The 143,557-nt window shown below is 39.9% G+C and overlaps 14 protein-coding genes and 1 pseudogene across 14 annotated transcripts; all 15 read left to right on the forward strand.

Moving 5' to 3' along the window:
- Positions 1-5,587: 5,587 nt before the first annotated feature.
- On the forward strand, positions 5,588-6,616 carry LOC118816308 (trace amine-associated receptor 8b-like). The gene has a single exon (XM_036582833.1). It carries the CDS (start codon positions 5,588-5,590, stop codon positions 6,614-6,616), a length of 1,029 nt encoding a protein of 342 aa, XP_036438726.1.
- A 13,293-nt stretch (positions 6,617-19,909) lies between these two features.
- LOC118816309 (trace amine-associated receptor 1-like) lies at positions 19,910-20,974 on the forward strand. Its single transcript, XM_036582834.1, has 3 exons — positions 19,910-20,232; positions 20,305-20,625; positions 20,695-20,974. The coding sequence occupies exons 1-3, from the start codon at positions 19,910-19,912 to the stop codon at positions 20,972-20,974; spliced, it is 924 nt and encodes a 307-aa protein (XP_036438727.1).
- A 9,600-nt stretch (positions 20,975-30,574) lies between these two features.
- On the forward strand, positions 30,575-31,603 carry LOC118816229 (trace amine-associated receptor 1-like). Its single transcript, XM_036582751.1, has one exon. The coding sequence runs from the start codon at positions 30,575-30,577 to the stop codon at positions 31,601-31,603; it is 1,029 nt and encodes a 342-aa protein (XP_036438644.1).
- An 8,483-nt stretch (positions 31,604-40,086) lies between these two features.
- On the forward strand, positions 40,087-41,142 carry LOC118816311 (trace amine-associated receptor 1-like). Its single transcript, XM_036582835.1, has one exon. The coding sequence runs from the start codon at positions 40,087-40,089 to the stop codon at positions 41,140-41,142; it is 1,056 nt and encodes a 351-aa protein (XP_036438728.1).
- Positions 41,143-48,454: 7,312 nt separating this feature from the next.
- Positions 48,455-49,483, forward strand: LOC118816230 (trace amine-associated receptor 1-like). Its single transcript, XM_036582752.1, has one exon. The coding sequence runs from the start codon at positions 48,455-48,457 to the stop codon at positions 49,481-49,483; it is 1,029 nt and encodes a 342-aa protein (XP_036438645.1).
- A 5,699-nt stretch (positions 49,484-55,182) lies between these two features.
- On the forward strand, positions 55,183-58,313 carry LOC118816312 (trace amine-associated receptor 1-like). Its single transcript, XM_036582836.1, has 3 exons — positions 55,183-55,389; positions 57,366-57,606; positions 57,676-58,313. Exons 1-3 carry the CDS (start codon positions 55,183-55,185, stop codon positions 58,311-58,313), a joined length of 1,086 nt encoding a protein of 361 aa, XP_036438729.1.
- Positions 58,314-63,397: 5,084 nt separating this feature from the next.
- LOC118816313 (trace amine-associated receptor 1-like) lies at positions 63,398-64,534 on the forward strand. The gene is made up of 2 exons (XM_036582837.1): positions 63,398-63,720; positions 63,793-64,534. Exons 1-2 carry the CDS (start codon positions 63,398-63,400, stop codon positions 64,424-64,426), a joined length of 957 nt encoding a protein of 318 aa, XP_036438730.1. The 3' UTR covers positions 64,427-64,534.
- Positions 64,535-75,858: 11,324 nt separating this feature from the next.
- Positions 75,859-77,252, forward strand: LOC118816314 (trace amine-associated receptor 1-like). Its single transcript, XM_036582839.1, has 3 exons — positions 75,859-75,945; positions 76,305-76,546; positions 76,619-77,252. The coding sequence occupies exons 1-3, from the start codon at positions 75,859-75,861 to the stop codon at positions 77,250-77,252; spliced, it is 963 nt and encodes a 320-aa protein (XP_036438732.1).
- A 5,373-nt stretch (positions 77,253-82,625) lies between these two features.
- On the forward strand, positions 82,626-83,657 carry LOC118816231 (trace amine-associated receptor 1-like). Its single transcript, XM_036582753.1, has one exon. It carries the CDS (start codon positions 82,626-82,628, stop codon positions 83,655-83,657), a length of 1,032 nt encoding a protein of 343 aa, XP_036438646.1.
- Positions 83,658-88,651: 4,994 nt separating this feature from the next.
- On the forward strand, positions 88,652-89,683 carry LOC118816232 (trace amine-associated receptor 1-like). The gene has a single exon (XM_036582754.1). It carries the CDS (start codon positions 88,652-88,654, stop codon positions 89,681-89,683), a length of 1,032 nt encoding a protein of 343 aa, XP_036438647.1.
- Positions 89,684-95,028: 5,345 nt separating this feature from the next.
- LOC118816315 lies at positions 95,029-96,168 on the forward strand (annotated as a pseudogene).
- A 4,915-nt stretch (positions 96,169-101,083) lies between these two features.
- On the forward strand, positions 101,084-102,119 carry LOC118816316 (trace amine-associated receptor 1-like). The gene is made up of 2 exons (XM_036582840.1): positions 101,084-101,413; positions 101,486-102,119. Exons 1-2 carry the CDS (start codon positions 101,088-101,090, stop codon positions 102,117-102,119), a joined length of 960 nt encoding a protein of 319 aa, XP_036438733.1. The 5' UTR covers positions 101,084-101,087.
- Positions 102,120-127,211: 25,092 nt separating this feature from the next.
- LOC118816317 (trace amine-associated receptor 1-like) lies at positions 127,212-128,240 on the forward strand. Its single transcript, XM_036582841.1, has 2 exons — positions 127,212-127,534; positions 127,607-128,240. The coding sequence occupies exons 1-2, from the start codon at positions 127,212-127,214 to the stop codon at positions 128,238-128,240; spliced, it is 957 nt and encodes a 318-aa protein (XP_036438734.1).
- A 5,421-nt stretch (positions 128,241-133,661) lies between these two features.
- Positions 133,662-134,690, forward strand: LOC118816233 (trace amine-associated receptor 1-like). The gene has a single exon (XM_036582755.1). It carries the CDS (start codon positions 133,662-133,664, stop codon positions 134,688-134,690), a length of 1,029 nt encoding a protein of 342 aa, XP_036438648.1.
- Positions 134,691-139,551: 4,861 nt separating this feature from the next.
- On the forward strand, positions 139,552-140,583 carry LOC118816318 (trace amine-associated receptor 1-like). The gene is made up of 2 exons (XM_036582842.1): positions 139,552-139,873; positions 139,946-140,583. Exons 1-2 carry the CDS (start codon positions 139,552-139,554, stop codon positions 140,581-140,583), a joined length of 960 nt encoding a protein of 319 aa, XP_036438735.1.
- The last annotated feature ends 2,974 nt before the right edge of the window (positions 140,584-143,557 follow it).

A 143,557-nucleotide genomic window follows, 5' to 3' on the forward strand; every position in this document is an offset into this window, starting at 1 on the left:
ATGGTTCCGAAGCCTGATAGGACCTGAAGGTTTTGCAATGACTTCCGTAAACTAAACAGAACTAACTAAAGTCTCGCAGTTAGACTCACACCCTCTGCTCCAAATGGTTGTTCTCATCGACCGCCTGGGTAAGGCACATTTCATCTCCAGCCTAAACGTCACCAAGGGGCACTGGCAGGTGTCCTTTTCTCTCAAAGTCTGTCCAGAAACAGCCTTCTCCTCACCCCAGTGGCCACTGGCTTTACTGGGTCTTATTCGGCCTACATTTAGCCACCTTCCAGCACGTCATGGATGTGGTCCTATGGCCGCATCAGACGTCCACAGCCATCAAGTTTGATGCCATCTTTGGCCACTCAGAAACCTGGACGGAGCATGTGATATGCCTGCGGAGGGCACTAAGAGGCCTCTTCGAGGCTGGACTCATGGTCAAGCCCAAGAAGTGCAACCTCACACTTACAGAGGTGCATTACCTGGGGTACTGTATCGATAGGGGGAAAAAAATGGCAGCGATCCTCAACTGCCCCTGGCCTAGGACCTTTTTGGGCTTGGTTGGGTATTACACGCAGTTTGTCCCTAATATCTCCTTTGTGGCCGCCCCCTCTCAGACCTCACCAAAAAGGGCCAACCAGACTCAGTGGAGTGGACTACAGAGGCTGAAACTGCTTTCACTTTCCTAAAACAACACCTCACCACTGAGCCCATTCTACGGAATCCAGACTTTGACCAAGCCTTTACAGTCCAGACCAATCCATCAGCACAAGGTCTCAGAGTGGTCCTGGCCCAGGATTTTGATGGTGAGGAACATTTGGTGTTGTAGACTAGCCATAAGCTTCAGTATTATCTCACCGGTTGGCCCTTTACTTTAATTACTGATCATGCCCCGTTACAGTGGTTGAGTAAAGCTGATGACTCAAACCAGCGAGTCATGTGGTGGTTTCTGATGCTGCAGGACTTCTCGTTTTAGGTGCGGTATAGAGTGGGGGAGCTGAATGGCAGCGCGGAAGCCCTCTCTTTTCTGCCTGTCTGCTGGGATTTGACCTGCCTCCAGATGGCACTGTTTCTAAGTAGAGGGGTTCCGTGGCTGATGTCTGCCTTGATACACCCGTTGGGCCTGTTTTGTCAAGCCATCATGGCCAAAGGCAGCTCTCTGAGGTACTGAGGTGCCTCATCACCTCCTGTTGTGGACAGCCGGCAACGGCATGGCCCGGGGGTGACTCTTTTGCATTCCCTTTCTTTTTTTTCTTTTTGTTATGTCTCTCTGTAAAGATCATTCCGTTGCTTCTGGATCAAAGCCGGCTACCTGCCAAATTGTTTTAAACTCACTTCTTGTGTCTGTGTGTTTTGTGGTCTCTCTTTCAGCCACAAAACACCTCATAGTACTTAAAGTACATATGACACGTATAACATATATGAATAAAATTACGAGCACAAAATAAATGTCTGTTGCATGAGAACCAAGCAAAAATCTGTTTATTAGTGTTTTTGTGCTGGTAAGTCACATACTGAATTCATCAGTTGATCCTTGTGTGAATTAGGAAGGAACAAACAAACCTGTAATACCAGGTGTTTTGGACAAGTGTGAAAAATGCCCTTTAATTACCATTTGGTACAATAAAAGGGATTAGGAACAGGAGGTGATTTAGTAGAACAGTGTTCATAATTAGAAGAATGTATGCCTATAAATGAAAGCCGCTCATATGTCAGTGCTGCCTTTGCCCACCCATCTACACAGGCAGAAGTAAAGCTGAAAACAAAGCATTATGATTTGTTTTAATCTATTCTAAATTATAACATGGTTACAAAGTGCTGTTGTGCGTTAAACCATTTATGATTTTGAATTTATCTAAAACATATTTAGAATAGATTTTTCACAGTAACATTAAGAGTATAAAAGTCATTTCATGCTATTTAAAGTCAATCATTCAGAGAAATGTTTTCTTTCATTATCGTCATTATCGTATCGTAAGTGCTATTGTGTGTACAACCATTTATGATTTTGAATTTATCTGAAACAATTATTGTATCATCTGCAAATTTAAGTATATTCTGCTGATACTGACTCTTACAATCATTTGTGGAAAGGATGTACAAGAGAGGAGACAGAACACAACCCTTTAGTAAGCCAGAAGAGAAACAGAGAAAAAGTTGATTATTTATGCACTGCAAAATGGCTTCTAGTATGCAACCTGTGCAGCTGATATTGAGGCTAGGCTAGTATCTACTGGGCACTGAAAGTCCTGCCAGTTATACATAAACTTACTCAGTTTGTATTAGGTCAGACAGCACCTCAAGAGCTTCTGATTGAAAAGCCATCTTTGGTAGAAGACCAAGAGAAACTCCATTCCTCCTTCACAAATATTTGGTTTTAAAACAATCAAGGCTGGGACATTGGCTGGGCAAGTAAAGATCCGGGACTCATCCCAGTTGACAGCAGAATTTTTTGGGGATATTTTCTCCCAATCTTTCTCCTATTATTTTTTTATGTACATTGTAAAGTGTGTAAAGTTTATCTTAAAAAGATATATCGTTGTTATTTTACATGGAAGTAGCTTTGTGAAAAAATCTAAGCAAAGTTTGAGCAGAGTACTTGGGCAGACAGGGGCATTCTGCCACCCTCCCCCAAATGCTCTCTGAGCAGGAGTTACAGAATGTCCACTGTCCGTGTAAACACTCAAAGTGGGCATGTGCTTACAGCCACATGCATTGCCAGCCCTCCCTTGGGGCTGTGTCTTGTTTCCCAGGGTGGCAGATCTTGCAACTCCTCATGCTACTAGGGGCAGTGACAGCAGCAGCGGCCCTTCCTCTGGCTGCTCACAGCTTTTTCTGCCACACACTGCACCACAGACACCAGCAAGACTGCTACTTCTGTTTGTTAGAGCTCCAACGCCTTGACTAACCATGCCACCAGTGCCTACTCAGAATGTTTCTGGAAGGCTGCAGCAAACGCCACCAGGCCTAGAGGTCCTTGTGCCCATTTGCCAACCAGATGTCCTTGCTGGCCACTGTCCAGGCATCCTCAATGACAGGTTCTTGCAGCCAGCTGCCATCTTCTCAGTCTGTCCTCGCAAAGCTGCCTCTCTCTCTCTGTCTTCTCTGCCGTACCACCCATGAGTTTGCCATAGTGATGTAAAAGAATCATCACAAGTTATTGCAAATCTTTGATTGCAGTTGTTACTGCCAAGGGTGGCACAACCAGTTATTAGGTTTAGGGAGGCAACTGCTTTTTCACATATGTAATATAGCTTTGGAATAAATATTTATCTTCAATAAATACAATGATTATTTAAAATCCGTATTTTGTGTTTACTTGTGTTGTCTTTGTTATATAAAGATTAGTTGGATGATCTAAAACTTTTAAATGTGACAAATTAGCAAAAATAGAAGAGATCCGCAAATACTTTGTCACAGCGCTGTACTGTGGTCATATATGTAATTAGAAGTTATATTGGCCTTACAAAGAGATATAAAACCACTGAGAATCCTCAAATTCTTGGGCAATGTACCTACAACTTACTTAAAAATCCAGTCGCTGACAGAACAAATGGCCTCAGGTATCCATTTGACTTAGCCCTTCTAAGGAAAGTTTACCTCCGTCCTGATGGCAGGAGACAAAACTGGGCATGAAAAGGGTGAAGACTGTCCGCCAGAATGGACTCTCTTCATGACTCTAACTTGATAAACATGGCTAAGATCATTTAAGCTAATGCCAATAACTTTCTGGCTAAAATTAATGATAGATTCTTACCATAGCATTGGAAGGTTACCCTGTGATAAAGAGAGCTGGAAAATAAATGTAAAAATGCCACACAAACACAAGGCCTGTCGGCCACTGGTACAATCAGGCTGTTGACTTTGCCTCACATTTGTCTGTTCAAGAGTTTTCCAGGTGTCCATTTCATCAACCTAATTCTGACTGCCCTCTGAAACAACTCTAAATTTGGACAATTCCTTAATAAAATCAAAGGAATCAAATCTCAAGTCTCAATCTCAAACTCATTAGGACTCATTAGGGTCCAAATACCATTCTTGTTTTGAATTCCCACTGTTGGTTTAATTCCCGTTCAAGCACAGCAGGAATTACCATTCCTAGGTTTATCTCCTACTTGGTCTTTAAGCAGCATTTTGGCATTTTAATTCCTCTTTCACTAACTTTTGAGCAACTCTTTGTTGGTGAATGTCATCACCTTGATGGAAAGTTATGTTTTTTCATTTGATTTTTGAGGGGTATACTGACGCAGGGCATATTGTTTGGCTACAATGTAATTGTCTTTCTGGGAATAATCATTTGCTCACAAAAAGTAATACAACTTGATGCGCTGAAAGTCAATTCATCTAAATCAGTACAAAAAAAAATGTAAAAACATCCCAGTTGGTATTATTAAAACAGCTCAAGCATAGCATCCTTGGTCTGTCTAGTATCCTCTATGAGCTCAACTTTGCATCTTTTAAGGGCCATTTGGCAAATTGAAGCAAGAAAAACACAGTTATGTTCAGAAAAGTTTGCTTGCGACTCATCCAGTTTATTCCTGAATGACTGTACATTACAGAAGATAATGGAGGGAAGTGGCAAGTAGTGCAGCCCATGTCTGTGTAGCCTCTGTTGGACTCCTCTTTTCCAGCTGCGCTTCCTCACTCGTACCACTGTCTGCTGCTTACCTTCTTTCCAGGAAGGCTTCTGCATGCGTACTGCTGTCAGCTGACTAGAGAAAACATGTGACAAGGCATGTATTGTCACCAAATGATTCCAGGAACATGACAGCAAGTTTTCATTGCATAGAAAAATAAAATAGAACTTAAAGTCAAGATTATGTGTGTCAAGTAAATTTAACTGAAATATACAACTGAAAAACATATGGCACAATTATACTGAAGACGCACCCACACCAGTGCCAGTTGACTTCAGTTGTCACTGAAAGTCGACTTGCTGTTTCTAGTGTAATAATGTCGCAATGCGCATATGTTTGATTTATGTACAATTCCTTTCTTCTTTCCTATTTTCTTGGCTTAGTTATATTTCCAGAGTGCAGTATTGAGAGTTTGAAAGTTCTTATATAATAATATCAGTTTAACAGCTTATATTCTGTATGTATCAACTTAGTTTGATTTGTATTCGGCAACTACTACATAGACTATCAAGGGATCAGGAAATAGGAGTGATTTAGCAGAAGGGCGTTCCTCATGCAGGTCTATCAGCCTATAAATGAAAGTTGCTCCTTTGTCAGAACTGGCTTTGCCCCCCCCCCACTACACAAGCATTGGTAAGGCTGGATACTGAAATCATTAAACACATAAGAAAAAAAAAAAACTATACTGTAATAATATTGTGCTTGTTTTTAATCTATTCTTAATTATAGCAGGGTTACATAAATAATTGTGCATGATAAGCTTTTTTAATATTTTTAATGTTTCTCAAAAACAATGAGAAATTCCCTTAAGAATTCTCATTTTATTCTTTCATGCAATTTGAAGTGAATCCTTTTCCAAAAAGTTTAATTACTGCCTTCAATAATTAATTCATAGAAAAACTCCTTAAATACTTCTATAAGGCATATTTCTTTATAGATAAAGATAAAGGACAAGAAGCATTATGGACATGAGCATAGGTCAAAATGGGAGCCTAAGAAACATTTCTCTTTGTTATGAACATCATCCTAACTCCTGTCAGAAGTTTGTCTATCCACTGGCTGTGCAAGTTATAATATATTTTGTAATATGTGTCATTGTACTTCTTACATTCTTTGGAAATCTTCTGGTGATCATAGCCATAACTCATTTCAAGCAGCTGCACACACCAACTAACTACCTCACTCTTTGTCTGGCTGTAGCTGACATGCTTGTAGGAGTTGGTGTGATGCCTTTTTCCATGATACGTTCTGTGGAGAATTGCTGGTATTTTGGGAGTTTATTCTGTAAAATACACAGCTGTGTTGCCATTACATTGTGCACTGGATGTATTTTAAATCTTGTTTTTATCTCTGTTGAGCGATATTATGCAATCTGTCACCCCCTGCAGTACCACAGTAAAATAACTCCTCTTACTACTTTATGTATGATGGCTGTCTGTTGGGGCCTTGCTGTTGCTGAGGGAATTATATATCCACAGCTAAATGACAAAGGCATAGACGCTTACACTGATCTGTTATGTAAGGGAGCCTGTGTGGTGGTTATAGGACAGATGACAAGTTTAACAGTTACAGTGACCTTGTTGTACATACCTACTGTTGTCATGCTCAGTATTTATCTGAAAATATATCTTGTTGCACGGAGGCAATCACGATTAGTCCTCAGTACTGTCTCTCAAGCAAATAAATCCAAAGCGCAACCCACCATTAGTAAGGCAGAGAGAAAAGCAACTAAAACATTAGCTATAGTCACAGGAGGGTTTCTATCATTTTGGGCACCATTTTCTATCTACAATCTCATTGTGACACTGTTTGGTGTTAGTGGGTCACCACAAATGTTTGATTTACTTTGTTGGGTTGCTATGTCAAATTCAGCTTGCAATCCTATTATATATGCATTAGTCTACAAGTGGTTTAGAAAAGCACTGAAAGTAATTTTATTAGGTGAAATATTTAGGAAAAACTCTTCTAGAATACAGCTGTGTTCAGAGTAGCACAATGAAATAAAAGCACTATACACAAAAACAATACAATATTATACAGTGTTTTGTGCATTTATGTGATTGTTATAAAACTTGACATCTAAGTTTTCCTGCTCTGTCCCTCCAGTTTTAGCTCAAGGTCTTGATTAATAGCTAAGGTTTTGCATGAAAACGTGCAGGACTATGAGGCTAATGCTGGATAACTCTGCTTTACAGTATCACATTTCAGAATTGAATCTACAACAAGAATGTATTAAATGAATCTGTCTGTCATACAAACCCAATACGTCTACTGCCTCACATACAAAACTTTGCTGACCCCTAGTTTTGTTAATTTTGTGAAGAGTAAACAAGTCAATACATCCTCAGTATGAACTTAAGTTACAGGCCGCATTTTATGTTTTATTTTAAAATTTGGCTAATGAATGATAATGTTATTTTGCATTAAATTGTGCAGAAGTATGTTTCCTGTAAATCTTCTCTATCCACAAACTTAAATTGCAGGCCATATTACATGTTTTATTTTAAAATTCAGCAAATAAACAGTTACTGTGCATTGTGTTTCTCTGTAGAGCGAAGAGAGTACTTTTTCTGATTTAGAAAATCAACTAAATGTGTAATTTGGCCAGGGAGCCAAACAGCTGCATACGACTGTCTCTATGTAGCACGTTAAACATAATAATACTACTAATAATAATCATTTTTATGTGTATGACACTTTTAAGTGTAGTTAGACAATTTCAAAGAGCTTTGAAAAGGAACACAATTTTAAAAAATGGAAGGAAAAAAAAAATGATGTGACAGCACAAATTGGAAAGATAGACAATGTATGACAGCAATGCAAACACTTGTACTGTGTTTACATGTTGGCAGTAGACATGAGATGGCAAACTGAATATTCCATTGTTTTTCATGGAAAAGTGAGAATATTCTGCCACTACCAGTTGCAAAGTTTTTGAGGTGGCTCATTTTCACATCTTCATTTCTACACCATACAGAGTATGGTTACAATTTAAAATGTAATTGAAAGTTCAGCAAAAATAGTATAATTAGGACAGGTAAAAATATGTTTGATTGGTACTGTCTCCAAGGCTCCCTTAATACAGAATACCAAACCAACTCCAGATACAATAAGTAGGCTTTTGCATTTTGCAGATGTGTGTTATTGGATGATAGTTAGATTTTATTTGACACCTTTTTAAACATTATTTCCCTGCTCCCCTGAGTTACACCAAGCTAGACTCTAAATGTCCTGCACTGTCAGTCTCTGAGCCTCTGGCACATTTGACCTCCAAGTTTCTTATTTTACTTGACTTTCGACTGTCAACTCATAAGTTGAGTCATTTAAAACTTTTTTTCAGGCTCAGCTTTTGGTGTTCTCTCCAGGCCAGATTTAGCTCTGCCTTCTCACTCTGGCTCAGCTTTGGCTCCTGCCACTGCCTCCAACCCTGATCCAGCCCCGGACTTCAGTGTGGATCCTGCTCCTGCCTCTGTGTTAGTCTTCTCTGTCCTGGGTTCCTATCGCTTTCTCCACCTTATTCTTTGTCATCATCACCTGTCCAAGTCACTTTCACAATCTCTGTTCTGTTCCCAGTTACCATCTCTGTCCCAGCTATATTTGTGTTGGAGCCTGTTCCAGGCTGCACTGCAAATACAGGTAATGATGTACTTAAGAAGTGCTGCATAATGGAGCAGGCTTTGACATGTGCTGCCATCAGACCTCTCTTCCTTGTAGCTCATGGCATCACTTCTCGTGCTACTCTGGGCAGCGACCACAGCAGCGGCACTTCCCCAGGCCACTCCCAGCTTTTTCTGCCACATGCTGCACCACCCACACAAGCAAGGCTGCTGCTTGTGTTTGCTAGAGCTCCAACCCTTGGCCTTGACTAACCATGCAACCAGTGCCTTCTTGAAATTTCTCTGGAGGGCCACAGCAAACGCCACCAGGCTACTCAGCCAACATTACAAGGCATGTATTGATCAAATGGTTTCAGGAAAATGAAAGCACGTTTTTATTGTTTCAATGACTTGCAGAGTCACTGTATCATTACCCTATTCAGCATATTTGGAGATTGGAAAGCCCACAGAAGACTGTTCAGCCATCTAATTTGCAGTAACTGTGCACAAAATTCGTTCATATCGAGGGAAGCTTTTGCTGTGATTGACCTAGAAATATAAGCATCATGAATTCACCAGTTAACACCAGAATTGGTTCCTGTTGTTCACTGGTCAGATATGTAAGATATTTTGGCAGAAACAGACAAGAGACTTGCATAAGAAGGGTCATGCGCCATAAGTCAAGGTCATGCAGAGTAAAACCTGGTTCCCACTTTGAAGTGTGGTAGTTCCCACTTTGAACTTAGGGCCCTGGGGCTGTGTGATATTAGTCTTCTTCTTTTAACCTAAAAATAAGTGATATGTTTCAGTTGACTTTTTATGTACTTATCAAAAATGGACCAACCTAGATCATACTAAAGTATACTTGGAAAAGTTTATTTTTGGCCTATACTTACACTTAATCTTTTGATTGAGATATACTTAAGAAAAGTATAATTTAGTATTCTTGATTTGTACATGAAGTTTAAGAATACTTGGCTTACAGTTTGGCATGGAATACCTTAGAATAAATAGTACATACATGTAAAACTGAAACTAATCTTTTATGTACACAGTGTTATTTACCCACACAGAAACAGATTAACATATTTTGACCGTTCTTCCAAGGTGTGTTTGTTGTGTTTTATTTTAAACTGGAATGTTGATTTTAGTTGAAAAGGTCTTATATTTTGATCAGTTTAATATGTCTAAAAATTCTGAACATAAATATGTTCTTAATCCTGAGATGTCTTGTGAATTTTTATAGAAGTAGCCCACTGGTAGTGTTCATATTTGTTTCCTTTAAGTCTACTTAAAGTACCTTTAAAGAGATATTTTAGAAACCCAGTAGTATACTTTAAAGGGCAGAGACAATATGTAAGTAGTAAACTATACGTATTAAGTTGACTTAATGAAAACGTACAAGTATACTTGCAGTATAAAAACTATTAAATTATTAGTTTACTGAGAATATATTTAAAAGTGTCATTTCATATATTAAAAAGCATTACAGAAGTATTGTGGCAGTGGATTGGTGGTGTTGCCACTAATAGTCAGTTTTGGTACAATAGTTTGGTTTTGTTGTAGTATAGCTCACAATATAGTTGTAGTATACATATTGAAATTGTACACTTACAGGCATACTGCTAGTACGTTGATATTAGTATACTTACTACATAAAGTATACTTACCATTACCGAACAAACTTAAACGAAGCTGAAGTTAGCTTCTTATCTGCCAGGTAGTTTTTCAAATTTTGCACAAGTTGTAACGGAAATTTTCAATAAGAAACTTGTAAACAGGACACTCATCAAAGTCAAACCCAGGACCAAACCACTAAAATCCAAATTTGGTCAAGGTTCGAAATTTCAATTATGTTTGAGATTAACTTCAATTTGAGCTTATATGTGCTAGAGATGTTCTGTCAAATCTGTTGCGAGGCATGTGGTACAATTTACTTTGTAAAACATCAACATCACCAAAACGACCAAGAACAGGACAAGTTATAGTCTATCGTCTGATCCAGTGATCTAGGCAAATATCAATTTTTGGCTGGCACGCTGATAACCGAACTTGTAGCGATGACAGATAGCAGTGGTCGTTGTGCAATGATTGGAGGGCTAAGAAGAACAAAATTCGAGTGCCCATAACACAGTGACACCACTCACAGAAAACAAATCAAATTTCATTGTAAACTGCCAGTCTAATACATTTGAATGGGTAGGCCTGTTATCAATATGGGTAGGGGGATATATAAATCTCTTAAAATAGATTCAGCACAGGTGGGCTTCAGCACAGGTAAGCCTGTGCATTAAAGTCTCTGGGTCTATGATTTTTTATTCGATCTTTTAATTCACAGGACTCTTCCAGTAGAACAGTAATCCAATGAATACCTCAGGTTCATACAGAGATTGCTAATTGATCACAAAATCACACTTTTGCAGTGGTCATCCCAGTCCTCTGAGCTAAACACCACTGGACACCTGTGGACTGAGCTGTACAAGAAAGTTCACAAGTGAAGATTTGTTTTGCTTGAGGATCACTTATATAACGTGTGGGTGTTTGGTCTAGTTCTCCACCCTGTAGCAGTGATGCTGCTTAACCTATGTTTGCCCCAGACCATAGAACAATCACTGTATTGCTGCCCTTAATATGCGTATGCCATTCATTCTTTTGCCACCTTCTCAGTGCTGTCTGTGCTTCCTTTGCCTCTTTTGCCCCACCCGGCTGCTGCAACCACCTCTTGCTTCCTGTAGGCACAGACTGGATGTAGTGTGTCAAATGATGATAGAAAATTTACTGGGTTAATACCTCTAGTGGCCTGCACAGAGCCCTGACCTCAGCCACACTGAACATCTTTGGGATGAACTGAAACATGACAGCGAGCCAGTGCCAGTGTCTCATCCAACAGTGCCTGATATCACAAATGCTCGTTTGACTAAATGTGCTCAAGTTCCCATAAACACACTCCAGAATCTTATGGAAAGCTTTCCCAGGAAAGTGGAGACTGTTATAGCTGCAAAGGAGGGGATAACCTCATATAAATACACATGATTTTGGAATCAGTTGTCCAGTAACCTCATAAAATTATTATGGTCTGATCAGGTGTGCACATACTTTTGACCATATAGTGTAACTACCATGCATGAATAATAAAATATTATTTTGGCTGGTATTACTGTATATTAGAGGTGTTACTGAAATACTTGGAAAAGATGTAATCTGGCAGCGTCTGCTTGCTGTTTCTTCTGTAATGATGTCATATTGCTCAGACATGTTTATTTACATTTCCCTTCCTTTTTCTTATTTTCTTGTCTTAGTAATATTTCCAGAATGCAGTAATCAGAGTTGGAAAATTCTTATATACAACTATCATTTTAACAACTCGTAATTTGTCTAGGTAACTTATTTTGATTTGTATTTGGTAACTATCACACAGACTTTTAGAGGATCAGGAAATAGGAGTGATTCAGCAGAAGGGCGTTCCTGATGCAGGTCTGTCAGCCTATAAATGAAAGTTGCTCTTTCATCAGAGCCGGCTTTGCCCCCTCTATACAAGCATTGGTAAGGCTGGATACTGAAGTTATTAAACACAGAAGGAAAAAAAGAGAAAATAATGAATATGTGCTTGTTTCTTTAAACTACTCCGAATTATAGCAGAGTTACATAGCTACTCATGCATTATGGGCTTTTTACTGTTTTTAATGTGTCCCAAAAGCAATTAAGAAATACTTTTGGAATTATCATTTTATCCTTTTGTGCTATTTGAAATGAATCATTTTTATCAGTGTTTAATTAATTACTGACTTTACTTTTAATGGAAGCACTGCTTAAATACATTTTCAAGGTATATTTCTTTACAGATAAAGGAAAAGAGCATAATGGACTTGAGCGTAAGTCAAAATGGGAGCGTAAGAAACATTTCTCTTTGTTATGAACATCATCCTAACTCCTGTCAGAAGTTCATCCATCCACTGGCTGTGCAAGTGATTATATATTTTGTCATTAGTCTGATTATACTTCTTACATTGTTTGGAAATCTTCTGGTGATCATATCCATAACTCATTTCAAGCAGCTGCACACACCAACTAACTACCTCACTCTCTCTCTGGCTGTAGCTGACCTGCTTTTAGGAGTGACTGTGATGCCTGCTAGCATGATACGCTCTGTGGAGACTTGCTGGTATTTGGGGAGTTTATTCTGCAAAATACACACCAGCCTTGCCGTAATGCTGTGCACTGCATCTATTTTAAATCTTGCATTTATCTCAGTTGAGCGATATTATGCAGTATGTCACCCCCTGCAGTCCACAATACTCTCTCTCAAGTAAATAAATCCAAAGGCCAGCCTGCTGTTAGTAAGGCAGAGAGAAAAGCAACTAAAACATTAGCCATTGTCATGGGAGGGTTTCTGTTATTTTGGGTACCATTTTCTGTCTACAATTTCATTGTGCTGTTTTCTGGTTTGAGCGGTCCACCACAACTGTTTGACGTGCTTTGTTGGATTGCTTACTCAAATTCAGCTTGTAATCCTATCATATATGCATTCTTCTACAAGTGGTTTAGAAAGGCACTCAAAGTTATTAGGTCAAATATTTAGGAGAAACTCTTCCAGAATACAGCTGTGTTCAGAGTAGCACAACGCAATAAAGCACCATCAGCAAAAATCAACAGAACTGACTCATAATGATTATTTCTAAAAGATCATCACAGACATCGACTGAAGCAGTCTCTGAAATGTTTTGCTTACTGATATGTGAGGCAGACAGGTGTCCAAAATATGTAACATAAATATACATACTTTACATAGTCTTGGATTTATTTACTTTTAAGAATTCTTATTACAAATGGCAATGTATTTTTGTTTGGACAGTGTTTTGTACATTATTTTTATTGATGTAATACACTGCAGCTGTGTTTCCTGCTTTAACATATCTGATTTGGCCCACAGTCTTAGTTATTAGCTAAGTGTGTGATCAGGTGTATGAAAACATGCAGGACTTTGAGGCTGAAGCTAGATAAAGCTGCTTTACACAGTCATATTTTAGAATCTAAGCTACAATAGGGACATTAAATGAAGGTGTCTCTGCAATACAACCCCAGTACAATTTAGTATACCATGTGGTAATAATAACACTAAATCCATAGCAATACAGCACTTTTTATTTTAGTCACAAAATGTTATACAGGAACATACAGTTAGGGCCATAACCATTTGGACAGTGACACAGTTTTGTAATTTTGCTTCTGTTCACCACCACAACAGATTTGAAATGAAGCAGTCAAAATATAAAAGTGTAGACTTTCACTTTTGCTTTGACCTTTTAGTAATAACAGCCTTTTTTACATAGCCCTTCCACTTTCACAGACATGAAAATGTAACCGCACTGATAAGCAGTTTCATGGCCAGATGTGGCCTGATCCCTCATTGTTTCATGACAAAATGATAAAAGTTTCAGAGTTGATTACAAGTGTTACATGAACATGCACTTGGTAGCTGTTCATTGAAACTCTCAATATGCAGTTACTAAGAGTTTCCATAAATATTCTAAGCAAAGAAGCTTGCAGTGATGTTTTACGTGACTGGGGCTGGGTGGTGGTTTTAGGGCCTATGATAAGTTCATCTTATCTGTTCTCTTTGTGGCTTCCCATCATTGTTATTCACAGGAGAGTAGGGCACAATCTTCAAAAATCAACTGACTCGGTGATTATTTCCAGTACAGCACTGCTCCCTTTTACTTTAGTAGTGTTGTGATATGTTCCTTTTTTGCATCCACATCTGTAACAGAATTAAATTAAATGTTCTTTCTGTTAAGGCTTATTGTTACTACATAAGCACTTTTCTACACTACTTATGCAATATATTTAATATTGTTTGGATGCTTTATATCACATTCTCAGCTATAGAAGCCCACTTGCAATAAACATACACTATATGGACAAAAGTATTGGGACACCTACACATTACATCTACAAGAGCTTTAATGACATCCCATTCTACAACCCCATTTCCAAAAAAGTTGGGACACTTCAAAATGTAAATAAAAATGCAATGATGTGTAAATCCTACACTTAAATCCTACATTTCATTGAAATAGTACAAAGACAACATATCCAATGCTGAAACTGAGAAATTTTATTGTTTTTTAAAAAATATATGCCCATTTAGAATTTGATGCCAAAAACACATTCCAAAATGTTGGGAAGGGGGAACAAAAGGCTGGTAAAGTTGTGTAATGCTAAAAAATAAATAGTAGTTGATTGACAACAGGTCAGTAACATCACTGGGCATAAAAAAGCATCCCAGAGAGGCTGAGTCAGAAGTAAAGATGAGGAGGGGTTCATTACTCTGTGAAAGACTGCAGAGGCAAAGAGTGCAACAATTCAAAAATAACATTTCGCAACATAGAATAGCAAAGAACTTTTTCTCATCTATGGTACAAAATAACATTAAAATATTCTGAGAATCTGGAGAAATCTCTGTATGTAAGGGACAAGGCCAAAAAACAGTATTTGCTGGCAGTGATGTTTGGGCCCTCAGGTGGCACTGCATTAAAAATATGATTCTGTAGGGGGAATCACTACATGGGCTCAGGAACACATCTGAAGAACACTGTGAAAACAGTTTGTCGCAGCATCCGCTAATGCAAGTTAAAACTCTAAAACACATAGAGGAAACCATACCTACACAGGATCCAGAAACTCTGCCACCTTCTCTGGGCCAGAGCTCATTTAAAATGGATTGAGAGGAAGTGGAAAAGTGTCCTGTGGTCCAACAAATCAACATTTGAAAAATTCTTTTGAAAATCATGGACACTGTGTCCTCTGGGCTAAAGACCACTCAGCTTGTTATCAGTGCACAGTTCAAAAGCTAGTATTCATGATAGTACAGAGGTGCATGGCATGGGTGATGTGCACATCTGTGAAGGTCCCATTAATGCTGAACGATACATACAGGCTTTGGCAACATATACTTCCATCCAGACAACGTCTTTTCAGGAAAGGACTTGCTTATTTCAGCAACACGATGCCAAACCACATTCTGCATGTATTAAAACAGCACTGCTCCGTATTAAAAGAGTCTGGGTGCTAATCTGGCCTGCTTGCGGTCCAGACCGGTCACCACTGATAACATTTGTCACAGCATGAAATGAAAAATACAACAAAAGAAATCCAGAACTGTTGAGAAGCTGTAATTCTATATCAAACAAGAACTGGAAAACATTTCACATTAAAATACAGCAACTGGTGTCCTCAGTTCCAAAACGCTTACAGAGTTTTGTCCAAAGAAGTAGTGATGAAGTGTAAACATGCCCCCGTCCCAACTTTTTTGGGACATTTTGTTGGCATCAGATTCAAAATGGGCATTTATTTTTTAAAAAACAATAAAATTTCTTAGTTTCAACATTTGATATGTTGCCTTTGTAGTATTTTCATTTTAAAATTATAGTTTATATGATTTGCATAGCATTGCATTCTTTTTTATTTATATTTTGCACAGCATCACAACCTTTTTGGAAATAGTTGTAAATCCATAGGCATTAATATGGCTTTTGTCCCCCTTTGCAGCTCTAACAAATTCCCCTCTTCTGGAAATGCTTTATACAAGATTTTGGAGTGTGTTTGTGCCTATTCATCCAGAAGAGCATTTGTAAGGTCAGACACTGAGGCGTTGGATGGGATTGAGGTCAGGGCTCTGTGCAGACCAGGCAAGTTCTTCCACACCAAACTCACCCAGCCATGCCTTTATGGAGCTGCTTTGTGCACTGGGGCTCAGTAATGCTGGAACAGAAAAGGTTCTTCCCCATAATGTTCCCACAAAGTTGGAAGCATACAGTTGTCCAAAATGTCTTGGTGCTGAAGCTCTAAGATTTCCCTTCACCTGAACTAAGGGTTCTAGGCCAACCCCTGAAAAACAACCCCATAGCATTAGCACTCCTTTGCAGTTGACACAACTTCAGGTAACATTTTCCTGGCATTTGCCAAACCCAGATTCGTCCATCAGACTGACAGATAGAGAAGCGTGATTCATCACTCCACAGAATATGTTTCCACTGCTCCAGAGTCCAGTGGTGGTGTGTTACATCACTCTTCCCCAACGCTTGGTATTGTGAATTTTGATCTTAGGTCTGTGTGCAGCTGCTCGGCCATGGAAACCCATTCGTGAAGCTCCTGATGCACAACTTCTACTTATGTTGCTTCCAGAGGCAGTTTGGAACTTATAAGTGAGTGATTTAACAGAGGTTAGACACTGTGCGCTTCAGCACTCGGTAGCCCCACTCTGTGAATTTGTGTGCTCTCCCACTTTGTGGTTAAGCTGTTGCTGCTCCTAGGTGCTTCCATTTTACAGTAATAGCACTTGCTATAGCACATGCCAGGTTTAAAGTCACTGAGCTCATTAGTGTGACCCATTCTACCTGCCAGTGTTTGTCTATCGAGACTGCACGGCTATGTTCTTAATATTATCCACCTGTTAGTAATGCTTAGTAACGTTAGTGGCTGAAACACCTGAACTCAATAATTAGGAGTGGTGTCCCAATACTCTTGTCTATATAGTGTATGTTCATGTTATTCTACTGATTCAGGCCAGGAAGAACTTAATTACTATCATGCACCATAATGACAAGACAGCTGAAGCACAAATTAAGGATGCTATGTTTGGTAGTTGTAGGCAAGTGCAACTGGATTACAATGATAATTTTGTTAAAACCATATAAAAAGAAAAGCTTTGCATTAGGCAGTCTTCATAGTGCCTGAATTTCCGTATTCCATGGCATATATTCTATGCACAACTGTTAGTCTTCATATTTATTTATCTGTCATTACTCCAGTATAGTCATTGCTAATTACCACCTACTGACTGGGTCTCACATTATGCCACCAAGCTGAGAAGTTGCTCTGCAAATATGTTGTCTTGGAATTTCTATAGGTTCTCCACATTTATATTTCTATGCATGGACTCCACACTGCAGTTATTACTGTTTAGGCCTTTGGCCATATAAATACAATTTACTCTGATAATTTAATCTTAAAACAGATTGGTCTCTTAAGCGGCACAATTCACACCCGTTTTTGGACAGTCTGCTCTCACAGGGTGGAAAGGATGGCTTAATCATGTACTTCTTTGCTTAAAATATTTATGGAAACTCTCAATAAGTGCATAATGAGAGTTTCAATGAACAGCTACCAAGCCCATGTTCATGTAACACTTGTAATCAACTCTGGACCTTTTATCACTTTAATTTGTCATGAAACAATGGCCACACCTGGCCATGAAACTGCTTATCAGTGCAGTTGCAAAATTAGATAAAACTTATTCTTAGATAGGTTTGTCTTCTAAATTGCCAGCTCAGTTTGTACGCAGTAAGAAGAATGAATCAGAAGGTAGAACTTTCTACAAGCATCACATTTGGACAATTGCAGGAGATGTAATTTTGGGTTACCAAGCTGATGATTTGAGTATGATTTCAGAATGATTGTCCGATCTTCTCCTTTGTTTTCAGTCCTTTCAATCTGGTGTATATTTCATGAGGAGCTCCTGCCTCAAACACATTATTGCTTGGAAATCACCGTCAATAAGTGTATTTGTTTATCTAAGTTTTCTTAAAAATGGAATCTTTCACCCTGTCATAGTCGCACACTTCATCATCCATGGCCACGTCCATGATAACAGTTTTTCCAAAAAGAAAAAAGCTCATTTATGACCTCAGACTCATATTTTGATATAAATAAATTCAGAAACAGAATTCATCCAGAACAGAGAAAAACCTTATACTCCAACCTATGAACCCACCCTGTCTCATCATGCCCATACACCTACCAATAAATAAGTCCTGTCTTCTCACCCTTACACCCCTACCAATGAATGAGTCCTGTCTCCTCATTTCCATACCCTGACCAATAGACCTCTGTTATTTATGCAAAATGGCCGCTAATCTGCAATATTTGCAGCTGATGTAGAGGCTCAGCTAGTAGCTAGAGGGGACCGGAAGCCCTGCCTTGAGGAAAAAAAGTCTAAGTAGGGGCAGCACCCCACACAAGCTCTAGATGTCTGGGGATATAAACTTGAGGGGGCTCCTGGGTTGAGGTACTGGGTGCCCCAGTCCATATTGTGCAGTAAAAAGCTGTTCTGCTGACAGGAGGTCAGGAGGAATTGAATAAAAGGGGGTCATAGAAGGTTTGGAATTGAAGGGTCACAGGAAGGCATCTTATCAGTCAAAAGTTCAGGAACTACCAGCTTAGGGAGGGAGACATGAAACCACAGCTAAGTAAAACAAAAGTAAAGCAGAGTTGAACATTGTCATGGGTTGATCCCCCAAATTGCTTTGAATGATCATAATCTAGGTTCCTGCTGGAGAGCAAAACATTAAATCTGGTCTCAATCATTGGAGGATCGCTGCACTGACTACCTGGTTGTGCTTTGTGAAACCTGACTGCTTGCAGATGATTTGTAAGCTTTCTGTCATTTCAGGTTGGTTTGCTGGAACCACTCTGAAATTCCCTTCATATATTAAAGCACATCAGGAGGGTGTGATGCTGGCAGAAGAGTGTCTTAAGGAATTTTGTACATACTCTAGTACATACTAGTAACCTCAACTGGTGTTCCCTTTGCTGATGCAGGCTGAGGCAACCAAAGGAAACAATATTACTCAGCCTATCTGTTGTGGTAATAGATCAGAGGTTACCTCTAGAGTTCTTTACTGGTATGCTCTGCCTGCCCATCAGCCTGTGGAAAGTCACGCTCTACATTTCAACATCTGTGTTTTATTCATTAAATTACACCACAATCTGGATTTAAACTGGAGCCTCCAGTCTGTAACTGTAGCTTCTGGAAGACCTGTCTGAACAGCACCTCAGTGGAAGGCAGTGTAGAGAAAAGTGAGATCAGTCTAGGATGGTGGTAAAATCAGTTCTTCAGAGTATTTGTAGTTGCAAATGATTTGAGTCAGGTGTACCTGATGGTAAGGCTTCTTGTACTTTTTATGCAGTTTCCATTATGACCTTCTCTTCAAGTGTCTATAATGTTGGTCAGTCATGTAATTTATGTTTAGGTGTTACATTTAATTAAAATAACTGGTTCCATTTATCCATTCTTTTTTTTCACTTGTGAATGCTTTAGTTGGAGAAATCTACCTATTTTAATGCTCAAACAGCTTAACCATGTTGAATCTCTTGATTTAGTAATACTGCTGGAGTGAAATATACAAAGTTGGACAGTTCTTATACACCACAATCCTTGTGAATTACTTATTTTGTGTTAAATTTAGAACACTAAATTGATCTACCTTAATGAAAACAAAAAGCCCCAAGTGTGTTTTGATTCACAGCTTGTTAGCTGTCATGTAAAATATCAGGGGATCAACACAGCGGGATCAGCAGATGGGTGTTTATGATACAAGCCTGCAAGCCTATAAATTAAGTCTGGTCTTTCCTCAGAGCTGGCATTGCCCTTGTGTGCAGACAGAGGTAAGGCTGGAAATGTTGTCTGACATTAAAATATAAGACCATAAATATGTGCTTGTTGTTAGACTACTCTGAATTATGGTATCACATGGATTATTCTTTTTAAAACATTTGTGTTTTTATGTTTTAATAAAATCTTGAATTTAGGAGGAAAAACTCATTGACATTTACACTGAATAATGAATTTTGTAAGAACTAATGATGTTACATCTTGATTTATTTCTTTACAGATATAGTCAAAACAGGATGGACATGAGTGTGAACCAAAACTGTAGCATAAGAAACATTTCTCTTTGTTACGAACATCATCCTAACTCCTGTCAGAAGTTTACCTATCCACTGGCTGTGAGAATTGTGACTTATTTTGCCATTGGTGTTGTTGTACTTCTTACATTATTTGGAAATCTTCTGGTGATCATAGCCATAACTCATTTCAAGCAGCTGCACACACCAACTAACTACCTCACTCTCTCTCTGGCTGTAGCTGACCTGCTTGTGGGAGGGGCTGTGATGCCTCCTAGCATGATACGCTCTGTGGAGACTTGCTGGTATTTTGGGACCACGTTCTGTAAAATACACACCAGCCTTGACATGACATTATGCACTGCATCTGTTTTAAATCTTGCATTTATCTCAATTGAGCGATATTATGCAGTATGTCACCCCCTGCAGTACCACAGTAAAATGACTCCTCTTACCACTCTGTTCATGATTGCTGTTTGTTGGAGTGTTGCTGCAGCTGTGGGAATTTTACTGCTAAATGTTCTGGGTATAGAAGATTACAGTAATGTTTCATGTGAGGGAGCTTGTGTTATAGTTCTAGGGCCCATGATAAGTTTGTTGGTTTTAGCATTCTCTTTATATCTCCCCACCATTATCATGCTAAGCATTTATCTGAAAATATATCTTGTTGCACAGAAACAATCACGTTTAGTCCTTCACACTGTCTCTCAAATAAATAAATCCAGAGGTCAGCCCATTAGCAGAGGCAGGAAGAGACAAAGAGAAAAGCATTCAACCGTTAGTAAGACAGAGAGAAAAGCAACTAAGACATTAGTCATTGTAATGGGAGGATTTGTAATATTTTGGGCACCATTTTCCATCTACAATTTTATTGTGACAGTTTTAGGTTATTCTGGTCCACCACAACTGTTTGACGTGCTTGGCTGGATTGGTTATTCAAGTTCAGCTTGTAATCCTATTATATATGCATTCTTCTACAGATGGTTTAGAAAGGCACTCAAAGTTATATTATTAGGCAAAATATTTAGGAACAGTTCTTCAAGAATGGATCTCTTGGAACTTAAATAGTTGTTTCTAATCCAACACTGCAAATATTAACCTAAGTAGTGTTCTAAGACTTTTTGACCTCCTGATAAAGGATATGTACAGGCATTGGTATTTACATAAACTGAGGATTCACCATCTTCCTTTAAGAAGAGTTGTGAGACCACGTGATTGTTACCTTCTTGTGTTCTCATCTTTTCTTTTTTTGCTTGCACCTGTAGCAGAACAGTGTTTAAATCCTATAGTTGTGTAATTCATTTCTCTGCTACATGAGAAATGTGTTCATGAATTGTTTTTAGGTTGCTTTTATCAGCACAGCTTTGTGTCTTACTGCACCCTTTCTAACAACTCAGCAAGGGCTTAATTATTGGCAAACAGTATACAGGAAAACATGAACTGAATTTTGTTAGAATGGGTACAGAAAAAAACAAACAAAAACGAAGCAGTAACACTAGCCTGTATTGTATGCTTACTATAGGTTTCCAGAAGTGTTAGTTCAGTACAGTAAATTGAATCTTAACATTCAGCATACACATCTATTTTGAACTCAACCTAAACTTACTAACTTTATAAGCAGAATTTAAACAGTTTATTGTTGTGATCACTGTAGGTTTCACATTTTTTAGATTCCACAATCAATATGTTTTTAAAACTTTTCCAGATATTGTGATATTTTCTGATGTTGATCACAAGAATGTTTTGACCAAAATGAAAGCTTGTCCTGGAATAAAGGTCTAAATGTTTGTTACTGTTTAGTTCTTTGGATTTTATTTTTTAAAAATGTATGCAATTATTATATAACGTAACTTACCAGTTCACTGTGGTGGTGGGAGGAGTCTCTTGAAGAGTATGATCACACACTGGAGGACAGCTCAAAATCAAAATACATACAGTACATGGGCAACTGAAGGCTGCACAAATGAGAAAATTCAACAGTGACATAAGTTACACCATGAGGAAATGAACAGTGAGAAAAGAAACAGTTTTATACTTCCAGTGATAGAAAATGATGAATGTATTTACACAGCAAAATGGCTACTAAAAGGAGACAGGTGCAGCTGACAAAGAGTCTCAGGTGTAACAGTACCTTTGGCAGTCAGAGGTTGAAGTTTCTGGTGGAGATACAAATGCAGTTCCCACGTTGAAACTTGGGAGCATATCTGCAGCTACAATCTGCATGAGCTTTGTTGTGCCTAGCGGGTTGCAGAAGGATTGTGCATTTCCTGCCAAACCTGTTCAGCATTCTGAAACTAATCATTGGTGCTTCCCTCTTTGTGGGGTTCCATGGAGCAAAGATAGCTGATACCCTAAAAAGTACTAAAAGGGTGTGATTCCAATGAAAGGGAAAAGAGGCCAAGGCAGGTAGTGAGCCCACTCAAGTTGTCAATAGGTAATAAAAGACTTCCCAAACTCCTGGCTATTACTAGGTGGAGCACCTGTGCATTAGATTGTGGATGATGGCCAGATGTTTAAAAAAGGTATTTCAAGGTTTTCCATAAAAGTGCTTCACACCCTGGAGGGTAGAATTAGGGTACAGAGTCAGTAATAATGCCCTCCACAGTTTCAGAAAATCTGATTGAATAGCACCTCAGGGACCTATATAACAGGGGAGACAGGAGAGCAAGATGAGCCTATATGCTTTAGGGAAACAATGAGCAACTACCAGGATGTTGGTACAACCATCAGAGGGGGGCAGCTCAGTAACAAAGTCAATGCATAAACAGGACCAAGCTCACTGGGGGATAAGAAAAAAGACTAAACATGGGGTTTTGATAGCTGCACGTGTGTTGCATGAGCAAATCTGGTGTCAATCTGTGCAAAGGTGGGCCACCAGTATTGTTGGGAATGTTGTTGTGTAGTGTACTCTATACCTGGATGTTCATTTGCTATAGTAGTATTAGCTTATGCTAACAGATGGTCACTTAGATCTCTGGGAACAGAGGTTTTGCTAGTAGGATAGATGACTAGCACTGGGTTAACATCCTGAACCTTTCACATATCCATGTTGTTGTCTCACAGGACAGGAGCCAGCATGCAGAGCTCTAGGAACATAGTGCCAGATTCAGTGGGGGAAAGTGACAGGGTTGGAGCCTGGATGACAAAGAAATTGTAAGACAAAGGGTGAGAAGTAAATGGCACAGCTCTCAAGGATTAAAAAGTAAACCTGGCCAGATGTACTCCAAATTTGGATGACATGTCTTAGCACCACAGATGGCTCCAAATACATCTTCCCAACATTTTACTTATAACATCACTGACAAATGCTTGCATGACATAGGGCATATTACTCACTCTGTAGGTCATCACCAGATACTCATAATACCCCGTTGTCTACCACTTTTGGCCCTCCTGGATGTGGATCCAGTTCCAGTCATTCCAGAGATTCAGCTTGAAGATGTACCATGAACTACAAGATTGTTCAATAGCTGCTGGAACAACAGGAAAGGGGTAGCAATACCACATTACACTAGACTTCTGTAGGTGATGCAAGAAAGAAACCCTCCGTCTCTTTTCTTATCAAAGAAAAAACATGGGGAAGCAGGATGAATACAGTTCTCCATGGCTTAGGTTTCAGCAGCAGTAAAGGGGAAGACCCTGTTTCAAGGACTTGCGGTGCTGACCAGGAACTCAGTGACACAGTCCCCAGACCAGTCAGGAGAAGGATTGGTGGGCTTTTTCTTGTTAAGACCTGCTTAAGGTCAGCATAGCAGTCAGAGATTTCTATGTGGAGGTCAGCTGACAGAGTCTGTATGGAGATAAATTCCCATGGGAGGTGGAGATAGATCTTCTGACAGTAAGAGTACCAAGTGAGTATTTCGAGGTTTTTCCAATCTACTATGGTGTTATTTTTGTAGCCAGGATAATCCCAAGATTATCTTATGTACTGCATTAGAAAGGAAGGTTACTGGCAGTCAGTGTATCAGGGAATGATTAACTGTGCATGAAAAATGGGAAAAATTCTTGTCATATGTTGGTACACAAAAGGCTCACACTGTTTGTAGGAGGGAGAAAGGAGGATTATGGAATGAGTGGAAGGTGTAGTGATGCTCTCTCGACAGAATGTCCAATTCAATAGCTATGCTTATCACATCATACAGAGGGAGGTTTTCACCCTTGCTGGTGAGTTTTGTCTGTATTTGCTCTTTCTCTGCTGAAATGAGGATGGATCAGAGGGTAGAACCTTCTTCAAGAATCACATTCGGACAATTGCAGGAGATGCATTTTTAGGTCACCAGGCCTTAAAAACTAAAAGCTAAGATGCTACCTTCAGGCCACCACACGTTTTAGAAACTTGGCCGGAGGGAACCTTCTGCTCTCATCAACCTAGAGGCTTAAGCATCGTGGGTTGACTCATCATAACTGAAACCAACTTCTATGATACAGTAGAAAACATATTTTGACAGCAACACAAAAGAGAGGGTCATTCAGCTTGAGTCAAGGTCATGCAGAGAACAACATATTTCCCACTTTGAAATGTGGCTGTGGGTCTATGATTTTGTATGAATCTTTTAATTCAAATAACTGTGAATTTTCTTAGTATAAACAGTAGCATGGATTCCATTAAATAGCAAGAGATTTTAGTTCAAAATCTGGCCTCTACCAGATAGCTAAGACTGAATGGAAGTCGAAAATGGCACAATGTGTCAAAGTTTTTTCAGTTGTAACTGAGCAACTTCCAGTGAGCGAGCTAGCTAGCTTGCATGTTGAGCATTTATTACATTATACCTTTTGTAAATTTAAATTTTTAACAGCCCAAGTCATGGACAAAGCAAAATTTTACTTTTCCAAACAAAGAGAATGATGTACTATGTGAACATTGTCATTCCTATTATTCTTCATTTTATCAAGCCACAAGGGCAACTGAGAACAAATGTTCAGGGCTATAGCCCCAGAAGCACAGGCCAGGAGATGTCCCTGGATCAAGGTACTGAATTCCTTTCTGCAGTGTTTCAGTTCTGGACTTTGTCTCAGTCCTGTAGCAATGCTTGTCCTATCTTCTGCTATTGAACATTTAATAGTTGTTATGCTGCTGCCAACATTCCAGTCCTTGCTTGTCCGCCTGGTTGCACCTATTGTGTTGTTATTTGAGGTCCGATTTCAGTAAGTGGTTAAGCTTTTTTTTTCTCTCCCTATGTAGCAGCTGTTACCACCTCGTCTGTTCATGGTCAGCGATTGCAGGTGGGTCACCAACAGCCGCACAACTTACCCTGGTGGTAGGTGTAAACACTGCACCACTGCCCGAACTCAGCAGAAAATGGCACTTATAAGGCACAAATAACTCTGCTGCGGACGTTAAGATGTGCAGCAACAACTATTCACAAATGTAAAGCGTTTCTAATTGTAGCCAGTAGTGGGATGGTACGTAGCTCCTCCCTTGCCAGGAGCTTTCCTGGTGACTTGAAAAAATCCAAGCAAAGTTAAAGCAGAGTCCTTGGGCACACAGGGGAATGCCGCCACCCTTCCCCACAGTCTCTCTGAGCAGGGGTTACAGAATGTCTACTGTCCATGTAAACACTCACCATGGGCCCGTGCTCACAGCCACATGCATAGCCAGGCTCCTTTTGGGCTGTGTCCTGTTCCCCAGGGGGGCAGATTTCCTTGCAGCTCACGGCGTCACTTCTCGTGCTACTATGGGCAGCGGCACTCCCCCGGCCACTCCCAGCTTTTTCTGCCACACGCTGCACCACCCACACCAGCAAGGCTGCTGCTTGTGTTTGCTAGAACTCCAACCCTTGGCCTTGGCTAACCATGCCACCAGTGCCTGCTTGAAATGTCTCTGGAGGGCCACAGCAAATGCCACCAGGCTACTCAGCCGACATTACAAGGCATGTATTGATCAAATGGTTTCAGGAAAATGAAAGCAAATTTTTTATTGCTTCAATGACTAGCAGAGTCACTGTATCATTACCCTATTCAGCATCTTTGGAGATTGGAAAGCCCACAGAAGACTGTTCAGCCATCTAATTTGCAGTAACTGTGCACAAAATTCGTTCATACAGAGGGAAGCTTTTGCTGTGATTGACCTAGAAATATAAGCATCATGAATTCACCAGTCAACACCAGAATTGGTTCCTGTTGTTCACTGGTCAGATATGTAAGATATTTTGGCAGAAACAGACAAGAGACTTGCATAAGAAGGGTCATGTGGCATAAGTCAAGGTCATGCAGAGTAAAACCTGGTTCCCACTTTGAAGTGTGGTAGTTCCCACTTTGGACTTAGGGCCCTGGGGCTGTGTGATATTAGTCTTCTTCTTTTAACCTAAAAATAAGTGATATGTTTCAGTTGACTTTTTATGTACTTATCAAAAATGGACCAACCTAGATCATACTAAAGTATACTTGGAAAAGTTTAATTTTGGCCTATACTTACACTTAATCTTTTGATTGAGATATACTTAAAGTGTAATTTAGTATTTTTGACCTGTACATGAAGTTTAAGAATACTTGGCTTACAGTTTGGCATGGAATACCTCAGAATAAGTAGTACATATATGTAAAACTGAAACTAATCTTTTATGTACACAGTGTTATTTACCCACACAGAAACAGATTAACATATTTTGACCATTCTTCCAAGGTGTGAATTTGTTGTCCTCCAGTTTAATATGTCTTTGAAAATTCTGAACATAAATATGTTCTTAATCCTGAGATGTCTTGTGAATTTTTATAGAAGTAGCCCACTGGTAGTGTTCATATTGGTTTACTTTCAAGTCTACTTAAAGTACCTTTAAAGAGATATTTTAGAAACCCAGTAGTATACTTTAAAGGGCAGAGACAATATGGAAGTAGTAAACTACATGTATTAAGTTGACTTACAAGTATACTTGCAGTACAAAAACTATAAATTTATTAGTTTACTGAGAATATATTTAAAAGTGTAATTTCATATATTAAAAAGCATTACAGAAGTATTGTGGCAGTGGATTGGTGGTGTTGCCACTAATAGTCAGTTTGGTTTTGTTTTAGTATAGCTCACAATATAATTGCAGTATACATATTGAAATTGTAGGCTTACAGGCATACTGCTAGTACATTGATATTAGTATACTTACTACATGAAGTTGGAACAGAAATTTTCAATAAGAAACTTGTAAACAGGACACCAGTTTCAGCCTCATCAAAGTTAAACCCAGGACCAAACCACTAAAATCCAAATTTTCCACAAGGTTCGAAATTTCAACTATATTTGAGATTAACTTCAATTTGAGCTTATATGTGCTAGTGATGTTCTGTCAAATCTGTTGTGTGGCATGTGGTACAATTTACTTGGTAAAACCATCAACATCACCAAAACGACCAAGAACAGGACAAGTTATAGTCTATCGTCTGATCCAGTGATCTAGGCAAATATCAATTTTTGGCTGGCATGCTGATAACTGAGCTTGTAGCGATGACAGATAGCAGTGGTCGTTGTGCAATGATTGGAGGGCTAAGAAGAACAAAATTTGAGTGCCCATAACACAGTGACACCACTCACAGAAAACAAATCAAATTTCATTGTAAACTGCCAGTCTAATACATTTGAATGGGTAGGCCTATTATCAATATGGGTAGGGGGATATATAAATCTCGTAAAAGAGATTTAAAAAAAAAAAAGAGAAAAACAGAAATTCAGCACAGGTGGGCTTTAGCACAGGTAAGCCTGTGCATTAAAGTCTCTGGGTCTATGATTTTTTATTCGATCTTTTAATTCACAGGACTCTTCCAGTAGAACAGTAATCCAATGAATACCTCAGGTTCATACAGAGATTGCTAACTGATCACAAAATCACACTTTTGCAGTGGTCATCCCAGTCCTCTGAGCTAAACACCACTGGACACCTGTGGACTGAGCTGTACAAGAAAGTTCACAAGTGAAGATTTGTTTTGCTTGTATAACATGTGTATGTGTTTGACCTAGCTCTCCACCCTGTAGCAGTGACGCTGCTTAACCTATGTTTGCCCTAGACCATAGAATGATCACTGTATTGCTGCCCTTAATATGCATATACCATTCATTCTTGTGCCACCTTCTCAGTGCTGTCTGTGCTTCCTTTGAAGCCAGTAGTTAGACCTTTCACTCTCTCCCCACCCGGCTGCTGCAACCACCTCTTGCTTCCTGTAGGCACAGACTGGATGTAGTGTGTCAAATGATGATAGAAAATTTACTGGACCAGGGCAAGAGAGAGAAACGCTCGCACCAAGGATGCTTCAGAAAAGGGAATTTATTGGCTAAATATCTTTTAAACTACTTTTGGACTACATTCAATGATAAACAATAGAAAATAAAACCAGAAAACAAAACAAAACAAAGTGATAGTAATGAAAGACAAAATAGCTCGAGTAAGCTAAGAGTGATTCACGGCTAAATGGTATGAGGCAGTGTGGTTTTGGGAAGTTGCTTGGGAGAGCCTCTAGAGAATTAACCTAAGCATGGACGGGAATAACTATATAGCTGGATGTACCTATAAAAAGTTCTCTTATTAAATAAATTGGCGTCAGGGCCCTGACTGCAAATTGATGGAACCAGCTTACGTTGGAGTCGGGGGCTGACTTCAGGCGGGGTCGTCTCAGGACAGACTCGATCGAAGGCTGTAGCTCACGCGGTGGTTCCTCTCCTCGCTGGCCGTGGATGCTGCGTCTCCGTGCAGGCACGCGCCTTTCCATCAGTGATTGGGTGGAGGCGTCTCGTGGCCGTCTGACGGTGGAGTTTGGGCAGCCTTTCGATGGTCGATCTGTTCACAGATCAGTGCCTGGCTCTGGGTGCGATGCTGGGTCTCCGTGGTGTCAGAACCGCTCCCACTCCACTGGTGAGGTTCAGGTTGCAATCAGGGTTCTGAGGCTGGTGATACTAATTTAACTAACTACCTCTCTTTAGCAGAATCGAAAGTTATGGATATATTCTCCCTGGCCAGACAAGAAATATCCACCTTCCTTCTCTGAGGGTGGTTTAAACTAAAGGTGTCTAGACGAACAGGCAAGTTACAAAACAAACAAAGGTTTCAGATCTGAAAATTTAGTGTTCTAATACTTCTGACCTGTCTTTCTGACCAAGGCCGGCACAAACTTAGAAACTTAGCTATCCTCTTGTTGCGAACGCAGGAATCTGAACTGAACCACCGAAATTTGCGGTGCACTCTGGTTTTGCTCGGGTGGAGCCAGAGTGCTGATAGGTTCTCCTCACCTAAGGTTAACTAGCTACTCATTTTCCAACTCTGATTGGTTGTGCATAATTTTAGGAATGCCTTCCCCAGCAAGAAGTTTCTTGGGTTCCTTATAAGCACAAGTCCTTACGGTAATGATGTGGTAATTCGTGGTTTCACCCCTTGGGGTTGCTGTGGGTCCATGCTTGAGATCCCTAGGGAATTTAGAAAGTTGAAATTTGCCGTCCAGAGTGTCTTATGAGCTCCATTCTTGGTATGTCTAGTTTAGTTAAAAAGAGTTCTAATGAATGGTTGCAGTTTGAAGTTGACATATACCTTAGAAATGTACTTTCTGTTACTTAAAGATAAAGTTGTCCACAGGACTTTGGAGGGCCATGTGGCCAATATTCCAGGGAGGTGTTGCCCCCTGGGTCGAGGGAGAGGGGTGCTGGTTCTTGGTTCAGTCGTAAATTTGACTAAGTTTGGGGGTTGGGAGTGTTAAGTGACAGATTTACACTTTCAACTCCAGACTTGCTGAAGCCAAAAGGCCCTTAACTTTGGGTTGTTGATACATTAGAAACATTCAGCCTGGGGGTAAAGTTTCAGCCAGTGTTTGCTACAATAGTGGAGGCTGTTATAGCTGCAAAGGAGGGGATAACCTCATATAAATACACATGGTTTTGGAATCAGTTGTCCAGTAACCTCATAAAATTATTATGGTGTGGTCAGGTGTCCACATACTTTTGACCATATAGTGTAGCTACCATGCATGAATAATAAAATATTATTTTGGCTGGTATTACTGTATATTGGAGGTGTTACTGAAATACTTGGAAAAGACGTAATCTGGCAGCGTCTGCTTGCTGTTTCTTCTGTAATGATGTCATATTGCTCAGACATGTTTATTTACATTTCCCTTCCTTTTTCTTGTTTTCTTGGCTTAGTAATATTTCCAGAATGCAGTAATCAGAGTTGGAAAATTCTTATATACAACTATCATTTTAACAACTCGTAATTTGTCTAGGTAACTTATTTTGATTTGTATTTGGTAACTATCACACAGACTTTTAGAGGATCAGGAAATAGGAGTGATTCAGCAGAAGGGCGTTCCTGATGCAGGTCTGTCAGCCTATAAATGAAAGTTGCTCTTTCATCAGAGCTGGCTTTGCCCCCTCTATACAAGCATTGGTAAGGCTGGATACTGAAGTCATTAAACACAGAAGGAAAAAAAGAGAAAATAATGAATATGTGCTTGTTTTTTTAAACTACTCTTAATTATAGCAGAGTTACATAGCTACTCATGCATTATGGGCTTTTTACTGTTTTTAATGTGTCTCAAAAGCAATTAAGAAATACTTTTGGAATTCTCATTTTATCCTTTTGTGCTATTTGAAACGAATCATTTTTATCAATGTTTAATTACTGCCTTTACTTTTAATGGAAGCACTGCTTAAATACATTTTCAAGGTATATTTCTTTACAGATAAAGGAAAAAAGCATAATGGACTTGAGCATAAGTCAAAATGGGAGCGTAAGAAACATTTCTCTTTGTTATGAACATCATCCTAACTCCTGTCAGAGGTCCATCCATCCACTGGCTGTGCGAGTGGTTATGTATTTTGTCATTAGTCTGATTATACTTCTTACATTGTTTGGAAATCTTCTGGTGATCATAGCCATAACTCATTTCAAGCAGCTGCACACACCAACTAACTACCTCACTCTCTCTCTGGCTGTAGCTGACCTGCTTGTAGGAGTGACTGTGATGCCTGCTAGCATGATACGCTCAGTGGAGACTTGCTGGTATTTGGGGAGTTTATTCTGCAACATACATACCAGCCTTTCCATAATGCTGTGCACTGCATCTATTTTAAATCTTGCATTTATCTCAGTTGAGCGATATTATGCAGTCTGTCACCCCCTGCAGTACCACAGTAAAATCACTCCTCTTAATACTCTGTTCATGATCACTGTTTGTTGGAGTCTTGCTATTGCTGAGGGGATTTTATATCCACAGCTAAATGTTCTGAACATGAAGGCTTACAGTGATGTTATATGTAAGGGAGCCTGTGTGTGGCTTATAGGACCCATGACAAGTTTATTACTTTCTGTAATCTTTTTATATGTCCCTACCATTATCATGTTGAGCATATATCTGAAAATATATCTTGTTGCACGGAGGCAATCACGGTTAGTCCTCAACACTCTTGCTCAAGTAAATAAATCCAAAGGCCAGCCTGCTGTTAGTAAGGCAGAGAGAAAAGCAACTAAAACATTAGCCATTGTCATGGGAGGGTTTCTGTTATTTTGGGTACCATTTTCTATCTACAATTTCATTGTGCTATTTTCTGGTTTGAGTGGTCCACCACAACTGTTTGATGTGCTTTGTTGGATTGCTTTCTCAAATTCAGCTTGTAATCCTATCATATATGCATTCTTCTACAAGTGGTTTAGAAAGGCACTCAAAGTTATTTTATTAGGTCAAATATTTAGGAGAAACTCTTCCAGGATACAGCTGTGTTCAGAGTAGCACAACGCAATAAAGCACCATCAGCAAAAATCAACAGAACTGACTCATAATGATTATTTCTAAAAGATCATCACAGACATCGACTGAAGCAGTCTCTGAAATGTTTTGCTTACTGATATGTGAGCCAGACAGGTGTCCAAAATATGTAACATAAATATACATACTTTACATAGTCTTGAATTTATTTACTTTTAAGAATTCTTATTACAAATGGCAATGTATTTTTGTTTGGACAGTGTTTTGTACATTATTTTTATTGATGTAATACACTGCAGCTGTTTTCTGCTTTAACATATCTGATTTGGCCCACAGTCTTAGTTATTAGCTAAGTGTGTGATCAGGTGTATGAAAGCATGCAGGACTTTGAGGCTGAAGCTAGATAAAGCTGCTTTACACAGTCATATTTTAGAATCTAAGCTACAATAGGGACATTAAATGAAGAGTCTCTGCAATACAACCCCAGTACAATTTAGTATACCATGTGGTAATAATAACACTAAATCCATAGCAATACAGCACGTTTCATGTTAGTTATAGATACATATACCTATATGTACACACACACATATATATATTTATATATATATATATATATATATATATACAGCTTTGACCATTTAGTAATAACAGCCTTTTTTACATAGCCCTTCCACTTTCACAGACATGAAAATGTAACCGCACTGATAAGCAGTTTCATGGCCAGATGTGGCCTGATCCCTCATTGTTTCATGACAAAATGATAAAAGTTACAGAGTTGATTACAAGTGTTACATGAACATGCACTTGGTAGCTGTTCATTGAAACTCTCAATATGCAGTTACTAAGAGTTTCCATAAATATTCTAAGCAAATAAGCTTGCAGTGATGTTTTACATGACTGGGGCTGGGTGGTGGTTTTAGGGCCTATGATAAGTTCATCTTATCTGTTCTCTTTGTGGCTTCCCATCATTGTTATTCACAGGAGAGTAGGGCACAATCTTCAAAAATCAACTGACTCAGTGATTATTTCCAGTACAGCACTGCTCACTTTTACTTTAGTAGTGTTGTGATATGTTCCTTTTTTCCATCCACATCTGTAACAGAATTAAATGTTCTTTCTGTTAAGGCTTATTGTTACTACATAAGCATTTTTCTACATTACTTATGCAATATATTTAATATTGTTTGGATGCTTTATATCACATTCTCAGCTATAGAAGCCCATTTGCAATACACATACACAATATGGACAAAAGTATTGGGACACCTACACATTATGTGTACAGGTGCTTTAATGACATCCCATCTAGAACCCCATTTCCAAAAAAGTTGTGACGCTGTGCAAAATGTAAATAAAAACAAAATGCAATAATGTGTAAATCATTTAAATCCTATATTTCATTGAAAATAGTACAAAGACAACATAAACAATGTCAAAACTGAGAAATTTTATTGTCTTTTGAAAAATATATACATATATTTTTCTATATTGTATATTTCTATATTTAGAATTTGATGCCAACAACATTTTACAAAAAAGTTGTGACAGGGGCAACAAAAGGCTGGTAAAGTTGTGTAATGCTAAAAAAACAGGTGGTTGATTAACAACAGGTCAGTAACATCACTGGGTATAAAAAAAGCCTTTCAGAAGTAAAGATTAGAAGAGGTTCTCTCTGTGAAAGGCTGCACGATCAAATAACATTTTCAAGAATAACATTACTCAACATCATAATTATTGGCAAAGAAGTTTTGCTTTTCATCATCTTTGGTACAGAATAAAGTTAAACAATTAAGGAACAAGGTGAAAAAAACAGTATTTGCTGGCCATGATCTTTGGGCCCTCAGTCCTAACTAGCGGGTGGAATTGGAGACGACTAAATTGGGTAAAAATTAAAAAAAACAAAAAAAAAAACAGACATGATTCTGTAGTGGAAATCACTGCATGGACTCAGAAACACTTCTGAAAACCACTGTCTGTGTAAACAGGTCGTCGCTGCATCCACAAATGCAAGTTAACACTCTAAAACACAAAGAAGAAACCATACGTACACAGGATCTAGCAATGCTGCCACCTTCTCTGGGCCCGAGCTCACGGATTGTGGAAGTGGAAAAGTGTCCTGTGGTCCAACAAAAGCAACATTTGAAATTCTTTTTGGAAATCATGGACACTGTGTCCTCCAGGCTAAAGACCATTCAGCTTGTTATCAGTGCACAGTTCAAAAGCTAGTATTCATGATGCTATAGGGGTGCATTAGTGCACATGGTATGGGTGACGTGCACATCTGTGAAGGCCCCATTAATGGCAACATATGCTGTTTTGGCAACATATGCTGCCATCCAGATGACATCTTTTTCAGGGAAGGCCTTGCTTATTTGAGCAAGACAGTGACAAACCACATTCTGCATGTATTACAACAGCATGGCTCTGTATTAAAAGAGTCCGGGCGCTAAACTGACCTGCCTGCATTCCAGACCTGTAACCACTGATAACAATTGTCACATTATGAAATGAAAAATACAATGAAAGAAAACCAAAACTGTTGAGAAGCTGTAATTCTATATCAAACAAGAACTGGAAAACATTTCACATTAAACAACAGCAATTGGTGTTCCCAAACGAGTTTTGTTAAAAGAGGTAGTGATGAAAAACAGTGGTAACATGCCTCTGTCCCAACTTTTTTGGAACCTGTTATTGGCATCAAATTCAAAATGGGCATATATTTTTCAAAACACAATAGAATTTCTCAGTTTCAACATATGATATGTTGTCTTTGTAGTATTTTTCTTTAAAAATATGGTTTACATGATTTGCATATCATTGCATTCTATTTTTATTTACATTTTGCAGTGTCTTTTTTTTTTTTTAAATAGTTGTAAATCCATAGGCAATAATATGGCTTTGGTCCCCCCTTTGCAGCTATAACAACTTCCCCTCCTCTGGGAAAGCTTTTTACAAGTGTGTTTGTGCCTATTCATCCAGAAGAGCATTTGTAAGGTCAGACACTGAGGCGTTGGATGGGATTGAGGTCAGGGCTCTGTGCGGACCAGGCAAGTTCTTCCACACCAAACTCACCCAGCCATGCCTTTATGGAGCTGCTTTGTGCTCTGGGGCTCAGTAATGCTGGAACAGAAAAGGACCTTCCCCATAATGTTCCCACAAAGTTGGAAGCATATGATTGTCCAAAATGTTTTGGTGCTGAAGCTCTAAGATTTTTCTTCACTGGAACATAGGGGCCCAGGCCAACCTCTGAAAAACAACCCCATAGCATTATCTCTCCTTTGCAGTTGGCACAGCTGCCGGTAATGTTCTCCTGGCATTCGCCAAACCCAGATTCCATCAGACTGACAGATAGAGAAGTGTGATTTGTCACTCCACAGAATGCATTTCTGCTGCTCCAGAGTCCAGTGGTGGTGTGCTTTACACCACTCTCCCTCGATGTTTGGCATTGTCAATTTTGATGCTCAGCCATGGAAACCCATTTCGTGAAGCTCCTAATGCACAAGTCTTCTGCTAATGTTGCTTTGAGAGGCAATTTGGAACTTGTTAGTGAATGATTTAACAGAGAATAGACAATGTGCACTTAAGCACTCGGCAGCCCCACTCTGTGAGGTTGTGCGCTCTCCCACTTTGTGGTTAAGCTGTTGTTGCTCCGAGATGCTTCCATTTCACAGTAATAGCACTTACAGTTGACAGGGGCAGATCTATTAGGACAGAAATTTCACATACTTATTTTGTTGCAGAGGTGGCACCCTATGACAGTGGTACATTTAAAATCACTGAGGTCATCAGTGCGACCCATTCTACTTCGTGTTTTCTATTGTGACTGCAAGGCTATGTGCTTAATATTATCCACGTGTTAGCAATGAGTGTGGCTGAAACAACTGAATTCAATAATTAGGAGGGGTGTCCCAATTCTGTTGTCTATATAGTGTATGTTCATGTTATTATACTGATTCAGGCCAAGAATTAGCATGCACTATAATGACAAGACTACTGAAGTACAAATTGCTACACAAGATGCTATGTTTAGTAGTTATAGACAAGTGCAACTGGATTACAATGATAATTTTGTAAAAAAATAAAATAAAAAGAAAAGCTATGTTACATTAATTTAAGAAAGTGTTGTAAAACTTGTAAAAATGCATCATTTACATCACTTTGCATTATGCAGTCTTCATAGTGCCTGAATTTCCATATTCCATGGTGTATATTCTACAAACAACTTTTAGTCTCCGTATTAATTTATCCGGTATTTCCCCAGTATAGTCATCGCTAATTCCCATCCAGTGACTGGGTCTCATATTATGCCACCAAGCTGAGAAGTTGCTCTGCGAATATATTGCCTTGGAATTTCTGTAGGTTCTCCACATTTTTTTCCATACATGTACTCCACACTGCAAAAATGTTATCAAGTGAAATTATCCTAAATCTAGTTGGAATTTCTCATGTTGACAATGTTGTAAGCCTATTATGAGATTATTTAACTGATTAGACATTTTACTTGTTTTAAGCCATTTTACTAAATCAAGTGATCTCATTATATTGGCTCATTAAAATGACTTAAAACAAGGCCTCAAAATAAGCTAAATAATCATAAAAGAAGCGTATAACAATCTCAAAACAAGAGAAATGTATCAACAAGATTTATGATAATTTCACTTGACAAGATATCATTTTTTGCAGTGCATGCTTTTATAGACCTTTTTTACACGTCATTCTAATATTCCTTGGTGTTTGTGCAGAATATCAAGAAAATTACAAATAAATATACAAACAATTATTACTGTTTAGGCCTTTGGCCATAGAAATATAATTTACTCTGATAAATTAATCTTGAGACAGATTGGTCTCTTGAGCAGCATCATTTTTGGACAGTCTGCTCTCGCAGGTTGGAAAAGATGGCTTAGTCCTTTTATGTTGGCCAATTAAAATGTTAGCCTATTGTGAGCATCTGTTTATTGTGTAATGTATTGTACATCTTTGGCTATTGTGTGGAAAGGTCTACAGAAGACTGTTCTGCCATCCATTTGCAGCAACTGAGCAATGCAATCATTTCAGCATGGTATAACATTTCGACACAACACATCCAGCATCTTGGAGAGTCCAAGCTGGGGATGAAATTATGCTCTTCTAAGGACAAAATTAGACACAGCACACTCTTAGATAGGTCTGTACACAGTAAGAAGAGTGGATCAGAAGGTAGGACTTTCTTCAAGCATCACTTTTGGACAATTGCACGAGATGTAATTTTGGATCACCAAGCTGATGATTCGAGTTCGAGAATGATTGTCCGATCTCCTCCTTTGTTTTCTCTCATGGCATCATCCATTTCTCGTGGTGTAAATTTCATGAGGAGTTCCTCCCTCAAACACTTTGTTGCTTTCACCCTGTCATAGTCGCACACTTCTTCATTGTCCATGGCCGCATATGCTGCTTTGGATTTTCCTTCCAGTAACAGAACCAAGTGGAGCATCTAATTTTTTCTGGGCTATCTTGCAGCTTGAGCTATGTATTCATACATGGTAAGATGATGTTCAATATCATCACTTTCTTTGAGTGGTGGACGTATCTGTATACTTGGTCCGAAAGTCTCTTGGTCAATGTCCACTTTTTGTACAGGTCTCAGTATTTGTGTGTTTCAGGTTACTGTTGCCTCTGTGGCTTCCTCACTCACTTGCCCCATTTCTCTTTTGCCCCTTTGGACTTACTCCAGTGGGAGCCCAAACTGGTGTTGTAGTCAACCCCACCTTTGCTCTTGCTATCTACCTTTTTCTGCAGATGTTTTCCAATGTTGCTTTAACACACCCGATTCAGTACAGATTATTAACTCTGTGTGCAGGTATGGGAAAACATGAAACCTTGCAGCTGGACCCCAGAGTTGGAGCTCATAAACAGTGCTAGGGTGTCTTTCAGAAATGTCCCTTCAATTTTGTGACTGAATTCAGACAGACTTATCTGCAACGTGTAAGAGCCAGTTATAGGTAGTAGAATGTGCATTTGAGTTAGTAAAAAGGAGCCAGTTATGATCTCTGATATCATATTATTGATATAAATAATTTCATAAACAGAATTCATCCAGAATAGAGAAAAAAACTCATACCCCAACCAAAGAACGAATCCTGTCTCCTCATCCCCATATCCCTACCAAAGAACCTGTCCTGTCTCCTCATCCCCATACCCCTACCAATTGAACCTGTCCTGTCTCATCATGCCCATACACCTACCAATAAATCAGTCCTGTCTTCTCACCCTTAAATCCCCCACCAATGAATAAGTCCTGTCTCCTCATTTCCGTACCCTGACCAACAGACCTCTATTATTTATGCACAGCAAAACGGCCACTTTTTTGCAACATTTGCAGCTGATATAGAGGCTCAGCTAGTAACTAGAGGGCACTGGAAGCCCTGCCATGAGGAAGAAAAGGCTAAGTAGAGGCAGCACCCCACACAAGCTCATGGCTCTAGATGTCTGGGGACATAACTCGAGGGGCCTCCTAGGTTGAAATACTGGGTGCCCCAGTCCATAATGTGCAGAAAAAAACTATTCTGCTGATGGGAGATCAGGAGGAATTGAATAGAAGGGGGGTCATAAAAGATTTCTTCATGTTTGGAATTGAAGGGTCATATTAAGGCACCTTATCAGTCAAAAGTTCAAGAACTACCAGCTTGGGGAGGGAGACATGAAACCACAGCTAAGTGAAACAAAAGCAAAGCAGAATTGAACATTGTCACCCGATCGATCCCCCAAATGGCTTTGAATGCACATACAAACTGGAGACTAAGCTTGCAAAAGGGCAGACAGAGATCTGGGTTCCTGCTGGAGAGCAAAACATTAAATCTGGGCTCGACCTTGGGAGGATCGCTGCACTGACTACCTGGTTGTGCTTTGTGAAACCTGACTGCTTGCAGATGATTTGTAAGCTTTCTGTCATTTCAGGTTGGTTTTCGGGAGGGTGTGATGCTGGCAGAAGAGTGTCTTAAGGAATTTTGTACGTACTCTCCACTAGTAACCTCAACTGGTGTTGCCTTTGCTGTTGCAGGCTGAGGCAACCCAAGGAAACAATATTAATCTGTTGTGGTAATAGATCAGAAGTTACTGCTAGAGTTCTTTACTGGTATGCTCTGCCTGCCCATCAGCCTGTGGAAAGTCATACTCTACATTTCAACATCTGTGTTTTATTCATTAAATTACACCACAATCTGGATTTAAACTGGAGCCTCCAGTCTGTAACTATATCTTCCAGAAGTCTGAACAGCACCTCAGTGGAAGGCCGTGTAGAAAAAAGTGAGATTAGTCTAGGATTGTGATAAAATCATTAGAAGTTCTTCAGAGTTTTTGTAGTTGCACATGATTTGAGTCAGGTGTACCTGATAGTAAGGCTGGGCTGACCAAAGGAAGGAAGAGTAAGACGTGTTACAGGCACAATCATCATGTTTACTCCTATTGCTAGAACCCAATTCAAAACCATCACTGGCAGGAGACAGCAAGAAACTTAATTTTTCACACATTTTTGGGTCTTAAAATGTACTTGTTTGATCAAGGTGAATTCCTGCTTGCAGTGTTCCAGTACTGGCCTTGTTTTCAGTCCTGTGGCAATGCTTCTGATTGTCCTATTTTTTGCCATGGAACATTTAATAGTTGCTATACTACTGTCCATATACCTGTTTATGCTTTCTGCCTGGTTGCATGTTTTCTGGTGTTATTAGAGCCCTGAGTGGCTAAGCTTCTTGTTCTTTTCTTATGCAGTTGCCATTATGACCTCTTCTCTTCAAGTGTATATAAAGTTTGTCAGACAATGAAATCAGCAATCATGATTTGTCTGAGTCGAAATTAATGTATAGGTGTTATAAAATAAATAATATAATATAAATAATAAATGAATAATATACATAATAATAATAATAATTTAATACTTACATAAAAATAAATAATAAAAATAATTAAATAAATACATAATATAAAATAAAATAAATGGTTCCATTTATTTAATATTCTTTTTGTTTTTGTTGGACAGTTCTTATATACCACAATCCTTGTGAAGTACTTATTTTTTGTTGAATTTAGAACACCAAATAAGTGTAAGAAAAAAAAGAAAACAAGTGGTCGATATGTTTTGATCCACAGTTTGTTAGCTGTCATGTAAAATATCAGGGGATCAACACAGAGGGATCAGCAGAAGGGTGTTACTGCTACAAGCCCGCAAGCCTATAAATGAAACCTGGTCTTTCCTCAGAGCTGGCTTTGCTCTTGTGTGTAGACAGAGGTAAGACTGAAAATGATGTCTGACATTAAATTACATAATCATAAATGTGTGCTTGTTGTTCAACTATTCTGAATTATAGCATCACATGGATTATTCTTCTTAAAACATTTGTGTTTTTATGTTTTAATAAAATGTAGAATTCAGGAGGAAAATCTCCAAGAATGACATTTACAATGAATGAATTTTATAACAACTAATGTTACATCTTGATTTATTTCTTTACAGATATAGTCAAAACAGGATGGACATGAGTGTGAACCAAAACTGTAGCATAAGAAACATTTCTCTTTGTTACGAACATCATCCTAACTCCTGTCAGAAGTTTACCTATCCACTGGCTGTGAGAATTGTGACTTATTTTGCCATTAGTGTCCTTGTACTTCTTACATTATTTGGAAATCTTCTGGTGGTCATAGCCATAACTCATTTCAAGCAGCTGCACACACCAACTAACTACCTCACTCTCTCTCTGGCTGTAGCTGACCTGCTTGTGGGAGGGGCTGTAATGCCTCCTAGCATGATACGCTCTGTGGAGACTTGCTGGTATTTGGGGACCACGTTCTGTAAAATACACAGCAGCCTTGACATTACTTTATGCACTGCATCTGTTTTAAATCTTGCATTTATCTCAATTGAGCGATATTATGCAGTATGTCACCCCCTGCAGTACCACAGTAAAATGACTCCTCTTACCACTCTGTTCATGATCACTGTTTGTTGGAGTGTTGCTGCAGCTGTGGGAATTTTATATCCAGCACTAAATGTTCTGGGCATAGAAGATTACAGTAATGTTTTATGCGAGGGGGCCTGTGTGGTAGTTATAGGGCCCATGATAAGTTTGTCAGTTTCAGTGTTCTCTTTATATCTCCCCACCATTATCATGCTAAATATATATCTGAAAATATATCTTGTTGCACAGAAACAATCACGTTTAGTCCTCCAAACCGTCTCCAGAGGTCAGCCCATTAGCAAAGACAGAAAAAGACAAAAAGAAAAGAATCCTACCGTTAGTAAGACAGAGAGAAAAGCAACTAAGACATTAGTCATTGTAATGGGAGGATTTGTAATATTTTGGGCACCATTTTCCATCTACAATTTAATTGTGACAGTTTTAGGTTTTTCTGGTCCACCACAACTGTTTGACGTGCTTGGCTGGATTGGTTATTCAAGTTCAGCTTGTAATCCTATTATATATGCATTCTTCTACAGATGGTTTAGAAAGGCACTCAAAGTTATATTATTAGGCAAAATATTTAGGAACAGTTCTTCAAGAATGGATCTCTTGGAACTTAAATAGTTGTTTCTAATCCAACACTGCAAATATTAACCTAAGCAGTGTTCTAAGACTTTTTGACCTCCTGATAAAGGATATGTACAGGCATTGGTAATTACATAAACTGAGGATTCACCATCTTCCTTTAAGAAGAGTTGTGAGACCACGTGATTGTTACCTTCTTGTGTTCTCATCTTTTCTTTTTTTGCTTGCACCTGTAGCAGAACAGTGTTTAAATCCTATAGTTGTGTATTGATTTTCTAAGGCTCACTCTCTGCTACATGAGAAAAGTGTGTATGCATTATTTTTAGGTTACTTTTAACAGTTTTGTTTCTTCCTGTACCCTTTCTAACAACTCAGCAAGGGCTTAATGATTGGCAAACAGTATACAGGAAAACATGAGCTAAATCAAGTTTGTTAGAATGGGTACAGAAAAAAACAAAAACAAAGCAGTAACACTAGCCTGTATTGTATGCTTACTATAGGTTTCCAGAAGTGTTAGTACAGTACAGTAAATTGAATCTTAACATTCAGCATACACATCTATTTTGAACTCAACCTAAACTTACTAACTTTATAAGCAGAATTTAAACAGTTTATTGTTGTGATCACTGTAGGTTTCACATTTTTTAGATTCAATAATCAATATGTTTTTAAAACTTTTCCAGACATTGTGATATTTTCTGATGTTGATCACAAGAATGTTTTGACCAAAATGAAAGCTTGTCCTGGAATAAAGGTCTAAATGTATGTTACTGTTTAGTTCTTTGATTATATAATGTAATTTTGCCAGTTCACTGTGGTGGTGGGAGGAGTCTCTTGAATAGTGCAGTCATACACTGAAGGACAGCTTAAAATCAAAATACATATAGTACATGGGCAACTGAAGGCTGCAAGAATTTTGCATGAGAAAATTCAACAGTGACATAAGTTACACCATGAGGAAATGAACAGTGAGAAAAGAAACAGTTTTATTCTGTCAGTGAGAGAAAATGATGAATGTATTTACACAGCAAATGGCTACTAATAGGTGACAGGTGCAGCTGACAAAGAGTCTCAGGTGTAACAGTACCCTTGGCAGTCAGTGGTTGAAGTTTCTGGTGGAGATACAAATGCAGTCCCCAGGTTAAACCTTGGGAGCATAACTGCAGCTACAGTCTGCATTTGTTGTGCCTGGCGGGTTGCAGGAGGATTGTGCATTTCTTGCCAAACCTGTTCAACATTCTGAAGCTAACCATTGGTGCTTCCCTCTTTGTGGGGTTCCATTGAGCTAAGATAGCTGATACCCTAAAAAGTACTAAAAGAATGTGATTCCAGCAGAAGAGAAAAGAGCCCAAGGGAGGTAGTGAGCCCACTCAAGTGGTCATTCGATAATAAAAGACTCCCCAAGCTCCTGGTTGTTATCAGGTATTATTGTGGATGATGGCCAGATATTAAAAAAACAGTTTTTTGAAGTTTTTCCATAAAAATGCTTCACAGCCTGGTGGTACCCAGTCAGTAATAATGCCCTCCAGAGGACCACAGTTTCAGCAGATCTGATTGATCACTTCAGGGGAGACAGGTGAGCAACACGAGCCTATATGCTTTAGGGAAACAATGAGCAACTGCCAGGATGTTGGTAAAAACATCAGAGGGGGGCAGTTCAGTAACAAAGTCAATGCATAAACAGGACCAAGCTCACTGGGGGATAAGAAAGAAAAACTAAACATGGGGTTTTGATAGCTGCACATGTGTTGCATGATTTGAGCAAATCAAACTGTGCCAAGGTGGGTCAGCAGTATTGTTGGGAGTGATGTTGTGTAGTGTACTCTATACCTGAATGTCCATATGCTATAGTAGTATTGGCCTATGCTAACAGATGGTCCCTTAGATCTCTGGGAACAGAGGTTTAACCTACCTAATGGTGTAACCTACCCTTCTTCTTTCTCACACCGTGAGAATCTTCAAGCCTGCTTCATCTGCTGTATCTTTGCTGTAATGAGGATGGATCAGAGGGTAGAACCTTCTTCAAGAATCACAATTGGACAATTGCAGGAGATGCATTTTTGGGTCACCAGGCCTTAAAAACTAAAAGCTAAGATGCTACCTTAAGGCCACCACACGTTTTAGAAACTTGGCCAGAGGGAACCTTCTGCTCTCATCAACCTAGAGGCATAAGCATTGTGGGTTGACTCATCATAACTGAAACCAATTTCTATGATACAGTATAAAACTTCATTCTAGTCCCCTGAGCCAAACACTACTGGAAAAGAGGGAATTCCTGAAAGTACTTCATCAGCTGGTCCACCACGAGAGCACTCATGGCTGGGGGTCAAGCATTGAAATAGCAGTTTTCTTGTTTTGGCTGGTTTGTGGCACATCCTACTGTGTTGTGTCCCGTGTATTTTCAATGCCCCGTTCCACTGTCCATCGTGTAATTCACTGGGTGGCCAATGAAATGAGGCAAATTCTCCCAAAAGTGGTTCAGCATCCAAAAAATGAAGAATTACAGAGGATCTCTCAAGGTTTTGTGAGACTGGGAAATCATGCAGCTTTACAATGTGTAGTCGGCGCTATAGATGGCTGCCATGTACGAATTAAAGCTCCAGGAGAACCTGATGCACAGTGCTACCGAAACCGGAAGTTTCCCATCTGTGCAACCCATCTGTGTAAATCCAGGCCGTATGCGATAATCAGACAAAGTTTCTGGATGTTTTTATAGGCTTTCCTGGATCTGTGCATGATGCAATCCTTCGCCACAGTACTCTCTATCAGCAGGCAGCATTCCCACCCAGAGGCTTCATGATCCTTAGTGATGGGGGATATCCCTACATCGCACATCCCATTGCCATCATAACCCCTTTTAAAAAGCCTGTAAGAGGAGCAGAGCGGGTAACCTTCAACAGGCATCATGCACAAGCACGTTCTGTAATTGAATGTGCCTTTGGGGTGCTGAAGACCAGGTGGAGGTCCATCTTCCTGCAAGCCCTCGACGTACACCCGCAGTTTGTGCCACAAGTGATTGCGTCCTGTGTCACCGTGCACAACATCTGCATAGGAGCAGGAGACCTTGTGCAGCCTGAGGAGGAAGCAGATGGAGAAGAGGAAGAGGATGGGCAGGAGGAAGACATCACAGAAGCAGTCAGTGGTCATCATCTACGGGAGCAGCTTTGCGCTGCCATCGCTGACATGTACTGATGGTCCAGGAACTGAAAGAGTTTAATTAGTTAATTCACATTTTCAAATGTTATATTAGCACTGAGAAAAATATCTTTGAAAGTGACATCATAAATCTAGTCTAAACATATAATTCTAGTTTTGATTGTTGTTAGAAGGTAAATAATATTCTATACATTTTTACTTGTTAGGCAATTTATGTGTCGTCGAAGTGTCAATTAAAATCGCTTAAAACGTAAAAATGTGTAAGTTAATTGTTTCTTTTCAATCTCAAAATAAGAAAGTTTTAGGATGATTCTTTTTGCAGTGAGTAAAAAAAGTGTAGGTCAGTATTCATTTTGCTAAATCTCACCCCAAAAAGACCTTTATTATAGTTTATCTTACTTAAGAGCTCATGTTAAATTATTGTTTTGTTATTGTGATTGCACTGTAAAAACAGTTCTAAATGATTTTACAACAAAAATGCCCTTCATTAAAGGAAGACGTCAAGATACTATAAAATAAAGAACTGACCTTAATGATTGAACAGTCTATAAGTTTAAATTTGTGAAAGGTATATCATGAAGAATTCTTAAGGACAAGAATGGGTTTCCAATGGGGTCATCAATAAAGAATAAATTAATTCATCCAAAGAGAAAGTCTATTATGATTTCTTTATGCATTACTTTTCTTTTTCTGTAAAAAAATATCCAGAATTATTCCATAAAATAAGCTTTATTTTTAAAATGCATTAGTTAATTCTGCTAATAAGTTTCTCAACAAGGCCGTACAAGCAGTCAGACCGCTCCTGCTCCGCTCGCTCTCTCCTCTCTTCTCTTTCCCTCACCCTCTCCATGTCCTCTCGCAAGAGGTCGGTTCCCTGCTTCTTCCTTTATCTTTCCTCAGACAATGGGGAAGCCACAGCAGCAGATGGCCCTGGTTCCGCCTCATCTGACGAGGCTATTAGCAGAGGTGGTGAAATCGAGGGGCGTTTACCAAGAGCCTCGTCGATGAGGCTGAACCACTTCCAGATGGTGGACATTTCAGTTCCTAAAATAAATGCAAACCTGTAATCTGATCTCACTCTGCTTTCTTTTGCCTAGCTGAATTATACTTAAGAATACTTTAATATTTGAATTAGGTTTGAAATACACAAATGTTTGAAATAGATAAATCTATTCAAATATGTACTGCAACTCTGTCTTAGAACTTACCTTGTATTTCTTCTTTAAATTGTCCCATTTTTTAAGGGCTTGTTGAGGAGTCACTTTCTGCTGTAGCCCCAGTTCCAAAAAGATAGTCCTATCAACAAGCAAACAAAATCAAATTAGTAGTTTTATTTTTGAGACTAGGTAAATAGATTAAAAGATTCAACATTTTCCAACTAAAGTTTTATCCAGTTTAGGAAGATGCATTACCACACAAGCAAATCACTTACTTTTACATACTGTTAAAAAAAAAGTTTAAAACATGCATGACTATCTCATTCATGTCCAATCGTTTCTGCAAAGACTCGCTGCTGCAGGTTTTCATGATTTATTTGTTTGCCCTGATTAAGGGGAATCAGGTGAGCTCCTACATGTTTGCAATGAAAACCTGCAGCTACAGCTGCCCTTTGCGGATAAGATTGGACAAGCCTGATCTAACTGGTGAACCAACACCCTAACTTTCTTACTTCCAAGCTGACAACGCAGAGTTTTTCTGCCTGGTGAACAGCCTCTCTTTCTCTATATGAGCCTTAATAAATGCTTCAAGCGCTGATCTGGTCCCTGAAAAGGAGAACTAAATAGCTGGTTAGCTAGTAAGTTACAAAAAACACCATATAACCCCCATAATTCTACCAAATTTTTCAAGACACACAAACGGATCAATGATTAGATAGCACTACCTCTTCGTTAATGTTTGACAAAACCTCCTGGTAAGTTGTTAGCCAGCGTGGTTATTAGCCAGCGAGTTTGTTAGCCAGCTGGCTACTGAAAACAATAGCCTGATGCTTCAAAATCTGCTAGCATGCATGCTAACGACTTGGTGTTCCGAAAACTGGAAAATGATCAATGATGGACATAAATAGCAAAAATTGGCTATTTATGCAGATTTATGACCAGAAAACAAATAAAATTCCGCAGAAAATCAGAATAACTTACATTTAAAGATGACTTCACCGCTTGCCACATTGCTTCCGTCCGCCATCTTGCAATGAAAGTTGCGCTGCGTTGCATCGCGGGATTGTCTTAGCGGCTGAAGAAACATCCGATGCTCTCTCAATATTCGGCCAAAATGAGATACCTTAGTAGGCAGCATATTTGAGGTATCTAAGAATTGGGACAGCCTACTTTTCAGGAGCGTGCATATAGTGACGTAAAATGCTGTCTATGTAGAGAGCTCACTAGGTTTTGAGACACACTGAATGTGTGTGTGTGTGGCCTAGCTCTTCAACCTGTAGCAGTGATGCTGCTTAACCTATGTTTGTCCCAGACCATAGAATGAACAATTTATTGCTCACTTATTCTGGACATATGCCAATCGTTCTTGTATGTCAAATATACTGTTAAGCAAATGATTTGCAAATATGAGGTGAACTATCAAGATAATGACACTGAGTCTCTAATTAATACATTTGTAAGTGTTGTATTTACATACAGTCAATGGTTACATATTCATTGTGTACTGTTTATTTGCATTTGATCAATTTTAAATAAAACATGGCAAACAAATGTCACGAGCTGTCTATATTACACTGTTGAAGAAAAATATGTACAGGTACATTTTTGTTCACCAAGGTACAAACAATGGAAATTTAACCATAAAGATACAACAGTATTCTTAAGAGGAAAGGGATGTATTTGGTTAAAAAAGTGCCTGGAGTCAATAAAAACTGTAGACAATTAATACAAAGACAATTAACATAAATATATAACTGAAACATAATAAGGGAAAATTACGTTAGGGAACAGAGGTACTGAAGAAGTACCAACCCCATTGACAGTTCAGTACCTTTTCTTCTGAGAATGTTCAGTGCATGCAAAAAAATTAATTTCATGCTAATTGATAGGTCCACCCAGGCTTGTGTCTTGTTATAAATGGTGTGAAGAGTCACGTAGGGCTGACAAGCTGCCAGGGGGTGTCAACTTTGCACTTTTCAAGCTGGATTTAACATTGCTTAAATAAAAAACTCAGTTAGTGCCTCTAAATGTTGAGAAACAGTCCTGGGTCTGCTTTGAAAGCTTGGCCAGAAGACGTATTTTAAAAACACTAAAAGTATGTGATCACTCCTCCAATTATTTAGTTCAGGTGTTTCAGCCACATCCTTTGATAACAGGTGCACGAAAGCAATTATGTTTTATGGTGACAGCTTAGGGAAGCCCTTTCCTGTTCTAGCATGACTGTGACCCTGTACACAAAGTGAGTGCCATGAAGACATGATTTGACAAGTTTGTTGTGGAGGAATGCCCTATCTTCAAAAACACCAAACAGCCAGGCCTTTGTGACCAACATCAGTGCCCGGCCTCACAAACGTTCTTTTTTGTTGTCCATATAATTTTAGAAATACAGTATAGTTACCATGCAGTAATAATATTGCTGAATTACTGAATATTGCAGGTGTTACTAAAATTCCTAAAAAAAAAAGTAATTGTGTACTTGCTGTTTCTAGTGTAGTGATGTCATATTGCTTATACATATTTCAGTAACACACATTTCTCTTCCTATTTTCTTGGCTTTGTAATATTTACAGTGCAGTACAGCACTACAGTGTGCAGTAATTAGAGTTTGAAAAACCTTTTATGTACCACCATCAGTTTATAGCTTGACATCTGTCAGTGTGAACTTACTTTGAGTTGTATTTAGTAACTATCACATAGATTATTAAGGGATCAGGAAATAGGAGTGATTTAGCAGAAGGGCGTTCCTGATGCAGGTCTGTCAGCCTATAAATAAAAGCTGCTCATTCGTCAGAGCTGGCTTTGCCCCCCCCATATGAGCACTGGTAAGCCTTGATACTGAAGACATTAAACACAGATAAAAATAGAGAAAATACTGAATATGTGCTTGTTTTTTAATCTGTTCTTTAAAATTATCATTTTAACCTTTTGTGTTATTTCAAATGAGTGATTTTTATCAATGTTTAATTAATTACTGCCTTTAATTATGGATTTTAATGAAAGCACTTCTTAAAGGCATATTTCTTTACAGAAAATGCATAATGGACATGAGCATAATTCAAAATGGGAGCATAAGAAACATTTCTCTTTGTTATGAACATCATCCTAACTCCTGTCAGAAGTTCATCTATCCACTGGCTGTGCGATATATTATGTTTCTTATTTTTTGTGTTATTGTACTTCTCACATTGTTTGGAAATCTTCTGGTGATCATAGCCATAACTCATTTCAAGCAGCTGCACACACCAACTAACTACCTCACTCTCTCTCTGGCTGTAGCGGACCTGCTTGTAGGATTGGTTGTGATGCCTCCTAGTGTAATACACTCTGTGGAGACTTGCTGGTATTTTGGGAGTTTATTCTGCAAAATACACAGGAGCTTTGGCATTATATTGTGCACTGCGTCTATTTTAAATCTTGTATTTATCTCTGTTGAGCGATATTATGCAGTATGTCACCCCCTGCTGTACCACAGTAAAATGACTCCTCTTACCACTCTGTTCATGATCACTGTTTGCTGGGGTCTTGCTGTTGCTGAGGGCATTATGTATCCAGAGATAAATAATCTGGGCATGAAAGTTTACAGTGGTTATATATGTAAGGGAGCCTGTGTGTTGCTTATAGGACCTGTGATAAGTTTATCAGCTTCTGTGATCTTTTTGTACATCCCTACCATTATCATGCTAAGCATATATCTGAAAATATACCTTGTTGCAAGGAGGCAATCACGATTAGTCCTCAATACTGTCTCTCAAGTAAATAAATCCAGAGGGCAGCCTGCCGTTAGTAAGGCACAGAGAAAAGCAACTAAAACATTAGTCATTGTCATGGGAGGGTTTTTATTATTTTGGGCACCTCTTTCTCTGTGTAATCTTGTTGTGACATTTTCTGGTTTTAATGGTCCACCACAACTGTATGATGTGCTTTGTTGGATTGCTTATTCAAATTCAGCTTGTAATCCTATTATATATGCATTCTTTTACAAGTGGTTTAGAAAGGCACTCAAAGTTATTCTATTAGGTCAAATATTTAGGAGAAACTCTTCCAGAATACAGCTGTGTTCAGAGTAGCACAAAGCAATAAAGCACCATCAACAAAAATCAACAGAACTGACTCATAATGATTACTTCCAAAATATCACTGCACACATGGACTGAAGCAGTGCTCAGCAATGTTTCACTTACTGACATGTGAGGGATAAGAGTGTCAAAAATGTATAACACATAAACATACATAACTCATAAACCTTGAATTTCTTTTCTTTTAAGCATTCATACTGTGTAATGATGCAATGTATTTTAGTGTAGACATTATCCAGTGTTTTGTGCATTATTTCTATTGCTGTTTTAATACATTGCAGCTGTGAGCTGTATAGCTCTCCTGCTCTAACACATCTGAATTTGCTCAAAAAATTCTTTACACTGTCATCTTTTAGAATCTGAACTACAACCAGAACAGTAAATGAAAGGGTCCCTGCCATACAACCCCAGTACACCAGTGTAGCAAATGGTAATGATAACAGCAAATCCATATTTAGTGAATTAACATATTCTGAGCTGAGAAGCTTACAGTAATGTTTTATGTAAGGGGGCTGTGTGATGCTTCTAGGGCCCATGATAAGTTTGTCAGTTTCAGTGCTCTCTTTGTATCTACCCACCACTGTCATATGAAGTAAAGCACAATCCTCAAACTTTAACTGACTCAATAATTATTTCTAGCACAGTACTTACTTATATGGGATACATACAATACATATATATCATTCTGACACCTCATCTTCCTTTAACAACAGCTGAGAGACTCTAAGGTATGAGATAAGCTTACTTCACCATGGTGTGTGTGATATGACTGTTTAACACTTGATGTTCTTTTTTGCATCCACTGTAACAGAAAAGTATTCAATTAATATTGACTCAAAGTAGATTTTTACATTTCTTATGCAATATATTTACGATTGTTTGAATACTTTACATCACCTTTTCTCAGAGTCCTTAGTTCACTTGCTGTACACATATTTTGATGTTCTTATACTGATTCAGGTCAAGAAGAAAGAAAAACTTAATTATTAGCATGCATCATAATGACAAGATCACTGAAACACAAATTAAGGATGATATATCAGGGAATTATATGACAGTGCAACTGGGTTGCACTGATAATTTCGAAAGGACAAAAGGAAAAATAAAAACCGGATTACTCTGATAACTGAATCACGAGTCAGAGTGAACAGCACAATTCATAACCACTTTTGAACAGTCTGTGCTCTCACAGGTTAGAAAGGATGGTTTAATTATTTTATCTTGGCCAAATTTAAGAGCAGCGTTAGTCTATTGTGGGCATATGTTCATGTCATTAATTGTGCGCCTTTGGGGTCCAACACATCCAGCATCTTGGAGAGACCAAGCCCAGATAAAATCATGCTCTTCTGAAGGCGAAAGTAGGCACAACCCACTCTTAGATAGGTCCGTCTTCTAGACTGGCAGCTTAGTTTATGCACAGTGAGAAGGATGGAACAGGAGGTAGAACCTTCTTCAAATATCACATTTGGACAGTTGCATTAAATGCATTTTGGGTCACCAAGACTTTAAAGCTAAAAGCTAAGATGCTACCCTTACACCACCATGCTGATTAGAAAGCCTGCCAGACAGAAGCCTCTGCTCAGAGTCCAAAACACATATTTTATCAGCCACACAAAAGAGGAGGATCATACAGGTTGAGTCAAAGTCATACAGAGAAAACCTTTGAAGTGGGGTAGTGGGTCTATGATTTTGTATGGATCTTTTAATTTTGATTCTTTTAATTCTTTTAATTCCTCTGTGTATCTTCTTAACCTGTTTACACACAAGTGCCCACTAGGAGGGTGTAAGAACATATCAAATAATAAAAGTAAATGTAATAAGAAATGGCTCAAATCAAGTAACTATAAAAAAATGAAACCTTAATAATAAAAATACATTAAACTATAGTAGAAAATATAAAGCAATAATTCAAATGTAGCTAAAATGTGAAAGTTAATGAAATCAAAAGAAGATAAACAAAACAAAACAAGGATAAGATCAAAAGGAAACTAAAAATTAATAAAAATGACTAAAATAATAATAAAATAATCATAATTAAAACAGGAATAAGAATATAAATAATAATAATTAAACAAATAAATAAATGGAAAATAATGAAAATAAGACAATAATAGTAAAAAATCAGGTAAAACAGGTGCAGGCAGAGTGGAGGTGGTTAGAGAGTAAAAGTATAAAATGACTGAGTGACCCAGCAAGCTGAGCTTTAGTGTTTCCTGTAGTGAGGGTCCAGTTCGCTGGTGCAATGTAACTAAACACAAATTTTCCCAGTTCAGTAAAAACTCTTGGTACTTGGCAAGTGATCCAACCACTGGAGCGAGTCTGATAAGTACCATTATTTACAGACCCCATTGAAGAAATATTTGCTGGCATATAGCCGAAAAGTGTTTAATAAATAAAAATAAACCAATGTGTTTCCTGCCGTGCTGCTAGTGAGGGACACCCATCTTTTTCATACAGTCTGCAGTGTTGAGTGTTATAAGGGTCTCCAGTAAAGAACCTGAGTGCAGAGTGATAGACTCCAGTGGTTTGAGGGAACTGGCAGATGCATGTTTGTAAATTACATCACCGTAGTCCATGACAGATGGTAAGGAAACAGGATTTATCTCTATATAGATAACCAGCTTCTGTCTACATTTGCCAACCAATTTATTAATATGGGGTTTAAAAGTGAGTTTATTAAGGTATTTTTTACTCTGTGACTCTTTCAATGTTGGATCCTGTCAGGGTAGTGATATTTACAGTATTAAAATCAGTATTAGTAGATCTGGAAAACAGCATGAACTGAGTTTTCTTAGCATTTAAAACCAGTTTGTGTTTATACAAGCAACCTGTAGGGCATTAAATGAGCATTGCAGTTTTCTTATTGCAGCATAAACAGAGTCAGCTTAACAGTATAAAGCCATGTCATCTGCATACAGGTGTACTTTCCAGTCTGAGGCAGAGGCAGGAAGTTCATTAATACATATATTGAATAAAACTGGGCCCATAATTGAACCTTGTGGCACTCCTTTGGATATAGTCAAAAAATTGATTTGTAATTATTCAGTGCTATGCATTGTTGTCTGTCTAAATGGTAATTATGGGTCCAATTTAGTGCATTTGTATCAAAACCAATCTTTTGTAAGTTCCTTAAAAGAAGAGTGTGATGAACTATATCAAAAGCCTTTGATAAATCAATAGAAATGGCAGCACAATGTTTCTTCCTGTCTATGGCCATATAAAGATCATTCAAAACCAGTGTGGTAGCAGAGATGGTGCTGTGTCTTTCTTTAAAGCCAGACTGATAATTAAACAGGACAGAATTTTCATATAGAAATGATTTAAGTTGACTATTTACTAGAAATTCTAAAATTTTAGCTAAACAGGAAAATTTTGAGATTGGTCTGTAGTTATTTACATCTGCCACCTCACCTACTTTAAAACATAGAGATTAAAAATATATGTCATCTATTCTAAAATAATTGGGGCTGCCAGACGCGGGAAGTAAGGGTCCGGACCTCGGCCTTTGAGGCACTGCAGCAGGCATCCATCTTCACTAAGTTGGACCTGCACGTGGCTATAATGTAATTTGAGTTCGCCAGGGAGACAAGTGAAAGCTTTTATGACGCACTTTGGCCATTACGAATATGCCGTTCAGGTTGATGAATGCTCTTGCTGTCTTTCAGCACTTCATAAACGAGGCCATTGGTGAGACTTTTGACCACTACCAAGACAACAACCTTATCTACAGTTATTTGGTAGACAAGCACGTAGTTCACGTTCGCCGGATACTCCAGCTCTTACTTGGGAACCACCTCTATGTAAAGCTGGAGAAGTCAATCTTCCAAGCACAGCTTCTTTGGGACCTTTCAATGTGGTGAAACGGCTGAATCTAGTGACTTATTGGCTCCTCCTTACCCAAGCTATGTGGATAAACCACATAAATCCACAATCTCAAGACTGAAACCAGTCCTCTGTAGCCCCCTTAACTCTGCCTTTGTCCCTCCACCACCACAGATAATTGCCAGGTCCTCAACTTATACTGTGCAGCAACTGGTTACTGGATTCCCATCACATACGGGCTAGGACCCAGTACCTAGTAGACTGGGAGGGGTATGGGCCGGAAGAGCGATGTTGGCTACCGGCCAGGCACATCTTGGACCCGGAGCTCATTAGAGCCTTCAGGAGGGACCAAGAGGCTGGTTTGGGAACGACAGGAGCTGTTTCTAGGAGGGGGGTTACTGTAACATCCAGGCAGCCTGCTAGGCCACCTCCAGCTTCTAGGAGGGGCCGGAGAGCTAGGACTGAGTAATTAGTACTGAGCGGTAGCAGCTGTGGGCACCCACCGCGGCTGTGCTGACACACTGCTTGGTGCTCAGTCTTGTGTTCATACTGCTATGAGCACATTGCTCTTACTCAGCTGGTAATCTCTGTATCTGTCTCGAATTACAGGAGAGTTTTGGTTTCAGTTTTGGGGAGCTCTCAGTTTAGGTCATTCTTTCAAGTCTTTAGTTAGCATGACCATTATTCCCAATTGGTGGCATGATGTATAGCATGTTAGACTGACAAAACAGTAATTGAGGATTCAGTCCCTCCCGTGACCAGTTACTTTCCTTGTTTACAGCATTCCCTTTTTAATTCATTCGTTGTCTAATTTAATTTCCCAGCTCTTAGCCCCTTTTGTGTCTTTTCCAAGTTGCACCTTTCTCCCTACTTTCAGTTGCTCTGCACTTGAGGCTGTCCTTTAGTGTCCACTAGGTGGTTCTTCCTGTTGCACTCCCGACTTTTAACATAAGGGTCTTGAGTTTGATCGTCACAGCAATGTTGCGCTGACTGCTGAAATAAGTACAACATTCCATTTCAGTTTTCCCTACTTTTGCCATAGGCCACAGCAGTGGAATGAACCAAAAGTGCAGTGAAGTTTTTGAGTAACACTGCTGCTGAAAGCTTGTACATACATACATACATACATACATCATCTAAACCGCTTATCCTTCTGGGTCGCGGTGGGGTGCTGGAGCCTATTCCAGCTGTCATTGGGCGGAAGGCAGGATACACCCTGGACAGGTAGCCAGTCCATCGCAGGGCAGACAGACATACACAGTCACTCACACCTAGGGGCAATTCAGCATGTCCAATCAGCCTGACTGCGTTTTTGGACTGTGGGAGGAAACCGGAGTATCCGGAGGAAACCCACGCAGACACGGGGAGAACATGCAAACTCCTGAAAGCTTGTAGTTAAAGTCTAAAAATACCTATTCACATACACCAGCACTTGAACGACAATGAAAACTCACCATTGCAATTATTAACTTGTGTATAAAACACTTTTATGATTTAATAAAGACTAACATCCCTTCCTGAATCGGGTGGTGGTTAGGGAGGCCGTCAAGCTGAAGAAAGAGGCCTTTAGGGACTGGATGGCCCGGGGGACTCCTGATTCAGCAGATAGGTGACGACAGGCAAAAAAGGCAGCAGCAGCAGCTACAGCAGAAGCAAAATCCACGGAGTGTAAGGAGTTTGGCGAGGCCAAGGAAAAAGACTTTCAGTCTGCATCAATGAGGTTCTGGTCAACTTTCTGGTGACTCTGGAGTGGTCGGGGTTGCTTTGCCCAAGCTGTATTTGGCAGGGGTGGAGAAACTCTGACTTGAAATGAGGATATTGACGGTCGGTGGAAGGAGCACTTTGAGGAACTCCTTAATCCAAGAAACATGCCTCTCTCACAGCAGTCAGGGCCAGAGGCCTCTGGCCTGTCAGGCTCCATTTCCCTGATGGAGATCACTGAGGTAGTTGGCAAGCTCCCCAGTGGCAAGGCACTGGGGGTGGATGAGATTCACCCAGAAATGCTTAAGGCTCTGGATGTTATGAGGCTGTCATGGCAGACACGCCTCTGCAATGTCGCATGGACGCCAGGAACAGTACCCTTGGACTGGCAGATGGGGTGGTCCTTATTTTTAAGAAATGGGGCCGGAAGGTGTGTGACATCTACTGGGGTATTACACTGCTGAGCCTCCCTGGGAAAGTTCATGTCAAGGTGCTGGAAAGGAGACTCTGACCGATAGTTGAACCTCAGATTGAGGAGGAACAATGCGGATTCTGTCTTGGCCATGGAACCCTGGACTAGCTTTTCAATGGCCCAGAGTAGTGCCAAGGCTACTACTCTGGGCCATTCAGTCTCTGAACTACAAGAGGAGGCCAGAGGGTGGCATCTCTGCTATTTGAAGCTGAGTGTGAAGCAGTTGGTGTGCAGATCAGCTTCTCCAAGAATGAGTCCATGGTTCTAGCCCAGAAAAGGATGGCATGCCCACTCCAGGTAAGGTCCCAGGCGGAGTTTAAGTATCTCGGGGTCTTGTTCACAAGTGATGGGAGGAGGGGCTGTGAGATTGGCCGCAGACTGGGACATGCGGGAGCAGTAATGCTGCTGTCACTGTACCGGGCTGTACTGGTGAAGAGGGAGCTGAGCCATAAGGCAAAGCTCTCTGTTTACCGGTCGGTCTACATCCCAACCCCCACCTATGGTCATGAGCTGTGGGTAACGACGCAAAGAATGAGATTTCAAATACAAGTGGCGGAAATGAGCTTTCTTCACAGGGTGACGGGCTACACTCTGCTTGATAGGGTGAGGAGCTTGGTCATCTGGGAGGAGCTGAGAGTAGAGCTGCTACTCCACATTAAGAGGAGCCAGTTGAGGTGGTTCGGGCATCTAATCAGGTTCTACTCTCAGCATTCAACCCTGATCCAGCCCCTGGCTTCAGTCTAGATCCTGCTCCTGCCCCTGTATAAGTCTCTGGTTCCTATCACTGTCTCCACCTTAGTCCTCGTCATCATCACCAAGCCAAGTCCCTTTCACAGTCTCCATCCTGTTTCTAGTCACCATCTCTGTCCAAGTTCGGCTCCCACTGCAGATAAGGTTCTATCTTTTGATGACAGAGAGCATTGAGGACTAATCGTATAAAGAGCACCTATGTCACAGTATATATTACAAATACATCATGAAAATATATATAAAAAAAATAACTGACACAAAATACATGTCTGTTGCACAATGACTGTAACAAAATAACCAAGCAAAATGTGTTTCTTATGGTAAGTCATGTGTAGAATTTATCAGTCAATCCCTACCTGCTTTACCACGCCTCTCCTGAAAATTAGTCCACAATAAATCCGAAGTGCAACCACAAGTGTTTTGGGTTAGTGTGAAAAATTATCAATACCCAATTGGTAGTACAACTTATCAAATGCCAATAGTGTTTGCATTATCCTTTGACTCAGTTCCGTATGAATTATCCACTAATACTGACTCCCAGAGACTCACACAGATTCATAGCCACTTCCACCAAAAAAAGGCAGAAATGTGCTAAATTAGTGATGAACTCATTTTGAATCATGGTTTGTTATTTGTCAGGTATCAAGGGATCAGGAAAGGGGAGTGATTTAGCACGAGAATGCTCTTGATACAGGCCTGTAAGCCTATAAATGAATGCCTCTTGTTTGTCAGTGCTGCCTTTGCCCACCCATCTCTGGAGGCAGAGGTAAAGCTGGAAATGAAACGCATACTGATTTGTTTTTGATCTGTTCTTAATTATAGCATGGTTACAAAATATTCTTGTTAAACCGTTTGAGTTTGAATTTCTAAAGAAAAAACAACATTTACAAAATAGATTTTTCAAGAGTATTAAAATGATTTTGTGCTATTTATAACAGATCATTTGGAGATTTTTTCCTTTTATTGCTGTCATAAAAATTATTTCATTTTCAGTGATTATATCCCCTTTTTTATATGAAATTTCTTTACAGAAAAATGAAAAGCATGATGGATATTACTGTAAGCCAAAATGGGAGCACAGGAAATACTTCTCTTTGTTTTGAACATCATCCTAACTCTTGTCAGCAGAGTGTCTATCCACTGGCTGTGAGAATTGTGTCTTATTTTGCCATTGGTGTCATTGTGCTTCTTACACTATTTGGAAATCTTCTGGTGATCATAGCCATAACTCATTTCAAGCAGCTGCACACACCAACTAACTACCTCACTCTCTCTCTGGCTGTAGCTGACCTGCTTGTGGGAGGGCTTGTGATGCCTCCTAGCATGATACGCTCTGTGGAGACTTGCTGGTATTTGGGAAACTTATTTTGTAAAATACACACCAGCCTTAATGTTATGTTGTGTAATGCTTCTCTATTAAACCTCGTATTTATCTCAGTTGAGCGATATTATGCAGTATGTCACCCCCTGCAATACCACAGTAAAATGACTCCTCTTACTACACTGTTCATGATCGCTGTTTGTTGGAGTGTTGCTGCTGTTGTGGGAACTACATATCCAGAGCTAAATGTTGAAGGCATAGAAGCTTACAGTGATGTGTTTTGTGAGGGAGCCTGTGTGGTGGTTACAGGGCCCATGATAAGTTTAGCAGTTTCATTGGTTTCTTTGTACTTTCCAATTGTTGTCATGTTAAGCATATATTTGAAAATATATCTTGTTGCACAGAGGCAATCACGATTAGTCAGCAATACTCTCTCTCAAGTAAGTAAATCCAGAGGTCAGCCCACTGTTAATAAGACAGAGAGAAAAGCAACTAAAACATTAGCCATTGTCATTGGAGGCTTTATTTTATTTTGGGCACCATTTTCCATCTATAATTTTATTGTGTTATTTTTTGGTTTTAGTGGTCCACCACAACTGTTTGATGCACTTTGTTGGATTGCTTATTCAAATTCAGCTTGTAATCCTATTATATATGCATTTTTCTATATGTGGTTTAGAAAAGCACTCAAACTTATTTTATTAGGCAAAATTTTCAGGACCAATTCCTCAAAAACAAAGCTGTGTTCAGAGTAGAAAAAAGAACACCCTAACAATCAGCAGATTATTTCCAGTGCAGTACTGCTGTAAAATGATCAAAATTTCGCTATGCATAAAAACATTTGCAAAATGCAATATAAATGTGAAATGAGTTTGTTTAAACCACTTATATGTGCAAGCATTGATAACTACATATCTTTTGACATGACATCTTTCTTTAGTAAGACCTACCAGGCCCCAGCTCTGACCTATTTTTGTCCCACCTTCATGCTATCTTTATGTGTCTTAACACATTTTTGTTTGTTTTTTTATTTCTATGTATCCACAAGAAACAGAAGTATTGAATATATAGTCTTAATTTTTTTACTCTAAATAGAACAATTTTTATTGTATTAACACTTTACGGCTGTGTTTCTGAGCTTCAGTCCTGTGGTCAACCTGCACTGCACGATTTCAGCTCATGAAGGTCTTGTTTAACTAACAGATTATTGACTTATCATTGATTATTTGATCTATGCAGGTATGGGAAAACATGAACCTTTGCAGGTGCAGCTGGACGACAGGGTTGGCACTCAAAAATGCTGCTTTAGGGTGTCTTTTCGAAATGTCCCAATAAACCAAACAAATGTATTAAATGCATCTTTGTGATTCAAACCTGACAGACTTATGTGCAAAGAGTAAGAGCCAGTTACAGGCAGTGTAATGTGTTTATGAGTTAGTGGACAGAAGGAAGTATATTCCAGAGAATTTTTAGGGTCATGCGAATAGATTTACAGTAAAAATACTTTTGCCAAAAAAAAATAATAATAATAAAATTAAAAGCTCATTGTTTGTGATCTCAAACTCAAACTTTGATCCCAACCTAATATCATTAATTTTATAAACAGAATTCATCCAGAATTGTATTAACATTTACATTCATTGAAAAGTTTATATTTTAACATTTTATTCAGATGAATGTCTAAATAAGTAACTGATATGAAACAATTTTCTGAATTTGTTTTAACCTTTTTCTAGAATTTGATATTTTTTATGTTTTATGTTTAATATTTTATATTTTATGTTTCCATTCTAAGATATTCTAATGCTGAACATAAGAATATTTTCAGCCTCATGAAAGTTTCAGTCTATAACAGTTATATATGCTTAAATTTTTGGCTGTAAAGTTAAAAAATGGATCAATAATCACCTACCAGTTTATTATGTGGTGGAAGGGGTTTCTTGATGTTCCAATGTCATACAGTGGAGAAGAACTGGATAGAATTGAAGGCAAAGTTATGTATTTAGGTGAAAAACAGGCTAAGGTTAAATTAAAGGCAACCTTTGAAGAATAATCTAAGAATGCTGAGCACAGATAAATTAAAATAAAATAAACAAAATAGAAACACACACATGTAAAATCAACAAAACGAGCAATCATAAAAGCATAGCTGCATAGATTTATACATAATACACATTACACATACACTCACAATGCAAATTACACTATATTACCAAAAGTATTAGCTCGTCTGCCTTCACACGCATGTGAACTTGACTGACACCCATTCTTAATCCATAGGGTTTAATATGATGTCAGCCCACCCTTTGCAGCTATAACAGCTTCAACTCTTCTGGGGAGGCTTTCCACGAGGTTTAGGAATGTGTTTATGGGAATTTTGACCATTCTTCCAGAAGCGCATTTGTGAGGTCAGACACTGATGTTGGACGAGAAGGCCTGGCTCGCAGTCTCCACTCTAATTCATCCCAAAGGTGTTCTATCGGGTTGAGGTCAGGACTCTGTGCAGGCCGGTCAAGTTCTTCCACACCAAACTCGCTCATCTATTTTTTTATGGACCTTGCTTTGTGCACTGGTGATCTGTGTGTGAACTGGTGGTCATGTTGGAACAGGAAGGGGCCGTCCCCAAACTGTTCCCACAAAGTTGGGAGCATGAAATTGTCCAAAATCTCTTGGTCTGCTGCAGCATTAAAAGTTCCTTTCACTGGAACAAAGGGGCCGAGCCCAACTCCTGAAAAACAACCCCACACCATGATCCCCCCTCCACCAAACTTTACACTTGGCACAATGCAAGTACCGTTCTCCTGGCAACCACCAAACCCAGACCCGTCCATCGGATTGCCAGACGGAGAAGCATGATTCGTCACTCCAGAGAACACGTCTCCACTGCTCTAGAGTCCAGTCGACGCTTTACACCACTGCATTCGATGCTTTGCATTGCACTTGGTGATGTAAGGCCTGGGTGCAGCTGCTCGGACCTCTGCGCACTATGTGCAGAGGTCTCATTTTACGAGGCCGACCACTTCGTGGCTGAGTTGCTGTCATTCCCAATCGCTTCCACTTTTTTATAATACCACTGGCAATTGAGTGTGGAATATTTAGCAACAAGGAAATTTCACGACTGGACTTGTTGCACAGGTGGCATTCTATCACGGTATCACACTGGAATTCATTGAGCTCCTGAGACCGACCCATTCTTTCACAAATATTTGTAGAAGCAGTCTGCAGGCCTAGGTGCTTGATTTTATACACCTGTGGCCATGGAAGTGATTCGAACACCTGAATTCAATTATTTGGATGGGTGAGTGAATACTTTTGGCAATATAGTGTATGTATTGCATATCCAGGTCAATAAAATTAACAATGTTTTTTGTCAAAAATTATTTATTGCAGTTATAATAAAAAATGGTTACTGTCAGGCCTCCCTTCATAACACTGTTTTATCTGTGAGCATCTGACTGTGTCTGAAATGGTACAGTTACATAAATGTAGATGTCAAAGGCTTTGCATCTTTTTTGCAGTCTATGAAATCTGATTACCATGTCTGGTACTCCATTACTTATTTTTGTAATGTTTGGTTTCAGATCTGTAGCTGTGCATCAGTGCACACAGTCTTGTTTTTACATTTACAGCATTTAGCAGGCACGCGTATGCTTTGTTTTCCATTCAGAGAATGTATCCCAGCGTGTACAAATAGGTTAGGATCCAAACTACCTTTGAACTCAGACACTGCTAGAAACAAAAGACAGTGCTGATATCTAGAAAGAAAAATAAGAATTAAACACAGCATAAGTGCAATATAATACGTTTCAGTAAGTACCTAGATAAGTGCTCACTTAAGTGCTGTACAAAAAAATGAGTCTTCAATCTGCATTTGAAGACTGCAAGAGAGTCTGCTGTTCAGACAGCCAGTGGAAGTTTGTTCCACCACCTGGGTGCCAGGACAGAGAAGAATCTTGATGCCTGTCTTCCATGAGTCTTGAAGGATGACGTGTCAAACCGAGCTGTACTTGAAGCTTGAAAGGCTTGAGGTACAGATTCATTTTTGAGCATTGCCATAAGGTAGGGCAGGACTGGTCCATTTTTCTTTTTGCAGGCAAGCAACAAGGTTTTAAATCTGATGTGGGGAGCTACAGGAAGCCAGTGAAGGGCTCACAGCCATGGAGTGCCATGAGTAAATTTAGGAGCTGTGCTGCTGCATTCTTAATCAGTCATGCCTTGAGATGACAACAGACTGAACGAGCACCCGGGTAGCCTCCTAAAAGAGAGGGTGGAATCCTCCGGAAGTTTCAGGAGGTGACCTCCCATCCATGAAGAGATCCAGTCAGACATGCTGAGATAGGACAGGAGATCTGAGTTCAGATGGTGGGAAGGAAAGCATTGATTGGGTGTTCTCATCATAGCAGTGGTAAGATAAGCCATGAGAGAGTATTACATCACTAAGAGAATGAGCATAGAGTGAAAAGAAAAGGGGACCCAGCACTGAGCCTTATGGGACACCGGTGGAGAGGCTGCATGGAGCGGATGTGGAATCTCTCCATGTTACCTGATAAGAGCACCCCTCCAGATAGGACTCAGACCACTGCCATATGGAGCCACTGTTTCAAAGGTTGGTGAGGACAGATAGAAGGATCTTGGTTGCAGAGAGATCAAGAAGAAAGTCCACATATAAGTGGACTTATATGAGTAGTTGATCCTTTCTCCAAGGCTTTCTGGATACAGATTACCACACCAACTCTATTGTCTGTTTTTGCAAACCTCAGACGTATCTTGGAACAGTTGATTGTTACATTTTATTTGATCTATTTTAAACATTATTTCCCTGTGCCCGGAGTCTCCTGCACTGTCAGTCTCTGAGCCTCTGTCACTTTTGACCTCAAAGTCTCCTCTTCTACCTGACCTTCAACAGTGTACTCATGAGGTGAGTATTTTAAAACTGTTTTTTCAGGCTCTGCTATTGGTTTTCTCCCTAGTCCAGATTCATCCAACCCTGATCCAGACCCTGGCTTTAATCTAGATTCTGCCCCTGTATGAGTCTTGTCTCTCTTGTTTCCTATCTCTCAGGAACCACCTCAATCCTATTTCCAATCACCATCTCTATCCCAGCTCCAGTTCCTACTGCAGATAAAATTTTATCTTTTGTTGATGAAGAGTATTGAGAAGTAATCATATATAGAGCATATGTCACAGTATATATCACAAATATAACATAAAAACATATGAAAAAAATATTTGACACAAAATACACATCTGTTGCACAATGACTGTAAGAAAATAACCAAGCAAACATCTGTTTATGGGTTTAGGACTCCCAGACACTCCTAGACAAATGTAATCCCATAGCTCACACAGACATAGCCTGACTTCCACCAAAAAAGGCAAAAAAGTGATGAACTTATTGAGATTTCTGATTTGTTATCTGCCAGGTATCAAGGGATTGGGAATGAGGAGTGATGTAACATGAGAATGCTCCTGATACAAGCTTACAAGCATATAAATGAATGCCTCTTGTTTGTCAGTGCTGCCTTTGCCCACCCATCTCTGCAGGCAGAGGTTAAGCTCAAAATAGAAAGCATACCGACTTGTTTTTGATCTATTCTTAATTATAGCATTGTTACATAGTATACTTGCTAAACCATTTATGAGTTTGAATTTATCAGGAATATGAAACATTAGAAAATAGATTTTTCAAGAGTATTAAAATAATTGTATATTTTAAAGAAAAAATTTAAAGAAAATAATTTGGATTTTTTTTTCTTTTATGGTTGTCATAAAGAATTAATTTCTTTTTCAGTAATTATTTATTGTTATAAAATTTCTTTACAGAAAAAGGAAAAGCATGATGGATAATACTGTAAGCCAAAATGGGAGCACAGGAAACACTTCTCTTTGTTATGAACATCATCCTAACTCTTGTCAGCAGAGTGTCTATCCACTGGCTGTGAGAATTGTGTCTTATTTTGTCATTGGTGTCATTGTGCTTCTTACACTATTTGGAAATGTTCTGGTGATCATATCCATAGCTCATTTCAAGCAGCTGCACACACCAACTAACTACCTCACTCTCTCTCTGGCTGTAGCTGACCTGCTTGTGGGAGGGCTTGTGATGCCTCCTAGCATGATACGCTCTGTGGAGACTTGCTGGTATTTTGGGACTTTATTCTGTAAAATACACACCAGCCTTAACTTTATGTTGTGTAATGCCTCCCTGTTAAACCTTGTATTTATCTCTGTTGAGCGATATTATGCAGTATGTCACCCCCTGCTGTACCACAGTAAAATGACTCCTCTTACTACTCTGTTCATGATCACTGTTTGTTGGAGTGTTGCTGTTGCTGGGGGATTTATATTTCCAGAGCTAAGTGTTCAAGGCATAGAAGCTTACAGTGATGTGTTTTGTGAGGGAGCCTGTGTGATGGTTATAGGGCCCATGGTACGTTTAGCGGTTTCATTGGTTTCTTTTTACCTTCCTATTATTGCCATGCTCAGCATATATCTGAAAATATATCTTGTTGCACAGAGGCAATCACGATTAGTCCTCAATACTCTCGCTCAAGTAAATAAATCCAGAGGTCAGCCCACTGTTAATAAGGCAGAGAGAAAAGCAACTAAGACATTAGCCATTGTCATGGGAGGGTTTATGTCATTTTGGGCACCATTTTCTATCTACACACTCATTGTAACATTTTATACTTATAGTGGTCCACCACAACTATTTGATGTTCTTCGTTGGATTGCTTATTCAAATTCAGCTTGTAATCCTATTATATATGCATTTTTCTATATGTGGTTTAGAAAAGCGCTCAAAATTATTTTATTAGGCAAAATGTTCAGGATCAATTCCTCAAAAACAAAGCTGTGTTCAGAGTAGAATAAAGAACACCCTTACAATCAGCAGAACTTGATTATTTCCAATGCAGTACTGCTGTAAAACTATCAAAATTTCTGCAAAATGCAATAAATGGAAATGTGAAATGTATTGCACACTGCTTAAGAAGTGTTTAGAGTATGTTTAAACTACTGATATGTACAAGCATTGATAACCACATATCCTACGACACCACATCTTCCTTTAAGAAGAACTACCAGGCCCCAGCTCTGACCTATGATTTTCCCACCTTTATGCCTTCTTTATATGTGTCTTAACACCTTTTTGTTTGTGTTTTTTATTTGTGTGTATCTATAAGGAACAGACGTATTCAATATATATTCTTAATTTTTTTCTGTTTTTACTTTTCATATAACAATAATATATCTGTGCAGGTATGGGAAAACATGAACCTTTGCGGGTGCAGCTGAACAACAGGGTTGGGGGTCATGGATGCTGCTTCATGGTGTCTTTTGGAAATGCCCTAATAAACCATACAAATGTATTAAAAGAATCTTTGTGATTCAAACCTCACAGACTTATTTGCAAAGAATAAGAGCCAGTTACAGACAGTGTAATGTGTGTTTATGAGTTAGTGAAAAGGTGGAAGTATATCCCAGGGAGATTTTAGGGTCATGCAAATAAATTTACAGTAATAATAGTTTTGCCAAATAAAAGAAAAGCTCATTGTTTGTGATCTCAAACTCATACCTTGATCCCATCCTAATATCACAAATTTTATAAACAGAATTCATCCAGAATTGTATTAACAATTACATTCATTGAAAAGTTTACATTTATAAATTTTATTCAGATAATTGTCTAAATAAGTAACTGATATGTAACAATTTTCTGAATTGATGTTTTCACCTTTTTCTAGAATTTAGATATCTAGTTATTTTTCCATATGTTTCCATTTTAAGATGTTCTAGCGTTGAACATAAGAATATTTTTAGCCACATGAAAGTTTCAGTCTTTAACAGTTATAGATGTTTACATTTTTGGCTATAAATGTAAAAACAGTGGATCTACAATCATCTACCAGTTTATTATGTGGTGGTATGGGTCTCTCGATGTTGCAGTGTCATGCAGTGCAGGAGAACTGAATAGAATTGAAGGCAAAGTTCTGTATGAAGGTGTGAAACAGGCTAAGGTTAAAATCAAAGGACGCCTTTGAAGAATAATCTAAGAAGGTGAGCACAAATAAATTAGCTAATTAGAAACACACACACATAAAATCAACAAAATGAGCAATCATGGAAGTGTAATCAGACGCTCACGGATAAAAAGGGAAAAAGAGGCTTTACTAGTAGAATCGTGATCCAGATCCAAAAAACAGGCACAGGTCAGTACTGCGTCTACCTTTTGGTCATCCACAACTACCCTATTGGAACTAATAATAATAATAATAATACATTATACTTATATATCGCTTTTCAAGACGCTTTGATTGAGAACAGTTTTAAGTTTAGATTTAAAAGTGGAGACAGTGTTGGCCTGTTGAATATGTGAGGGAAGAGAGTTCCAGAGTCGGGGAGCCAGCCTAGAGAAAGCACGATCACCGTACCCATGTAGTTTGGAAGGTGGGACAGTGAGTAAACCAGCAGAAGAAGACCTGAGAGTGCGAGCTGGTTTGTAGGGACTAAGTAGATCAGAGAGGTAAGAAGGAGCAAGGTTATGCAGAGCTTTGTATGTGAGAAGAATTTTGAATTGTATGCAGTATTTTACAGGAAGCCAGTGGAGATGTTGCAGGATGAGTGTAATGTGCTGATGTGCATGGGTGCGAGTGAGAAGGCGAGCAGCAGAGTTCTGTACCATCTGGAGTTTGCATAAATGGGAGGAGTTAATACGAAGTAATACCAATCACAAGTATAGCGAGTAGAGAGTTACAGTAGTCCAGACGACTAGAAATGAATGCATGAATAAGGGTTTCTGCAGCAGACTGAGAGAGTGACGATCGAATTTTTGCAATGTTACGGAGATGGAAAAAAGAGGTTTTAACTACAGGGTTGATGTGTGCACTGAATGAGAGAGTTGAGTCAATGAGAACGCCCAGATTTCGTACCAGAGGGGAAGGGGACAGAGTTACATTGTCGATGGAGAGAGAGAAAGGAGAGGTTTTAGAGAGAGTTGATTTGGATCCTATAAGAATAAGTTCTGTTTTGTCATTATTTAACATGAGAAAGTTGTGCTTCATCCATGTTTTAATTTCTGTTATGCAGTTTTCAAGCTGAGTGAGGGGTGGATTTTTAATAGATTGAGTGCTAATGTAAATCTGTGTGTCATCCACATAACAGTGAAAGTTAAGCTTGAAACTACGTATTATGTGGCCAAGAGGAAACATGTACACAATAAACAAAAGAGGTCCAAGGACTGAGCCTTGAGGGACTCCCTGAGTAACCACAGATGTGTGAGAAGTATGGCCACCGAGGGTGACAAACTGTTTTCTGTCAGTCAAATATGACTTAATTCACTCCAGGACAGTGCCCAGATCATGCAGCCTTGATAGGAGGATTGAGTGGCTCAAAGGCTGCACTCAAGTCAAGTAGTAGAAGGATGCTAAGGGCACCAATATCGACAGACACGAGGAGGTCATTAGTGAGCTTTATTAAGGCAGTTTCTGTGGTATGAGAGGGACGAAATCCAGACTGGAATGGTTCAAAGAGGCAGTTAGCTGATAAGTAATACTGAAGTTGGCTAGCCTGCGAGCGACAGAGAGCACGTCACTGCGAGTGACAGAAAGCACGTCACTGCGAGCGACAGAGAGCAGCACACTTCAGACCAAGCAGCGTCCAAACCTTACTTGAAAATTAGTTGAAAATTCTGCAGTTAGCAGGTCGCAAACCCCCTCACGTCTCTCCTTCTTATTTTTGTCTCCTCCCTCTCTTTTTTCTTTCTATCTCTCTCACAGTTATTCCCTCAGCCCATCCACCATGGCGTCCTCCCAGGAACGCGCCCTCCAGACCCTGAGCGCAGAGTTGGCCCGGCTGGATCGGCAGATCACCGCCCTACTGAAGAAGCAGGACGAGCTCCTTCGGCAGAAGTCGAAGCTCGAAGCCGCCCGGGAAGTTTCCCCCTCGGTGGTGGCGCCAGCGTCGTCTTTCCGCGCGCCGGGAGACGCCGTTCTCACGCCAGCCCCGCATGGTCCCTGGGAACGCCAGCGCCGCAGAGGGCCCTGCAGACCCACACCGCCGCCCCAGCCGATCTTCGCCTCCGGAAACCGTTTCGCCGCCCTCAGTACACCGCATACGCCCTCACCTACGTCCCGGGCCTCCTCGCCGCCGCCCGCCCCAGCGCCCCGGACCTCGTCACCCGCCCCAGCGCCCCGGGCCTCGCCGCCCGCCCCAGCGCCCCGGCGCTCTTCACAGGACTCCGTTTATGTTATTGGTAGTTCTATTGTCCGCCACGTTCAAGTAAAGGTTAGAAACACCCATGCCACTGTCTCCTGTTTTCCAGGTGCTCGTGTCTTAGATATAGCCAAGCGCCTCCCCTCGGCTCTCAGACGAAACGCCTTCGGGACCGTGGTGATCCATGTCGGGACCAACGACATCCTCGACCGTCGTAGCGAGGTCCTGAAGGAGCACTACCAGACGCTGCTGGACACCGCCAGGAAGAAGACGGACGCCAGGATCGTCATCTCCGGACCGCTACCCACCTACAGGAGGGGATCCGAGCGGTTCAGCAGGCTCTTCGCGCTGCAGTCCTGGCTCCGCGGATGGTGCGCCCTCAACGGCTTGACCTACGTGGACAACTGGGCCTCATTTTGGGAACAGCCGGCGCTCTTCCGGAGGGACGGCCTCCACCCTAGTCAGGTAGGATCTGTTGTTCTCTCACGGAACATCGAGAGGGCCATCCGCTGACTACACAGCGAAGGCCACGTAAGTAGCGGCAAAGATAGAAACGCTACAGCTCATAATGCTAGTGTTAGCACTGAGAATAAGACGATTATTAGCACCAGTTCCGTCAGACCAGTTGCGTCACCTAGGTTCCACTGTATTGAGACTGTGTCTCTGCCCCGAATTAAATCTAAATCTAAACGTAGAATAACTCAATCAGCCCGTTTCGACAACCTGATCAATATTAAATCATATTCAGATGATAGCAGCAACACCTCAACTCTAAAATTTGGGTTACTCAATATAAGATCACTAAACTCAAAAGCAGTAATCATAAATGAATTTATAAGTGATCATAAATTTGACGTTTTTTGTCTTACTGAAACATGGGTTAGACAGGATGATTATTCAGCACTAAATGAAGCCACCCCTATAGGCTATAATTATGTACACAGCCCACGATTATCAGGCAAAGGAGGTGGATTATGTGTAATCTACCAGAATACCCTAGATATCAGTCAGAAACAATGTGACACCTTCACTACTTTTGAGGTTCTCTCCATCAACGTGACTAATCCGGACACAAAAAAGAAGGCATTTTCATTATTCAACATTTACAGACCACCAGGACCCTACTCAGAATTTCTAAAAGAATTTAGTGATTTCGCTGCAAACCTAGCTGTGTGCAATGATAAAGTAATGATTGTAGGAGATTTTAATGTCCATTTTGAGAAGGCAGATGACCCACTAAAAAAGGCGTTTACTTCAATCCTAGACTCTGTTGGTATCACCCAAAATGTAACAGGGCCTACACACTACTGTAGTCACACTTTAGATCTAGTTCTGACACTCGGACTTAACATAGACAGGCTTAATATCCTACCCCAAACCTCAGTAATCTCCGACCATTACCTAATCTCTTATGAGCTACGTCTTAGCTATAATACATGTACGTCCCCTCGCTATTCTGCAAAGCGCGCAATAAAACCATTTACCGCCCTACAATTCATAGAAAACCTCCCAGTACTAACAACCCTAGTCTCCACTCCATCAGACCCAATGGAGCTAGATGTATTAACCGACTATTTAGAAAATACCTTCCGATCTACTTTAGAAAATGTGGCGCCACTAAAAATCAAAAGGATAAGACAGAAAAAGCTCGCCCCATGGTACGATGATAAAACCCGTACCTTAAAACAAACAGTACGGAAACTAGAGCGGAAATGGCGATCAACCAAGCTGGAAGTGTTCCACTTGGCCTGGAAGGACAGCCTTATAGAGTATAGAAATGCTCTCACTAAAGCTCGCTCAGCATATCTGGCCTCGCTGATCGAGAACAATAAAAATAATCCTAGAGTACTGTTTAGTGTGATCTCTAGAATTACAAAAAATCAGGCAGGTACTGAACCACAAATTCCGGCGACTCTCACCAGTGAAGTTTTTATGGACTTTTTTAATAATAAAATCGAAAATATTAGACAACAAATTCAACCCACAGTATTAAATCCAACTTGACTGTCATCTGACATGGCTGATATAAAACATAACATAGCTGCAGAAGAAAGGCTTGAAAATTTCTACCCACTCCCACAGCTAGAACTAGAGAAGATTATCTCCTCTGCAAATTGTACAACCTGCACACTTGATGCAATCCCCTCAAAATTACTCAAAGAAGTGCTACCAGTTATCATTAATCCTCTTTTAACTATAGTAAACTCGTCCCTTAGCCTGGGCCATGTACCCAGAGCTTTTAAACTAGCAGTTATTAAGCCTCTGATCAAGAAACCAAACCTTGATGCTAGCATATTGTCTAATTATAGGCCTATTTCTAACCTGCCATTTATATCTAAGATCTTAGAAAAAGCTGTAGCCCAACAACTTAGTTCATATCTACATAAGAACTACATATTTGAGAAATTCCAATCTGGATTCAGGCCACATCACAGCACTGAGACAGCTCTAGTTAAGATAACAAATGATCTTCTTCTTGCCTCTGATCAAGGCTACATATCCCTGTTAGTGCTACTTGACCTCAGCGCAGCTTTCGATACGATAGACCACAATATTCTCCTAGAAAGGTTAGAAAACATGGTTGGAATCACAGGGACCACCCTATCGTGGTTCAAATCCTACTTAACAGAACGTTATCAGTTCGTACAGGTAAATGACTTATCTTCCAATTATTCACAAGTAAGATCTGGAATTCCGCAAGGCTCTATTTTAGGACCATTATTATTTACATTATACATGTTACCGTTAGGCACAGTTATAAGTAGCCATGGCATTAACTTTCACTGTTACGCAGACGATACGCAACTGTACATATCAGCCAAGCCTGATGACAAATACAGGTCAAAGAAAATAGAGGACTGTGTAAAAGATGTGAAGGGTTGGATGTCGCGTAACTTCCTCCTCCTAAACAGTAACAAAACAGAGGTTCTCCTTCTGGGTCCAAAAGTGGCAAGAAATAAATTATCAGATTTAACTTTAAATCTCGCTGACTTTCCAGTTATACCAGGTTCAGCAGCAAAAAATCTTGGTGTAATACTCGATCCAGATTTATCATTCGATCAACACATAGGCAGTATCACTAAGACAGCTTTTGTACATCTTCGCAATATCGCCAGAATAAGAAATGCCTTATCGCTGCACGATGCAGAAACATTAGTACATGCCTTTATTACTTCAAGGCTAGATTACTGTAACGCATTACTGTCAGGATGCACCAGCAGGAATTTAAGTAAACTTCAACTAGTTCAAAATGCTGCAGCCAGGGTTCTCACTAAAACTAGAAAATTTGATCATATCAGTCCAGTTCTATCATCACTCCATTGGCTGCCTGTTAAATTCCGTATAGATTACAAAATTCTTTTATTGACGTATAAAGCCCTACATGGGCTCCTGAGTACCTACAAGACCTTATTTCCCTTTACGAGCCACCACGATTACTCAGATCACAGAGTGCTGGCTTTTTAATAGTTCCCAGAATTCAGAAGGTTTCATCTGGGGGAAGAGCCTTTTCTTATAAAGCCCCCAAACTCTGGAATGATCTTCCAGAAAATGTTCGGGACTCAGACTCAGTCGCAATATTCAAATCTAGGCTGAAAACTCACTTGTTTAGTTTAGCTTTTGGTAGCTAATGTTTCCCCTTGGATAAAGGCAGCAGATCCAGGGGTCCATGGACGCAGGGAATTATAGTAAACTGAGACGCTGGTGCTGTCGTCCCGCCGCTCACACGCGATCACTCAGGTTTGTGGACGGTGGAGCGGAGGAATGCCAGATTGTTTCAGGGTGCTCCCATGTCTGTGTGCCCTTTTGGTTCTCTCCTTTTAGTTAAGCTGCTATAGTCAGATCTGCCGGAGTCGTTAGCCACACTCTGGAAATGTTTTACATACTACTATACATACACCCATACAGAACTAAACTAACTCCATTTCCCTACCTTTCTTCCGAGAAAACGACTGCTCACCTGTCCGGCCGGACACTGCTGGATGATTGTTTGTAGAGCTCTCCGGCTACCCACTTCAGACCAGTTACCCACAACCCAGTCACCGCCACCTGCCTTGGACTGGCTGCCCACTCTACACTGAAGTCTCCTAACTATTACTACTATTACTATTAATATTAGTAGAATAATAATTTTGTACGTAGTTTGACCAGAGGAGGATGGGTCCCCCCATGTGAGCCTTGGTTCCTCCCAAGGTTTCTTCCTCAACTGAGGGAGTTTTTCCTTGCCACTGTCGCCCCTGGCTTGCTCACCTGGAGGATTTACATTTCATGTTGAAACTTTGTTCTAAACGGATTTCTGTGAAGCTGCTTTGTGACAACATCAGTTGTAAAAAGCGCTATACAAATAAATTTGATTTGATTTGATTTGATTCAAGTACTTTGGACAGGAAAGGGAGGTTAGAAATGGGGCGGTAATTACTGAGTTCTAGTGGATCAAGGCCAGGTTTTTAAATTACATGTGTGATAGCAGCAATCTTGTAAGCAGAGGCTACCTGGAATTGATGATGTATCCTAGAAATGTAACTAACTGGAGGTGAAATTCACATTTCTTGGCTTTTGCAAGCAGATTGTTGTCTAGAAGCCAACAAGGCTAGAAGACTGAGCGAACATGTTCTATTTGAGTGTCTAAGTCTGGGGGGTGAACAAGTATATCATCATTTTAAGCAATGGCAAATATACCAATCATGTCCTTTAGGATGTCATTTATGAGCGCTTGGAAGACAGACTGGGCGTTTCGAGAGACCGAAAGGCATTACTATGTACTCGTAGTGCACCCTAGTGGTCACGAAAGCTGTCTTCCACTCATCTCCTTACTTATTTCTTATAAGGTTGTAGGTGCTTCTGAGATCTAACTTGGTGAAGTACTTAGCTCGCTTCAACTGTTCAAGTGCTACTGTGAATAAGGTGAAGAGGATAAGGATCATTTTTAGTGATCTGGTTAAGTCCTCTATAATCTATACACGGGCGTAGCCCTGCACTCTTTTCTTTACAAAAAAGAACCCAGAAGCTGCAGGAGAGGTGGGAGGTCTAATGAATCCCTGGTCTAGGGCCTCTTTAATATACGTGTCCATAGCATGTTGTTCTTCCTGTATTAGGGGTAAGTTCTAGAAGGGCAGACTTATCTACAAGATCTATGGCACATATGGGCGATCAGGTGGTAATTTTAGTTGCATTGCCTTTACTGAAAACGTCCTTGAGGTCTGTGTATTCAGGGGCAATGTCACTGAGGGTCTCAGCATTGGGGCCCTCAATGAAAGTGGACCCGACCACTAATGAGGGTTGTGTAACACAAGTCCTGTGGCAGAACTCTGACCATTTTAACACCTCATGCTCTGACCAAGAGATTGTGTGGTTATGTTTTTCTAGCCAGGGCAAACCCAAGATGATTTAGAATTCAGATGAGTCTAGAATCAAAAAGGAGAGAAGTTCACTGTAGTGCGCTGGTCTCCAGTTGCACAGATTCAGTTTTAGTTCCAGCTCCCACAGGGCCTCCGTCTAATGCTGCCACTCGTAACGGGGTTTTCAAGGTTTCATCAGGAATCTGCAGTTGAGCAGCACTGGAATCTATAAGGGCTGAAACAACAAGAGAGACCTTATGACAGTATACAACAACAGATAACAGAAAAGACTTCGAAACCAACCTCTTTGTGGGAACACTCACCACATTAGCATGTGGAGTATTCTTCACATGCTTTCCAGAGGTCAGCGCCGTAGGTTTGGGTGGATGGGTTCTGCAGTCATGGAGGAGATGACCAGCACCACCACAATACAAACACAAGCCCTCTCTCAGTCGATGAAGCCTCTCCTCTTTAGACAAACGTGACGAATCACATTGCATGGGTTCTTCAAAGTGCTTGTGCTCGACAGGGTCACGTGGTGTCTTTACTTTTGAAACTGTTTTCCTATAATGCTTGGTTTTTCACTTCCCATGGTCATTAATGAGTTGATCAATACGGATGGACAGAGTTATCAGTTGGTCCAAAGTAAGATCGTCATCTTTACAAGCCAGTTCAGTCAGGATTTCCAAATTAAGTCCTTGACGATACACAATTAACAGAGCTGCTTCAGTCCAACCGCTGCTTGCTGTTAGCGCATGGAATTCCAAAGCATGGTCAGAAACTGATTGACTACTTTGATGTAATGTGGTCAAAATCTCCCCACTTATCTTACCCTCATAGGGATGTTCAAAAACAATTTGGAATTCTTTCAGAAACTGATCATATGATAGATTGTGGACTTGAGGCCAACTAGCATCTGGGTTCCCATCAAATTTATCAGGTTTACTCACTGAAAAAAGGGAACTGGGCATATCCGCTTGGGAGGGAGGACTGGTGGGGCTTTCCTCTGGTTCAGCAGTACTCAAGGTCTGAAGTTGGTTGGCTAGACCTTGAACGCTCGCCCCGAGCTGTACCAGCTAAGCCTGTTGCTCTGACTTCTGTTGCGCCAACGACTCAAGCGAATGAATTACCCCTGCTAGCATTTGCTGATGATGGGCCCAATAAGAGGCCTTGTTCAGTGAGATCTCAGTAGCTCTTAGAAAGCTGCAATACCTCGCAAAGAACTAGACTAAAAGCCCAGGCTTCATACTAACACTAACTAGGCATGTGATAACAGCAACAAGTAAAACAAATCAGTATTCAGGAGGAAAAGAGCAGTGATTGGAGCATGATGGAGGGTCAGGAGTCATGTGATCCCCCAGAGGATTCTAGGAGATAGAATCCTTGGAGGCCTCAGAGTCAGATGGATGCATAGTAGAAAGCATAGATGCATAGATTTATACACATCACACATTACATATACACTCACAATGCAAATTATGTATCACGTATCCAGGTCAATAAAAGTGTTTGTTTTAATCAATTATTTATTACACTTATTATAAGTTATTATTACTGTTGGGCCTCCCTTCATAACATTGTTTTATCGGTGAGCATCTGACTGTGTCTGAAATGTTATAATTACATATGAAATATGATTAACATGTCTTGTATTCCATGACTTATTTTTGTGATGTCCAGTTTTAGATTTGTAGGTGTGCATTAGTGTACAAGGTCCTGCATTTACATTTATGGCATTTAGCAGGCACCCGTGTGCTTTGTTGTCCGTTTAGAGAATGTATCCCAGCTTGCACAAATTTCCAACTCAGTTTCCAACTCAGTCCTTGTTATAATCAGTGTTTCCAGTCACCATCTCTGTCCCAGCTCCAGCTCCCACTGCAGATCAGGCTCTAGTTTTGTTGATGGAGAGTATTGAGAACTAATATATAGAGCACATGTCTCACACACACACACACACACACACATCATCTAAACCGCTTATCCTTCTGGGTCATGTTGGTGTGCTGGAGCCTATCCCAGCTGTCATTGGACAGAAGGCAGGACACACCCTGGACAGGTCGCCAATCCATCGCAGGGCAGACAGACAGACATACACATTCACACACACACACACACACACACACACACACACACACACACACACACTCACTCACACCTAAGGGCAATTTAGCATATCTAAGTGGCCTGACTGCATGTCTTTGGACTGTGGGAGGAAACCGGAGTACCCGGAGGAAACCCACGCAGACACAGGGAGAACATGCAAACTCCCACATGTCACAGTCTATATCACAAGTATAGCATAAAAATATATGAGTAAAATAATTTACACAAATGACGTGTCTGTTGCACAATGATTGTAAAAAAATACCCAAGCAAAAAATATTTATGCTTTTGATGTTGGTAAGTCATATATAGAATTTATCAGTCAATCCCTGTATGAAATAGAAAGGAAGAAACAAACCTGCTGTACCATACCTCTCCTCAAAATGAGTCCACAATAAATCTCAAGTGCAACCACAAGTGTTTTGGATAAGTGTGAAAAGTGTTTTCCTTTGACCCAGTTATGTTGGATTATCCACTAATACTGACTCCCAGATACTTCTAGACAAATGTAATCCCATAGCTCACACAGATTCATAACCTGACTTCCGCCAAAAAAGACAAAAAAGTACCAAATTAGTGATGAACTTATTGTGATTTCTGATTTGTTATCTGCCAGGTATCAAGGGATCAGGAGTGATTTAGCCTGAGGATGCTTCTGACACAAGCTTGTAAACCTATAAATGAATGCTTCTTGTTTGGCAGTGCTGCCTTTGCCCACCCATCTCTGCAGGCAGAGGTAAAGCTGGAAATAAAAAGCATCCTGACTTGTTTTTTATCTATTCTTAATTATAGCAGGTAGCAGAATACACTTGTTAAACCATTTATGAGTTTGAATTTGTCAGGAATATGAAACGTATAGAACATTTAGATTTTTCAAGAGCATAAAACTAATTTCATACTATGTAAAGCAAATCATACGGAGAATTTTTTATTGTTGTCATAAACAATTAATTTCATTTTCACTGATTATTTATTGTTATCAAATTTCTTTTTTCCCAGAAAAGGAAAACCATGGTAGATATTACTGTAAGCCAAAATGGGAGCACAGGAAATACTTCTCTTTGTTATGAACATCATCCTAACTCTTGTCAGCAGAGTGTCTATCCACTGGCTGCGAGAACTGTGTCTTATTTTGCCATTGGTGTCATTGTACTTCTTACATTGTTTGGAAATCTTCTGGTGATCATAGCCATAACTCATTTCAAGCAGCTGCACACACCAACTAACTACCTCACTCTCTCTCTGGCTGTAGCTGACCTGCTTGTGGGAGGGATGGTGATGCCTCCTAGCATGATACGCTCTGTGGAGACGTGCTGGTATTTTGGGACTTTATTCTGTAAAATACACAGCAGTCTTAACATTATGTTGTGTAATGCTTCTCTATTAAACCTTGTATTTATCTCTGTTGAGCGATATTATGCAGTATGTCACCCCCTGCAGTACCACAGTAAAATGACTCCTCTTACTACTCTGTTCATGATCACTGTTTGTTGGAGTGTTGCTGCTGCTGTGGGAATTATATATCCAGAGCTAAATGTTGAAGGCATAGAAACTAACAGTGATGTGCTTTGTGAGGGAGCCTGTGTGGTGGTTACAGGGCCCATGATAAGTTTAGCAGTTTCACTGGTTTCTTGGTATTTTCCCATCATTGTCATGCTAAGCATATATCTGAAAATATATCTTGTTGCACAGAGGCAATCACGATTAGTCCGCAATACTCTCGCTCAAGTAAATAAATCCAGAGGGCAGCCCACTGTTAATAAGACAGAGAGAAAAGCAACTAAGACATTAGCCATTGTCATGGGAGGGTTTATATCATTTTGGGCACCATTTTCTATCTATAATTTCATTGTATTATTTTTTGGTTTTAGTGGTCCACCACAACTGTTTGATGCACTTTTATGGGTTTCATTATCAAATTCAGCTTGTAATCCTATTATATATGCATTTTTCTACAAGTGGTTTAGAAAAGCACTCAAAATGATTTTATTAGGCAAAGTTTTCAGGACTAACTCCTCAAAAACAAGGCTGTGTTCAGAGTAGAATAAAGAACACCTTAACAATCAGCAGAACTTGATTATTTCCAATGCAGTACTGCTGTAAAACGATCAAACTTTCGCTGTGCATAAGAAGATCTGCAAAATGCAATAAATGTAAATGTGAAATGTATTGCACACCGCTTAAGAAGTGTTTAGAGTTTGTTTAAACTACTGTTATGTACAAACATTCTTTATATGTGTCTTAACACCTCTTTGGGTGTTTGTTTGTTTTTTTTTATTTATGTTTCCACCCAAAACAGAAGTATTGAATAAATATTCTTATTTTTTTCTGCTTTTGCTTTTCATAGAACAATTTGTATTATATTAACACTTTACTGCTGTGTTTCTGAGCTTCAGTCCTGTTGTCAACCTGCACTGCACAATTTTGTGTTTTCCAACACTCACTTAAACACACCTGATTCAGCTCCTGAAGGTCTTGATTAACTAACAGGTTATTAACTATCTGTGCAGGTATGGGAAAACATGAACCTTTGCAGGTGCAGCTGAACAACAGGGTTGGGGGTCATGGATGCTGCTTCAGGGTGTCTTTTGGAAATGCCCTAATAAACCCTACAAATGTGTTAGAAGAATCTTTGTGATTCAAACCTCACAGTCTTATTTGCAAAGAGTAAGAGCCAGTTACAGACAGTGTAATGTGTGTTTATAAGTTAGTGGAAAGAAGCAAGTATGTTCCAGAGAGATTTTTAGGGTCATGCAAATAGATTTACAGTAATAATAGTTTTGCCAAAAAAAAAAAAAAAATTAATTAAAAGCTCATTGTTTGTGATCTCAAACTCATACCTTGATCCCATCCTAATATCACTAATTTTATAAACAGAATTCATCCAGAATTGTATTAACAATTACATTCATTGAAAAGTTTACATTTATAAATTTTATTCAGATAATTGTCTAAATAAGTAACTGATATGTAACAATTTTCTGAATTGATGTTTTCACCTTTTTCTAGAATTTAGATATCTAGTTATTTTTCCATATGTTTCCATTTTAAGATGTTCTAACGTTGAACATAAGAATATTTTTAGCCACATGAAAGTTTCAGTCTTTAACAGTTATAGATGTTTACGTTTTTGGCTATAAATGTAAAAACAGTGGATCTACAATCATCTACCAGTTTATTATGTGGTGGTATGGGTCTCTCGATGTTGCAGTGTCACGCAGTGCAGGAGAACTGAATAGAATTGAAGGCAAAGTTCTGTATGAAGGTGTGAAACAGGCTAAGGTTAAAATCAAAGGACGCCTTTGAAGAATAATCTAAGAAGGTGAGCACAAATAAATTAGCTAATTAGAAACACACACACCTAAAATCAACAAAATGAGCAATCATGGAAGTGTAATCAGACGCTCACAGATAAAAAGGGAAAAAGAGGCTTTACTGGTAGAATCGTGATCCAGATCCAAAAAACAGACACAGGTCAGTACTGCGTCTACCTTTTGGTCATCCATAACTACCCTATTGGAATTGATGATGTATCCTAGAAATGTAACTAACTGGAGGTGAAATTCACATTTTTCGGCTATCTAGGGGGTCTAGAGGATAAACGAGTATATCATCAATTTTAGCAATGGCAAATATACCAATCATGTCTTTTTTCACAAATTGAGAGACCCAAAGGCATTACTAAGTATTCGTAGTGCACCCTAGTGGTCACGAAAGCTGTCTTCTACCCATTTCCTTCTTTATTTCTTGGTTGTAGGTGCTTCTGAGATCTAACTTGGTGAAGTACTTAGCTCCCTTCAACTGTTCAAGCGCTACTGTGAATAAGATGAAGAGGATAAGGATAAGTCTTAGTGATCTGGTTAACTCCTCTATAATCTATACACGGGCGTAGCCCTCCACTCTTTTCTTTACAAAAAAGAGCCCAGAAGCTGCAGGAGAGGTGGGAGGTCTAATGAATCCCTGGTCTAGGGCCTCTTTAATATACATGCCCATAGCACGTTGTTCTTCCTGTATTAGGGGTAAGTTCTAGATTTAGGAAGGGCAGACTTATCTACAAGATCGATGGCACATATGGGTGATCAGGTGGTAATTTAGTTGCATTGCCTTTACTGAAAACGTCCTTGAGGTCTGTGTATTCAGGGGCAATGTCACTGAGGGTCTCAGCATTGGGGCTCTCAATGAAAGTGGACCCGACCACTAATGAGGGTTGTGTAATACTAGTCCTGTGGCAGAACTCTGACCATTTTAACACCTCATGCTCTGACCAAGAGATTGTGTGGTTATGTTTTTCTAGCCAGGGCAAACCCAAGATGATTTAGAATTCAGATGAGTCTGCAATGCAAAAAAACAACCAAAAAAACAGGAATGGACAGGAGCTCACCCAGGTCCTTGAGGTATCTCCACAGTTAGAGGGGGGATCCAATCTTCAAGGACAAAGATGAGTAGAAAAAAAGGAGTAAGTTTGTTAGGGCTTGAATCTCAATGATCCACCAGGCCTGTCTTCCCCAAACTTGATCCTTCATGAAAATGGCTGCCACACTTCCCTTTCATGTTCCCAAACCAATATGAGTCCCCCATTGGAATGCACAGGAAACATTTTCAAAACAAAAAATATGGAAAACGAAGCATAATTAAAGTACCATAAATAGCATGAGGCCACAACTCCTATCAGAACATCCCAGTGAGAAGTCATAAAGGAAATTAAGGACTTTATTTTCTGTGGGGTAACCTAAATAACACTACCTGAAATCTATGTTAGTGGTAATCATTAAAAATAGGTACTCCACAGGTCCCCTTATGTGGTGGTGTCACAAGCGAGAGCTTTCTGAAAAGCCTCAGGATCCACCGTCTGCATTGGTGGCAAGGTATTCTGTAATGTGACAGAATGAATCAGACACTTGCAGATTAAAAGGGAAAAAGAGGCTTTACTAGTAGAATCATAATCCAGAGTCATCGTCAAAAAACAGGCACAGGTCAAATCCAACAAAGAAACAAACATAACACCAAGTGAATCGTTTTATCGTTGTCATAAACAATTCATTTAATTTTCATTGATTATTTATTGTTATGAAATTTGTTTACAGAAAAAGGAAAAGCATGACAGATATTACTGTAAGCCAAAATGGAAGCACAGGAAACACTTCTCTTTGTTTTGAACATCATCCTAACTCTTGTCAGCAGAGTGTCTATCCACTGGCTGTGAGAATTGTGTCTTATTTTGTCATTGGTGTCATTGTGCTTCTTACACTATTTGGAAATCTTCTGGTGATCATAGCCATAACTCATTTCAAGCAGCTGCACACACCAACTAACTACCTCACTCTCTCTCTGGCTGTAGCTGACCTGCTTGTGGGAGGGATTGTGATGCCTCCTAGCATGATACGCTCTGTGGAGACGTCTTCAGTCTGCATTTGAAGACTGCAAGAGAGTCTGCTGTTCGGACAGCCAGTGGAAGTTTGTTCCACCACCTGGGTGCCAGGACAGAGAAGAGTCTTGATGCCTGTCTTCCATGAGTCTTGAAGGATGGCGTGTCAAACCGAGCTGTACTTGAAGCTTGAAAGGCTTGAGGTACAGATTCATTTTTGAGCATTGCCATAAGGTAGGGCAGGACTGGTCCATTTTTGGCTTTGTAGGCAAGCAACAAGGTTTTAAATCTGATGTGGGGAGCTACAGAAAGCCAGTGAAGGGCTCACAGCCATGTAGTGACATGAGTAAATTTGGGAAGATTGAAGACAAGCCGTGCTGCTGTGTTCTTGATCAGTTGCAAGGGCCTGGTGGCCTGCATAGGAAGACCAGCCTAGAGTGAGTTGAATTAGTCATGCCTTGAGATGACAACAGACTGAACGAGCACCCGGGTAGCCTCCTGGGTGAGAGGGTGGAGTCCTCCAGATGTTTTACGGGAGAAAGCTGCATGAGTAAGTCAGGTTTGCAATATGAGCTTAGACTTCTTGCATCTTCAGATGGAATGATCAATGAGTTCTCGAATGAGATGGCAAGATGATGATGAGGATCTGTAGTTCAAAGGATGAATAGTCTTGCTAGGATTAAGCTTCAGGTAGTGAGTTGCCATCCATGAAGAGATGTCGGTCAGACATGCTGTGATGCGACTGGAAACCTAAAGTATCAGAAGGAAAGCACTGGTTGGGTGTCATCACATAAAGAGCACATATGTCACAGTATATATTGTAGCGTTCGGTTACTGGCTGGCGCTGGTGCTTGAGACTCTAGAGGTGTGGCTAGACAAACAACCACATGCAAAGACTCATATTAGCATGCGCTCGTACAACAAAGAAACTTGCTTGTGTTGTTTAATGTTGTTAGTTGTTAGAGTAAGTTATGTGTACATGTTGTTTGCACAATTTAGTGTCAGGAGATGTGGGTTTTGTGCATCAGGGGGGTCACCATCAGGGTGAAGCGGTAGCAAGAGGTGACCTTGGGTTTGGCGTCCTATATGTGCCCCTTTCTGCCGGTGTGTTAAAAAAAGAACACTTGTTATAGGAGAATCATGGCCACACCTTTGTTTCTTCTTCTACTGACACTACAATATTACAAATATAGCATAGAAATGTATGAATAAAATAATTGATACAAAATACATGTCTGTTGCACAATGACTGTTACACAATCCCCAAGCACAAATATCTTATGGTTTTAAAGTAGGTAAGTCATATGTAGAATTCACCAGTCAATCACTATATGAAGTGGGAAAGTAAGCCTTCTTTACAACACCGTTTCTGAAAATTGGTCCACCATGAATCTCAAGTGCAACCACTAGTGTTTTGCACAAATGTGAAAAATGACCAATAATAGCTACTTGGTAGTATAATTTAGAAAATGCATTGTATGTTTGCATTATCCTTTGACCCAATTCTGCTTGAATTATCCACTAATACTGAATTTCAGACACTCCTGGATAACTGTAATCCCATATCTCACACAGATTCATAGCCTGCCTTTCACCAAAAAAGTGATAAATTATTGATAGATGAATTTTAATTAAAAGTTTGTTAAATGTCAGGTGAAGTATCAAGGGATCAGGAAAAAGGAGTGATTCAGCATGAGGACGCTCCTAAAGAAGCCTGCAAGCCTATAAAAGACAACTGCTCATTTGCCAGTGCTGGCTTTGCCCACCCATCTCTGTAGGGAGAGGTAAGGCTGGAAATGAAAAGCACTTGAACTTGTTTTTGATCTATTCTTAATTATGGCATGGCTACAAAGTGTTCTTGTTAAACCATTTATGAGTTTGAATTTATGAGCAACTTGAAACATTTAGAAAATAGATCATTCAAGAGCATACAAATAATTTCATGCTGTTTAAAGCAAAACAAATAATTATAAATAATTAATAATCATAAATAATCAATTCATTTTCACTGATTATTTATTATGAAATGTTGTTACAGAAAAAGGAAAAGCATGATGGATATTACTGTAAGTCAAAATGGGAGCACAGGAAATACTTCTCTTTGTTTTGAACATCATCCTAACTCTTGTCAGCAGAGTGTCTATCCACTGGCTGTGAGAATTGTGTCTTATTTTGTCATTGGCATTGTGGTACTTCTTACATTGTTTGGAAATCTTCTGGTGATCATAGCCATAACTCATTTCAAGCAGCTGCACACACCAACTAACTACCTCACTCTCTCTCTGGCTGTAGCTGACCTGCTTGTGGGAGGAATTGTGATGCCTCCTAGCATGATACGCTCTGTGGAGACTTGCTGGTATTTGGGGAGTTTATTCTGCAAAATACACAGCTGTCTAAACATTTTGTTGTGTAATGCTTCTCTGTTAAACCTTGTATTTATCTCTGTTGAGCGATATTATGCAGTATGTCACCCCCTGCAATACCACAGTAAAATGACTCCTCTTACTACTCTGTTCATGATCGCTGTTTGTTGGAGTGTTGCTGCTGCTGTGGGAATTATATATCCAGAGCTAAATGTTGAAGGCATAGAAGCTTACAGTAACTTTTTATGTGAAGGAGCCTGTGTGGTGGTTACAGGGCCCATGACAGGTTTAGCAGTTTCTTTGGTTTCTTTTTATTTTCCTATTATTGCCATGCTCAGCATATATCTGAAAATATATCTTGTTGCACAGAGGCAATCACGATTAGTCCTCAACACTCTCTCTCATGTAAATAAATCCAGAGGTCAGCCCACTATTAATAAGGCAGAGAGAAAAGCAACTAAGACATTAGCCATTGTCATGGGAGGGTTTCTGTTATTTTGGGCACCATTTTCCATCTACATACTCATTGTAACATTTTTTGGTTATAGCGGTCCACCACAACTATTTGATATACTTTGTTGGATTGCTTATTCAAATTCAGCTTGTAATCCTATTATATATGCATTCTTCTACATGTGGTTTAGAAAAGCACTCAAAATAATTTTATTAGGCAAAATTTTCATGACCAGTTCCTCAAAACTGAAGCTGTGTTCAGAGTAGAATAAAGAGCACCTTAACAATCAGCAGAACTTCATTATTTCCAGTGCAGTACTGCTGTAAAATGATCAACATTGTAAGTCACTCTGTATGAGAACATCTGCAAAATGCAATAAACATAAATGCAAAATGTATTGCACACTGCTTAAGCAATGTCAATTTTTTTTCTACTACTGATACATAAAAATATTGATAATTACGTTTCCTTTGACACCACATCTTTCTTTAAGAAGAGCTACCAGCCCCAGCTCTGATTTAGGTTTGTCCCGCCGTTATGGATCTTTATATGTGTCATAACACCTCTTTGTGTGTTTGTTTTTATTTCTGTATATCCACGAGAAACAGAAGTATTGAATATATGTGTTCATAATTTCTTTTCCATATTTTTTTTAACTCTAACTTCATAGAACAATTTTTATTATATTAATACTTTACATCTATGTTTCTGAGCTTCAGTCCTGTTGCCAACCTGCACTGCAGTTTTGTGTTTTCCAACACTCACTTAAACACAGCTGATACAGCTCAGGAAGCTCTTGATTAACCAACAGATTAATAACTATCTGTGCAGGTATGGGAAAACATGAACCTTTGTGGGTGCAGCTGGGCGACACGGTTGGCGCTCATAAATGCTGCTTCAGGGTGTCTAGTGTCTAGGTTAGTGAAAAGGAAGCAGTACATTCCAAAGAGATTTAGGGTCATGCAAATAGATTTACAGTAATAATAGTTTTGCCAAAAAAAAATAGTTAAAAGCTCATTGTTTGTGGTCTTAATCTCATGTATTGATTCAAACCTAATATAACTAATTTCATGAACAGAATTCATCCAGAATTTTGTTAACATTTATATTCATTGCAAAGTTTACATTCAAAACATTTTTTCAGACAAACGTCTAAATGCAAAACTGATATAAAACAATTTTCTGAATTTATGTTTTCACCTTTTTCTACAATTACTGATTGTTTTCATATGTTTCCATTCCAAGATATTCTATTGCTGAACATAAGAATATTTTTAGCAGCATGAAAGTTTCAGTCTTACACAATACATACACAATACACATTACAAATACCCTTATAATGCGAATTATGAATGACATATCCAGGCCAATAAAATCAGAAGTGTTTATTTCAGAAATGTATTATTACAGTTATAATAACAGATGATTACCGTCGGTCCCTTCATAACATTGTTTTGTCTGTGAGCAACTGTGTCTGAAATATTACAATTACATAAATGTTTTTCAATCTATGAAATATTATTACAATGTCCATCACTTATTTTTGTGATGTTTGGTTTCAAATTTGTAGATGTGCATCAGTGTACAAAATCCTGCATTTTCTGCAATTACATTTATGGCATTTAGCAGGCATGCATATGCATTGTTGTCCACTCAGAGAATGTATCCCAGCTTGTACAAATAGGTTAGAGTCCAAACTACCTTTGAGCTCAGACACTGCTAGAAACAAAAGCCAGTGCTGATACCTAGAAAGAAAAATAACAATTAAACACAGCATGTTTTAAACAAGTGCAATATAATACGTTTCAATTAGGACGTAGATAGGTGATCACTTAAGTGCTGTAAAAAAAAGATGGGTCTTCAGTCTGCATTTAAAGACCGCAAAGGGTCTGCTGTTCGGACAGCCAGTGGAAGTTCGTTCCACCACCGAGCTGTACATAAACCTTGAAAGGCTTGAGGTACAGATTCAGTTTTGAACACTGCCAAAAGGTAGGGTGGGACTGGTCCATTTTTGGGTTTGTAGGCAAGCATCCAGGTTTTAAATCTGTTATGGGGAGCTACAGGAAGCCAGTGACGGGATCACAGCCATGGAGTGACATAAGTAAATTTAGGAAGATTGAAGACAAGCTGTGCTGCTTTATTTTTGATCAATTGCAAGGGCCTGGCGTCCTGTATAGGAAGACCAGCCAAGAGTGAGTTGAATTAGTCATGCCTTGAGATGACAACAGATTGAACTAGCACCTGGGTAGCCTCCTGAGAGAGAGGGTGGAATCCTCCTGATGTTGTGCAGAAACCTGCGTGACTGAGGTTCACAGTTTGAGCTGAGAATGATAACTTGTCATCCAGAATTACACAAATCTTGCATATTCAGGATGACCAAGAAGTTCTTGAATGAAATAGCAAGATCATGGTGAGGACCTGTAGTTCCAGGGATGAATACCAGCTCAGTCTTGCAAGATTGAGCTTCAGGTGGTGAGCTGCCATCCATGAAGAGATGTCAGTCAGACATGTCGAGATGCAACTGGAAACCTGAGTATCAGAAGATGGGAAGGTAAGCATTGGTTAGGTGTCATCATCATAGCAGTGTTAAGATAAGCTGTGAGAGGATATTACATCACTAAGAGAATTAGCATAGAGTGAAAAGAGAAGGGGACCCAGCACTGAGCCTTGTGGGACACTGGTGGAGAGCCTGAATGGAGCAGATGTGGAATCTCTCCATGTTACCTGATGAGAGCACCCCTCCAGATAGAACTCAGACCACTGCCATATGGAGCCACTGATTCGAAGGTTGGTGAGGACAGACAGATGGATCTTGTGGTTGACTGTATCGAAGGCTGCTGAGAGGTCAAGAAGAATCATAACTGATGACAGTTTGACTGATCTTGCTGCCTGGAGCTTCTCAGACACTGCTGAGAGGGCAGTTTCTCTTTAGTGCGCCTGTTTGAAGCCAGACCTGTTTGGGGTCCTGGAGCTGGTTCTGAGTAAGAAATAGAGACAACTGATCATAACTGAATATCATCAGCATTAATTGTGAGAAATGATATGGTAGTACATTTTTAAGAGAAATAGTGTCTGACACTAGTGCAAACACTTGAACTAATACATGTAGATGCAAGATGTCAAAGCAGATATTCTATTGTTTTTTTAATAGAGCAGTGATGGAAAATTCTGTTTAGTTGCAATGGTACAGTGACCAATGCTCAAATGGAAGGTTTTTAGTAACACAGGTGCTGAGTGCTTGTTGTTGAAGCCAAAATACCTGTTCGCATGCACCAGCTCTTGAACTACAGTGAAAACCCACTATTACAATTGTTAACTTATGTTCACTTATGATAAAATAAAAACTAACACCAACACCTCATACATAGGCCGAGACTCTAAAGCTGTGAGTGCTGTTTCAGTAATATGATCACCATGGCAATGCATTCATGAATACCTGCTGCCATCGCATGTGCAGATTCTGCTGTAAGTGGCAGAACAGAGGTTTTTCAATATCAACATATAACACAGCTTTAAAAAGCAGCATCTTATTCAGAATACTGCAGCACTTACACATAAAAGCAAGACCACTGAAGAAAACATTCAGCATGCTATATTTGCCAAGCCTGGAAATGTCATGATTTTAGAGCAGTGCAATATAGTGATAGCAGTTTTGTGAGGAGATAAGGACAAGAAACTGTGCAAAACTGTGCAAAATACTTGTAAAATTACATTTATATGCCTTTGAACCACTTTCCAAAAGGTCTTTGATCCATGTCCAATATTGTATATTTGTAACCATTACAGGTTTTATGTACCTTAATAACTTAAAAGTGTGAATAATAAACCTTAAATAATAAAGTCATAATTAGGCAATGTGTGGGGTGGGTTAGGCTGATTGTGAAATAATTTGATCAAGCATCTCATTTCTTTTTTAGTTTTTGAGTTAGCATATTTTCACAGCCTTATGTCTATACCATGAACAGTATGGCTACAGCTTTAAACACATTTGAAAGCTCAGCAGACATAGAAAAATTAGTACAGGTAAAAATATAAGTGTATATATGTAGCTGATACTTTCTCCAAGGCTTTCTGGATACAGATTACCACACCAACTCTATTGTCTGTTTTTGCAAACCTCAGACGTATCTTTGAATGGTTGATTGCCCCTGAGTGATGCTGCTCTGCTGCACATGGACACTAAGCCAGGCTCTGAGTCTCCTCCCCCGTCAGTCTCTGCGCCTCTGGCATATTTGACCTCCAAGTCTCCTATTCTACCTGACCTTCAACAGTCTACTCATAAGGTGAGTATTTTAAAACTGTTATTAGGCTCAGCTATTGGTTTTCTCCCCAGTCCAGATTCAGCTCTTGCTCCTCACTCTGGCCCAGCTTTGGATCCTGCTACTGTATCCAACCCTGATCCAGCCCCTGGTTCCTATCGCTGTCTCCATCTCAGTCCTTATCATCACCACCCAGCCAAGTCCCTTTCACAGTCTCCATCTTGTTTCCAGTTACCATCTGTGTCCAAGTTCCAACTCCCACTGCAGATAAGGTTCTATTTTTTTATGAGTTTTTTGATGGAGAGTATTGAGAACTAATCATATGTAGAGTATGTATGTCACATTATATATCACAAATGTAGCATAAAAATATATGAATGAAATAATTGACATAAAATATGTGCGTTGCACAATGACTAACAAAAGAACCAAGCAAAAAATCTGTTATGGTTTTTAAGTCATAAACAGAATATATTAGTTGGTCCTTGTTTGAAATGAAGGAACAAACAAACCTGCTTTACCATGCCTCTCCTAAAATGAGTCCACAACAAATCCCAAGTGCAACCGCAAGTGTTGGTGACATGGTTTGTTGACTGTCAGGTAACGTATCAAGGGATCAGGACAGGGGAGTGGTTTACTATGAGGATGCTCCTGAAACAAGCTTGTACGCCTATAAATTAATGCTTTTTATTTGTCAGTCCTGCCTTTGTCCACCCCTCTCTGTAGGCAGAGGTAAAACTGGAAATAAACGGATACTGACTTGTTTTTAATCTATTCTTAATTATATCTTTGTTACAAAGTATTCTTGTTAAACGATTTATGAGTTTGAATTTTTAAGTAACGTGAAACATTAGAAAATAGATTCAAATAGTAATTTCATGCTATTTAAAGCAAATCATTTGGATTTTTTTTTCTTTTATTGCTGACATAAAGGAGTACTTTCATTTTCAGTGATTATATTACTCATTTTTATGAAACATCCTTACAGAAAAAGGAAAAGCATGATGGATATTACTGTAAGCCAAAATGGGAGCACAGGAAACACTTCTCTTTGTTTTGAACGTCATCCTAACTCTTGTCAGCAGAGTGTCTATCCACTGGCTGTGAGAATTGTGTCTTATTTTGCCATTGGTGTCATTGTGCTTCTTACACTATTTGGAAATCTTCTGGTGATCATAGCCATAACTCATTTCAAGCAGCTGCACACACCAACTAACTACCTCACTCTCTCTCTGGCTGTAGCTGACCTGCTTGTGGGAGGGATTGTGATGCCTCCTAGCATGATACGCTCTGTGGAGACTTGCTGGTATTTGGGGACTTTATTCTGCAAAATACACACCAGCCTTAATGTTATGTTGTGTGATGCTTCTCTATTAAACCTCGTATTTATCTCTGTTGAGCGATATTATGCAATATGTCACCCCCTGCAGTACCACAGCAAAATGACTCCTCTTACTACTCTGTTCATGATCACTGTTTGTTGGAGTCTTGCTGCTGCTGGGGGATTTATATATCCTGAGCTAAGTGTTCAAGGCATAGAAGCTTACAGTAATGTTTTATGTGAGGGAGCCTGTGTGATGATTGTAGGGCCCATGATAGGTTTATCGGTTTCATTGGTTTCTTTTTACCTTCCCATCGTTGTCATGCTAAGCATATATTTGAAAATATATCTTGTTGCACAGAGGCAATCACGATTAGTAAGCAATACTCTTTCTCAAGTTAAAAAATCCAGAGGTCAGCCCACTGTTAATAAGACAGAGAGAAAAGCAACTAAGACATTAGCCATTGTCATGGGAGGGTTTCTGTTATTTTGGGCACCATTTTCTATCTACACACTCTCTGTAACATTTTTTCGTTACAGAGGACCAGCACAACTGTTTGATGTACTTTGTTGGATTGCTTATTCAAGTTCAGCTTGTAATCCTATTATATATGCATTCTTCTACATGTGGTTTAGAAAAGCACTCAAAGTTATTTTATTAGGCAAAATTTTCAGGACCAATTCCTCAAAATTGAAGCTGTGTTCAGAGTAGAATAAAGAGCACCTTAACAATCACCAGAATTTGATGTTTATTTTCAGTGCAGTACTGCTGTAAAATGATCAAAATTGAATTTGGTGTCCCGCATATGCCCCTTTCTGTCGGTGTGTTTAAAAAAAGAGCAGTTGTTATAGCAGAATCATGGCCACACCTCTGTTTCTTCTTCTTCTTCCACTGACACTACAATATTACAAATATAGCATAGAATGACTGTTACACAAGTCCCAATAAAAATCTGTTATGGTTTTAATGTTGGTAAGTCATATATAGATTTCATCTGTTGATCCCTGTGTGAAATAGGAAGGAACAAATAAACCTGCTTAATCAGGCCTCTCCTAAATTAAGTCCACAATACATCTCAAGTGCAAACACAAGTGTTTTGGATAAGAGTGAAAAATGACCACTTGGTAGTATAATTTAGAAAATGCTAATGGTTTTTGCATTAACCTCTTACCCAGTTACACTTGAATTATCCACTTACTCCCAGACACTCCTGGATAACAGTAATCCCCTATATCACACAGATTCATAGCCCAATTTCCACCAAAAAAGAGGCAAAAAGTGATAAATTAGTGATTTGAAACTTTGATTTGATTCATGGTTTGTTATCTGTCAGGTATCAAGTGTCAACTATCAAGGGATCACATTTTCTGTTATCTAACACTCACTTAACCCACCTGATTTTTGTGATTCAGTGAAAAGGAGGCAGTACATTAAAAAAATGATGCGTTATGCATCTTAATATTTGTGTCATGCAGTTGAGGAGAACTTAATATAATAGGCTAGAATAAAATTAAAGCCTTTGAAGAAGAATGCTGAGCACAAATAAATTAACAAAATAGAAACACACACATAAAACCACAGATAGATACATACACATTACACATACAATCACAAGGCAAATTTTATAACATATCTAGATCAACCAAATTAAAAGCACTTATTTAAAATAATTATTTATACTACTATCCTACTTATACTACTATAAATAGTTATTACTGTCAGGCTTTCCTTCATAACTTAACGGAGAGAACCTGACTGTCTGAAATGTTACAATTATATAAATGTAAATTTTGGAGGCTTTGCACTTGCAGCAAGTACAAGTCTAAGCAACCTTGTTGCCATAAAATGGTGTGCTTATGGAACTTCTACTAAGTTAACAGAACAGTGTTCTATACTTTATATCATGTTAACTTCTTATTTAGTAAATTCAACATTTTATTGAGGTTATTTACTTTTTAAACCATTTTTCAATCTATGAAACCATGATTAGCATGTCTTGGATTCCATGACTTATTGTTGTGATGTTCGGTTTCAGATTTGTAGCTGTGCATCAGTGCACAAAGTCCTGCATTTACATTTATGGCATTTTACAGGCACTTGTATATTTTGTTGTCCACAAACAAAACAAATCCTAGCTTGTACTAATAGGTTAGGGTCTAAACTACTCTTGAGCTCAGACACTGCTAGAAACAAAAGCCAGTGCTGATACCTAGAAAGAAACAGAAAACAGAACAGCAAAAGTGCAATACAATGGATTTCAGTACGTACCTCGATTAGCGCACATTTAAGTGCTGTACAAAGAGATGGGTCTTCTATCTACATTTAAAGACCGCAAGAGAGTCTGCTGTTTGGACAGCCAGTGGAAGTTCGTTCCACCACCTGGATGCCAGAACAGAGAAGAGTCTTGATGCTCGTCTTCCATGTGTCTTGAAGGATAGCGGGTCAAGCCGAGCTGTACTTCAAGCTTGAAGCGCTCAAGGTACAGATCGAGTTTTGACCATTGCCATTAGATAGAGTGGGACTGGTCCATTTTTGGCTTTGTAGGCAAGTATCAGGGTTTTTAAATCTGATGCAGGCAGCTACAGGAAGCCAGTGACAGGCTCACAGCTGTGGAGTGTCACTGTGGACAGGACATTGTCATCATTTGTTGCATTGCAAGTGGCAGAAAAGAGACTTTGAAATCTAATTCTGGGTGAGCAGAAGCAAAATCTGCTCCATGTGCTGACCTAATTGTAAGGCGACGGGCTTTGTCTACTGGTTGACCTACCCCAGCCCAAAAGGGTGACTCTCAGTACCTGGAACCAATACAGAGAAATCAGGTTTTTGTTTTTTGTGATTCTGCGTTTATACTTTTTGCCTTGCCCTTCTGTCTAGTTTGCCTTATTTTTTATTTTTGAGCCTGTTTCTCCGCCTTGATTTTTGTCTTATTCATGTATTTGCTTATTCTACTCTTGGTTTTGACTTGGCCTGACTTTGGTTCCTCAATTCTGAATTGTCCTTCCCCACAATAAAGCCCTTTCTCTTTTTATATCCTCAAACGTCTGGTTTGTCACAGCCGCGTTACATCTCAAGAGAAGAGAGAGTGACTGGATGGTTGAATATATGGTGTATAGCAGTTCTTAACAGTTCTTAGGAGGAGCATGTGGTGGGTCATTCTCCAAGGCAGGGGTGACTCAGGCCAGCTTGTGAGTAGTGAAATGATGTAAGCTACTTTGAAACATTCAGTGGGGAACCTCAAGGGTGGCTGCTCAAATGTGAGCTCACATTGCAGCAGAAACCCTCTACAATGCCCTGGGTCCCCAACATACCTTTCAGGGAAGGGGAGGTGGGGTTCTACACTTGGGCTTGGGATAAAAGGTTAGGGGCCTGGGAAGCAGTGAGGGAGGCTGGAAATTACAAGATATAGTTTAGCCCATTGGGGCTAAGGCCCTGCAGCTGGGTTATTATCTGCTGCAGGACCTACTTGTGGGGACATGCTTGGTTAGGGCATTTCTCAGCTGCTCCAATGGTTGCTGCTCTGCTGAACCCATGATCTTCCTAAGTCTTGCTGTAACAGGGGCTGGCCTGAGAACTGAACTGGCAGTCTCTCATTGGGAGATAACAATGCTAAGGGGTAAGCCACTGCAAAAGCACAGACGTATATTCAGGCACAGACAGTAGGGAATAAAAAACATGAATATAAATTTAAACAGAGGACCAGTTTATTGCAGACTGTTTTTCAAGGTGACCAGCTGACTTGAAATAGTTTCTAAACTCAAAAGACTTAGAGGTAAGTCTAAGCGGATGGAAGGAATCAAATTGTCAACCTCCAAGAGACCTGCATACAATCTGTTGTGCCACTGACAAGAGGATGGTGATGTGGAAATCATAGAATAGAAGGAGTGGGAACCATTTTTTAAATGTCTTTTGAAAACCAAAAATATCACTCTTTAATTTAATTCTTTCCTTGCTTTGACCTAATTCCTCCAGTAGGAGGCCAGGAAGTTACAAAGTGTGTCAGATAATGAAAGAAAAGCAACAGTCATATGATATGTTAAAGTCAGAATTAATGTATAGATGTCATATTTAACTAAAGTAAATGGTTATACTGTAGTGGCTGCCACTTGCTCTATGTTGTAGAAGGGACAATCGAGGCATGGTATGCAAAGCTGCACTCCCCCCATGTTGTTAGCTGTCATAAAGAGTATCATAGGATCCACCCAGAGGAGTGATTTAGCAGAAGGGTGTTTAGCAGACGTTTTCATGAACTTAAGCCTGCAGACCTATAAATAAAATCTGCTCTTTCATTAGAGCTGGTTTTGCCTTTCTCTGTAGACTGACATTAAAATACTAAATCATATTTATAGGCACTTGTTATTAATCTGTTCTAAATTATAGCTCTGCAAAGAGTGATCTTCTTGAACAATTTGTGTTTATTTATTAATGATATGCAACATGTAGGAGAAAAATTCACTGACGTACATTTGATGAAATAATGAATTTCATAATACCTAACAATATTACTTCGCAATTTTACAAATTGTCAAAATGTAAAGCAGCCAAACTGATAAGACGCGTGTGGTTAAAATAAACTCTACTGGGGTCCAAGAGAGGCATAGTCGAAAAACAGGCCATGGTCAAAACCAGAGAAAACATAACAGAGATAATCCAAGCAAACAATCCAGAAAGGCAAAGACAACAGGCAGAGTGCAAAAATACTAGAAGCAGGTTTGGTACATGGATAGAACAAAACAAGATATAACGCTCAGTAGCTCTATTGAAAAATGCAATACCTCGCAAAGAAATTAGCTAAAAGCCTGGGCTTATATACTAACTAAACAGGTAACAATAATCAGACACAGGTGCTACACATTTTTCCTAACTATGTCCCTCTCATCCCCCCTCCCCCCTTTAAATGGACCAACATATTTAAGACAAAGCTTCCTTCTCTCCTCCGCAAACCTAAAGTCCCTAGTGGAAAGCCAAACTTGGTCATTAGGCTGGGGAGATCTCTCCCCAATGATGGTCAGCCTGCCCCTTATGTCTTTGCACAGCTGCCTCGATGCATTGATGAGTGTCTTCCCAAACTCTTTCATGGTGTTACATCCACGCATCCACTGCAGGGACGTCAGAAACCATAGCAGTCCAAGATGCCATTGGAGGTTGATAGCCTAAACCACATTGAAAGGGAGTGATACCAGTAGTCGAACTAAATAAAGAGTTCTGGGCAGTATTAGCACAAACAAGGAGACATGACCAGTCAGCAGGCATTGTTATGACAGATTTCTCAAAAATTTTTCAAGCTCTTGGTTCACCCTCTCCCACTGTCCATTCAATTGGGGGTGATATCCTGATTTCAAACTTACCAATATGTGTAGATCTGTGTAAATGACAAATGGGTAAAAGACATTGGTAGGAGCATCCTCCTACCAATGTCTCCATTCTTCAAATGCCAGTTTAACAGCCAAGAGTTTGCGATCGCTTATGTTGTAGCAGCGTTTAGTAGGCATAAGCTTATGTGAATAAAACGCAGTAGGGTGCAATTCCAGAATGTGCAATGGCCGTTAGGACAAACTAGCACCTATAACCGTTTCTGATGTGTCCACCTCAACTACAAATGATTCAGAGGGTTCAGGGTGTTTCCAAATAGGTGCTGAAGTGAATTCTTCTTTAAGTGCACAAAATGTGCTGTCTGCTTCTGGGGACCAACTTGGCTTCTTAGGTGCGCCATTCAGGAGAGCTGCAAAGTGTGCAGCAATACTGTTAAAATTACGAATTAAACATCTATAGAAGTTGGCAAAATCTAAGAATCTCTGTAGCTCATTAACAGTATTGGATTTGGGCCAGTTGAACACAGCCTCAACTTTGTGGTTGTCCATATGTACACTACTGGAGCTGATGATATAACTGTGCCATGCACCCGTCCCTGATGACTTCTGTGAGAGCCGGCAGGAAGGCAAGGCCCGAATCGAAAACATCAAGTCCCAAGCTCTGCTGTCCAGGCCCTGCCTGCTTGCAAACACATCAGTGTGACCCTGGTTGTGTCTGCTGCCGGCACGAATACAGCCTCCCCTGGCATGTTGGTAGCCTCCAAGTCTCCTGCCTTGCCAGTGACTATGCTCCTACTCAGACCTACCCAGGTTTGTTCTTCCCCCTCTCCTGCCCTGCGCTTGGCCTTTTGCTGGGGGGGGATGTTCGCTCAGGGAACGCCTGAGTTGTGTCATGCACCTGTCCCCTGGGCCCTGATGAACACTGCGAGAGCCAGTGAGAAGGTGGGGCCCAAATTCGAACACCGCCAAGGGACACAAATGATGGCGGGAGGAGGACATCAGCCACCTAAGAAGGGGGGTGATGATGACAGCCATGAAAGTTGTTTGAACACATTCAGAACAAACTGGCTGTTTTCACTCTGAGGTCTCTCCAAATTCAGCACTATTGGCGACAGTCAGAAGGAGCTGCTGAACTTCTTCCTTGGCTGTGCTGATGATCTGAGCTTCATCAGCAGCAGCGAGGAAGAGGAGAAGCCCGCAGTGAAGAGTCAGAGAAGCAGCTGCGTTGCCTCAGCCATCCCTTGGCCTCCTCAGGTGACCTGAGCGCCCCTGGAGCTCTGCTACCCCGATCAGATGAGCTGTTTAGGACCATCAGCAGGCCAGCCTTCTTCTACAACCCATTCAACAAGCACATCGACTGGGAGAGCCACATCGTCAAAGCACCCAAAGAACCCACAAAGGAGTTTAAAGTGCAAAAGATCAATGCACCGCCACCTCAGAGCTACGTGACAGAAAAGAAGAAGGAGCCACTGCCAGGTATGGACACGGCCATAAAGTGGTCCAACATGTGCAAAGATAACGAAGACGATGCAGCTGCATGCAGGCCATGCTCCATTCCTACCTGAAGAGGAGCAACCAGAATCAAATGAGGCAGAGTCTACAGACAAGCAGCCCAAGTCTGCTAAGAAGCGGCAGGTGGAGACATTCCAGCAGAAGGACAACAGGAGGCGGGGCCTGGGCAGTCGGGGCCGTGTCCTGCCTTTGTGCCTCTCGCGGCTGTCATCATTGCCCCTCCCCTCTGGCGTCTGGCTTCCTCCTCCCACCATTACTCGTGTATCTCTCTGGTATTTAGGATTTTGGCCCTGCCTTCTTACTGGCTCTCACAGCGGTCATTGGGGCCCGGGGGATGGGTGCATGGCACAATATCCTAAGAAGGTTACTGACTGAAGATTAAATTCACATTTCTCTTTTTACATACAAGTTTTGCTCAAGTAAACACTGAATGCCCATGCAGACTTGTTTCACATGAGTCCTAGGGTCTGGTGAGTAGATGAGAATGTCATCTATATAGACAATGACATCTTTCACAATCATGTCTCTTAAAATGTCATTTATAAACGAACACCGACAGAGCATTAAAGAGGCCAAACAGGATGACCAAATATTTGTAGTGCTCTCTAAAAAGCTGTTTTCCAGTCGGCTCCTTCTCAATTTCTAATGAGATTGTAGGCATTTCTGAGATATAATTTTGTGAAAATGTGAGCTTCTCATAGCTGCTCTAGAGCGACATGGATTAAAGAAAGCAGACCCAAAAACTACAGCGGAAGTAGAAGGTTTAATAAAACCCTTTTCTAATGCTTTTTGGATGTAAGTGTCCATAGCCTTCTTCTCTTCTTGTGTTAGAGGATAAACTCTAGATTTGAGAAGGGTTGAGTGCTCAAGAACCTCTTTTGCCCCATCCATAGCAACAATGGAGACATAATTTAGTGGCGTTCCCTTTACTAAAAACATCCTAGAAATCTAAATATTCAAAAGGGTTATTGACTAGGACTTCCTTCTCAGGGCTTTCAATGGATGTGGATCTAATGGTTACTGTGGGATGTGTGATACAATGTTCTAGACTAGTCAAACCAGGAGATAGGTTCATGTTCAGACCAGGAAATATGTCTTTCTAACCATGGAAGGCCTAGAATTATGGCAAATTCTGAAGAGCCGAGTACAAGAAAAGTTAATAGGTTGGTGTGAAGTACGCTAGCATTTAATCTAATGAGTTTAGTTTTTGATGGATCCAACCCGCACTGGACCCCCGACCAAGGCAGCAATTTGTAAAGGTGATTTCAGAGGTTTCACTGGAATCTGCAGCTCCTTGATGAGTTGCACATGGATGAAGTCCCTCTCTGCTCCGGAATCAATCAAAGCTAAAATGACAGAAATTTTCTGATTGCAGTACAATGTCACAGGCAAGAGAAAAGACTCCCAAACCAACCCCAATGTGGGCACACTCACCACATTACTCCACAAGCTTTCTCAGGGTCAGGGCCTGAGGTTTGCATGAACGGGCCAGACAGTCACGTAGAACATTAGCAGTCCTGCCGCCATACATGCACAATCCTCTATTAACACGACAAAGCCTCTCCTCCTGTGTCAGACGGAAAGAGTAGTACCGCCTGGATCCTTCTGCTACGTTCACCTGAACTGTTCCTCAAGGATAAACAGTGGGGTGTCCGATGATCTTGTTTCTCTGAGTTCTGCAGTCCTTTAAGAGTTGGTCCAAATGAATAGCCAATGTGATGAATTTTTGGATTAAGTCCTTGTCTAAACATTACTAGTGATGATTTTTCACTACACCCACTTCCAGCAGCCAAAGTATGAAACTCTAATGAATAATCAGAAACTGAATGTCTACTTTGGTGAACCTTGGTCAGTAATTCTCCACTAAACTTGCCCTCATGCAGGTGATCGAAAACTACATGAAAATCTTTGAAAAATTGGTCATACAAAACCAATTTCATTATGCCAAACTGCAGTATCCCACTCTAATGCTTTGTCTGTTACCTGGAAACCAAAAATGAATTTTTTGCTTGATCAGTACTCAAAAGAGAGTTAGCAAAATACATAGAGCCTTATAAAAAAATCTGCAACACATAGCAGAATTCCCATTGTATTTTTCCGGTTTACTGACATAAAAGTTAGCCATGGCAGCATTTAATTTCAGGGAAGAACTACTGGGTGAAGTAGTTTGAGCAGCTAGACCTGAACTTTGCAGTTGGGTTATCAGACCAGCAACAGTGTTTGCCACTTGTATAAACTGAGCTTGTAGCTCTGTTTGTTGATGTGCCAGGGAATCAAGTGATGAGGAACCCCCGCTATGACCTGTTCATGTGGTCCTAACATACGTCCCTGATCAACAAAGCCCTTTGAAAAGCCTCTGAGTGTTAGGTGAGGTATCCTGTAACAAGGCAGACTCAGTCAGATGCTCGTGGTTGAAGTTTTAAAGAGGTTTTACTGTTGTGAGGATAATGAACAGACGTAGTCGAGAAACAGGCATGGGTCAGAACCAAAAGGGAGCAGAGACAAAAAGAGAAAGTTCTTAGAGACCATGAACCCAAGAAAGCTGACCAACTGTGCATGAAAGTTGGAATCCTCCAGTTTTACACAAATGTGATTTTATAGTAAAAGCTGGAGTACCCTGTGAAGAACTATGTGCTCATCCACATACCGGCTCTAGATGAGGATGTCATATAGGTAGACAAACACATAGTGGTTAAGAGTTTCATGCAGGACCTCATTAATAAAGCGTTAGAAACAGCAGGAGCATTCATTAAGCCGAAAGGCATCATGAGGTATTCATAATGACTAGACGGGGTAATGAATGCTGTCTGCCATTCGTTCCCCTGGCATACCCAAATAAGGTTATAGGCACTGCACAACTGCACAACTAAAAATTGAGGCCTGCTGCAGTGCCTCAAACACAAAGGTCATCAGCAGAAACTGTAATTTTGTTTAGTCCCCTATAGTCAATGCAGTGACGAAGGCTGCCATCCTTTTGCCCCCACAAAGTAAAAATGGATCTAGCTGGTGAGGTAGACAGTGGAATGAACTCTAGTGGTAGCGTCTCCCTGATGTACTCTGAGAATACAGCCTCCCTTGGGGAGGGGTGATGCCTGGGAGGAGGTCAATGGCACAGTCATAGGACCTGTGTGGAGGTAAAATTTGGGCCTTCCCCTTGCTAAAGACTTCTTGAAATGGTCAGACTGGATGGTCGAATGTATGGCACATAGCAGCCATAAACAGCTCTGAGGAAGAACACACGGTAACCTTGTTCTCTCAAACAGGAGTAGCCCATGCAAGGGCTCGATCTGTAAACAGTGAGATGATAAACAGTTCTTTAGAGCACTCAGTGGGAACCTACTTCGCATTGTAGGAGAAACCCCCTACAACACCCTGGTTCACCATTAGACCATTCTGGGGAAGGCAGATTAGGTTCAGCTCGAGAACTAGTTTGACTAGCTGATGGAATCTCTAGAAGAGGAGCCACAGCAGGCGGGGCTGTAGGTTTCAGCTGTTGGACTTGAGCAAGGGTTCCAGCCAGGACCTCCAGTTGGGTTAGTATCTGCTGCAGAAACTAGTTGTGTTGTCCAGTTGTTGCACTCTCGCTAGCTAATGTATTACGTAGCTGCTCCAATTGCAACTGCTCTGCTGAGTGTATGAACTGACTCAGTCTTGCTGTAACATGGTGGCTGGCTTATGCATCTGATCAGCCTCAATCATCTCTGACCTAGAGGTTGGAGGTGGCCTAGCAGGTAAAGTACTAAAAGTACTAAAGGATGTACCCATGCCAGTGACAGTTTAGTATCCTTTTTTCTGAGAATGCACAGTACATGTGAACAGTTTGATTTCAGGTTAATTGGTAGGTCAACCCAGGGCTGTGTCTTGCTTTAAGTGGTGCAAGCAGTGACTTAGGGTCCCCAAGCTGTCAGGTGGCCGCAGCTAAGTTTTGTTCAACATTCTTAAAAAAAATGCATTGAGTGAATAAAATTGGTTAACTATTAATTCTTTTTTCTATTCCTACACAAAAATATGGTGGTAGGTAGAAGCCTTTATGTTCAGAAACAGCCCTGGGCCTGCCTCCAAAGCTTAGCTAGAAGATTTACTTTAAAGCCACCAAAAGTGTGTGTTCAGTTTGGGTTAGCCCTTTCCTGTTTCACCATGACTGTGCCCCTGTGTACAAAGTGAGCTCTCTAAAAACATGGTTTGACAATTTGGTGTGGAGAAACTCCAGTGAACTGCACAGATTTCTGACCCCAACCTCACTGAACTGGAATGTTGATAACAAACCAGGCCATCTCGTTCAACATCAGTGCCTGATCTCATAAATGCTCTTTTGACTGAATGGGCACAAATTTCCATAAACACACTCTGAAATCTTGTGGAAGGCCTTCTCAGAAGAGTGGAGGCTGCAATAGCTGCAAAAAGGAAAACTCCATAGTAATGCCCTTTGTTTTGGAATCGGATGTCCAGTAGGCTCATAAAGATGTGATGGCCAGGTGTCCACATACTTTTGGCCATACAATGTAGCTACTGTGCATGAATAACAAAACAGCATTGTGGCTGATATTACTGAATATTGCAGGTGTTACTGAAATACTTGAAATAGATGTTATCAGGCAGTGTCTACTTGCTATTCTAGTGCATTGATGTCATAATAATCACACATATTTCAGTTGTCTACATTTCCTTTCCCTTTTTCCTATTTTCTTGGCTTAGTAATATTCCCAGTGTGCAGTAATCAGAGTTTGAAAAATGTTTATGTACCACCATCAGTTTGCAGCTTGTAATCTGTCTGGGTGAACTTAGTTTAATTCATATTTGGTAACTATCACATAGACTATCAAGGGATCTGAAAAATAGGAATGATTTAGCAGAAGGGCGTTCCTGATGCAAGTCTGTCAGCCTATAAATGAAAGCTGCTCTTTATTCAGAGCTGGCTTTGCCCCCCCCTGCCCCCATACAAGCGTTGGTTATGCTGGATACTGAAGACATTAAACACAAATGAAAAGAGGAAGGAAACACTGAACATGTGCTTGTTTTTAATCCATTCTTAATTATAGCAGAGTTACATAGTATTCATATACTATTCATGCATATTAAGCTTTTCACTCTCTTAATGTGTTTCAAAAATAATTGGAAATATTTTTGGAATTATGATCGAGATTTGGAATTGTGATTTAATGTTTTCATGCTATTTAAAGTGGATCCTTTTCTGCAATGTTTAATCATTTACCGTTTTGAATAATTTGTTTTACTGAAAGCACTTCTCAAATACTTCTTAATGGCATGTTTCTTTACAGGTAGAGGAAAACAGCATGATGAGCATGAGCATTAGTCAAAATGGGAGCATAAGAAACATTTCTCTTTGTTATGAACATCATCCTAACTCCTGTCAGAAGTTAATCTATCCACTGGCCATGCGAGTTATTACATATTTTGTCATTGGTTTCATTATACTTATTACATTATTTGGAAATTTTCTGGTGATCATAGCCATAACTCATTTCAAACAGCTGCACACACCAACTAACTACCTCACTCTCTCTCTGGCTGTAGCTGACCTGCTTTTAGGAGGGGTTGTGATGCCTGCTAGCATGATACACTCTGTGGAGACTTGCTGGTATTTTGGGAGTTTATTCTGCAAAATACACAGGAGCTTTGCCATTATGCTGTGCACTGCATCTATTTTAAATCTTGCATTTATCTCTGTTGAGCGATATTATGCAGTCTGTCATCCCCTGCTGTACCACAGTAAAATGACTTCTCTTACTACTCTGTTCATGATCACTGTTGGTTGGAGTGTTTCTGTTGTTGAGGGGATTATATTTCCACAGCTAAGTGTTCTGAACATGAAAGCTTACAGTGATCTTATATGTAAGGGAACCTGTGTTTTCTTTTTAGGACCCTTGACAAGTTTATTACTTTCTGTAATCTGTTTTTACGTCCCTATCATTATCATGTTAAGCATATATCTGAAAATATACCTTGTTGCACAGAGGCAATCTCGATTAGTCCGCAATACTGTCTCTCAAGCCAATAAATCCAGAGGGCAACCTGCCATTAGTAAAGCAGAGAGAAAAGCAACTAAAACATTAGTCATTGTCATGGGAGGGTTTCTATTATTTTGGGCACCTCTTTCTATCTATAATCTCATTGCAACATTGTTTGGTTTTATTGTTCCACCACAAATGTTGGATGTGCTCTGTTGGATTGCTTATTCAAATTCAGCTCTCAATCCTATTGTATATGCATTCTTCTTTAAGTGGTTTAGAAAAGCTCTTAAAGTTATTTTATTAGGTCAAATATTCAGGAACAACTCTTCCAGAATACAGTTGTGTTCAGAGTAGCACAAAGCAATAAAACACCAGTTAAAAAAGCAATATAACATCATACAGTGTTTTGGTCCTTTGTACAACTGTTGTTATACTTCACATCTGTGTTTTCCTGCTCTATAACACCAGTTTCAGCTCTTTATTATTAGTCAAGGATGTGCATGAAAACATGCAGAACTATTTGGCTGGAGCTGGATAACTCTGCTTTACAGTATCACCTCTCCGAATTGAAGCTACAACAAGAACGTATTAAATGAATTTGTCTGTTATACAAGCCCAATACACATACAGTCGCATACAAAACTTTGATCACCCCTGGTTTTGTTGATTTTGTGAAGTGCAAACAAGTTAATACAGTATGAACTTAAAGTATAGGCTGCATTTTATGTTTTATTTTACCTTAAAATGAGCAAAGCATGTTCTCTGTAGAGGGTGCTTTTTCACTTATAAAAGTAAAGTCAAATTTTTGTATACAACTGTATGTGTTTAGCATGTGAATAATAATAACATAATAATTATTCTTTATTTATATCGTTCTTTTAATTTTAGTTACAAAATAGATAGCTTTAAACAGGAACATAATAAAACTGGAAAGAAAAACTTTACTAAACAAATAGGTTGTAATATGGATATTAAGAACATACCAAGCATGCATTCTTTATGTTCTGTGAAAATTTAGGAACTATATAAGAATATTATTTTCCACCAGCTGACCTGTGAGTGATTCTAACTGTTTGATCTAAGATTGACTCTACTGAGCAAAGTGGTTTAAATGGGCTTAAATGCGCAAGATATGCCAGAGCTTGGCTATTAAGGGCCCTAAATATCATAAGCAAGTAGTGAATGTAGATTTTACATGAAGCCAGTGTAGACAAAGTAAGATGGTAGATCAGTAGGGTAAAATCTGCACCCTTATTTTAAACAGACGTAGAGCACAACAGCAATGACAGTCTTGCTGATCTAACAGGTATAATTTGAATTGAATATTGTCACCATTTACAGTGATTGTGAGAAACGATATGACAGTGGCAGTGCAACACAGTGACATCAGTTTTGCAAGGAGAAAAGGACAAGAAACTGTGCAAAACATTACACCTCAATTCATACTTGTAAACTTGAAACCACTTACATGCCTTTGAACTGCTTTCAAGAAATCCTTTGATGAATGTCCTGCGTCTGTGTGTGTGTACATATATATAAACTTGATTCATTAGATGCATCACGATGCAGACGTGAACGATTCTGAATCGATTCACAAATGTCAAAAATTGATTTTCTAAATATTTAATTTATAACGTAATGTTGACGGAACGCAAAAGGCGGAACTTGGAAGTGCAGAAGTGCAGCGCACGGACAGTCTGTGGCGGCACATAACAAAAACACGGTCAGGAAACTTTTCCTCAAAAGAAGAGCAGTTTCTTGTAAAATGTCTCTCAGCGTTCGACTGTTTTACGAGGCTGAAGTTGCTTCTCATTCTCCAGCTTCTTGTTCAAATTTTTCCCTTCCACCTAAAATTCTGACTGAGGCGCCGAATGTAAATGCGGCACCATTTAAGGTGGAACGGGAGAATTCGAAAGAGAAGCTCACTTCAGCTTCTCAACTTTTTAGTATTTGACATTCTCTTGTTGCAGATTTAACTTGCCAGGAAACCAACTGCGCTGCTTATAAATGTGAATAATACATCGTTGCTATGTGACCTGCAGTCTGCACACCAATTCTCAGTCATTGCGAAACAGGGCTTACGCGCTATGTTGCTCATGTCCCGTCTCGAAGATATTTTACTGACACAGTGATCCCCCCACCGTCTCTACAACGAGACCAAAACCGAAGTTATAAAATCACAAAAGAAAACGGGTAGGGCGACTGTAACGTGCTGCATGGACATCCACTACCACTGGATCTTATTTCACCGTAACTGTGCATTTTATCACAGATGAGTGGCAGCAGCGTCTCATGTGCTCCAAACAGGAGCAGTGAATGAGAGCCTTCCAGTTCACTTGCCACATCACTTCCATTTGCCTTATTAATAAAAGATATTGGAAGTAAATTCATAATGGATCATTACAAATACTTTGCTTTAACATTACCAAGTCCTCACACAGAGAGAAAATAGAAATGCTGTATAGGAAAAGATGCATCGAGATGCATCGATAATCGTTTTATAATCGCATCGCAGCCTCTGAATCGTAATCGAATCGAATCGCGAGGTGCCTAGAGATTCCCACCCCCAATATATGTGTATATATATATATATATATACACACACACACACACACACACACACACATACAACCTCACTTCCAAAAAAATCAAGACGCTGTGCAAAATGTAAATAAAAACAAAATGCAATGATGTGCAAATCATTTCAATCCTATATTTAATTGAAAATAGTACAAAGACAACATATCAAATGTTGAAACTGTGAAATTTTATTGTTTTTTTGAAAAATATATGCCCATTTTAAATTTGATGCGAACAACACGTTCCAAAAAAGTTGGGACAGGGGCAGCAAAAGGCTGGTAATGTTGTGTAATGCTAAAAAAATACACATGGTGATTAATTGGCAACAGGTCAGTAACATGATTGGGTATAAAAAAAGCATCCCAGATAGGCTGAGTGTTTTAGGAGTAAAGAGGAGGAGGGGTTCACCACTCTGTGAAAGACTGCACGAGCAAATAGTGCAACAATTCAAGAATAATGTTTCTCAACATAAAATAGCAAAGAACTTTTGCTTTTCATCATCTACGGTACATAATAACATTTAAAGATTCTGAGAATCTGAAGAAATCTCTGTATGTAAGGGACAAGGCCAAAAACCAGTATTTGCTGACCGTGATCTTTGGGCCCTCAGACAGCACTGCACTAAAAACAGACATGTTTCTGTAGTGAAAATCACTACATGGGCTCAGAAACACTTCTGAAAATGACTGTCTGTGAAAACAGTTTGTCGATGCATCCACAAATGCAAGATAAAACTCTAAAACGCAAAGATGAAACCATATATAAACAGGATCCAGAAATGCTGCCACCTTCTCTGGGCTAGAGCTCATTTAAAATGGACTGAGGGGAAGTGGAAAAGTGTCCTGTGGTCCGACAAATATTGGAAATCATGGGCGCTGTGTCCTCCGGGCTGAAGACCAATCAGCTTATTATCAGTGCACAGTTCAAAAGCCAGTATTCATGATGGTGTAGGGGTGCATTAGTGCACATGGCATGGGTGACGTGCACATCTGTGACGGCACCACTAATGCTGAACGATATTAACAGATGACGTCTTTTTCAGCGAAGGCCTTGCATATTTCAGCAAGACGATGCCAAACCACATTCTGCATGTACACTATATTGCCAAAAGTATTCACTCACCCATCCAAATAATTGAATTCAGGTGTTCCAATCACTTCCATGGCCACAGGTGTATATAACCAAGCACCTAAGCATGCAGACTACTTCTACAAACATTAGTGAAAGAATGGGTCGCTCTCAGGGGCTCAGTGAACTCCAGCGTGGTACCGTGATAGGATGCCACCTGTGCAACAAGTCCAGTCGTGAAATTTCCTCGCTACTAAATATTCCACAGTAAACTCTCAGTGGTATTTTGACAAAGTGGAAGTGATGGGAAATGACAGCAACTCACCCACGAAGTGGTCGGCCACGCAAAATGACAGAGGCGCAGAGGTGCATACTGCGCAGAGGTCGCCAACTTTCTGCAGAGTCAATCACTACAGACCTCCAAACTTCATGTGGCCTTCAGATTAGCTCAAGAACAGTGCTTAGAGAGCTTCATAGAATGGGTTTCCATGGTCGAGCAGCTGCATCCAATCCTTAGTGACAAATCAGCTGTTAAAGCTGCAAACGATGGGCTGACATCATATTGAACCCTATGAATTAAGAATGGGAGGTCACTCAGGTTTATATCCGTGTGAAGGCAGACGAGCGAATATTTTTGGCAATATAGTGTATTACAACAGCATGACTTCATATTAAAAAAGTCCGGGTGCTAAGCTGGCCTGCCTGCAGTCCAGACCTGTCACCACTGATAACATTTGACGCATTATGAAATGAAAAATACGATAAAGGAGACCCTGAACTGTTGAGCAGCTGAAAGTAAATATCAATCAAGAATGGGAAAACATTTCACTTTGAAAACTACAGCAATTGGTCTCCTCAGTTCCCAAGCGCTTACAGAGTGTTGTTAAGAAGAGATAATGAAACACAGTGGTAAACATGCCCCCATCCCAACTTTTCTGAAACATGTTTTTGGCATAAAATTCAAAATGGTATATATTTTTCAAAAAACAATAAAATTTCAGTTTCAACATTTGATATTCAGCATTTTATATTGTCTTTGTAGTATTTTCCTTTAAAAATATGGTTTACATGATTTGCACATCATTGCATATATATATATATATATATATATATATATATATATATATATATATATATATATATGTATATAATTTGTAACTTACAGTCTATTTTATTTAGCTTAATTTTTAATAGCAAAATTATAGTTACGGAGAGTTTGGTTTTGGTTAGACTGATTATGATATAATTTGATTGCGCATCTGATTTACTTGGAGTTTTCAAGGGCCACATTTTCAGAGCTTCTTTTCTGTACCACGGACAAGATGACTGCAATTTAAAATATATTCAAAAGTTTAGTAGACATAGGAAAATTAGAACAGGTAAAAATGACTAATGCTGTCTTTAAGGCCCTCTTGATAAAGAATACCACACCAACTCCAGACATCATAAGGCAGTTTTTGCAAAACCTCAGATTTATCTTGATTGTTAGATTTCATTTGATCTGTTTTAAATGTTATTTCCCCTGTGTCCTTAAGTGATGCAACCCTGCTGCATGTGGACACTAAGCCAGGCTCTGATTCTCCTGCACCATCAGTCTCTGAGTCTCTGAGACCTTTGGCCTCCACGTCTTTTATTGTACCTGAACTTCACCAGTCAGAAGGTGAATATTAAAACTGTTTTCTGGCTCAGATATTGGTTTTCTCTCCAAGCCAGATTCAGCTCTGGCTCCTCACTCTTGTCCAACTTTGGGTCCTGCTATTGCCTCAAGACCTCTCATTCCAAGACTTTTATTTATAATGGATTTGATCTGCAAAAATTATTATCTGTGTGTTAATGATTAAAATGGCATAATTTTTTCAAGCCTCTTTAGTTGAGACTGAACAGCTAACAATGAGTGACTTAGCTAGTTAGCATGTTGAATGATTTTTACATTATACCATTTGTAATGTTATTTTTTAAAGGACCTAATTCATTGACATTACGAAATTTATTTTTTCCAAACAAAAGAGCGTGATGTACTATACGAACATTGTCATATTCTCATTATTCTTCATTTAATCAGACCATAAGTGTGATTGAGAGTATTTTCCTCCATGCATGTATAATTATAGCTAGTCATATGGAGGTATACCTCTATGGCTATTGTGCCATGCACCTGTCACCCAGGCCCTGATGACAGAAGCGAGGGCCGGCGGGAGGAGGACATCAGTTGCCGGGGTCAACGAGCTCTCTTTTCCTCTGGGTTCAGGTGCTTTTAAGAACAGCGGAGAGGGAAGCTTGTTTTAGAAAAAAAAAAAAAGGCTGAAAAGTCTTGTTTTGAAGCCATTGAAAGGTGGCCAGCATAGGTTTTGGTTTTGTTTGCGTTTGGTGTGAAATTTAAAATGAACTGGCTGCTGTAAATGTTTTCCTACCTCCAGCATCCTTCCTGAGCCCAGTGTAGCATTGTAAAATTGTAAAATGTAAAATTGCTACAGAAACTTACTGACTGGGCAACCGTTCACTGGAATCGGTACGTCACTAAAGCGCTGGATGAAGGGAGGTCATATCCAGGTTTTATGGAATTTTCAGACTTTGTGGCAGAGGAGGCACGCATTGCATACATCCCGGTTTCTTCCCTTCATGCACTGAAACATGCAGATGAAAATTCAGGGAAGGAACAGAAGCAACTCAAGGCCAGCATCCTAGTAACGTCAACAAAGGTGTCTCAGGAAACAAAGGATTGAAGTGCAACAGAAAGAGACAAAGGTCCCAAAATCAACCCTGCTGCCACTCAAAACAAAGGGCAAAGGGAATGTACCTGCTGTCAACAAAATCACTTTGTATACAATTGTGGAAATGCAGCAATGCCTCTAAAAGAAAAGAAAAAAATCATCATTGACAACAATATGTGCTTTGGTTGCCTCAGAGTAGGCCATGTCTCCAAAAAATGTAGAAAAAGGACCACTTGCATCATTTGCAGATGGAGCCACACCTCTCCACTTCATGAAGAACGTCCTCAAGGAGAAAGGTCAGAAGTACCAACCCGAGAGGACACTGCTTCTATGGTCTTATGAAATGTGAAAGCAGACAGTGGCGATTGTACATCAAGTTGTTCCAATATGGCTTTCCTGTGTAGCCAAAAACAACCCAGAAACCTTGGTGTATGCATTACTGGACACACAGAGCAGTAATATATTTATTGACCAAGGTGTGTGTGGAAAAAATTGGAGCAGACACTGACCCTGTAAAAAAGGGGTTGTCAACAATGATTGACAAAGGTACAATTGTGAATTGTCGAAGTAGTATTCCCACTCGCGAAACAGCAAAGGGATGGACCCACCTTCTCAGCATAGCAGAAGAGATGCCAGCTGTGCAAATAAGCATTATGTTACAGAGAAGTTACTGTAACACAGTTAGGAGGATTGTGTGGTTTAGTCTAAGTTTAAAGTGTGAGGTGTCCACTGTGGGTAATGACACTATAGCTCTGATGAAAAAGCTGTTAGCATATCTGGTTGTGCTGGTTTTGATGACCATGAATTTTCTACCAGGGGGGAAGTGGCTGGATGAAGTGATGTCCAGGATGAGAAGATTCAGCTGTTATTTTGCCTGCTAAATTTTGCCTGCTTTATCCATTTAGTCATGTTGTCCTATCTCTTTCTGGCAGTCAATTAATATTTACTCCTCTACTGACAAACTTTAGCATAGCACCTGAAAAATATTCATTTTATCACCTGCATCAGGCTCGTTCAAATTGGCTCCCCAAGATTTCTTTTCAAACATTTTCAAATATAAACCATTGTTTATACTATGACTTTGCTGAAAGCTTGAAAGTTATTACTTACATATTATTATTATTATTATTATTATTATTATTATTTACATACATACAGAATGCCCAGCTAATCAACATTTTAATTTAAATATTTCATTAATAGTCAATGTCAGTCCATTGCTTTCAGTTTCGCATTAATCCAGAGTTGTAACTAAAGCTTATCTGAGAGAGTAGATAATAATTGCCTTGTTTTAAAATTATTATTAAAAATTTTATTTTAAAAAAATATTATTATTATTTCCCCTATGAGGAGTGTGTCACCACAGCACATATTGTCTGGATTGGACGGGTCTCCACAGAGGCTGCTGCTGCAAAGTTTTATTTTTGTGTATATGAACACATGTTTATGTGCGATGCCATTGTCTGTTTTGAGTTGCAGTTTATTAACACATATTATTGTCACACTTCCGGGTTCTCCTCCCTTGCCTAACACGCTCCAGGACTCCATTTCCCAGAATCCCAATCATCATGACATCACCCCTTCCACCAATCACAGGCCTCTGCCTCGTTCTCAATCACCTGAGTACTGATTCTTCACACCTGTACCTGTTTGCTTTAGACTTTAAAGGATCCTGGTTTGTTCTCCTCTTTGCGAGGTGTTGCCATACTTCTGGTTACTGAGCGGTTATCTTCTATTTTCATGTCCTGTGTACTGAACCCACTGCCTGTTTTCTTGATTAATTCTCTTTTGGATTTGCCCTTATTACTCTGGTTGCCTGTGTTTTTGCATTTTCTGGTTTTTGACTTTTGCCTGTTTTTGGACATTGTTTTTGGATTTGCCCTGACTTGTTTCTCTCATTAAACCAACTGTTGTTTTTAAGATCCGCGAGCGTCTTTCTGTGCTTGTTCAGCGTTACACACCGTTGCCTGTTAGCATTCTGTAACACTGGGGCTGCCGAGGCAGATGAGGGGATGGTGTACAGGTGCGAGCGTCCTTTGTTATAAACTTTATTCTGAACATGCAGAGAACAGGCAGGAACATAAATGGTGTGTGAATCCATGAATATAACAGAAAACAAGACTAAACTGACTAAGGAAACCTGTGAACATGAACTATAAATAAATACAAAAAACACTATGAACATGAACTCAAATATAAAACAGAGAGCTAGAACACGGAACTGACAACACAAACAGAGAGCATGAAAGCAAAGAGCCCGAGTGTGCATGAGTGATGCTAGCCAACGAACAAGAGAAATGGAGGGGTGTATATATACAGCAGAAGAAAAGCTAGACAGAACCCAGTAGGCCTAAGCTTCAGCTACAAAGAGGATTGCATGTCTAGAAGAGAAGATGGACGACCTGGAGAACTGTGGGAGAAGGAAGAATATTCGGCTGTTCAGTCTCAAAGAGGGTGCTGAAGGCAGGCATCCCCTTCTGGGCTTTGTGCATGAAATGCTATCCAAATGGTTTGATTTAGGATCCAACAAATCATTTCATAACTTATTCTTTTTTGATGTGTTTTTTTCTTGTTTCTCCTTGGTCAAGCATAACCAATACAATACACAAATTTCAATATGGCTAACACACAATGTAATAACTTTTACATCAGAGGCCTTGTTCACTGAATAAAACGCAAAAGAATTCTTACATTTTTGAAAAAGAAAAAGGCTGCTGTCTACTGAGGAGCACAAAAACTCGATAGATATTGGGTAAGTCATTGTGATGGCGGACGTAAGGCCTGCCATCGGAAATTGACAGACAAGCCATGATAGTGCTCAAAAGTGCTCACCAGGGTGCTGAAAAGCCCAAAAGAAACAGAGGGGACTGACTGATTATACACCGCTTGCGGCCGATGAGGAGCGCAGCTGCAACGGCAAGGGAGAGGGACAAAAAGGGCCACATGGGCAGCAGTCGTGGAGAAGCTCTCCCAAGAAAAGACACGCAATAACAGCTTTTTTCTCTCTCTCAAAAACCAGGATCCACAACAGACTCGGACCCATAAGTAAATTCCATCCGTCCGTCTACACACCAAAAAGCTTGAACACAGAGCCGTATTCTTTCTTTCCTTACCGCCTCAAATGAAGTGTAGTTTTGCTCTTTGCACCCATTTTTGGGCTTCAGCCTATTCTTACTAAACTCTCTATTTTGAGTTTGTAATAAACGTCTCTTAGCTTTACTAACCCTGTCTGTGGTGTGTGTGTACAGACCAGCTGTCGGTTCCATTAACGTCACGTATAGAATTCAAAAGTAAATCCCTGTATGAAACTGGAAGGAACAAACAAATATGCTTTAACACGCCTCTTCTGAAAACGAGTCCACAATAAATCCCAAGTGCAAACACAAGTGCTTTGAATAAGTGTGAAAAACAACCAATAATAATTCATGCAGTATAAATTTGTAGTATAACTTAAAAAATGCAGTTGGTTTTTGCATTATCCTTTAACCCAGTTCTGCATGAATTATCCACTCATATTCACTCCTAGACACTCCTGGATACCCATATCTCTCACAGATTCATAGCCTGACTTCCACCAAAAAAGTGCTAAATTAGTGATGAACTTATTTTGATTCATGGTTTGATATCTGTTGGGTATCAAGTATCAAGGGATCAGGAAAGGGGAGTGATTCAGCATGAGGATGCTCCTAGTACAAGCCTGTAAGCCTATAAAAGACAACTGCTCATTTGCCAGTGCTGGCTTTGCCCCCTATCTCTACAGGAAGAGGTAAAGCTGGAAATGAAAAGCATAATGACTTGTTTTTGATCTATTCTTAATTATAGCATTGTTACAAAGAACACTTGTTAAACCATTTATGAGTTTGAATTTATCAGGTATGTGCAACATTTAGAAAATAGATTTTTCAGGAGTATAAATATCATTTCATGCTATTTGAAGCAAATCATTTGGAGATTTTTTCATTGCTGTCATAAATAATTCATTCATTTTCAGTGATTTATTTATTGTTATGAAATTTCTTTGCAGAAAAAGGAAAAGCATGATGGAAATTACTGTAAGCCAAAATGGGAGCACAGGAAACACTTCACTTTGTTTTGAACATCATCCTAACTCTTGTCAGCAGAGTGTCTATCCACTGGCTGTGAGAATTGTGTCTTATTTTGCCATTGGTGTCATTGTGCTTCTTACACTATTTGGAAATCTTCTGGTGATCATAGCCATAACTCATTTCAAGCAGCTGCACACACCAACTAACTACCTCATTCTCTCTCTGGCTGTTGCTGACCTGCTAGTAGGAGGGGCTGTTATGCCTCCTAGCATGATAAACCTCGTATTTATCTCTGTTGAGCGATATTATGCAGTCTGCCACCCCCTGCTGTACCACAGTAAAATGACTCCTCTTACTACTTTATGTATGATTGCTGTCTGTTGGGGTCTTGCTATTGCTGGTGGAATTATATATCCACAGTTAAATGACACAGCTACAGAAGCTTACGGTGATGTTATGTGTGAGGGAGCCTGTGTGGTGGTCATAGGGCCCATGAAAAGTTTATCGGTTTCATTGGTTTCTTTGTACCTTCCCATTGTTGTCATGTTAAGCATATATTTGAAAATATATCTTGTTGCACGGAGGCAATCACGATTAGTCAGCAATGCTCTTTCTCAAATAAATAAATCCAGAGGTCAGCCCACTATTAATAAGACAGAGAGAAAAGCAACTAAAACATTAGCCATTGTTATGGGAGGGTTTCTGTTATTTTGGACACCATTTTATATCTACACACTCTTTGTAACATTTTTTAGTTATAGTGGTCCACCACAGCTGTTTGATGTACTTTGTTGGATTGCTTATTCAAATTCAGCTTGTAATCCTATTGTATATGCATTCTTCTTCATGTGGTTTAGAAAGGCACTCAAAGTTATTTTATTCGGCAAATGTTTTAGGACAAATTCCTCAAGAATGAAGCTGTGTTCGGAGTAGAATAAAGAACACCTTAACAATCAGCAGAACTTGATGACTATTTCTGATGCAGCACTGCTGTAAAATGGTCAAAATTGTAAGTTGCTCTGGATAGGAACATCTGCAAAATGTTAGTTAGTCAGTAATTTAAAGTTTTTTTAAACTACTGACACCTACAAGCATTGATAATTATATATCCTTCAACACCTCATCTTCCTTCAAGAAGAGCTGCCAGGCCCCACCTCTGACTTTTTGTGCTATATTTATGCTATTTTTATGTGTTAATACCTTTTTATTTTATTTAATTCTGTGTATACATTGGAAACAGAAGAAATCAATATATATTCTTATTTTTCTTTTTACTTTTTTCTATTTTTTACTGTTACTTCATACAATTTTTTTTTTCTAATTAATACTTTGCAGACGTCTTTCTGAGCTTCATTCCTGTTGTCAACCTGCACTGCATAGATTTGTGTTTTCCAGCACTCATTTGAGCACACCTGTTTCAGCCCAAGAGGGTCTTGATACATTAACAGATTAACTACCTGTACAGTTATGGGAAAACATGCACCTTTTCAGGTGCAGCTGGACCACAAGGTTGGAGTTTATAAACATTGCTTATTAAGGGTATCTGCTAGGCTATCTTTCAGAAATGTCCCAACGAGCCATACAAATGTATTAATTTTCTTTTTTTTGTGATTCATTCCATACAGAATGATCAGCAAATGAAAAAGCCAGTTATACACAGTGTAATGTGTACTTGAGAATTAAGAAGGCAACAGATTACAAAGAAATTTTACAGTCACACAGATACATTAACAGTAATAACCTTTTTGCCAAAAAAATGGAAAATTTAAAAGCTGATTGTTTGTACTCTCAAACTTATACTTTGATCCAAACCTAAAATAACCAATTTCATTTTATTAACATTTACATTCAATGTAAAGTTTACATTTATAAAAATTATAATTTAAAATTTAGAATTTAAAAGTATCCAGTATGACATTCTGCCATTTTATTATGGGGTGGAAGGGGTCTCTTGATGTTGCATTGTCATGCAGTGAAGAAGAACTGGATAGAATTGAAGGCAAAGTTATATACTACAGTGAAAAACAGGCTACAGTACAATTTGAAGAATAGTTTTAGAATGCTGAGCACAAATAAATGAACAAAATAGAAACACACAGATAAGATCAACATAATGAGCATTTTGGAGGGCCTCACCCAATCGGTGAGGTCATTGGCTCTGGCACCAGGCTGAACAGCACAACCAGTTGATGGATCTCACTGTTCATCTGAAATCTCTAGGTCTCACTACCCCTGCCAGTTATTCTCCAAATCAGTAACTCCCAGTACCACTTTTCAGTTAGTGAACCAGACAAGTTTCACAGATACCCTGATGAATGTCAAGGATTCTTGCTACTGTGGTCCATATTTTTTAGGAACTCGCCACCAAATTTAGACAAAGCACAAATATCTTTTGTAATTTCTCGCCTTACTGACAAGGCCTTAGATTGGGCCACGGCTGTCTGGTCCAACATCACTACACTCACTTATGAGCTTTTTTTATTGGAATTTAAAACTTTGACCACCCCAATGAAGGAAGGGCCTGAGGTGTGTTATTGCATAAGCTCAACCAAGGAAGTCACTCATTTTCCAAATATGCATTAGAATTTCATATGTTAGCTTCCAGTAGAGGGTGGGATGAGGCTGTCCTCCTTGTAATGTTTCACAATGAACTTAATGCAGACATTCTTACAGAACTAGCCTTTAAGGATGATGCACTGTCTCTGGAACAACTTAACCCCTTGGCTATCTGCCTGGATCAATTCTCAGGACAGGAGACCCATTTCCATTTAAAAGCCCTGTTATGGTTAGTGCTCTGAATATCCCCCAAAGTTTGATGAACTTCTTTCTCACAGAACATATGCTTGTGCCATAGACCAAGAACAAGGTTTTATTCGCCCCCTCCAAGTAACCTGTAGCCTCCAGTTTCTTTTTTGTTAAAGAGAAGCAAGGGGGTCTCTGCCCATGTATCGCTTATCATGGCCTTGATCTAATCACTAAGAAATATACATATCCCCTATCCCTTCATCCCAGTTACATTAGAGCAATTAAGAGGAGCCAAGAATTGATCTCAAAAGCACTTACAACCTAATTCATTTCATGAAGGGGGATTAGTGGAAGACTGCCTTTGCCATCAGTAGAGGGCACAATGAGCACTTGCTCGTGCCGTTTAGACTCTCTAATGTCCCCTTTGTTTTCCTATCCTTCATTCATGATGTGTTGAGGGATGTGATTGGACAATTTATCGCTTATATAGATATATGCTTATATATAAACTAAATTATATTTTAGTTTACTCCCCTTTCCCTATCATACATGTTAAACATGTCCATGAGAGAAACGTTTGTATGTCAAGGGAGAAAATTTGATCTAGAGTCTTCTTCCTTTTTGGGTTACATCATTAGCACCAATGGGGCAGTCATGAACGGTCACAAAGTTGAAGCAGTTGTAAACCGGCCTGTCCCCACTTCCATCTAGCAAGCTACTGAGGTTCTTAGGGATCGCAAACTTTTATTGTCATTTCATTAAACAGGACAAACTCACCACCTACTTTAGAGAACCAGAGTTACATGATACATTACAAGAAAAATCAAGGGCTGAAAAAGACAAGCTGGGCCTAGTTGCTGGGTTTGGTTTAGTCGGTGGGAGAGCGGGTGGCACAGACGCAACAACCAAAGCAGCCAACCCCCATCTTGCTTTCCCAGGCCTTTTCATAGCTGGAGCGCCCCCTGCTGCAGCCAATCAGAACTCTCCAAGTGCAGGTCCTAGTAAAAGGATAGGTGGAACATGAAAACGAGATAGACAAGAGGGCAAGGCAGCAGAAACAGGTACATGCACCCTAAAGGTCGTAACAATCCTTTCTGATAGGTTTATCCTGTCTCTGGTTTTGACTATTGCCTGTTTTATGACCACACTTCTATTTCACCTCTTTGCCATTAAAGTCTCAGAACTTTGTTTTATTTGCAAGCATCTGAATCTGTCTGAACGATTACAATTACATAAAAGCATTCATTGAACTTCTAAGTTAACAGAGAAATATTTTATGCTTTACATTCTGTTAACTTATTGTTCAGTAAACTCAACATTTTATTGAACAGGTTATTCACTTTTAAAACCTTTTTTATTCAATGTCTTTTTTGTGATGTTTGATTTCAGATTTGTTTCAGCACCAGTGAACAAAGTCTTACATTTACATTTACAGCATTTAGCAGAAACTCTTATCCAGAGCGACTTACAAAACTGCTTTGTTGTCCATTCACAGAATGTATCCTAGCTTCTAATAGATTAGGGTCCAAACTACGCTTGAGCTCAGTTACTGCGACAAAACCAGTGCTGATACCTAGAAAGAAAAATAAGAATTAAACATAGTGTTAGTAAAATACAATACATATACAAATAATGATCTAGATTAGTGCTCAGTTTAGTGCTATACAAAGACATGAGTTTCAGTCAATGTTTAAAGACCACAAGAGAGTCGATGGAAGTTTGTTCCACCACCTGGGTGCCAGGACAGAGAAGTGTCTTGATGCTTGTCTTCCACACATTTCGAAGGATGGTGGGTCAAGCTGAGGTGTATTTGAAGTTCAAGGGGTGGTTGGTATAGTGTAGTGGGTAACACCTCTGCCTTCTACGCTGTAGACTGGGGTTCAATCCCCTGCCTGGGTAAGCACCCTACACTATACCAATAAGGGTCCTTGGGCAAGATTCCTAACACTACCTTCATCTACCTGTGTAAACTGATCAAATTGTAAGTTGCTCTGGATAAGAGCGTCTGCCAAGGTACAGGTACAGATCAGGTTTTGATCATAGAGATAAGGTAGGGTGGGACTGGTCCATTTTTGGCTTTGTAGGCAATCATCAGGGTTTTAAATCTGACGTTGGCAGGTACAGGAAGCCAGTGAAGGGAATGCAGCAGTGGAGTGACATGAGTGAATTTCAGAGGATTGAAGACAAGGACCTGATGGTCCATACTGGAAGACCAGTCAAGAATATGTTTAAGTAGTCATGCCTTGAGATGACAACAGACTGAACTAGCACCTGGGTGGCTTACTGATTGAAAAAGATGTTCTACAGGGAAAACCTGCATGACTAAGTCAAGTTTGCAATATGAGCTGAGAATGACAAACGGTCATCCAGATTCACATCATCTTCAGATGGAATGACCAAGGAGTTTTTGATGAGATGGCAAGATCATGGTGAGGACCTGCAGTTCCAGGGATGAATACCAGCTCAGTCTTGCTACAATTGAGCTTCAGGTCATGAGCTGCCATCTATGAAGAGAAGTCAGTCAGACATGCTGAGATGCAGCTGGAAACCTGAGTATCAGATGGTAGGAAGCAAAGCATTCATTAAGTGTCATCAGCACAGCAGTGGTATGAAAAGCCATGAGAAGATATTACATCACCAAGATGAATAAGTGTAGATTGAAAAGAAAAGGGGACCCAACATGAGCCTTGTGTGACACCGGTGGAGAGCCTGCATGGAGCAGATCTGGATCCTCTTCATGTTAGGACTCAATTCCATGCAGAGCCAGTGATTCCAAGTTTGGTCAGGACAGACAGGACAGTGTTGTGGTTTACTGTGTCAAAGGTCACTGCACAGAGGTCTGAAGCTGCTGACATCGAAGCTGTCAAGCAGGGGCTTCTTCAGGATGAACAGATGGAGCATGATCTAATGACAAGGAGCTGTTTAAGACAGGATGGATTCTATTAACCTTCTCCTCAAAGAAGGTGACAAAATTCTCAGATGTAAGAGAAGAGGGTGATAGGGTAGAAGAAGGGTTGCAGAGAGAGGAGAAAATGCTGAGGTCCTTGCATGTATCAGTTGCTGATGCTTCCAGAAAGATGACTTTGCAGCAGTTACTTCAGGTGAGAACTTCAAGATCTGAGACAAGCTGGGATTTCTTCCATTTTCTCTCAGCCTTTCTTAGCTCTTGCTGGTTGCTGCGCAGGACACCTGTAAGCCAGGGGGCAGGTGGGGAGAATCCTGCTGGCTTGGAGGAGAGACAACACAGAAGGTTAATTGTAGATGAGAGTGAAACAAGTTAAGTATCTGTAGCTGTATCCTTGGAGAGAAAATAAACTAAGGCAGGGTGGGGAAGGGTAGTCAGGACAGTTGAAGCAAGAGACAAGGACGGAACGGAGTGCAGGTTGTGCCGAGTGAAGGTAGAGCATGGAGGGAGAGTGTGAAAGATAGAAAGTGATTATCTGAACAGTGAAGGTGGGTTACTGTGCTAGGAGCAGGGGTCGGTCTGCTGAAGATCAGGTCCAGAACAGGCCACAGGCCAATGTTCAGTCTCCTCATCTTATAACAAACAATCAATTACAGTATTATCTGCAAATGTAAGTATATTATGCTGGTACTGATTGCTACAATCATTTGTGCAAAGGATGTACAAGAGATGAGACAGGACGCAACCTTGTGGTTAGCCAGACAAGAAACAGTGGAAAACTATTTATGGCCTGCAAAATGGTTACTGATATGTGACCTGTACAGCTGATATTAAGGCTGGGCTATAAGCTACTGGGTACTGAAAGCCCTGCCCAGAGGAGGAACTCTGACCAAAAGAGTGCAAAGAAGAAGTGGGACAGGCATAATCATCTAAGAATGTTTTGTCCTATTGCAAGAACCCAAGCTAAATTCAAAGCCATTGTTGGCAGGACACCACAAGAAACTTCTTTTCTCTTGCACAACTTTCTGATCTTTAAATGTACTTCTGATCAAGGAACTTAATTCTTGAGTGCAATGTTCTTGTCCTGGCCTTGTTCTCAGTCCTGTGGCAATGTTGCTGCTTTTCCTTTCTTTTGCTATTGAACATTTAATAAATGCTTCACTGCTGCCCACATTCCTGTTCATGCTTGTCTGCCTGTCCAAAGGCAAGGTGTAAATTTTCTTAAATGAGATTTGTAAAAATGACTGTCCACACTGTTATTTGTAAGTAATCAGATCAGGTTTGAGTTTGGAGACATGACCAACCAATCTGCATGTGTTCCTGTGGTAACTACATAGCTATGTTGGTGATGCGGATTTCAAACACAGATGCAAGAGAGATGAATGTGCATCATCTTGCCCTCCAAATTCTTTAAAAATTCTCTGGCATAAGCATAAATCCTTGGCAGTTTTCTTTAATTCCAGCACTTCTGTCACTGTGGAATGGACAATACACTTTAAAACCCAATTTGAGCAGCAAGAGCATCCAGATTGAGATGCATCTGTTAACATCTGATTGAAGTCACATTTCAGACCAATTCCAAATGTGGTTTGGATTCAATTTATAAAAAACAGATATCATATGTATTTTGCTGTCCAGACTTTCAAAATTCAATCTGAATATGCCAAAAATTTTATTTGGACCGTCAGTCTGAACATAGCCAAAGTGTGTAATGGGGGCCTGTCTTGCCCTGTGTGACAACTGAACAGGCAGTCTCCTCATTGGGAAACCAGAATGCTAAGGGGAAAACCTCCAGGCAGGGATGGATTCAAGTGCAGAGCAGTAGGGGTTCAAAAACATGAATTTAAACAACATAAAAAGAGGATGAGTTTATAGCAGTCTTGTTCTCGACAGGGAACCAAATTTTGATTGTCTTTTAAAAACCAAAAATATTGCTCTTTGATTTAATTTTTTGTTTTGTTTGTATTCTTTTCCCTTTCCACTGACTGAGAGTAAAATAAATAAACAGACACATTTTCCAACTTGGCCCTTTTCTTTATAATACTAATGCTGAGAGCTTTAACTTGAGATGGACCAAAGTCAAAAAACACTGAACTCAAGAGAACAGTATATGCTATGGTTACTTGAAACACCAAGAGACACAAGCATTGAACTCAAGACTGAGCAGAGAGCTGCACATGAGCTCTCCTTAAGTAGGATGCCTCACTACTGATACAAAAGCCAAGGCCTTTTGAAGTGCTCTGCAGGCCTGTTGCCAGGGTACAGAGACCTCTGTCTCAGACTCCTGCTCTGGGAATATGGGAGGAGGATACCCAAACTGATAATTAAAGGGTGATATGCCCAGCAAGGGATGCCACAAGGCTGCTATGTAGGCTTGAACGTCCTTCTCCATGCTTGGCCACCAGAAATGCCTCCTCAGGAACTCCAGGATACAGGTCACCCCAGATGGCCTATGAATGGGGATGCATGTACCCATTGGAGGACATGAGCTACAATGGTTGATGAGGCATACTCCCAGCCCAGGAGTCCACCTCCAGGGCCCAGCTCATTTTGAAGTGCCCCTGGAAGGTGGTTTCCATTCCCCAATGCAACTGAGTGATAATTTGGGTTTCAGGGATTATTTGCTCTGGAGGGTGGTCAGTGGAACGCATGTCCTACAGCCTGGAGAGGGTGTTGGGTTTAATGTTCTTCCACTCTTGCAGATATGACAAGACAAAATTGAATGTTAACTGTTAACTTAAAGAACAACTGTTAACTTAAAGAACAATGCCCACCTGGCCCAGTGCAGATTGAGTTGCTTTTGTAGTACTTCCAGATCAGGAACGGATTCTGCAGAGGTAAGGCAGTGAGGAAAAAAGGCACAAGAACAGAGTCAGTCAGTCTTGGAACTTGGGACAAGACTGCCCCTACACCAACATCAGAGGCATCTACCTCCACTAAAAATCGTAGCACAGGGTCAGGGAGTTGCAGGACCAGAACAGTGTTCAGGTGAAGTTTTAGCTCATCAAAAGCCTTCTGGGCTTCCTGGGTCCACTGGAACCACCTTGAGCCTTTCTTTGTGAGGGTGGTCAATGGGGCAGCCACAGTGCTAAAGTTTCTAATAGAAAAAGTGGAAAAAAATGAAAACTTTTGAGTTGAGCAGAGTGAGGCGGGGCATGACAATTAGCCAACTCAGTCTTTTGACACAATGAACCCAAGAAAGATGCCCGACTGAGTGTGGAAAAGGGATTCTCCAGCTTCACATATAGATGGTTCCTGAGTAGAAGCTGAGGACACATCAGACAAGGGCTATGTGTTTGTCTACTGAATGGCTGTAACTGATAATGTCATCAAAATAGGCGAACAAAGTGATCCATGGCCTCCTGCAGGACCTCAGTAATGAAGCTCTGGAAGAGCATCAAGTGGTACTTCAGGGAATAATGAACGTTGTCTTCCATTTGTTGCCCTGGCGCATCCTAATGAAGTTAGACACTGCACAAGTCCAGCTTAGTGAAAACTGATACTTGTTGCAGTGCCTCAAAGGCTCCTTGATGGTTATATTGTTTGCCCCAGCTGGCAAGGTGGAAGGCCAAATGAAACCCAGTGCTACTGTATCCCTGATGTATTAATCCATTGCTGTTCCCTAAGGACACAAGACATGCTGCGGAGGTAGAATTTGGACTTTGTGTTTGCTACAGACCTCCAATAGATCGTAGCAATCAGACAGGACTTGAGATAGGTCAGGATTGACACAGAATCATTTACATTGAGACTCCTCACCTGCCACATACTGTGTTAGCCACCCCAGGCATGGATCATGATCTTGCAACCAGGGAAACCCTAAGATCAGCTGCAGTTCGGGGGCCTGGTAGAGCAGAAGCAAAATCTGCTCAATGTGCTGACCTAGTCATAGGGTGAAAGCCCCAGCCCAAGAGGGCAACTGTTAATTGCTGAAACTGGTACAGAGAACTTGGTTAACTAGCGGCAGATTTAGGGTCTTGGCCAAGGAGACGTCTATAAAATTGCCTGCTGCCCCAGAGCCATTTCTCATGCTGTTGCTCCTAGGAGAGGGTAGCAGTAAAGAAAAGTATAGGTGCCTTGGGAGAATGATCACTGGCAGGAAAGACAAACACATTTTCCATGAATTATATTACATGATGAAAACTGCTAACCAATAACAACAAAGAACAGTGTGAATTAAATACTTACGAATTAAATTACAGCAGATTTTCCCATCTGTCTTATCAAAATGTTTTTTAAATGTATTCTGAAAACATAATTTTTTTATATGTTAATGGAATACATTACTGAATACATTTTGACAGTGCATTCAATGTTCAGTCATCACTACTTTTTGCCCAACTCTGGTTACCGGCTGGGCAAAATCGACACATGCACATAGCGTGAACTCAAGACTTAGTGAAGAACTGCATTTGAGCTCTCCTTAATTAGGGTGCCTCACAGCTGACAACACTCAGCCCTAATCAGTCAGGTGCATCTCACTTCCTCCCCCTTTGGGCCAGGGGTGGCCCAGCAGGAGGCCAGGATGTTACAAAGTGTTTCAGACAATGAAAGACGTTCTCTAGTTAAGTATGTAACTCTACCAAAGTCTAGAGTATATTTCCTAATGCAGAAGGAGGAGAAAGCCATGGATGCTTACATACAGGAAGTAATAGAGCATGGCTTTATTAAACCATCAACCTCAATGGTGGCTTCTGTTTTCAGTCTTCACCCATGCATTGATTACCGAAGCCTTAACCAAATCACAGAAAAATACCCATGCCCACTTCTTCTCATGCCTGTAGCTCTTCAACAACTCAGATAAGCTCAAAATTTCACCAAAAATTAGATTACTTATGGAGTATGTATGACCTAGTGCAAATCAGAAAGGGTGACAAGGGAAAACTGCTTTTGTCACCACCAGGGGGCACTATGAATGCTTAATAATGCAGTTTGGCATTTCCTATGCTCCCTCTGTCTTCCAAGCTTTCATCAATGACATCCTGCATGATATGATAGGTAAATTTGTGTTCACATACATCAACGACATTCTCATTTACTCTCCTGACCTTGTTACTCATGTTAGTCATGTCCAATCTGTCCTGAAACATCTTCTTGAGAATAATTTGTATGTGACGGGTGAGAAGTATGAATTTTACTTGCAGTCAGTGGCTTTTTTAGGTTATGTCATTAGTTCTCACTGTGTTCTGATGGATGACCACAAGAGTGAAGCTATGGTGAATTGGCCCAAGCCCACGTCAGTAAAGGAATCGCTAATTTTTATATCAGAATCAGAATCAGAATCAAGCTTTATTGGGCAGGTATGCTTACACATACAAGGAATTTGGTTTTGGTTACAGGAGCTCACAGTGCACAGTATCAGACAGACATTTACGTGTAGTGAATAAAATGAAAATAAAATAAAATTAAATTAAAATACAATATAATAAAATAAAATAAAATATAACAAAATAAAATAAAATAAAACATGCGTTCCTACCATCACTCACTCATACACACACACACAGACATACCTTTACATTGTGCAAAGTATGGTTCTAAAGTTAAAGTGCTGAGTGCAGCAGCAGTTAAAGGGTGTGTAGTGGCAAAGAAATGGATCAATGAGGTGACAGTCAGATAAGTGGGGTAGTAAGGCGGGTAAGTAAGATGCTAGAATAAACTCTGGTCTGGGATGGTAGTTTCAGAGGATGGAGTTGAGTTTGATACTATATACCAGTATATTTAGAAGTGCCGTTTAGAAGCTGGAATATTGTTTATGTGTAATATTTTAACTGTTCAAGAGAGTGATGGCTTGTGGGAAGAAGCTCCTTTATAGCCTGGATGTCCTGATTCTCATCTGGCTGAAGCGCCGGCCTGAGGGAAGGAGCTGGAACAGGTGGTGTCCGGGGTGAGAGGGGTCAGTGGAGATCTTCTCTGCACGCTTCCTGGTTCTGGAGGCATGCGGTTCCAACAATGTGGGCAACTTAACCCCAGTTGTCCTCTTTGCAGACCTGATAATGTGCTGCAGTCTGTGGAGGTCATGCTTGGTGGCTGAGCTGCCCCACACTGTGATGGACATGGTGATGACAGACTCTATGATGGCTGTGTAGAACCGCACCATCAGCTCCTGGGGCAGGTTGAACTTTCTCAGCTGACGCAGGCAGTACATCCTCTGCTGGGCTCTCTTGGTGATAGAGCTGATGTTGCTGTCCCACTTCAGGTCTCTCTTCAGGTCCAGGAACTTGCAGAACTCTACTGCCACCACAGTTCTGTCCAGGATGGTGAGTGCTGACAGGGTTGGAGGGCTCCTCCTGAAGTCCACTGTCATCTCCACTGTTTTTGCTGTATTCAGCACCAGGTTATTGTGGCTGCTCCAAAGGACCACCTGATCAACCACCCATCTGTAAGCAGACTCGTCACCATCTCGGATGAGACCAATGACTGTAGTGTCATCTGCATATTTCAAGATTTTGACTGAGGTGTCCGTGGAGGTACAGTTATTCATGTACAGTGAGAAGAGCAATGGTGAGAGTACACAACCCTGTGGAGCACCTGTACTGATGATCTGGGTGTTTGAGGTGAACTGTCCCAACCTCACCTGCTGCTCTCTGCCAGTGAGGAAGTTGGTGATCCACTGGCAGGTGGCGGTTGGCATGCTGAGTTGGAGTAGTCTGTTGTGTAGCTGTCCTGGGATGATCATATTAAAGGCTGAGCTGAAGTCCAAGAACAGAATTCTTGCATACGTTCCTGGCTGTTCAAGCTGTTGGAGAATTAGATGGAATCCTATGTTCACTGCATCGTCCACTGACCTGTTTGCCCAGTATACAAACTGCAGGGGGTCTAGCAGAGGATCTGTGATGTTCTTCAGATGGGAGAGCACCTGTCTCTCGAAGGATTTCATGACTACAGAGGTCAAAGCAACGGGTCTGTAGTCATTCAATCCTGTGATGGTTGCTTTCTTGGGAACTGGTATAATGGTGGAGTGTTTGAAGCAGGAAGGTACGACACACAGCTCCAGTGATTTATTAAAGAGCGCTGTAAAGACTGGCGCGAGCTGGTCAGCGCAGGGCCTCAGACAGGAGGGTGATACACCATCTGGTCCTAGTGCTTTCCTCACTTTTTGTCTCCTGAAGAGTCGATGCGCGTCAGAAACTGCCTCAGAAACTGGTGTAGGAGCAATTTTTTCCCAAGGAACAGGCAAAATCCCAATACCTCACTCCATCACACAACAACTCATTTCCAATAGGTATTTGTGGGGGATGATGAACAAAGATATTTATAGATTCATAGCCTCCTATTCAACATGTTCACAGTACAAAACGCCAAAGACATTACCCACAGGGAAACTTATGCATTTACCTGTGCCCAATCTACCCTGGTCACATTTAGCCCTGGACTTTGTTACAAATTTACCAGCCTCTCAGGGTTTTACTACCATACTCACCATTGTAGATAGATTCTCACATAGTGTCCGTTTTAATCCATTTGCAGCCTTACCCACTGCATTTCAATCAGCCGAAACCTTGGTTAATCAGGTTTTCCATTACTTTGGGATCCCAGAGGATATTCTATCAGATAGGGGTCCCCAGTTTACATCACAAGTTTGGGCCTCATTCTTTGAACATGCATGAACCAAGAATTTTCTGTCATAACAATCCTCATGACTGGGCTAGATATTTGCTATGGGCGGAGATGGCACATACCTCGAACATAAGCTGAGCTACTGGAACCACCCCATGTCAATGCGTTCTTGGCTACCAACCTCCCTGTAGCTCCTGTTCCCACTGTGAATGAGCGGATGCAGCACAGCAAAAGTGTCTGGTAAGAAACCCACCAAAGGATCACAGCTGTCCTTCAGTGGAACAAGAGTGAAGCGGATCGCCAATTCTTTTTCTATTCCTGCATACGCAAGAATATGGTAGAAGAAGCCTTTATATTCAGAAATAGCCCTCGGTCTGCCTTTAAAGCTTGGCTACAACATTTATTTTAAAACCACCAAAAGTATTTGTTCAGTCACACCCTTTGCTAATGGGTGTACAAAATCAAGCAATTAGATGCTTTGTGGTGACTGTTTAGGGAAGGCCCTTTCCTGTTCCAGCATGATTATGTCCCTGTGAACAAACCAAGCTCCATAAAGAAATGGTTTGGTGAGTTTGATGTGGAGAAACTCCAGTGGCCTGCACAGTCCTGACCTCAACCCCATTGATATGGAATGTTGATAGCAAGCCAGGCCATCTTGTTCAACATGCCTGGAATGCTCTTTTGACTGAATGGGCACAAATTCCCAAAGACACACTCCAAAATCTTCCCCAGGTGAGTGGAGGCTGTTCTTGCTGCAAAGGGGGGGACAACTCCATATTAATGCACATGATTTTGTAAATCAATGTTACATAAGCTCAGAAAGGTGTGAAGGTCAGGTGTCCACATACTTTTGGCCATGTAGTGTAGCTATCATGCATGAATAATAAAATAGCATTTCGGCTGGTATTACTTAATATTGCAGTTGTTACTGAAATACATGGGATAGATGTTATCAGACAGTGTCTACTTGCTGTTTCTAGCATAATGACATATTGCTCAGACATGTTTAATTTAAATACATTTCCTTTTCCCTTTTTTTCTTGGCTTAGTAATATTTACACTGTGCAGTAATCAGAGTTGGAAAATTCTTATGTACCACTATCAGTTTAACAGCTTGTAATCTGTCTGGGTGAACTTAGTTTGATTTGTGTTATGTAACTACCACATAGGTCAATCAATATCAAGGGATCAGGAAATAGGAGTGATTTAGCAGAAGGGTGTTTCTGATGCAGGTCTGTCAGCCTATAAATGAAAGCTGCTCTTTCATTAGAGCTGGCTTTGCCCCCCCACCCCCCATACAAGCATTGGTAAAGCTGGATACTGAACTCGTTGAACACAGATGGTAAAAAGAGAAAAACCTATAATAATATTGTGGTTGTTTTTAATCTATTGTCAATTATAGCAGGGATTACATAGCTACTTATGTATGATACGCTTTTTTCTATTTTTAATGTGTCTCCAAAAGAATTAGGAAATGTTTTTGGAACAATCCTTTCATTCTTTCATGCTATTTGAAGTGAATACTTTTCAGCAATGTTTCATTAATTATTGTTTTCAATCTATTCTGAATCATAGAATTATAGAGTTACATAGCACTCCTATACCTGTGTATATATATTAAGCTTTTCTACTTTTTTTAATGAGTCTCAAAAGCAATTAGGACATACTTTTGGAATTAAGATTAGAATTATTTTATGATTTTATGTTTTCATGCCATTTGAAGTGAATCATTTTCAGAAATGTTTCTGCCTTGAATAATTAATTGTAATGAAAGCACTTCTTACATATTTCTTAAAGGCATATTTCTTTACAGATAAAGGAAAAGAGCATAATGGACTTGAGCATAAGTCAAAATGGGAGCGTAAGAAACATTTCTCTTTGTTATGAACATCATCCTAACTCCTGTCAGAAATTTATATATCCACTGGCTGTGCGAGTCTTTTTATATTTTGCCATTGGTGTTGTTGTACTTCTTACATTATTTGGAAATCTTCTGGTGATCATAGCCATAACTCATTTCAAGCAGCTGCACACACCAACTAACTACCTCACTCTCTCTCTGGCTGTAGCTGACCTGCTTGTAGGAGGGGCTGTGATGCCTGCTAGCATGATACGCTCTGTGGAGACTTGCTGGTATTTTGGGAGTTTATTCTGCAAAATGCACAGCAGCCTTGCCATTATGCTGTGCACTGCATCTTTGTTAAATCTTGCATTTATCTCTGTTGAGCGATATTATGCAGTATGTCACCCCCTGCAGTACCACAGTAAAATGACTCCTCTTGCTACTTTATTCATGATCACTGTTTGTTGGAGTCTTGCTGCTGCTGTGGGAATTATATATCCAGAGCTAAATGTTCAAGGCATAGATGCTTACAGTGATGTGTTATGTAAGGGAGCCTGTGTGGTGGTTATAGGACAGATGACAAGTTTATCGATTACTGTGACCTTGTTGTACGTACCTACCATTATCATGCTAAGCATATATCTGAAAATATATCTTGTTGCACGGAGGCAATCACGGTTAGTCCGCAATGCTCTCTCTCATGTAAATAAATCCAGAGGGCAGCCCACCGTGAGTAAAGCAGAAAGAAAGGCAACTAAAACATTAGCCATTGTCATGGGAGGTTATCTGTCATTTTGGGCACCATTTTCTATCTATAATCTCATTGTGACATTTTCTGGTTTAAGTGGTCCACCACAAGTGTTTGATTTGCTTTGTTGGGTTGCTATGTCAAATTCAGCTTGTAATCCTATCATATATGCATTCTTCTACAAGTGGTTTAGAAAGGCACTCAAAGTTATTTTATTAGGTCAAATATTTAGGAGAAACTCTTCCAGAATACAGCTGTGTTCAGAGTAGCACAACGCAATAAAGCACCATTCACAAAAAGCAGCTCAATGTTATGCAGTGTTTTGTGCATTTGTATGATTGTTTTAGTATTTGGTTTTAGGGTTTTGCTGCTGTATCTCACCAGTTTCAGCTCAAGATTTTGATTATAGGCTAGAATGAAAACATGCAGGACTATGGGGCTGGAGCTGGATAACTCAGCTTTGCCGCATCACCTTTCCACCTTTTTAATACATCCTCTGTATGAGCAAACTTACGTTGCATGTTGAAGAGAGTATTTTTTTCATTTAGAGTATCAACAAAACTTCTAATTTGACCAGGGTGCCAAACTTTTGCATATAACTGTATCTGTGTAGCATGCGTAATAATAATAATAATAATAATAATAATAATAATAATAATAATAATTCTTTGTTTATATCATGCTTTTCGTTTTAGTTACAGAATCTCAGAGAGCTTTAAGCAGGAATGTACTTAAAAACAGAAAAGAAAAAATACTGCCCCAAAAATGAGCCCCAAATACATTAGACAAACATATTTAATGTGGATTTTCATGCAGTTAACACACATCACACATGCATTCATAATATTTAGGAGCTATATAAGAAGATAATTTTACACCAAAATATCTGTAATTGATCCTTGCAGTTTGCTTGTAGACTGCCTTAACTGAGCAAAGTGGTTTGAACAGGCTGTAAAGTAACGCATTGTCAAACAAACTTTAACAAATTCTTCCATTATGTGTAACTGTGTCACTTAGTCTGGTTGAGCTGAAATGTATAACTGATTATTGTCAGTATTAAAGTGAATTGAAGTTATTGTGAGATATGATGTGACAGTAAATTTGATTAAGAAATAGAGTATGGCAGCAAAGCAAACTGTTATGCTGTATTTCCATGTTTTTAGTAGGCAAAAGATGGCAGAATACTTCATTGTTTTTAATGGAATAGTTGCAATGTTACACTGACTGCAGCAGTAAGTAGAAAATTCCTTTGAGATTTAAATTTTCCCAACTTTTGCCATTGGCTACAGCAGTGGAATAAACTTAGTTCTTTAACTTCAAAGAAAACACAATATTACAAGTATTGGCATGTGTTCAAAACACTTTTAGGATATGATGACTAACACCATCGCCTTGCACACTGGGAAGAAATCCCAGAGCTGTAAGTGCTATACTGGTAATCTTATCATCATGGCAAAGTTTCAGTGAGTGCATGCCACCATTGGATATGTACAACTGTCAAATCTGCACATATGCGGAACGGCGGTGTTTCAGTACCAACATAGATAAATAGATTTTTAAATTCGATCTAGAGGTTGTTGAGATTATAAGCAAAGGTTATGGGGTCTGGTGTACTGCTTGACAGCTTGTCTGGTGAGAGTTCTTATATACTGAAAGACTTGTTTGGTTCATATTTTTCAGATTTCTTTCCTTGCTTGTTTATATAGTTCATTTCAGTCTTAAGACTTTCATTTTTGATATCCTTGTTAACAGCTTTAAGTGCCACAAAGTCATCCTGCCTGAAAGCATATATTTTTCTCATTGAAAGGATATTTGATTTATGGGTTGATCCAGGGTTTTAAGATGGGATATGTTCTGATGATTTTGTATAAAAGAATCTATATATAATTTCATATTGTCAGTGATGACCAAGATCTGCTCGTCTAGCCCACCCTCAAAAACCCAGTCCATGCAAGCAAAACAGACTTGAAGAAGTGCAACAGTGTCCTCTGACCATTGGGGAGCGCTGTGTTTTATGGGTCTGTGCTGTTTCAGCTGTTGTTTGCAAACAGGATGTAGGTGGATGAGGTTGTGGTATGCTAGTCCTAGCATTGGAAGAGCTCTTGCTGACTAGCCCCCAGAAATATTGCTGTAGAGGAACACAGTGATGTCTGGGTATTTGCTGAGCATAGTGTGTGCATGTTGTGCGCTATTTGCTCAGCTGCTGCCTTGACATTGGTCCATTTTGAAATATATGCGCCGCTGAGCATAACAGTTGAGAACTCCCTTGGGAGGTAAAGGCTCAGGTGGACAGTGTGAGGAACTCCAGGTTCTGATTACAGACCTTCCCATATACCTTGATTGATACACCAGTGGGAGTTGATGTACATGCGCACTCCACCACCTGCACACTGTGTTTTTGGTTATATCTGCCCTCACGATCCTGAAGCCATACTGTAAGGGTCCAGCAGAGGGCAAGGGCAGCGAGGCGCCACCAGTTCAGGGAACTCCAATTCCCAGAAGCCCTTGGGCTGATTAGGGCCAACCTGGCACTCCTGTGGACTCCTCTACCTAAGGCCATGGCAAAGAGCAGCCCTTTGTCACACCTTTGTAGAGGGGTGACCGGTACGGTACTCTGTGTTGCTTAAGAAAAGAAAAAAAAGGAAAAGATAAGAAGAGAGGTCTGAAAAAAGAATGAATTGCCCCAAAACTACTTATAACAAAAAGAAGGCTAAAACAAGAAATGGTTCCAAGCCAAACAAAAAGTGTTTGTTCTACAAAGAACAAACAGGTGAAACATAAAACTGATCTTCCTCTCATAATTACAGAGAAAGTTTTGTTTTCTGATTATCTTTTATGTTACTTTTCTAGCTCAGCCTTTGTTTGAGCACACTGTTTTTGATTTTCAGCGTCTCCTTTGTCTGTCTCCTGAGGCGTTTTTCCCATTTTCCTCTGTGCTTCCCGGTGGCGCAGCAGTAACTGCTCGGATCGCCATTCAGTACATTGGTTTGAACCTGACTCTGAGCCACTTCAACCCCAACATGCAGAATCACTCCATTTGCACTCCATCACCTTATTCATTCATTTAAGACCCTTTCTCACAGGTTTTCCTCTCTTCCATCCCGTAACACATACAGGCTATCTTCAGTGTGCGGGACAGATTCATCAAGCCAAGTCTCAGTCAAAGCAAAGACACTTGCCTCCCTTAACGATTCCTCAGAAAGACAATTAGCGTGTATCAAGTCAACTCAAGGGTAGAGGTTTGAAAGGGCAAAGTCTGAGTCTGCACCGCACCCCATCTCACTGATGGAAAAGATTGAATAAAACATTGGTTGACTAGAGAGCCCTCCTAAAAAGGTAGTATAGGGGAGCAGGCTATGGACTGTATGCATTGGACTCTCTGACAGGGGTGAACGTCTGAACTAACAGAAGAGAGTTATACCAGATGACAAGTTATAGTTGGGGTAAACTTATATATGGTGAGTTGTGTAAGATGGCCCTATGGAGAGTTGCGCAAGAGGGCCCTGTAAGGAGGGAACAGCCTGGTAAGAGTTACACTAGAGTGGATTTTTTAAAAAAAAGACATCATAAGCATTTGGTTTTAAAGGTTACCAAAAAAGGTGTAATGTTTGGATATGATTGGGATTAAAATGGTATGGAATAGTGTAAATGGGGTGGGGAGATTACCTTGTGGTTGACCGGGAACCATCTTGCAATTTGATGCTCAATAAAGCAAAGGCCTTTTCCTTCCTTCCACAAGAACTCAGCGGCTGAAGTCTTGTTCATTCCTTTTTGTCCTTTTTCATTTTCATTGATATTCTTTGATTCTTTTCATTCTTTTTGAAGCCGTTAGATTACAGATAGTTAATAGGGCAATAATATAGACAATATAAGAGTTACTTATACATGTCCAGACCCTGGGCAAAAGAGAGAGCTCTTGGCTGCGACATCACCTACCTCTTTTCCTCTTTGGACTGAGTTTTATATCAGGATATGAGTGGTTTGATTCATTCATACAGTGGATGGAGCTCTGTAGGAGTAGAAGGACTGCCTGGGAATGGGTGAGTTAAGCTCCATTCTTCCTAGGTTTAAGTCAGTGCTCCAGACAATACAATCACTGAAAATCTATATGATAGAGACCATAATCCAAATACACCGCACCCAGTTAGGCATGGTGTTTCATGCAGTCATGGTACACCTGCACATTAAAAAAACAGAAAACACTGGACAGCTTAACACCCGAACGCACAGACAAACGAATGCACCAACCGTGATGTCGCAGGAACCTACCTATAAATGCAGCTTTAGAAAGAAGAACTTGACTCAGAATTGTTTTTTTACTACAGAACATAAATAAAAGCAAGACCACTGAAGCAGAGATTCAGCATGCTGTATTTGCCAAGCCTGGAAATGTAATGATTTTGAAGTAGTGCAATACAGTGATATCAGTTTTGCAAGGAGAAAAGGACAATAAACTGTGTAAAACATACTCATGTGTAAAAATGGCAACATGTGTAAAAATGGCAACATTTACATGGCTTTGAGCTGCTTTCAGGAAGATCTTTGATCTAGTATTGTAGATTTGTAACTGTAACATGGTATTTCATAGGTTAATACATTTAAACCTTAATTTGAAACCTTAAAAAGCAAAATAAGTTATAGTTCTGCAGTGTTAAGTTTTGGTTGATTATGACATAAATTTGATTGTGAATCTGATTTATTGGCAGTTTTTGAGGGGACAATGCACAGTTTGGCTACAACTTAAAACATGCTTGAAAGCACAGCAGACATAGGTAAATTAGAACATGTTGAAGTGTAAGCGACGCACTGATACTGTCTCCAAGGCCTATGTTAATACAGAATACCACACCATCTCCAAATGCACTGTCTGTTTTTGCAAAACCTCAGATGTATCTTTGAATGAATTTCCCCTGCACCTCTGAATGATGCTGCCCTGCTGAATGTGGGCACTAAGTTAGGCTCAGATTTCCTGCTCTTTCAGTCTCTGAATCTCCAGCAAGTGTGGCCTCCAAGACTCCTATTCTGCCTGAAATTCTACAGTCTACTCATAAGGTGAGTTTTTGAAAACTGTTTTAAGGCTCACCCATTGGTTTTCTCCATAGGCCACATTCAGCTTTGGCTCCTTGTACTACCAACCCTGATCCAGCCCCCAACTTCAGTCTGAATCCTGCTCCAAAAAGAGTATAGTGTAATAAACTAGCGCTAACATGTTGAGTGATTATTACACTACATTGTTTATAATTTTATTTTGTATTCTTAAAGGGCCCAAATCATGGCAAAGTTTATTTTGATTCATATTTGGCAACTATCGCTTAGATTATTAAGGGATCAGGAAATAGGAGTGATTTAGCAGAAGGGCGTTCCTGATGCAGGTCTGTCAGCCTATAAATGAAAGCTGCTCTTTCATCAGAGCTGGCTTTGCCCCCCATATACAAGCATTGGTAAAGCTGGATACTGAAAAGTTACATAGCATTCATAAACCTCTCATGTATATTAAGCTTTTTACAGTTTTTAATGCGTCTCAAAAACAATTAGGAAATACTTCTGAAATTATGATTTTTATGTTTTCATGCTATTTGAAGTGAATCCTTTTCAGCGGTGTTTATTTAATTACTGCCTTAAATAGTTAATGTTTATAGAAACCACTTCTTAAAGGCATATTTCTTTACAGATAAAGGAAAAAAAGCATAATGGACATGAGCATAAGTCAAAATGGGAGCATAAGAAACATTTCTCTTTGTTATGAACATCATCCTAACTCCTGTCAGAAGTTCATCTATCCACAGGCCATGCGAGTTATTATATATTGTGTAATTAGTGTCATTGTACTTCTCACATTATTTGGAAATCTTCTGGTGATCATATCCATAACTCATTTCAAGCAGCTGCACACACCAACTAACTACCTCACTCTCTCTCTGGCTGTAGCTGACCTGCTTGTAGGAGGGATTGTCATGCCTCCTAGCATGATACGCTCTGTGGAGACTTGCTGGTATTTGGGGAATTTGTTCTGTAAAATGCACAGCAGCCTTGACATGACATTATGCACGGCATCTGTTTTAAATCTTGTATTTATTTCAATTGAACGATATTATGCAGTATGTCACCCCCTGCAGTACCACAGTAAAATGACTCCTCTTGCTACTCTGTTCATGATCACTGTTTGTTGGAGTCTTGCTGCTGTTGTGGGAATTATATTTCCAGAGCTAAATGTTCTGAGCATGAAAGCTTATGATGATGTTTTATGTGCAGGAGCCTGTGTGCTGGTTTTAGAACCCATGATACGTTTAGCAATTTCAGTGTCTTCTTTGTATCTCCCCACTGTTATCATGCTAAGCATATATCTGAAAATATATCTTGTTGCACGGAAACAATCACACTTAGTCGTCCAAACTGTTTCTCAAATAAACTCATCCAGTGGACAACCAGCCATTAGTAAGTCAGAGAGAAAAGCAACTAAAACATTAGTCATTGTCATGGGAGGGTTTCTGTCATTTTGGGCACCATTTTCTATCTGTAATCTTACTGTGACATTTTTTGGTTTTAGTGGTCCACCACAACTGTTTGATGCGCTTGGTTGGATTGCTTATTTAAATTCAGCTTGCAATCCTATTATATATGCATTCTTCTACAAGTGGTTTAGAAAGGCACTCAGAGTTATTTTGTTAGGTCAAATATTTAAAAACAGCTCTTCAAGAATGAAGCTGTGTTCAGAGTAGAATAAAGAACATCCACAATCACCAGGACTCGTAATTATTATTTTCAATACAGCACAGCACCCATTTTCTTAAGCTGTGTTCTGAGACTTTTTCTTTCTGACACCCGATCTTTGCCTAAGAAGAGCTGTCAGGACCGACCTGTGTGATATGTTTTGTACCTTGTAACTTTATGCTATCTTTATGTAGGTGATGTGACGTTCCTCTTCATTTTTTGGGTGAGAACATCTGTAACAGAAGTATTAAATTTTTATGTTCTTAGATGTCCTTTTTTGTCCTAAATTTGCTACATATACATGTGAGTTTTGATTGCACACTCTTGGTGTAAGTGGTTGTATTCTCATTCTTTTTTATAATTCTATTTTAGACTTAATTTTATTTGAGAGCCCATTACTGACTATTACAATTTGTACAGCCTCAATTTTTTCAGTCAAACCTAAGTGTTTAGCTCCAGTCCTCCATGCTAGAAAAAACAGCATAGACCAGCATGCCTGGTCACCAGCTGAACCAGCATATGTTGTGATTTGGTTGCTGGTATGCTAGTTAACCAACATGACCAGCTAAACCAGCACCAGACCAGCACAAATCATAGAATGCATGCTGGTCTATGGTGCCTTTTTTTACCAGTGCTGTAATTCACCTGCATTAGTGTTGTGTGTTCCTGCAGCTGCTGTAACACACCTGATTTGTTACTTAATTAATCATTAAATAATGATAAGACTTTTACAGTATCGTCTTTGAGTTAAAGTCACATCAACAAGCCATCTGAATGCATTCAATTAAAGTGCCTGTGGTAAGATGCTGAGAAGTCTGTGTCCTATCTCTGGAACTCTGGAGTTCAATTCACAACCAGGACTTCACAAGAGCCCAGTTGGCTTTGCTCTCACTAGTGGAAAATGTGGCCTTTAAGCAATCCTTAAAAAGTCTTATAAAGTCTTCATATAGAAAAAAATAAGGTCATAAAATGTCTGAAAATGTCATATTATTAGGGCTATTCATTTTAGGGATGTTTAGGCAGTGAAGAACCACTTCTGGCTTTAAACCACCGTTAGCACGAACAGCGCATTCAAACTAGGGCTGTCACTGTCATGAAATATTAGCTGATGATCAATTGTCATATAATTAATTGTGATTAGTGATTTGTCTTTCCTTGTTGACTTAAATGCAGCTATTAAAGTACAAGCCTAACGTGGCCAAACTGATTAGCCATCTTGCTTCCTAGCTGTGTTTGATTAGTTGCTATTGCTTCTGTCGAAATGATACACTGACACACACATTGTCCCACAAATGACTACAGCTACACAGATTCCTTTGTTGAGTCAAGCAAAGCTCTACAAGATGGACATATGAGCATCAGCAGTGCCACCTGGTGTTCTAAAGAGCACTACAGAACTGTCCACATAGACAGCACCACCTGGTGTTCTGTAGTGCACCCTAGAGCCACCATAAATGTCAACAGTGCTACCTGGTGTTTTGGAGAGCACCCCAGAGCCTCTAGGGAGCGCACATGAGCTGGCGCCAGCATCAACAGCTCATCAGTCAACTCCTCATGGTGCTTTCCCTTCCAGTGCCAAACACAGCCAGGTTGAGGTGATAGCCACCATCCAGCCAGGTGACCATTTGCAGCTGAGTGGAGTATGGCTCCCGGGCATCTTCAATGTTGAAGAGTGGTAATTCCTAGCCAGCTGCCTTGCTCTCTGTTGGCTGGTACTATCTGGAAAGGGGGCAGGCATCTCTTTACTCTGGGCCATGTGTACTTCTTCCAACTCGGCGGCCATCTCCCCACTCTGAGACCAATGTAGCCTTGGTATAGAAGAAAATGCTGAAAACAATTTGCATACAGACAACTGCTCTTTTATTTTGAACAGGGGCTTCAACAGTAGCAAGAAATGCCCAGCCTAGCACTAACCCCAACATGAAACACAGGAAGGGGGAAACACAGGAGGTCACAACATCTGAGGAGGGTAGAGATTTCACATTGTACCCTTTTTACACTGACCACTTGCATGACCAGACCACAATATTCTACAAACAATTGGGCATGTGACAGTTTTTGTCCTTCTGTGAAAATGTTCCTTCCTGTCTTTCTGTTTTTCTGTGCAGGCTAGAATCAGTTTGTTATGATGAGGTAGGTGGTCTAATAATGTCTCCTGTTTCCCCCTGAAAAGAGAGCTAAATACTTTTGTGGTACATTAGAGCTATACTCTGCATAATACCACATGAATTAAATAAAATTAACCAGCTGTTCCAAAACAGACAGGAGTCATTTCTTCAAACGTCCTCTAACAAATACACCTAACATCTGTTCTTGTAAATAAATCACTCATCTAAAGGCTGTTTTAATTTCTGAGTTATAATAACATGGTATGTATATACAGACATTATATAAGTATGATTTCATGGTTTTCCAAGTTAAACTGGTGATCTGAAAGTACTCTGGCGTACTGTAGATCAGTGTTTCCCAACCCTGGTCCGAGAGGCGCACTGCTCTATACGTTTTGGTGTTCTCCCTGTTCCCAAAATACTTTATCCAACTGATCAGCTCATTGACAACCCCTCACTGAGCTGAAGTGGATCTGTTAAAGCAAGGACAGCACTAAACTGTGCAGGGCAGAGGGCCTCGCTGTAGAGTACATTAGAGCATGTGAGAGGAGGCTGAACCCACTTCCTGTTCCTAACACACTTGATCCAGCTGATCAGCTCATTTGTTTGTGGTTGTTATTTTCAAAATGTGAAATTCAATTACAGGAGTAAGACTGAAATGCACACTTTACAACAGGGGTGCACAACTCTAGCCCTTATTTTTAGCAATAAGTGCAATCAGGTGTATCTGAGTAGGTAAATCACCAAACTGTGCTGGACACTGGCCCTCCAGAACTGGAGTTGTGCACCCCTACTGTACAAATACAGAGTTGAATTATGGCCTACGTTAAAGCCTTCTGTCTGGGATAGCCCTGGCTGTTTGTTTGTTCACCTGACATTTTTATTGTACTTTTATTGTACAGAACATTTAGGTGTGCTGTAAAATTCATTTTACTGCATTTGTAACCCTCTTGCTCTTTAAAGGGTTATTTGAAGAACAACAGGTTTTACATCAAAGGGAAAAAGCATTTAACCATACAAGGAACCATTTGACCACCTGAACCTGATCAGCAGCTGCAAAATTAATAGGCTTAGATGCACAGGTACACTGGGGTCTGCTAGTATAAATGCATCTGTTTTGCATTGTTTTCCAGCATAATACAAATGTGTTCATTATCCATTATATTATCAGTGAATTTTTAGAGTGGGAAGTAGAACCTTTTGGCAAATCCTCTGATGAGCAGATTAGATCCAACTGAGAGGGACTGACTGAAGTGGGAAACTGGGGCCTTTATGTAATTTGAGGGACCCTACAGAATATGTGTAGTCAGCGTGAAGGGCCGACAGACTCTGTAGGTGTGGGCCTCTAAATGTTTGGAAACAGCCCTGAGTGTAGCAAAGTCTTCTCTGGAAGATTTATTTTAAAACCACCAAAAGAATATGTTCACCCAAAAGGTGTACAAAATCCGGCAGTGCGGTGGCGCAGTGGGTAGCGCTGTCGCCTCACGGCAAGAATGGCCTGGGTTTGATTCCCGGCCGGGTGACCAGGGTCATTTCTGTGTGGAGTTTGCCTGTTCTCCCCGTGTCTGCATGGGTTTCCTCCGGGTACTCCGGTTTCCAAAGACATGCAGTTAAGCCAATTGGACTTGCTAAATTGCCCCTAGGTGTGAATGTGTATGTCTGTCTGTCATGGACTGGCGACCCATCCAGGGTGTATCCTGCCTTCGGCCCAATGACAGCTGGGATAGGCTCCAGCACCCCACCGCGACCCAGAAGGATAAGCGGTTTAGATGATGTGTGTACAAAATCAAGCAATTATATGTTTTGTGGTGACAGTTTGGGGGACTGTGCACAAAGCAAGCTCCATAAAGACATGGTTTAAAGAGTATGATGTGGAGGAGTGCACAGAGCCCTTCCCTCAACAACACTGAGCACTGTTGGGATGAACTGGAACGTTAACAGCAACCCAGGCCCTCTCGTCCAACATCAGTGCCTGACCTAACAAATACTATTTTGACTGAACGTAGTGTAGCTATAAAAAAAAAGAAAATAGTGTAGCTACCATACATGAATAAAACAATAACGGTTTTGCTGGTGCTACTGAATATTGCAGATATTATTGAAATAAAATGAGATGTAATCAGGCAGTGCGTACTTGCTTTTTCTAGTGTAATGTCCTAATGCTAATACATGTTTCAGTTATATACATTTCCTTTCCTCTTTCCTGTTTTCTTGGTTTAGTAATATTTCAGTAAGAAGGATTTTTCTATGTAGCACTATCATTTTAACAGCTTGTAATCTGTCTGGGTGAACTTATTTTGATTTGTATTTGGTAATTATAATAGTCTATCAAGGGATCAGGATATAGGAGTGATTCAGCAGAAGGGCGTTCCTGATGCAGGTCTGTCAGCCTATAAATGAAAGTTGCTCCTTTGTCTGAGCTGGCTTTGCTGCCCCTACACAAGCACTGGTAAGGCTGGATACTGAAATCATTAACCGCAAATGGAAAAAAAGAGAAAATATTGAATATCTGCTTGTTCTTAAGTATAACAGTTGCATAGCATTCATATACTATCCATGCATGATAAAGCTTCTACGATTTTAATGTGTCTCAAAAACAATTAGGAAATAATTCCAGAAGTATCATTTCGTGCTTTCATGCTATTTGAAGTGAATCCTTTTCAGCAATGTCTAATTAATCACTGCCTTGAATAGTTTTATTGAAAGCACTTCTTACATACTTATAAAACGTATTTCTTTACAGATAAAGAAGAAAAGCATAATGGACATGAGCATAAGTCAAAATGGGAGCTTAAGAAACATTTCTCTTTGTTATGAACATCATCCTAACTCCTGTCAGAGGTTCATCTATCCGCTGGCTGTGCGAGTGATCATATATTTTGCCATTGGTGTCATTGTACTTCTTACATTATTTGGAAATCTTCTGGTGATCATAGCCATAACTCATTTCAAGCAGCTGCACACACCAACTAACTACCTCACCCTGTCTCTGGCTGTAGCTGACCTGCTTGTAGGAGGGGTTGTGATGCCTCCTAGCATGATACGCTCTGTGGAGACTTGCTGGTATTTGGGGAGTTTATTCTGTAAAATACACAGCAGCCTTGACATTTCGTTGTGCACTGTATCTCTTATGAATCTTGTGTTTATCTCCATTGATCGATACTATGCTGTATGTCACCCCCTGCTGTACCACAGTAAGATAACCCCTGCTGCTACTCTAGTCATGATCGTTGTTTGTTGGAGTTTTTCTGCTGCTCCAGCACTGGTAATAATGTTTCCACCTCTCAGTAAGGACGACAAGTCTTACCAGGACAACGTGGCCTGCAAAGGACTCTGTGTGATCTCGCTAGCACCCATGGCAAGCCTCACAGCTTCACTGTTCTATTTTTACACACCTGCTATAATCATGCTTTGTATGTATCTGAAGATATATCTCGTTGCACAGAGACAATCACGTTCAATACACAATGCACAACAAACGAAAACACGCAAGGAGAATACAAGCATCAGCAAGTCTGAGAGAAAAGCCACTAAGACATTAGCAGTAGTCATGGGAGTTTTCTTACTGTTTTATGCACCAATTTTTTTCTATAGCATTATTATTCCTGTCTCTGGTTATATCGGTCCCCCTCAATTGTTTGAACTGCTGAGTTGGATTGGTTATTCAAATTCAGCATGTAATCCTATTGTATATGCATTCTTTTACCAGTGGTTTAGAAGGGCACTCAAAGTTATTGTCTTTGGTAAAATATTTAAGCAAAACTCTTCAAGATTAAAGTTATCATCAGAATAGATTTCTTCAGAACAGATAGCTTCTCTTATATTATATATATTATATTGCACTGTCCAACGTTTTAATCCTTCACACTTAATATAATTGTAATTGTATGTGGTTTGATCAGACTTACTGATAAAAAAAACAAACACTGTCTGTTTCCACCTTAGACACGGAACTACAGACTTAGCAAATAGTGTAGTACAGATTACAAGCATTGTTTTACTGTCAATTAAAAATGTATAAAATATATGTTTCAATGCAGAATTAGTATACTAGAGTGTCAAGGAGGTGGTATGTCATGAGTTACAACATAACGAAATGTTAAGGTATTTCAACTGCATCTACAACTTTAACACACAAAATTAGTTTGCTTATTCGCAACTTGTTTGCACAGGAAAAAAGGGCAAAGGCGCAACAGTGATGAAGCTTAGGGTGATGAAGCTTTTGTGTGCTCGCCAACCAAACTTAAATGTCACTAAGCCAATTTAGGCCTACATATAATACAATCTCATAGCAGGTCCTCAAAAAATATGACAAGTTTAGGAGTGATGTTCTTAGTTCTTGCCCTTCTGTGAACTGTTCCTTCCTGTCTCTTTGTCTTTTTCTGTGCAGGCTAGAATCTGTTTAATAGGTGGTTTGAGAATGTCTCTTGTTTTCCCATATAAAGAGATAAATACCTTTGTATTACATTAGGGCTTTCCTCTGCTTAATGTTGTGTGAATTAAACAAAATCAAAACAGAGAGGCGTCATTCTTTCATTTCTTTTTGTTCTCTGACAAATGTGCATCACTACAGCTCATTTTCTGGCCAAAGCTACTTTTCACTTATGAGTTAGGAAATCATATAATATGTGTATAAACAGGATAAGTATGACTTCATGGTTTTCCAAGTTAAACTGGAGATCTGCAGGCATACTGTGGATCAGTGGTTCCCAACCCTGGTTCTGTAGGTGCACTGCTCTGCACATTTTAGTGTTCCGTCTGTTCCCAACATAATTAATCCAACTGATCAGCTCATTAACAATCCCTTACTGAGTTGAAGTGCATCTTAGGGAAAACACTAAACTGTGCAGGGCAGTGGGCCTCAGGGACCAGGAACCACTACAGTAGATTAGGGCTCATGTTTCAGCACAAACATTTTTAATGGATTGGGGAGAAAAAAAGGATGGGTCTTCAGTTGGCATTTGAAGTAAGCAAAAGACAACCAGGTTGGATGGCCAAATTTCAGTCATGGCAAAACCGGACAGTCTGGTGTATAGGGGGAGTTGGGGGTTGTGGTCAAGCAAGCATCTAATTTGTCCTATTCTGTCTCTTCTGTTTTTTTTTTTTAACAGTTTGATAATTTTTCAGAGAAATTAAAATCTGATAGGTAAACGCGAGCTGGTGGCTCACAAGGTCAGTTTGACTTAACAGTTCTCTTCTCAGCCCCTCCCCAACTGCAGCTAGCTATCCTTGCTTCTGTATGAGTAAAAGCCTATAAAACAGGATTTTTTTAAGGAGTACCCTGCGATGCACACTGTACAGGGTACAGCCTTGAATTATGGCCTACATTAAAGCCTTCTGTCTGGGATAGCCCTGGCTGTTTGCTTGTTCACCTGACATTTTTATTGTAATCTGAAAAAGCAAACCATTCAGGTGTGCTAAATGTCTGCAGGTTATTCATTTGTAACCCTTTCACTCTTAGCAAAAAAGGTTCTCTGACTTGAACAATAGCAGAACCTTTTTTGGTGCTATATAGAACCATTTTTAAATGGTTATTTAAAGAACTACATAGTACAACAGTTATACATCAGAGGGAAGAAGCATCAAACCATGCGAGGAAGCATTTTATCACCTGGACCTGATCACGAGCTGCAAAATTAATAGGCTTAGATGTACATTACAGTAGGGTCTACTAGTGTAAAAGCGATAGAGTCAAAAATATTACCTTAACATGGTCAGTGTCACAAATTTGCTTCAATTTAAATAGTAACCTATAAATAGTGCAGGATCAGTATATTTTTTGTTCATTATACTTGTCAAGTTTTCTTTGTTTTAAACTCAAACTTTTTTTGTTTTTTGAGTTTATATGTAAAGAATCTGTAATTTTAAATGTGATTTCAGCCTTTTTTGGACCCCACTGTTACAGTTGACAGTATAAATTTAATACATTTTGTTCATGTGTTTCCCCCCAGACTGAGTCTTTAGTCTGCAGTCCAAGCAACTCGAGTCACGAGTCAATATCCAACTCGCGTGTTATGTGGTTCTAGTGACATATAGTTAGACAGTTAGCATCATCTAGGAAATGGGTTCTCAGTTTGGACATGGTTCATTGCTTTTTCATAATATAATAAACTGTCGTCTGTATAATGTATAAATGAGTTGTCATGATCACACTCTATCTCAGGGGAGTCAAACTCAACCACCAAAAGGGCCATATTAAAAAATCTCAGCAAATCTGTGGGCCGGCTCTATTTTTGTTTAATTTTTAGTTCATATTTTGCTACGACTCAAACGGGCCATTGTTTATTCAAACTGCCAAAACAGGCATCTTTTCTTTTTGTGTAACCTCTGGCCCATAGATTGTTGTTGGGGGAAGGGGGTCAGAACACACACTATGTTGCAGTGCATGCTGGGGACTGTAGTGCATCTCAGGGTGAAACAGGCTAATAACAATAGAAAATTCAAATAATTTTGTGGGCCAAATAGGACAGTGTCACGGGCCTGACTTGGTCCGCGGGCCTTGTGCTTGCCACATGGGGTCTATCTGGACAGTATACTGTCTGTATTGATGTGTTGCCAGTGACGAATACTGGTCAATAAAACACATGAATGCATTATTGTCTAAGTAGAACTGTATGACTTCAGGAGTGGATGGTATTTTTATTTTTTTTTTCAAGACAACCTTGGTTGCCCACTGGGAACGTAACCAGGGAGCTCAAGTGGACTGCTTTGAATGTGAAGGCTGCTGCTATTGGCTAAGCTTGACAATAAATTGGGGCATTCCTCTC

Source organism: Colossoma macropomum, unplaced genomic scaffold, assembly GCF_904425465.1.
Source record: "Colossoma macropomum unplaced genomic scaffold, Colossoma_macropomum, whole genome shotgun sequence".
Lineage (NCBI taxonomy): Eukaryota > Metazoa > Chordata > Actinopteri > Characiformes > Serrasalmidae > Colossoma > Colossoma macropomum.

Bases quoted from the DNA above. Each gene is read 5' to 3' on its own strand.
- LOC118816318 (XM_036582842.1), top strand. From the start codon at position 139,552: ATGGACATGAGCATAAGTCAAAATGGGAGCTTAAGAAACATTTCTCTT. The intron at 139,874-139,945 runs GTAAAATACACA...TTATCTCCATTG, and splicing joins GTATTTGGGGAGTTTATTCT to ATCGATACTATGCTGTATGT.
- LOC118816317 (XM_036582841.1), top strand. From the start codon at position 127,212: ATGGACTTGAGCATAAGTCAAAATGGGAGCGTAAGAAACATTTCTCTT. The intron at 127,535-127,606 runs CAAAATGCACAG...TATCTCTGTTGA, and splicing joins TATTTTGGGAGTTTATTCTG to GCGATATTATGCAGTATGTC.
- LOC118816230 (XM_036582752.1), top strand. From the start codon at position 48,455: ATGGACATGAGCATAATTCAAAATGGGAGCATAAGAAACATTTCTCTT.
- LOC118816313 (XM_036582837.1), top strand. From the start codon at position 63,398: ATGGATAATACTGTAAGCCAAAATGGGAGCACAGGAAACACTTCTCTT. The intron at 63,721-63,792 runs TAAAATACACAC...TATCTCTGTTGA, and splicing joins TATTTTGGGACTTTATTCTG to GCGATATTATGCAGTATGTC.
- LOC118816314 (XM_036582839.1), top strand. From the start codon at position 75,859: ATGCTTCTGACACAAGCTTGTAAACCTATAAATGAATGCTTCTTGTTT. The intron at 75,946-76,304 runs GTAAAGCTGGAA...TCTTGTCAGCAG, and splicing joins ACCCATCTCTGCAGGCAGAG to AGTGTCTATCCACTGGCTGC. The intron at 76,547-76,618 runs TAAAATACACAG...TATCTCTGTTGA, and splicing joins TATTTTGGGACTTTATTCTG to GCGATATTATGCAGTATGTC.
- LOC118816312 (XM_036582836.1), top strand. From the start codon at position 55,183: ATGCCTCTCTCACAGCAGTCAGGGCCAGAGGCCTCTGGCCTGTCAGGC. The intron at 55,390-57,365 runs GTACCCTTGGAC...TCTTGTCAGCAG, and splicing joins TCGCATGGACGCCAGGAACA to AGTGTCTATCCACTGGCTGT. The intron at 57,607-57,675 runs GTAAAATACACA...TATTTATCTCAG, and splicing joins GTATTTGGGAAACTTATTTT to TTGAGCGATATTATGCAGTA.
- LOC118816309 (XM_036582834.1), top strand. From the start codon at position 19,910: ATGGACATGAGTGTGAACCAAAACTGTAGCATAAGAAACATTTCTCTT. The intron at 20,233-20,304 runs TAAAATACACAC...TATCTCAATTGA, and splicing joins TATTTTGGGACCACGTTCTG to GCGATATTATGCAGTATGTC. The intron at 20,626-20,694 runs ATCCAGAGGTCA...CGTTAGTAAGAC, and splicing joins ACTGTCTCTCAAATAAATAA to AGAGAGAAAAGCAACTAAGA.
- LOC118816316 (XM_036582840.1), top strand. From the start codon at position 101,088: ATGATGAGCATGAGCATTAGTCAAAATGGGAGCATAAGAAACATTTCT. The intron at 101,414-101,485 runs CAAAATACACAG...TATCTCTGTTGA, and splicing joins TATTTTGGGAGTTTATTCTG to GCGATATTATGCAGTCTGTC.
- LOC118816233 (XM_036582755.1), top strand. From the start codon at position 133,662: ATGGACATGAGCATAAGTCAAAATGGGAGCATAAGAAACATTTCTCTT.
- LOC118816311 (XM_036582835.1), top strand. From the start codon at position 40,087: ATGGACATGAGTGTGAACCAAAACTGTAGCATAAGAAACATTTCTCTT.
- LOC118816231 (XM_036582753.1), top strand. From the start codon at position 82,626: ATGATGGATATTACTGTAAGTCAAAATGGGAGCACAGGAAATACTTCT.
- LOC118816308 (XM_036582833.1), top strand. From the start codon at position 5,588: ATGGACATGAGCATAGGTCAAAATGGGAGCCTAAGAAACATTTCTCTT.
- LOC118816229 (XM_036582751.1), top strand. From the start codon at position 30,575: ATGGACTTGAGCATAAGTCAAAATGGGAGCGTAAGAAACATTTCTCTT.
- LOC118816232 (XM_036582754.1), top strand. From the start codon at position 88,652: ATGATGGATATTACTGTAAGCCAAAATGGGAGCACAGGAAACACTTCT.